The sequence below is a fragment of the Dermacentor variabilis genome, chromosome 2, assembly GCF_050947875.1.
Source record: "Dermacentor variabilis isolate Ectoservices chromosome 2, ASM5094787v1, whole genome shotgun sequence".
NCBI classification, from domain to species: Eukaryota; Metazoa; Arthropoda; class Arachnida; order Ixodida; family Ixodidae; genus Dermacentor; species Dermacentor variabilis.
In genome coordinates, this window is record NC_134569.1 from 46,046,974 (window position 1) to 46,191,152 (window position 144,179).

A 144,179-nucleotide genomic window follows, 5' to 3' on the forward strand; every position below is an offset into this window, starting at 1 on the left:
GCTTTGGCCAAATGACAAATCCCTGTTGCGAAATCCGCGACTCTGGAGAATCGGTCGAACAGATTCTACTGAGTCTATAGAGCGCTCAGTTAAAAAAAAGGGCCACATAAAAGACAAATGTGGCGACACTCTTTCAAGGCCTTTTGATAATCAGGCGTAGACTAGGTCCCTGACACTCTCCATCAATGGAACGTCAAGCACTCGATTTCTTGTTTGATTACCTTGTATCAATTGGCTGCCTTTCAAAACCCTAACTGTCATGTAGACCCTAATGTTAATCACATAAAGAGCCTACAGTGAAATCAAGGTGACAAGTCGAAGTCAAATGTTGATCATTAAACATGTCAAAAATGAAATGAATTAAGATATCAAGTTTTTTATTTATTTTAAGTTTCTTCTGCCCTCTTTCTTCTGGGGACCCTCTCCACCGTCCCCCCACGCTCTTGCAGAGTAGCATGCAGGCGAATACTACTACGCCGGAAAGCCTCTCTGCTTTTAAATAAAGAGCTCACACACACCCTCTCTCTCTTTCTGTTGCCGTTGAGGAGAGATCTAAACATGTGGACACATACACGGGGCATTACTGCCTACCTCACAGTCCCATAGCTGCCAACCAGTGAACATTCGTTCACTGGTTCGTAAAATCACACGGGCAAGACGCCGAAGGTGGACGCGATGATAGTGTGAACTTCTTTAATAATTCCTTGCCATGGTTGCTCAGTGGCTATGGTGTTGGGCTGCTGAGCACGAGGTCGCGGGATCGAATCCCGGCCACGGCGGCAGCATTTCGATGGGGGCGAAATGCGAAAACACCCGTGTACATAGATTTAGGTGCACGTTAAAGAACCCCAGGTGGTCGAAATTTCCGGAGTCCTCCACTACGGCGTGCCTCATAATCAGAAAGTGGTTTTGGCACGTAAAACCCCATAATTTAATTTTAAATTTAACTTCGTTAATGCTTGCTTTGAGTACGTGTCTTCCTGAGGGATACATACACAGCTTAATAACAATTCAGCTTTAGACTCGGCACACAAAGTAAACAGCAGCAAACCTCGAAAAGCAGATAATCACAAGCAACGCCTTGTTTCTAGGTCACAGTGACTTTTTCAGTCACTTTGCTACTTCCCATTTCCACTGTTTCAGGGTTGTCTGCATGACATTTCTTGAACCAAGTACACCTCTGGTGTCACCGGAAGTCTTCCAAACGAAGGTTCGGAAACCCAAGAGCGGCACCTTTTCCGCAAACCGAACTTATTTTTCGTAGCTATTGACGCAACATTTGTAAAAAACGTAAAACGATCGTACCCTGATTCGTAAACATTACGAGAATTCGGGAGCGTCGGCATGTATGCGATCCGGCCTCACACATGTGTATCATCGCCCGGATGTCTGAAGGTATGAGCCTCGGAAGCGACTTCGAAATTAAAGTTCATGAACATAATGCTTGCGCATGTATCACGCATAGAGAAACCGTATGGACAATATACAGTGTAGAAAGCGTGTAACGTGTGCTGCCACTTCAGTCGCTATAGCATATAGTTAAAGGAGGCCGCACTTTCTTCAGCCGTCGATCGGCTATATACATCGTACACAACACGGCGAGTGTTTGCAAATCGTGACGCACACGCACGGGCGCGTATACATAGGCTCCGAAACTACCAAATTCTCGACCCTGACTCCGCACCCCCGATAAGTGTGCGCGCCGTCTGTTTTTCAGCCTTGGCGATGCCGTTAATCGCCGCCTTCTGCACGTACGCGTATACGGCCGTGTACGAGAGCGGCGCCCGGCGAGCACATCCAAAACGCTCCGGGCCGAATACTGCATAAGTTTCGATGACAAGGACTCGCGCCACACGTGCGTGGACCGCCGTCCAACTGAGGGGAAGCCCGCTCGGCTCCAGCGCCAGCACGTGGAAAGGATGTTCGCCGACGTCAGCGGCGCCCATTATATGCAGCACTCGCTCTCAACTCGCCAAAACGGATGCGCGGGGGCGGCGTTTGCATCGCCCAGAGAGGTCGGAGGCTAGCACGGATGGACCGGAAAGCGAACCGCTTATAACGACGCCATTGTCCTCAGGCATATACGCCGTGCGTGACTGCATGCTACGGAGCGCTGTGACGACGCGTTTCCTTGACGTTTCTTCCCTTTACAAACAACACCGAAGCTGAAGCACGAGAAAAAGAAGAAGGACCTTTCATTCGCGTGAAACGCAAGAGGACATTGACCTGACGTCGCTTGCTTAAGATGCCGCTGACTTCCAAGATAGTAAACGACGTTACATGTGGCCGACAAAAGTAAACGTTGATTGAGAGGAGATAGATTTTCTTATTCGCATGTTGCAGATCCGGCGCCCAAGCAGCGCCCGCCAATTTTCGACTGTCATGTCTTTGCATGAGAACATTGAGTAACCTCCATTATTCTCGTAACGTGTCGAGGTACCCTCTCAAACATCCTGTGCCAAGAAGGAAGGCGCTACACTTGGCGTCCGTTTTTGACCATAGATTCTATGAGCTGTTCGCTGCGCCGCGTTCGACGCACGCTGGCGCCATATATGTACTTGTTATGCGGTGTCGGCTGCTATGTCATTATGCGAAAAAAAATAGAAAAACCGCAGTGGCACGCAAAATATTTGTCAGTGCTGTTTTAAAATGGTACGCATTGTCCAAGAATTAAATTTTAAGGTATTGCGTGCCAAAACAACAATGTGATTATGACGCATGTTGGAGGGCTATGATTTAATATTGATCACCTATAGGTTCTTTGACGCGCACTCAATTAACGGTACACGAGCATTTTTGCATTTCGCACCCATAAGAATGGCCCACTCGAAACCGCGACCTCGTGCTCAGCAGCCCAATGCCGTAGCCACTGAGCTATCACGGTGGGTCATTGTTCAATGATGGCGGAAGACAAGTCGACAACGATACCATGCGTCGTCGTCAAAGCTGACGACGGACAGAACGCTTAGTAAGGAATCTAGTTATAGATAAAGGGCCAATTCCAGCGGATAACATAACTGCTGAACTTGCCTTTTTTTTCGAGGTGCGTATGGCGTCGTAACAGAGCCGTGGCCCAGTGGGTAGAACGCCCAGCTCAGCTGAGGGTTCGATCCCCACCGCCGGACACCCATCGATTTATAACACGGGTGCAAGCAGCCAGGCGTCCGGCATTTCAGGGGTGAGCATTGTTTGGCAACGCTTCGTACATACGACTATGCTTGCTTTGAAAGAACGAAAACAAACAGAACAACAAGCGTGGGGTGATTCTGAAGTCATGGAGTGCAGTCAACGGCATGGGTGGGCCAATACCGCTATCCAAACTATCGCGTTAAACTCACCGAGGTGTATATCATGAACTTTTTTGTGCCTGCTCAGGGTTTCGCGAAGGTGTCTCGCCGAGTAGATGTAGTGAAAAGTCTTTGACACAGGTATACGAAGAACAGTTCTCAGATGTTAGCGCGGAAGGGGTTTGGAGTTCCTCGAAACACTTGCGTATCGGCGCTGTTTTACACGTCACAAATAGTGTTCGCATAGTTCAGTGTACGACTTAAACGACAGCGACCAATGTCTCCCCGTGGGAGGTGCAGTTGATTACGCATCTGTGGATGTAGACGTGTTAAGCGTCAACCATTTTCGTATTTCTCATTGCGCGCATCCGTACTTGCAAACGCGACGTTGTGCCACGTTTCCCAGCCATTTATATCGCATGCATGAAATATATGCCGGCTCGTCGCTGCGGCCACCGTTCCAGATCATGATACCACAAGCGACAGCAATAACCCCTTTTCTGGCTCATAGGACTACTTCAGCCCCGTTTCATAATTCGCGCAACGGCTTCCACATACGCGTGTTACTGTAGTGTTCAAAGGAAAGACTCAAGATGAGAGAGATGAAAGTCGGGGGGGAAAACATTGAACCGGAACCAGCCACGCACCGACGGCTTCAGCGGCGTTCTCCAGAATTGCGGCAACGGCTTCTTCGAAGTCGCAATATAAAGGTGACCGCGCTGCACACGTACTACATACCGGCGCGATTGACGCAACCGGATCGACGATGATGCGTGTCCTTGGCACTGGTGCCCTGCCGTGCGTGGCGTACCGAAGGGCGCGCACTTTCGAAGCGGCCCTGCGGGTCGTTTCATTCTATCGGCGTTCTTTCTTGTCTCGATAGAGGGACCGTTTGCCGATGCCACGCCGGCTTTGGCTTCGGCGTCTGTGAGTCACTGTCTCAGTGTTGACCGGCGCACGGGACAGCGCAGCGCTTCTTTTGACGCGTCTCCCGCGGCGAGAGGCAACGGAAGAAGCGGCTCACCTTGGGAGAAGTCTGGCCAGCCGGCTGGCTTGGCCCGCTGGACGCATGCGCGCTCGCGTCTGGTTTGTGGGTGAAGGCCGAGCGCTTCCGGCTGCCGCCGAGACACAAGCCACTCGCGGGACCGCGGAGGAGTAACCAGAGCAACGGTAGCCCGCGCACCGCAAGCATGTCGCCGAGAACCGCTGCCGTCGCCTGCCTTGCGCTGTACGCCCTCGCAGTCGGTGAGTGCGCGCGTGCCTGCGTGCCGGGGCGCGCACTGCACGTGCTGTCACTTTCGCTTCGCTCGAAACGCGGCCCAGGCGTGGGAGGAACGTGTATAGACTGGCCGGAACGGGTGTGTGTGCGTGAGGAAACGTCTGACTAAAGTGCCTACCACTGTCCCTCGCTGCCATCCTTTGCAGCCTGATTTGCGTTTAAGAACGTTAATTAATTGCATCTGGACCCGCATTCACTGTCGATCATCCCGGGGGCGTTTTCACATTCGTGCGGCGTAATGACTTAGCACGACGTCTTATGGAGCGATGGGCAGATTGACGTTGGCCTAGCCAGTGAATGAGCACGAAGAGCGGTATTCCCGAAAGTTACCGATCGAGGATATGACCCTTGATTTTGTTTTTTCTTTTTGTCTGTGTCGAGACCACAACAAACGGCAATGCACATTCCTCGACAATAGGGCGGCTTTGCTTGCATTGGAAAACGAGGTTCGAAGTTGTTTCATCGTTTCCGGGTTACTGCACATATGTTCCATTTCACACAGGGCGTCTCCGCAGCTTAGAACGCGAGTCGCTTCGTGTTTTCGGTGCTCCTAGACGGTGTTACACACTTCGGCGCGAAGTTGCTCGCGTCCATTCCAAAACTAGGCCGCTGTGTCGAAGTGGCCGCGGGCGGACCGTGTGGCTTCGAAAGTTTCCCGTCCGCGATGGTGTCCGTGTTTTGACGGCGGCGAAGCGGCGCGCTCACGCCGGCCGTGTTACGCGGCGAATCGAGAACCGCCCGCCCGGGCAGTCTGAGCGCCTTTCCCCGGTGTCCTTCGAAGCCCGATAATCTGCATGACGAGTGCTTTCGACGTGAAGCCGCGCGTAATAAGCGCTTTATGCTTGGGCTGATGTAGGGGTATACCTTGGCGAGCGCTTGACGTCTTCATCGTCGAACCGAAAGCTCGTGGTGGCTCGCTTGTCTGCGCAGTAAGGTTTACAAGGAATGGATTCATCCAAAGAGAATTCGTCACACGTACGTGCCGTGTAAAACGCGCGTATGTTGTGGATTTACCTCGAGGGGCGATATCTACCCATTTAACGTGGCAGGACAACTCTAGGTTTTTCCAGCGCACGCGAGCGCTGTTTCGGACGTGTTCGTGCGCCGTAAGGACGCTACCTTGTGCCAGTCTGGATTTCAGCGTTGTCCTTATTAGCGTGTATCAAGGCAGTAGGCTCCCGATAAGACGAACCCGGTTAAGCCAAACTTTCGGATGTATCGTTTGATTGTTAATTAGAACTCATGATGGTGTTTATTAAACTCTAACGAACGTCGATGTAGTCGTTTGGATATATCACAGATTTCCACTTCTTTCTTACTTTACAATAAATATGCTATTCGTCAGAAGCTTTGAGCGCGTTTTACAAGATTTACTGTGGTTATTTCTCGAACTGTCAAGCAACTCGAAGCGTTGTGCTGTGGTGATCTGGATTACATCGTTACTTGTTAGCATACATCAATGCAGTAGGTTCCCGGTAATACGAACTTGCTTGAGCCGAATTTTCGGATATATAATTTGATTGTAAATTGCATCTTATGCTGGCATTTCTTTCCATTAAGCTCCAAAAAATGTCGACGTAGCTTCTTGAGGTATCTCGCGCATTTCCGTTTCTTCAGTACAAATACGCTGTTCACCCGCCTTCGTGGCGTAGTGGTTTTGGTGTTGCGATGCTCCCGAGGTTTCGGGATCGAATCCCGGATTCGGCGACGGCATTTCGATGGGGGCGAACCGCAGAAACACCCGCGTATCGTGAATTGCGTGCACGTTAAAGAAACCCCAAATGGTCAGAATTAACCCGGAGACTCCAACTATACGGCGTGCCTCATAACCATATGGTGTTTGTGGCACGTAAAAAACCCAGAATTTAACGAATTAAAATACACTGTTCGTCAGAGCCTTTGAACCTGTTTTGCGGCACTGATTGTGTTTATTCCTTGAGCTGTCAAGCTACATGAGCATTGTTGGCACATGCAGTAACAACAAACGATCTTGGTCGAGTCAGCGCCAGTATGGGGTTTCTATCGCTTTATTCCTTTCGGAACGAGGTTTTCTTGCGATATCACTAATGCATTTGCATGTTTATCACATAGTTACGTCTTCTACTCCTGCAATATTCAAAACCTGCTGCCACTAAAGGCGTGGGTGGTTGAACTCTACTATTCGTATAGTCGGATGGAACTTTAGAAAAAAGGGGGCGTTTGCTCCTCCGAGGCGGAGGCACACGAGCATCCACCAATGGGCGCGCACTCTGGACTAACGTCATGAGCCGGACGGCCGGTGACTCCGCCGACGGAGAAGATGACCGCCCGCGCTTCGAAATGGGCGAGGTCGCGCCAGCTATGTGCTTCAGCCCCTCGTCAGAGTGAATTCCAGAACTGTTTTTGATGGTCTATCATGCCGGAAATATTACTGCGAGCTTACAATGCGGCATTTGTGCCGCGTGCGTTTATTCTGATGCCGTGATCCGGCGAAGGAACATTGCAGCGAGCATCGCTGCCGCTGCGCGACGCTTTGCCTGAAAACAGGATCCCGCGGCGACCGCTACGAACACACATCCTGCGTGTTTGTTCCATTTTGTTTTATTTCGCTCCAGAGTGAAGTTACGACGAGAAAAGTTTTCCAATGACTGGTGCCTACTGTTTGCGGCGGGTGTGTTCGTGTACTGTGTCGCTGCGTTCTTGGTCGGACGGGGTGAAGTGATGGAGCAAAACAATTCTCAGGAGAAATCGGAAAAGTGTGTGCGCATGAAACAAACCTACGAGTGTCTCAACAGAAAATATTTGCAGAAGAAGCCTTCAATGCAAAGATTTGTTGCCGTCAACTTAGCTTGAACGATCATTGTCAGCAGTGAGATAGCCGAGCATCTAGCGACGGTGTTCGAGCGTTAAATGTGTAGCATCGTCGATTGATTGCAGTCCACCAGTGCTCACTGCACGCGGAAGCTGTAGAATGCGTGCTGTGAAATTGTGAAAACACAAAACCAAAAAAATATAAATTTTATGCTATTTAAAACCAAGAGTGTTTATTTAAAATGATGAATGAAGCATTTTTGTACCTTCCTGCCTCGACCGTATTCTCGCCCCTGGTTTGTAATGATTGCGATAAATGCATTGTTTTATATAAGTGCTTTTTCAATAGCAACTGATTCATATTAAGCTTGGAAAACGAGTAGTAGATACACCGTGCACATGTGAACAAGCGCAAAAGCCTTGCAGAGCTGCTCTTTCTACTTTTGTCACTTGCAGCGGAGCTAAAGAGCACACGATGGGCAGTGTCGTAAAAGGCACGGGGTTATTTTTCGGTCGCTATCCGGCATGTGCTCTAGCACATGACAGTTCTACTAAACCAGTCATCAAAATACAAAAGTCTTTATTTACGCCGAGAATTACGCGTTTCAGGAGCACGATTTTTCGAGCGGCACTATTTTAGTCGCGGAGGCAATCAGCTGTCGCGCTTCGGTCATCTGGGCGGGGCCTCCCCTTTATTCTAAAGTTGTATCCGACTATAGTATAGGTGTCACTTTTGAGGGACGCGTGCTTAGCAGAAGACATGTATTATGCATTTTAAACCTTGTGCGAAGGAAGATGCAAATAAAAAAAATTTACAGCCTCCGACAGCTCCCAGAGTGTGTTTTATAATAGAAAGCTTATGGGGGGGGGGGGGGGCTTTTATGGTTTAAAGCAAATTAGAAGCATATTAGTAACATAGTTACGGAACGCGATTGAAGCACATCAAGCAAAAGCAAGAAACGTTCTGCTCTGGCAAGAGATGGAATCTCGACGCGGAACGTGGTAGCACTGCAACCAACCGGCGAGTTCTATTTTGAGCAATGCGGCGCGAATTGGCGATAGATTCCCACAGCGAACGTCGTGCGGAGATGCTATCTCCTACCGAGGCGGCTTTGAGCCATCGCTTGGGTTTCTCGTCTTCTACAAGTACAAGTCCCAGCACCTCTTATCGAAAGCAGTTGGACAGCTGTGGAGGATATGTGACTTGCAGGATTGTGCTGCACCGGCACCTCGGCATGATAACGGCTACAGGATCGTAGTCTCTCGCGTCTTAGGATTGTAATCTCCCGAGTGTTAGTTGCAGGGTGTATATACAACCGCATGGACACAGGAAGTGAAATTTGGAACGTATGACTTTTGAGCTCCTATGTAAGGCAGCCCAGTGCATATATCCTCTGTGACTTGTCACCCAGAAATAATAATACTCAATCTTGCCTGCTCTTCCTTTGCGTACCACTCTACGCTCGCTAGTTTCCTGTCGGGAACGATAAATTATGCTGATACTCGTTGCCGTTTATGACCTGAAAGTACTGTGAGCGCGGCGTTAAAGAAAGGAATTTTTTTGCAATACTGAGGTTTCACGGGCCAGACCCAAGATATGATTATGAGGCACGCCTTAGTTGGAGATTCCGGATTCATTTCGACCACCTGGAGTTCTGTGACTTGAAACTAATGAACAGTACACTGGCGCTTTTGCATTTCGGCCCCGTCGGAAAGCGGCCGCCGTGGTCGAAAGACACGAAATGCACGCCTTAGAAATGACGACTATGGCTGGGGTACAAGACAAGCGCTGAAGGTAACAAATTGTCTACAATGTCAGAGGACCTGTGCAGCTGTGAAGTTGAAATGACGGTTTATCCCCCGCCAACAGAACGGTTAAAAGCACGATCTCTTAATACACGGCAGCAAGAAATACATTGCTTGTCAGTGTAGCAATGAAATGGTGGATTTTAGTGACTAACACATACTACAACGTAATGCGGCTGTGTAACGTGTTGATACAAAGGAAAAGCACCATGCCGCTGCCACCACCCACCCAAACCACCACCACCACGACAACCACCACCACCACAATCATCATCATCATTATCATCATCATCATCATCAGCAGCAGCAGCAGCAGCAAAGGCAACATCATCACCCCCTTTATAACAGCTCATGAGCAGCTTGGAGGCCGATGAGGCCCCACACAGTTGACGTTAAAATTGTTTTCCCAAACAATTGTTCTCAATCGGCTATTAGCCTTCCCGCATAATGTCGCAGTTCAAACCATACAATCTAAATAATCCTGTCTCCCACCAATGACCCTCATCAATATTGTTGTTAAGGCTGCCACCAGTTGTTACGGGCACGGGGTTTTGCGACCTTCGACTGCGTCTGCTTGGAGCTCGAACCAGGTTGATCATCGGAAAGGGTTCAGCTGGGAAGACGAGGTGATGAAAAACGAATAACAGAATTTTAATACATCTTTACGCAACCGTAACATTGCTTATAGATTTATTTTACTAAGTACTGTGCGCTAGCTACTATGCTCTCAGGAACGCTAGGCCACGCAGATACACGCTGACACGCCACCATGCCCATAAAGCTCCTTGCAAGAATACTTATAGACAGAAAAACTTGGTGCCACCGTTCATGCGATTAGCGTAGGGGTGTGCGAATATTCGAAAATATTGAAAAGCGAATCGAATATATTTCTATTCAATTCGGTAGCCATAACGCTAAACCTAGAATATTTTTGGTATAGTTTTCGAATAATCAGCGCCAGTGTGCAAGCACAAAAAAAAAAAGAAAAAAAATCGAAAACTTAGATATCGAGGGCTTCATTTTTCTTATTTTTTACTCTTGGAACACCCGGATCTAAAGCGTAGCTCAAGAATTTATGACCATTTGGGCACAATATCCACCACAAGGCGGAGATGTTGCTAAGCTCGCGTGACACCTAACTTTATATGCTACCAATCTGATATCATCATCATGAAATCGGTAGCTTGGTGTATCTATTTGTTCACCGTGCTCTCGACGGTACTCTCGTATTTTCGAGTTCACTAACGAAGCCGCCGTTTGGTTACATATATTGTTAAATTTAATGCATGGCTGCATTAAATGGTTGCATTACCAGATGGCGACAAAATAGCACAATTGAGTTTCATAGCATAACGTTCTGATGATCTTTTGCTGTGGGTTAAAATTTATTGTTGTTCGTTTATAATAAAACGTGGAACTCGAAAACTGTATAAGAAGGTTTCTTATTATTGGAAAGCTATTCGAAAGATATTCGATTCGCATTCGATTCGGCTTTAAAAATCAATATTCGCATACCCTTAATAGCGGGTGTTGTTGTTGGGAGTGCCGCGGGATGTGCGTGTGTTTGTCTCGAACGTGGTTTGGCTTAAAAAGCAGTCATTCCCATACATATAATCTTTTATTCGAACGAAATCATCATATAAATTCGTTGTTCGCCCTTAATACATCTTTCGTTATTGTTCGCTCACTTTGAGTGTAACAAAGCGAATGAAACAAGAACAGACGATTGAAACTAACACGCACAGTGAGCTCAGATCTTGTAGTTTTCTCTTCCAACTTCGATGGCAGCTGGTACTGTTCACGTTTGAGGTAATTGTGACGTAACTGCACAACCCGGAACGGGTTCTCATGATTTGATAGAAACATAGTAACGCATAATAATAAATAAACATTGGGACGTTGCCCGCTGATTTAGCAGAGTGGATCACATGTGACAGACGGAACCCCGCTAGCCAGACGCGACTTCGCGGTGTCTTGGCAGCCCGGGAAAGATGCCAGTCCGAAGCCACTACATTCTGGCATCCTCGTATGCATGCAACAGCATGGCAGCGCCAGTTTTCCTCCAAGTAATTATAAGAAACTACGCGCTTGGTCGTTTTGACAAGAGAGTACCGGGAGCGCGACGTTAAAGAAAGGAAATGAACGTAAAACATGATGATTGGAAGGACAAGATTAACTTAAAGGGTGAAACGTTTTTTAGCCGTGTAAGCCCCCTCTTACCTATAGGGGCAGTTGGGAAAATGCTTTCGAGAGTGACTGAAACGAAACTGAGTACGTACACGTCATCGTGTATAAGCAGAAGATGCATTGAGCGGACTACCGTATGTGGCAACGAAGAGAAACCTACGGGGGCGGAGCTTCTTTCTGAACACGTGTTACTGCCTCGAATAGTCCGGCATATCTTGACAGCGCTTTTGGTTTCCTAATGTTTCTTAGAACGAGTCAGCTTAGCTTCCACGGGCGACGGTTTCGCGTTTGCCCAAACTCGAATGAGAAAGCCAAAAAAAAATGAGTCAAGTTTAACACTAAGTGGTGCATTTTGTCTTGCTTTGCTGTTGCAAGAAGTATGTTTGTTTTTTCTCTTCCCCAACTTAAATTAATGTGGATGAGAATAGGATTTTTTTTTTAGGAGCGCTGTTAATTGTGCGCGCTTTGTCTCCGTGTAGCTTTCTTTTCCTTGCCACAGGAAGTTGACCGCGAATTAAGGAGCATTGATGCACAAAAAATAAGCACCGACACAAAGTTCCGTCCCAAAACCGTATGTAAGCGCTTCTATCTCTGTCCTTGACATGCATGTTCAAGCTTTTCAGGTGTACTGCTTTAACTTGGGGCAAGGACAAGTCGTTCATGAAACATCGCCCACACCGCTTCTGATTAAAAAAAAGAAAAAAATCAGCGCATAGAATTGATGGTGAGGGCACTTTAATTCCACAAACAAATGGTTCTTCCTGTTTCTGGCAAATCGAGAAATTGGCCGGTTGTTCGTATATCGTATAGTTATGAAATGGGGTTTTGTTTATTTCCTTCTTCTTTCGCTCATATGCGTTGCTTATACGTAAGAAAGAGAAGCCGGTGCCATCTGTAAAGAAGAAGTTTATTCTTTCTTTTTAAAATACAAAAGAAAGTGAAGCAAGAGTTAAAAGGCATATGACCTTGAGAAGGTTTCTTGCTCCAGGTAGCATTCCAAGCTATATCTGATAGGCATGAACATCCCCAGGCAATCGCTTACTGAAAGTACAATTGGCTGGTGCAGTGACATCGTGCTATAGAATTTCGCATTCGACAAGAACGGCAATGTTGCAGACAATTGATTAATATTAACCAAAATGTTCGCGGGGAAATAAGGAAGAGTATGAAGGAATATGGCAATGGCCAACGCGCACAACCGAAAAATGTATAGGATACCTCGGCATCTTCTGGTATCCAATTACAGTTAGTGGCAGTGGCATGAACACGGGCACATTTTCATGCATGATCTGTCTAATGTGTCTTCGATCGCGCAGGGTCCAATGCCCAAGTCAACGACGACCCGACACGCAAGTGCCTCAACTGCATCTGCTACGTAAGTGCCGGCTCTTTTGTACGATCTGTCCCTTGCATGCAGGAAGTCCACCCACGAAAGGGGGGCAGCCCGAATATTACGACAAGATATCGATTGCTCGCCTTCAAATTACAGTGAAACCGAAGGCGTTGTCCTGAAGCAATGAGTCTGAACGGACACTGGGTTCCTCGTTGTGCCGTTAGCTGTATGGTGGCCGAAGCCTTGCTTTGCATTTATAGTTTGTACCAATCTGTAGGTTCTTGCTAAGTGCTATAGTATCAGAAGAAAGCCCTAAAATAAATTAGTAAATTACTTAGTTTCATATCGATGGATAGTGTTCATGCGTTAGATGGAAACGTAGCACCTATTCTTCATCTACAGTTGATAGAAAAAGAGAGCGCGGTATTACGTACACCGTACCCTGCTTTTTATTTTTATTTTCTTACGATCGCAGGCTTTTCCCATCATTGTCACATTAAATAATTTAACCCCGAGAAACGTACTTTATCCCTAACTATAGCTTGCACGTGGCCACTTGGTTTATTTAGAAAAGCGCATCGACAAGTTCCAAAGTGCGTCGCAAATATGTTACATATGGTTTCGATACAGCTGTATTTCTTCGCTGAATGGTATACTTGACTGGAGGCCGCCGTTGATTACATTGATTTGTAAAGTGCATGAACGACAGACGGTCATGAAACGTTCGCGCACTTTCATGATCACGAAAAGACATATTAAAGAGGCATATCTTCACAATGTTGCAGGTAACTTCCAAGTAGAAGCAACAGCGCAGTGATTGTGGTAGATCGATTTCTTCAAGCCGAATCCGAAGTTTACATTGACTTATGCAGGTGCTGCAGCTACTTTTAATTAGCACGTGCAAAACGTAATTTTTAGTGCTATTACGAAGTATTTGCTTCGGCTATAGCGTAATCTTTAGGTTCAATAAAAGCAATGAAAATATGAGACAACCGTTGTTACATTCACTTAAGAAAATGCAGCCTAAGACTTTGAAAGTGTACACTCCCATTAGAGCCACCTTAAGCGCGACATGCGAACAAAGAGCTACCTTTCAGACAAACTGACAGCTTCACCTAAGGTTGTGCAAGCACGCTCAACAGTAGCTGTCATTATGCGTCTGCGCAAACATGTATCTCGGTGTACGCATCACAGAGTCGTCAAAGGATTGTTACTTCCTCGAACTAGCGCATATGTCTTTTAGCAAAATCGGCCATGTTTTCCTTGTCGCGTGTGGTGACAGGGGTGTGTGCCTTGAACTGTTCTGTTTGTATACTTGTCAGTGGCCGAGGCCTCAGTTATCAAAGGAAAACTGCCACGTGAGATGATTGGACCTTCGGCCACAGACAACAGCAAGCTGAGCTCGCTAGCGTTTCCTCCGTATCGCCAAGGAGCCAGACGAAAGGAGTCACGGCGCCAAACCCGCTTAAATAAAAATTGCTTGATCACTCAGAGACAACTCATAAAGGGAAAGACAAAGAATTAGCATGGTATATGTGCTGCTTTGCATTGGGTTCAAGTGACGAAAAAAAGAACGACAGTGCTGCGCTATCGTTCAGAAACTGCGTCACCTACACAAGAAACAGTTACTACCCGTATCAGCGCTTTGCTAACTTAAAGGCATTCGCTTTTACGTTGGATGACTTTAATGCCGTACTTTGAAAACGACGTTGGCACGACGCTGCCATTCATTTTTTTCTTCTCGTAGCGTCACTAAGGCTGTCGACATTAAAATCGCTCTAAAGGCCCGGACAAGGAGTCATATCGGACACGCGGACACACAACGAACGTGAAGCCCCGTAGCAAGAACCAACAACAGCTATATTCTGTAAAAATTATGACTCATGATTATAAACACAGAAAGAAGGGAGTCGTATACAATGTATCAGGGAAGAGCTTGAAGGGGGACACAAAGGAAAATATTAAGTAGAACTAGGCTGAAAGGTTATGCTTCTAACGAATCCGTAATTTCTAGCGAGAACAGAGCTTTTGTAAACGAGAAAATGACGCAAATGAAGGATCGGAGTGACGCCACCACTTGTGGAACATGGTGCCTCTTATGTAACGTCGGCACTGGCTGATTCACATAGAGTGGCATTGAGGAAAGTCACGTGAAGATTACGCCAACTCGTCCGTTCTGGCTCGGTGGGAGCAGGGGGGGGGGGTGAATTGAGGAGCAGCACCGGGACCTTCGGCAGCAATCTTATACGCGACGAAGGGATATATTGGCACCAAGAAAACGATGATAGACATCCAGAAGAATAATCTGTTGAGCTAGATAGACTTCATATTTTCTTTTAGCGGCCCTTTCAGTTCTAGTTCTTTAACACAGCTCAGTAGAGACTGAGGGTCGACATCTTTCGGCGGCACTTTATCTGAGGCGACGATCATCAGTATATGTGTGGTTAATATAATGAAGAGAGAAATCGCTAAATTTTACTAATTAACCTTTTGTTACTATTAACCGATTAACCGTTACTATTAACCGACTAATTAACGTTTTGTTTGCTACTTGGAGTCCTTGGCAGCTCCGTCAAGCCGTGGGAACCATCGGTAGCATGGCATATGGACGAAGACGTACGAGTAGCGAGAGAATTAAGCTTTAAATAACATATTTAGGGGACTTGCGATAATCGTAAAATTGAATGAGAAAAGAAGCCCATCGGCTAGTTATCGTTTTCGTTTAGTTTAGTTTTCGAGACCTGTGATAAACACAGGTCTCGAAAAATACACACAGGAATTGTGCGTCGGGACGCAATATTGGTCTAGTCAACAACCTTCAACGCTGCATTTTTTCGTAGCGCGGTTACGCGTCATGCAGGGGGCATGTATGCAGCCGGGCTCCTCTCTCGTGCCTTCCTAAGCGTTAATTTGACACGTCCACTCAGTCGTTAGTGCAGTTAACCTGAAACCACAACTACCAGCGCTAAAAAACGTGATTTAGAATTTTTTGCGTAAATCATCAGCACCGATCAAATAAATAATAAATCAAACGTGGATTGACGATAACTCAAGTTAACTATTTAATCAGTGGCGTGTCATATTCGCCAGAGGAGGAAACGCCCGGGAGGCTGCCGACCGTGCGAAAGGGCACGACTTCATAGTTCTGGCCTTACAACCAGGCTTGTCCCATAAGGAATTCGAGATTTGCTACCGCATATCTCGAATGCTAGCTCTGTCGTAAAGTGGGGGAAAAAGGAGGCCGTGGTTCGACATTTGATATGATGGGTGAGTATATATAAGTATATGCCTGATCTTACAAGTCCCACAACGTGCCGATAACTTTTCCGATATATATAGCTTAGATTATTTGGTTATTTTATCTTGAATAACTTTCAAGCTTCGCTTGCACCTGATTGCGCTTTTCTATCAACCACGTGACCGCAACAGGATACTTTTCAGGTGTAAACTTGTTTACGATGCCTAGTGTGTGTCTTTCGCACGTCTTTCGCCATCCGCGGAGTCCGTTTAGTCACTGTATTATGTCAAACGACGCTGTAGCTTTCGTATATCTGCCGTCACATCCATTCTGGTGACTTACTGACGCACCGCTTGATCATATCATGTCTTCGAGTACAGTTCCTAAAACAAAAAGACACTTGAAGCGCCACACGCTGAGACAGTTGTGTAATTAAGGCCCACACGTTTTGGGACGGATCATGCACTTCGTTCGGCTGGTATGCTATTTAAACAATTTCCTCAATTTCCAAGTCCCGGGTGGCGAGGCTTCGTCGAAGTTAGTCTGGGCTGCCTCGGTGCGAAGTGCACGCTTACGTCGAGGCTGCCAGCCGACTCTCGGAACTTTCTCCTTCGAAGCCCGGCCGCCTTCTTACTTTTCATACCCGAGGCGCAATATTTCGTGACCAGAAGTCGTTATGCAGGAAGTACACATATAAGTCACGCAGCCTGTAAGACTCCTCTTAGAGTAGGAGACTGCGGGCCACGGCGTTCTCATTCGCGAATCGTGTCGTTCGCAGGCCAGCACCAAGTGCAACACGCAAATCGGCTGCACCAACGGCGGCCCCAACTCGTACTTCTGCGGGCCCTACCAGATCTCGTACGCCTACTGGATCGATGCTGGAAAGCCTGGGAACTTTGACCGTGAGTCCCCTTTCTCTTGCTTCTTATCTTGTCCTGCCTGCCGGAAGCGTATAGACGGGCGGCAGACGCCGTCTGTTTTTACCTTTGACATGGTAACCAGCCTCCTTCGGTGTGCTGATTTTCTGAAGAACTTGTGGGTCGTAACATTGCGCAAGTTTCAGAGCGCTTCTTAATGTGCTACTGTAATAGATTAACCTGTCTTGAACGTACCACGATAGGATACGAATGGCTGACTGGTGTCATCGGCTGTGTCGTAAAGATAGACGAAGCGTCGAGTAGCGGCTTTTTAAACCTGAGCCTGCAGTGCTGGAGGGTGATAGCTCTGTCGTAAAGTGGGGGAAAAAGGAGGCCGTGGTTCGACATTTGATATGATGGGTGAGTATATATAAGTATATGCCTGATCTTACAAGTCCCACAACGTGCCGATAACTTTTCCGATATATATAGCTTAGATTATTTGGTTATTTTATCTTGAATAACTTTCAAGCTTCGCTTGCACTGATCCTCGGCGACATCTTGCTCTGCGCAGACTTCGAGAAGTGCCTGAAGGATCAGGTTTGCGCTGAGACAGCGGTGGTCAACTACATGAACAAGTGGGGCACCGACTGCGACGGCGACGGCCAGGTCACGTGCTACGACTACGCACGCATGCACAAGGCCGGCCGCTCGGGCTGCTCGGCGGCCTCGTGGGTAGACGCGACAGACTACTGGGCCCAGTTCCAGGAGTGCTTCGGCCCGTCGCCGTCACCGCAGGGACTCGGACCCGGTGACGATTCCGGCATCAGCGGTCTCGATGCCCGCACCAACAAACGCAACTAGGCCTCGCGCCCGACATATTGCTCGTGCCGTCGTCTGCTTCAATGGACGATTTGACTCGCCGCAGCTTACGGACTCTTTGCACTGTTCTCGATTAGTTAACCAGGTAGGAACTCGGCCAGTCCAGGGGTTTCATACTTAACTCGTGTGCCAGGCCACTTACGCATCTGATAGGTTCCCGCGAAGGGAAATAAGGGGGGCGGCCTTTGACACAAAAGGGCCACGTAGGTCGCACAGGTCTTCGAGGGCTGCATAGGACCCGCACGCTACGTGTTAGAGCCAACATTTTGAGTATACTGTTATGGTCCTATACGAGAGACTTTCTAGCGAGAATATAGGCAAGGCGTCTGGTGCTCAAATGTATCGCCTAGAAATATTCCTAACTTATTCCTAAAGTATTGCTTCAGTGCGCAAGAAAAAAAAGAAGAAACGCGAGAAGTTTCGATGATGGTCCGCCAGCTGGCTCTGCTGCATGCTGTTACGAACAAATGAGCGAAGACGTACGGGGCTGCACAGCATATATGTCCAACGCGAGAACGTCTGGTCGTTCGTGAATAATGTACAAAATAGCGGCGCCGTCATGGCGGACGCGACCCTAGCGGTAACTTTGGAATCATTGCAGAATTCGTGCTTTCTGCTGGCTTGCTGAATTATCGCAGGGTTGTTTGTGAAACAACAGGTTGTGAAGGTCACTCATTACTCCGATTGGATAGGGGGCCCTCCTCGCCAAATGCAGCTGCAAGGGGACATGCTGCTCAGTGTTTACTATCGACCTTTTTTTTTGTGTGTGTCGCGCGACTCACTGAAGGTTGCACTTGTCGTTGGTAACTCCACAACCAGCGTTGAGGTGCGGTGGCAAAAAGCTGTGACGTGGAAAGGCTTGGTTGTGTGAACCAGAATCTGTCGTTGATAGAGGAGGTCGGTTTCAAATTTTCGCGTGCTGCGCTACCCCGAAGGCGGACGAAAGTGCCTTTGTAAAAAGAAAGTAAAGACATTGTTTGGTTTTCCTTGTGTACTGTTTTCTTTCATGACACACTTCGCATATGTCCTCAGTGATATGTCGTCTTGCTCGGGCAACCAAGCGCAGAGTAAGTCCAAGCCCAAGTAGACAAACCGGAGTAACCAGAAAGAAATTTAGAGGAACAGAGAAGGCGAATTCGAAGGAAAGAATGGAAACAATGAAGTCCACGGAGTTTTGCAAGGAAGGCAAGCAATAAATCAAGAAAGAAAGATTTTGCGATAACACAAATATTTTTGAGACCCGAGCTCGCTATCTGAGGATGAAAACATGCAGGAGCAAATATTCGTAATAGGATCACATTGTAATGGAATGCTAAGATGTTCACCCAGCCAGACGCATAATGAACGCTGGTGTTCTAAGCTTATGGGAGCGTAAACTGGTCGGCGGTCGCGATAAGCAAGAGACGTTTAGAGGTGTTGCTGAAAAAAAGAAAAAGAAAGAAACAAGGCAGAGATTGGGCGTGGCATTGTCGCAGACATAGGTATCTACGAGATAAAGCAGATAGAGTACTAGATAACAATATGGAAACATAAACAGTCAAGGCGGTTTTGCCGTCAAGCCGATCAAGAAGGAACGTCATTAGAAATCATCATCATGATGTCTGAGAAAGGAAAAAAATTCAGATGAGGACAAGCCCAGCATCGCGTCTGGAAACGGTGCAGAAACGATCGAGCATATTCTGTTAGATTGTCAGAGTATTCATTCAGCGATGAATGCGTAAGAAGTAGGCGTGACCGAGGCGTGTGGTTGTAAAGACACTCAGACTTCGGATATTAGTGAAAGACGGCTGAAAGATTGACGACGCAAAAAGAGGGATAGCACGGAATGAAGCGAAATTTCTATACTGTGAATAGCGTAGCTGACTGTGTAAATATATTTCACGATTTAAGTGGGCTGGGAAGTTTTAAATAGTGAGCTTGATGGCATGTGCAACCACACCGTTTCAAATGGGCCCCGATTCTCATATCATCATCATCACGCACGCCAACGTCCTTTGCATTGGCGTGGTGTAAGGAAAAAAAAAACCAACCCTTCTCCTACCGGAAAGTGGGGATAAGTGAAGCTTGGCCTGCGTGGACCTGACCTTCGTCACGGTTATGTAACCTACAGGTAACGGAGGCAGATTGCTTCGGCCTCCCGCTCCCTCAGCTCGGGATCTTTTTATTGCTGTCGGATTGCATGGGCTCGGGCGGCTCTAACGGCTGGATTGGCGAGCAGTTTCACCGGCGAGTTCTTGCCACCTCTGTTCTAAGGCTGCCCGTTCTTCGTGGGAACGCACAACGTATGGGCGTCTCATTCGTTTTCCGAGACTGAACGGAAACGAAGCCGGCGGCAGCGCGCGCGAGGCCGTTTCCTGCCCTTTTTCTCCCCGGCGGAAGCAAAACGTCTCCGATTGGTTGCGCGCGTGGCGTTAGCGCGCGCCTATGCAGCTGGAATCCTTGCTAATGACTCACGCTCCGGCACCGGTGCAGCTGTCAACTCATCAAACGGCCCTTTCCCGCAGCTTCCCTGCTCCGAGAGCAACTTTTTTTTTGCTTGACCACGACAACGCTGCCAAAACTTGTGGGCCAATACAAGGGTCACTTGAAAACCTCATAAGACTACGTAGTTTAATGCGTCACCTTTGCAGAACTGGCGTAAACTTGTCCCAGCGCGCCCTGCTGGTACACAGTCGGCTCAGGATGGGATGCCAAGCTGTGGTTAAAATTAGTTTTCTGTCTCGGCGGCTGTTGGTTGCGTTTAACGCCGTACATCATATGGAGCCACGGGAGAGCTCATGACAGACGTCGCTGCAGCAGGGTCACGATAAGAAGTCACAACATCACGACCCTGTCTTACTTAAACCGTCGGTTGCCGGCACTTTCGTAAAGTTATTCCTATCCTTGAGGCACGCTACTTAAAAAGAGGTGGAGAAAAGGTCAAATAACGCAAAAGAACGTCTTCGCGCAGCTTCTTTTTTTTTTTGCGACTCACAGAAAAGCACACACGCACAAACACACACGCACAAACGTCTTCGAGGAATGAGCACGCCGACAGCCAGCTTAAGTTCGATTCGTCGAGGCTGCGCAGAGGCAGCGAAAGCTCGACTAAGGTGTCTATCCTCCGTGGCTGCGTGCACTGCGTTCTGTCCGAGGGTGAGGCGAGTCTCAGCTGACGAACAGCGCCCTCCACAGGATCATGGCCTGCGACGACTGCGTCCGACGCTCGACTTCGGCTGCCGACTTGTCTACCACTACTGCTCCGGCGGGACACTCTGCATCGGAATACCTGCGTGGAACCGAACGTGACCCGCTTGCAGGACTTGCACTTGAAAGAGTCATGCGATAGCTCGCTAAAACTGTGCATTAACCAAGTGAATCCTAAATGATAAGTTAACCATCGAAAAAAAAGACCTCAAATTAAATGTTTGATCGAAAGAATCTACGCCCAAGCCTTATACTCTTTTTTCAACATTGTCTGCAGACAGCCTGCATGTGGTCTGTATAGAGAGACAGACAGACATATTTCCTTGCGATTTGAGCAATAAATTTATGTAAGGGCCGCTTTCAATGGGGCTCTTATAGCGCGCACAACGTTACCCCGTATCCTTTAAAATTACTTGCTATATATAGTTAATGACAATGACATCTATTTTTCACGTTAGAAACCGCGAAGTGTTTCCATAGTGGTACATGGTGATCTTTCACGCGCATTCCTTGTCTGTAGCTTAGCCTCCATGACCAGAAAAGTTTACCGCGAGTATGTATACAGACCTTCTCGTGGCACAAAAAGGAAATACGGAAAGGCGCCGGTTTTGGACAGCACCGCCTTATGGGGCTTCGCGCCTCAAGTGTCTCGACTTCTATGCCAGCGCGTATACTTCCACAACCCAGCGACGAACACGACACTGGTCATCTATCTTTCGGCGGAAAAGGTATACACAACAGTCTATACATACCTGTGTACGAGCAGCCGTCTGGAGTGGTGCGTGCCCAGCGTGCCGGCGAGCAGCGCGTTCAGATCGGCGACCACCACTCCGGCGGGCTCGATGTCCCCGAGTCTGCGGCCGCGCGACAGCAACGTGGCCGCGCCCTGAGAGACGTCGCCGTCCGCTCCGCAGAAGGTCTTTCGCGACAGCCGCACCAGCGACCCCCGAACGTCGGACAACCTCCAGTCAGCCGCGTAGCCGCCGCTTTCCTTGCTCACGGCGCCTTCGGCCAACGCGCGCCACGGGACTAGCCGCTCGTCCGTGTCCACGGCCGCCAGGACATCGGCGCGGCCGCGCATCCGCAGCGCGCAGTCGTACGCCAAGAGAGAGCGTGCGTCGCGGCGAGTCCAAGGGAGGTACTCCACTGAGACCACCTGACGACATGCCGTGGGGCAACCCCGTGCTGCTATCAGGGTTTGCAGATCCTATAGCTGTATTCCGAAATCGAGCTCCACGAACAAGCTGCATGCGACGAATTGTTCGATACGACGTATACGACGCGAGGGAAAAAGAAAAATGGCAGCTCCAACTGTTGGAACATGCTGGACACCAGTTGGACGCGGTTATCGGTACTTCTAGTTGCTGTGCTAACAATGGCATCCAACAGATTTCCGATAGGTTCCAATGGCTGGAACAGTCATATTTCTGATGCGCCGCACGTCGTATCGGACGCTGATTCGGGTGATATGTAGGTATAGGAGACGCATGGTATATGATCCCGCGTGTGCTATGATCGTAAGACCGGTCTCGCAAAAACCGCATCAAGCTTATAATGTGTTCGATGACAGCCACCTTCTCGACGTGTTGCACATCGTACCAGGGGTGCGCATGGTGGCACGTCCTCTGTATCGTAGACGGACCGGTTCGACCCTCCGCCCCATACATCATGTGGCAAGCTGCACAGAGATGACAGCAAATTTTGGAGCTTGCTGCACATTGTATCGGTCACTGCGTCTTGCCATGTCTCCTGTTTCGCGAGACCAGCTCACTTTCCTCCCTATGACTTCGCCAGCTAATCCACGTTCCCCTATCAAACGCTCAATCAGAGATCTGAAAAGGAGTTGTGCGAAGTCTGATATATGATTAAGCAAAAACGAATGCCCGACCAGCTGTATACGTCGGACCGCATGGTCTTTACGCACATGTCATTCGCACATATTTTATTTATACATCCTTAACATGGCGAGAGACAGAATGTCAGCAAACCGTGACTCACCGCTCGTGGATCTGGTTAGCGGTGCATGTTAATTAAGGCCCGTAGGTAAAGCTTTCTTTTTATCTAGGGACCTTAGTGCATCCTGTACTGGAGGGTGATGGCTCTTGAGATAGCGCGCATCAAGCATGCAGCCATGGTAATTCATGGTTTCGCGCAGGCATTGCATAATGGGTTGAGTGTGCGAAGTGAGCATCTGAAAGGACAAACCACCAAGGAAGTAACAGAAGAAAATACCAATTTTGCTCAAATGGCGAAGTAGTGAAGGCGGCAGCAGTTAGTGTGGTTCCGTAGTGCGGCCGCTGATTTCCTTCTTTTCATTTCGGGCTTCAACAGTGTTTAGCATAGCCACGTCTGGGGCTCGTCAGGACTACCCGGTGTGAAACACACAGCCATAATGCATAGTCTTATAACTACGTTTGCAAGCAGGTTGCTCGATGCGGACTGGTGCGTATGTATTTCACGCGATCCTACCTTCTCTTTTTGTCGACGCTTAACGGTTTCCTAGCGAATGCGTTGTAAGTGCATGTATGTTGACTAAAGAACACGTGCTGCAAACCCTTAGAAATAACCTCTAGCGACTCTGCAGCTCTTACTTACTGCTGACATGCAAAGAGTACGTAAAGAAACTGTGCGGTCAATCAACGGTGTTGTTTCTATAGGCATTCTGTATATACCGCTGCGGACCTGCATGCATTCGACTTGTCACGACAGATCGCGCGATATATACATATATATATATATATATAGGACTGAGGATAAATGGCGAGTATCTCAGCAACCATCAGTTTGCAAATGACATTGTCCTGTTCAGCAACACTGGAGATTAATTGCAACAATCGATTGAGGACCTTAACCAAGAAAGTACAAGAGTGGGATTGAAGATTAATATGCAGAAGACAAAGGTGATGTTCAATAGCCTGGTAAGGAAACAAGCATTTATGATTGCTAGTGATCCCTTAGAGTCTGTACAGGAAGGAGTACGTTATTATTCAATTACTCACAGGGTACCCGGATAATGAGAAGGAAATTTACAGAAGGATAAAAATGGGTTGTAGTGCATACGGCAGAGATTGCCAGATCCTAACTGGGAGCTTACCAGTATCATTGAAATGAAAAATGTACAATCATTGTATTTTACCGGTGCTAACTTGGAGCTTAACAAAGATCGAGAACAAGGTAAGGACCGCGCAAAGAGCTACGGAACGATAAATCTTAGGCGTAACGTTAAGAGACAGGAAGAGAACGGTGTGGATCACAGAGCAAACGGGGGTAGCCGATATTCTAGTTGGCACTAGGAGAGAATGAAGCTGGACAGTCCATGTAATACGTAGGGTAGACAACCGGTGGACTATTAGAATTAAAGAATATGTGCCAAGTTAAGGGAAGCGCAGTCGAAAACAGCAGAAAGTTAGATGGTGCGATGAAATTAGGAAATTTGCCGGTACAAGCTGGAATCAGCACAAGACAGGGGTGATTGGAGATCTTTGGGAGAGGCTTCCGACTTGCAGTGGACATAATAATAGGCTGATAATATATATATATATATATATATATATATATATATATATATATATATATATATATACGCACAATTGCAACAGGGTTACCATTTCCACCCCAGTCTGCGACCCAAGTCCTTGTCGCCGCACAGCAGCGCTAAAAAGAAAGAAAAAAAAAACGGACCCCCATTGCATGCCTTCTCTCTCGCTCACCGTAGTAAGGGCTCCAAAGAACGTTCGAGCTCGTCGCGACTGCGTCCGGTTGTAGAAGACGAAGTGCGTGGCGCCCAGCTCGGTGTAGTGGGCCACGAACTCCCCGAGCAGCCGATCCTCCGTCGCCGCGTCGAGTACGGACAGCGCGCAAACCACTGCCCCAAACTTGGCGGCCGGGACGCCGTCGGCTCGGACAATGGCGGCTGGTGCTGCACGACGAGCGAAAGTTTATACTCTGTTGATAGATCGCAGCCGTTTGTGCGATTAACTAATATGTACCACTCGGTTGTTAAATTTTTTTTTTTTTGTTTTAACCTATTCCGGTCCGATCAAACTTGCATACGAACCACAGTGCTTTACAAGGGATATCTGACACGGATAAAAACGAAAGTCCAGATTAACCTGAGTGATTAGAGTGCAGTGACCGTAAGCAAATAATTTACGTAGCTTTGGTGCTCCGTATTATAATTTCTCCCGGAAACTGCTTATTGCAGCTCGTTGGGGTTAGAAACATTGCGCCGTACCATCGAAGCGCGCCGCCGCAAGGCACGCTTCGTGCCTTGCCACGGCGAGGCAAGTTGCGTACCGGGAAAGCCGTGCCCATTCCTTCGGAAACCTCTATCAGTGCGAGCTTTTCATGGACTGAATTGCCAAAAGCTCCTTGAAATCTGACAGCCTCATGGCAAAAGGTTTCGATATAGTGAGAAACCTTTCACCTTTCCTTACCCTTCTTTCTTCTTTACCACGGAGGCACACTAATTTCTTCTTTCTTTTTCTTTTTTAATATATGTAAAAATGTTTGATTGCATTAAGTGAAGTTTATTCCCCTTCTTGTTACAAAGGAGGAAGCCGGGGCTAAAGGCTGAAAGGCTGAAAGGCCTGATGAAGGCCAAGGATTCCCTGTGCAGTTTGACATCATATAACACATAACGTAAGATTTGATAATATAAACATAAATATATCGGGTGCACTTACAAGTATCGCATAGAAGCAGATAACAAGCGGACGACAGAAAAAAAAATGGCACTATACAAAATACAAGTCAAAATCAAAGAAATATTGTTCAATAGAGATGGTATCTACTTCAAAGGACTTGGCATTTTGATTGAGCTAGTCGAGCAGATATTTGTCGCATAGGACTTGACTCATCATTCTTCATCTACCACCTTCATCAATTTTCGCTCATCTAGCAAACAAGTTCATAGAAATGCGCAACATCTTGAATCCAAATCAATGAAATAGCCATTCCCTGCAGTCACTATATCACTGCCCTTCGGCAGCGCTTTCTGCGTTCCAATGGGCCGCTTGCCTTCTTGCATTATATATTACGCAAGCTTACTCACTGCTGAAGTTTTCTTTGGAGGTTATGCCAGAATGTTTCTAATTGCCAATTCTGGTATGATGACGTATTTTTTTCTTTGTCACACACACCATTTTTCGCGTGGCCTACTTGCGATAATGATAACTGCCCGCGGCCCCCTGCTTTAATTGATGGAAGGCGGTTAATTGAGATTGTCAACTATAGCCACGCACAAATCTAGGCAATGTTTTAATATAGTCTCAAGACTTGTGTCGCACACGCAACCACTGAATAGTCGACTAGCCTTTAAAAGTAGACTGCAGGCGACATGGCTTTCTCAAGAATAGATGGCGCTGGTTTCGCATCGCGCTTATTACGCTCTTATAATAGGTTTACTTAATTAAAGTTTGATCTCGGCGCCCGAGAGATGTGAAGAAGGACAGTCGACGATGCGCAAGGTCAAGATGCAATGCAGGCGTAGCTTATATGGGCGTTTGGCCGGGATTGCGCAACTGGAACGTGATAACCGGGAAAAATGCAGGAGCGGGGATCGTTTCAGCGTCATTGTGATCTGTCAGGAATAGCGAATAAATCATTAATTAACCTGAACGTCTGGGGATCAAGCGCCGAACTTTACCGCCGTTGGTAGCGGGGGAGGGGTAGGCGATGGTCGAAGGCGCGTGTCCCACGGGTAGCCAGTGGACGCGGCTCGTGTCCACCAGGCGCAGACCCACTTCGTCGGCCTGCAGCTGCGGGTCGCCCGGACAGAACACGAAGCCCGGCTCGAGCGAGTGGCCCGTCGGGTGACCCGTCAGCACCGTGGCGTTCAGGGGGTCGACGCGGGCAGCCACCACCTGCAGCCGGGTTCGAGAAGCTCGAGAAGGTAGCAGCGTGTGATGAGGCAGTTGGGGAAGACTTAACATGGTGGCGAAGGAAGAGTGCGAACACGTGACCAATTCCGAGGCTGTAACACACCGGACGCCGCGCTGACCGACGCCAAGTGACAGTTATATATATGTATATACACACGCAGGCTGAACACCTCCATTTTTAGATAATTCGAGTTTGCACTTATACATGCCATGTGCTGACATCACGCCTTTGCATGTGTATATGTACGCCATTTTGTTTTCACTATGCAGAATCATGGTAACCGCTGGCATTTACCTGAGGGTCATGTTTGTATACATTGTGTACTGAACACATCTGCATTTCATTTTGTTCTGTATTCCGATATGCGTGTCATTGATAATGAGTTATGTTCTAGTCAGCGCAGATGGTGCGCCCTCTGCTCGCGATACGGTGCTTTTAAAGCTGTGTGTGAATCGTACATGCGTTACGGCACTCTGACGAAGGCTGGCCCACCAGCGCTGAACTCTGAAGAAACCCCCTATATATGTATGCCGCGGTCGCCGCAATAAACCGCGAGTAATAGTAGAACGCCAGCGGTCCGTGTTAGCGCTGTTTCTTTACCACGTCAAACAATGGAGCTCCGCGAAATCACGAAAGGAGTGCACAAAGTTTGAAGGTGAATAATACATTAATCTGAGTTTGCAAAGTACCTTAATGAAATGTTAAAATTGTTACCCTTCCCGTTAGAAGAGACCTTGTACGCCAGGAGAGACGCAGCAAAAAATAATATACGTGTGGCATACCGCTACTCTAAAGTTGGCGCCCACCAGGTTGCCTCGCGACATCATAGATTCTGAGCGCGTCAACAAGGCCACTACATAGCAGATACCATAGACTCATTCAAGCAAGACCGAAGAACATTTCACGCATCGAAACGGCCGAGTAAGGCGAGAAAATGCTCTAAAATCTGTGGCGTCGCACCGACGCACCTTCTAATTCGCTAACCAAAAATTATGACTTATCGAGCAAGTATAATTAACGTTGCTTCAAGTAATGCATTTAAATAAAGCGTAGTTCTGCTATAAACCACGGGTGACATCGTTAGAAGTCTCATCGAAAGAAAAGAAAACAGAGACAGGTATGTGAGCAAACATCAATTTTAAGTGTAATAAGGAAAAAAAAAACGAACACTTGCTGTGTGAAGCCCTAATTCTAGGAATGCGCTATGCGCTCAGACACATGGGCAACCTTTTTACGGGGCAAGCCACGGCAAAGCCAAGCCGTGCCTTCGAACGCCTTACATTAAAGTACGATGGCTAAAGTGGCCTTTACGAAAAAACTCCTTGTTTGCGCCCTGCTGTCCCCGCAGGCTTCGCATTTACGGTGCTCTACTTAAGCCCGTTCGCGCACCCAACCGTCCCGACTTATAGAACCGTTCTTGTGAACTGCAAGCCTATTCGCCGGCCGGCCATGCTGCAGGCTCCGCGAGCGAGTGTAGTGTACCCTTCCGTCAGCACTCGAAGCGAAATTCGCGTTCAAGTCGGGGGAGGGAGCCGCACCCGTCCCGAGGACGCATGGCGAGTAGGAAGAAAGAAAAAAATAAGAAAGTCGCATTCTCCTTTTTTTAGCAGGTCGACTCGCGGCGGCGGGTTGTCTCGGAGCGCAGAGCGAGAGAGCGGACTATTCGCCGGCTGCTCGAATTCGAAGCGCGGTCATGCCCTGCGGCTGCGCGTTTGATATCGCCAGCACAATGACCTGCGCCGACTAAACTTCCCCGTCGACCGGCGGGGCCTTCCTCGTCGTGACGCAGTCCGATCCGCTTGCGCCCGTTAGCGCAAAGGAAATAATAACAAAAAAGTATTTTCCTCTTATAAAGGCTCCACTGTAAAGCGGAGGAAACTTTTGTTATTTCTGAAACGTAGAAAACGCATACGGCGAGCGGTTGTGTCACTGCTCATACGTGGGTTTCGCCGTATTTTGGCGTACGCTGCATAACGCGTGCACTGTAAAATAATTTACGCCATTAAATGTGAATAAGGGTGCCCCCCCCCCCCCCCACATAGGTCTACACCCTTAAAAGAAATTTGCACCCCTTGGGGCGTATCTTTTCCCACAACAACGACCATCATCTGCCTTGCTTCCGTTATGCTGTGTCACGCTGATAACGCACTTGCCGTTCGTGACGAGGAGGCACGGGGCGCGGAGTGTTCATGAAAGGAGGAGCGGGCAAGATAGATTACGATTATCGTTGTGGGAGTGCCCCAAAGAGTGCAAACTTTTTTAAAAGGGTATAACTCCCATCCTTACACCCAAAACAGTGTACGTGTGGGAGTTAAAGACCGATTTACACCCTTTCAACGTTTAAGCGTGTAAATTACTTTACTGGGTGCGTGGCTGACGCAAAGACCGCGCGTGGTATATCGGCTGGCAACTCGATTTCTGAGTTTTGGAGCAATGGCGATTTTGCCCCGTGCAAAGCACTTCGCAATGTAGGCGCGAATTAACGTGGCCGACAGAGGAGTACGAACGGCAAGGGCTCAAGGACGCAGGACTAGGCGCTTCTGTGCTGTACCATTTCTCGTACCCATTACTTGTTGCATCGAATATGTACTAATTCCCCCAACAACATACTTTGGTTTCACGTCTTATTCTTCAATGCGATCAGTATTCTTTGGTAACTTCACCGAGCTTGTTGTACGTTTGTCCGTATCTAAGCTCTTTCACACCACCTTGACTCACTATGTATGTACCGCTCTTCAATTTTGTTAAAAAATATATCCTTAAAAACTTTCTCCGCTCTTGGGCAGGATCGAACCGCCGTCATATATATTTACACGCGCGCCATTCGCGGACTTCGCGGCGGCACCGCTAGATGGCGCAGCGTGTCCACCGCAAAGCGCGAGAGTGGAGCCCCGTGCAGTCCGGCAGCACACACCTCTTACACGACGCGTTCCGGCGGTGGCGACAAGGTGCGTCCCTACGTTGTTCCAATGCTAACCGCGCATTAATGTCGACAGTCATCCTGAGATGGTTTCCGTCAGAATCCTTATCTATTGGGCCGCGATTAAACGAGCAAAAATAATCCAACTGGCACTATTCAACAACGTTAAAATGTCGTTGACTTCAGTAGCTCGAATCGATTAATGAATATATATTTGTCGCGTCGCTTTGGGCGAGTTAATAGAGTTGTAATGTTGTTATGCGATGCAAGTTGGATTATTTCTGCTCGTTTAATTGTGAAAAGGAAAAGCATCATGCCAAATAACGTTGTTGGCTGAGCTGGTACGTATTTCAGAGTTTAAAAAGAAAATACACAGGACAGGCGGTACTCTCCGCTTCCGTTATTATATATTAGATCCCATCGCTGCAGTGATACGTCTGGATTACACCACGGCAAAACAAGCCTATATTTCGGACTGAAAATTCACGCCATAGCCTCAGCTCTCAGCTTCGCTTAGCCCTCCTCTTCTTGCACTGTCACAATTTGTCTTCAGTGGTTTTGGCCCAGAGCAATATGTTGCCACAAGCATCACCTTTCAATCTTCCACGCTGTATTTAGAGGTCACGCAACATCCTCACATGATGTGCCCGTCAAGTTGCCGTGCAATGCAATTCATATGCAGCTTTAGAGTTCGCTATAGTAAAGGGTTAATAGGAGCGATGCAGTGTTGCTGATGAGGGGAGTTAGCGCAAGAAAAGACACACACACTGCAAAGGGAGACTAAGACAAACGCTACTTAGAACTGTTTAACAGGGAGGAGGAGGAATAAAAGATTCGAATTTTTATCACAAGGGTTTGACCTGACTGTCAAAGCTCTCCGCCATCTTGCCCTCACAGGATGACGGATAGCTGTGACAGTCAGCCTGCTTAGTCAGAATGGGTATCCTCGCTCCGTCGTTGGTGCAGTAGCTGAAACCCTCCTCCAAAAATTGAAATGAAGAAAGAAGAGACGGCATCAGATGGAAAAAAGGCCAATGGTTGCACCTTACGTACAATAAGGTTGCACACAACCTTAAGGAGGTAGCTAATAGGTACAAGGTACCTTTGGTCTTCTCGGCACCAATGAAGCTGTCGCACCTGTGCCTGCGGATTTCAAAAGCGTCTGAGCCATATATACGTGGTAAGAGGCATGCAAGGCTTCACACCGTGCACCTGTGCGGCGGGTGGCACGGTTTACGAAATTCCGCTCAGCTGCGGCAAGATTTACATCGGCCAAACGCACCGATGTGTAAACGACAGAGCGAGAGAGCACGAACTTTCCATTAAGAATAACCTCTCGGCACATCTACTTGTGCACTGCAAATCCTGTAAAAGTAAGGCAAGATTTAAAAGGATCACCATTCTTGGCAGAAGCAACGAGGTGCTGGCAGTTAAAATGTTGGAGGCATATCACATAAGAAGGAAAAAGATATCTTTATTAGCGATACGACAGTAATGTTGCGCAATTCTGAGTTTTAATTCTTAGACGCTTTTTTTAAGACTATCACATGACTGATATTGACAGATTTATGGTGATATGATGCGCGGAACCTTACTGCTCATGTATGGCGTGGCTATGTATTGCTATGTTTTCAAGGAATAAAGTCGCTTGCGAGTGGCGCCCTTTCCTCTCGCTTGTCTTTCTTGGTGTGTTACGTCGTTTTCGTTGTAAGAAGCATGAACGAACTAGCCCAACGACAAGTGATATTAAGATAATAATATGAATTCCTGCGCCTCATTTCGTCGATGCATGTATGCGCCATCCTGTGATGGCGCTGTGCACTTTCCTGCGCGCATGCGCGACAGCACGGGCTATTTATGTAAAACCCGTCCTGGCTATAACACACTTGTAACTAGCGCTCCGTATTCGTCTCCTCTTCCAGTGCGTGGGTCTTTTGTTGCGCTAACTCCCCGTCATTTGGTGTTTCTTAAGATGCGATGTTAACGCGAGAATCCCAACCGGGCCGCCACGTGCTCATTCTGCCGTGGCCCTCGCATACAGAAGAACTTCACTTTGGCCTAGTTGGTATTTACTGCATATCATATTGACCGCAAAACAGACGGGGACAGAGGGAGAGAACACATAAACAGCACGGGCGGTAACACACCTGCACGTGCGAGTAGTTGAGGTAGGCAAGCGTGCAGAGCAGGCGCCCCCGGAGTGCGCCGCGAGAAGCGAGCAGAGCGATGACGCGCACCTCGTGCACGTCCCCGCGGGGTTCGGACCAGGCCGAGTACACCAGCAGCCGTTTCGGCGCCAGCGACACCCACTGGTCCTTGGACCAGTCGCGGCGACCCGCGAACAGCAGCGCCAGCGCGCCAAGCAGCGACAGCACCAGCAGCGGAAACAGAGGAAGTCGGCAACCCTGCGATACGCACGCGCAGACACCTTGGCGTCTCGTTTCCCAGGTTAACGTCGATGAAAGCATTTCGCGCGTATGAGCGAGTGGAAACAGCGCAGAAACTATATCCGTACGGAGGTAGATGATGCAACTGCCCTCAATTTGCCTTGGGTTTTAATGTCAGTAGAAGGTTGAATGAGTATGCGGGGTAGAATAGTAAAAGACGGCTGGAAGATTGGTAAAACTACGTCGAGGCAGGGACACATAAAATGAATAGAACACTTTCTTTTAGATCCATGAAACAAATCGGATACTTTGGTTCGTCGATGGGAAATTATTGATCATAAAGACAATAATAAACGCAACAGAAACGAAGAATAATGGTCTTGGTCGCACCAGCTATACTACCCCATTTGAACGGAGATGCTCACAACGTCTGTCTGTTCGTCCGTCTGATACCTTATTTTGGCGCTTGCTAAAAGCTAAGAGATCGCAGTGCCAGTGCTCCTGTACTTACAAGAAATATCATGCTCTTCGACTTGCCCGTATGGGTTAACAGATAAAGGATACACGCCGCAAAAGATAACTTGCTTTCCAAGTTGTTTTGAATACCATTCATGCATGGTTTTCGCATTAGAGCGGTAAAAGAAAAACATTGTGGTAGGCTGAAAACGCTCTGATGACATCATAGCGTTCTACAACACGCAAGTGCTGTCATCTGTATATGTCGCACCAGGCAGCCGTTGAGCTTGCGTAAGCAGCGCCTCTTTCCCGGCATCTTGAACAGGGCCCAGCCCACGTGCGCCATGGCTCCTGCGGCGGAATGAGGAAACAAATACAAACTTAATAATTATGGGGTTTTACGTGCCAAAACCACTTTCTGATCATGAGGCACGCCGTAGTGGAGGACTCCGGAAATTTCGACCACCTGGGGTTCTTTAACGTGCACCTAAATCTAAGTACACGGGTGTTTTCGCATTTCGCCCCCATCGAAATTCGGCCGCCGTGGCCGGGATTCGATCCCGCGACCTCGTGCTGAGCAACCCAACACCATAGCCACTGAGCAACCACGGCGGGTACAAATACAAACTATAGGCCTCACTGGTCGTCGTCAAATTGAGTGCCAAGTGTGAAGCGGAGCATGCTAGCGCTTGACTCCGGTAAGAGGTGTCGTAATGAGAACGACATATTTGCATCTTTCATATCATACCCTAAACGCTCGAGCACTGCACATACGCTCCGATTAAAAAAAAAAAAAAGGATACTCTGTCCTGTCATTGTTTCTTGCCGGAAATCCAGCTTTAAAATCAGTACAAGCGCCTATTCGGATAATTTGTCAGAGTCGAAGCCCTCCTTAGCCACTAATATGCGTACAAAACGCAGTATAGCATATACGCTGTCATAAAAAAGGCATTCCGGAGTGACCGTTAAACCGCGCTCAGTTGGTCGGCTGCATGGCTCCATCCCCACAAATGCCAAACACCTCGCAAAGATACGTCAATAGGCAACTCTGGTGTAAGAGAGCAAGGGGCGCAACAACTCGGCGTCTGCACGTTCAGGTTACTGTGTGGTCGTTCATAACTACTACATTTTGCACAAAGAAACAGAGGCACAGTGCAAGCGCAAACTGCCAATTGCAGTTTTCTTGTCATCTTGTTGATGCTTAACAATGGCAAGGGAAATAAAGCTTAAAGCAAGCAATAAACCAGAAATCTACCGTCGTTCCATGCCATGATGCCGCACCATTCCAAGATAATTTGAGTTTTTGATAGCCATATAGATTATAACATATCAGGAGAATCTCTAGGGCGTAGCGGCGTATTGCTGAACTTGCGGATGCTGCACTGAGTTTGAAAAGTGAGCCGTTGAGTGTGAATGCAGAGATGAAAGCCCTCGTGATATAGCCGTGGCAGCAGAGACATCACGAGGCTCTGATGATTGTGTGAGCACGTCATCCACATTGCTATCAATTTTACCTTGATTATCTCGACATTGTGCACAGTGGCGAGAATGGAACAGGCATACGTGTAAGTGATTTCTGGCTTCTTCCTTCCACTCTTTATTTCCTTTGCTACAGTGTATAAGCACGAACAAGGTCACATTAATGCTTCAGCTGCTAATTCGCGCATTGTTGGGTCCGCGTTTATTTATTTAAATAATTTATTTATTAATCTTAAGACTAACTGTAATCAAAGCATAGGGAAATGTATGGTTAGGCTACAGGGAGCCCGGCGTTTCGGAAGGAAACGCGTTTGATGCACTTTTCCCCGCACGCCAGTAACGTAGCCGTGGCATATGCAGCAGGAAGGACCCGGATGAGTCTCTCGATGTCTCCACATCTCCACCATTGTGGTACAGCGCTACCAAGGTACACTAAACACACAACAGTTGTGTGTTTAGTACCTTTGCAGCGATTTATTCCAAAAATGCTATTCCAGCTATCCCCAATGGAAGCTTTAACCACTTCTCACTACGTTCCACCATTTGCAATGTCCACTGTCGGCGTGTGCCAATGCGGTAGGAGATAAAGAGGCCGGACAAAATAGGGCCTTCCCTATAATATAAGTTGTCCTAACAGTAGAAAACATAGGAGCACCCGCGACCCGTACCTCGGTTCATAGAGAATACTCTTTGCGTCATGAAAGCCAACACGAGCGCGCACTGTGTTAGCTGCGCACCGGCCCTACGTTTTCGGCCCTGCAGGGTCTGCGATAAGCTGCTGTCTCCCGAACTTCCACCGCAATATCTCGGAGGAAACTATCGGCGCTGCGAAATTCTCGCTACGGGCTCCAGATGGCGACTCTTTCCGTTGGAAAAAAATGCACGAAAACGGATCGTTGCTCGAGTCGGGGGAGGAAGCGGCGCTCCGGTTTTCGGCGACATTAAAGGAGCCACGAAAGGCGAAATATCCTCACGGATCCTGAGCGTCAAACTGTGGGGCCCCCATCGCTTTGTTTGCCCAGTTCGTTTACACCATTTGACTTTGCGCTATATGCGCAGGCAGACAATGTTCCGTCTCTGGTTGCTTCAGAAGGCATAGATTTAATTTATTTGGAGCGTCCCTGTTGCTTCCCCTTCTTCTTGAGATACTCCTATTTATTTCCGTAATAGATGCGCCATAGTTATTTTCCTAGCAATATATATATAATTCGAATTACTCTCCGCACACTAACAATGCACGGCCTATAAAAGCTTCGAATATTTTTATTTCCTCTAAAATATCGGAAATGCAGAACATTCGACTCAAGGCAGATATTAGACACTGCCGGGAGGTAAATTAGCTGCTTGCGTGTACTAAGCGAATGTTATTTAGTCAGAACACCGAATGCTGCTCGGCAATTTCAACCTGTTCTTCGTTAAGGAAATTAGCGCACGGGCTACCATCATAAAAAATAAATTCTCACTTACTTCCACCGCTTCAATGCTGCCCGTTACAAACCAGGATCTGAAAAATTTACAGATAGCTACATGTAGCTTCTGCTAAGATAGTGACAATGAAATCGCACAGTGTCACCTATAAGTGCAAAGATGGTGCTAAAAAAGGGTGAGAGGAGGAAGCGAGGAGTACGCAGCACGCTGTGTATACTTCCGATATGTATACACGCATGGTATAGGAAGGCATTTCAGACATTTTGTCGTTAGAGTTAGCAAGCTTCTTGCCTGCTTAGCGACGAATTGTTTTATCTAGTATCCAGAAACTCTTTTCAGGGGCGTGCGGAACGACTTGGCGACATTTTAGTGAAATCGACGCTGCTTCCAAACCGGCTCAGTGGAACGAACTTTATTATTCAAGATCTACAAGTAGGCTGTCAACATTTGCGGTGCGATGCGGCACGTAACTGTCATCGCCGTTTTAACATTGTCGTGTCTGACAGCAGACGACGGATTAAGACACTCTGCGAAGAGCACACGTGTCGCGAACGGTTAAAAGCCGAGCGCCGTTTGCTGCCCCTCCCCCAACCCTTCCCGTCCGAGTCATGAGCCCATATAAGCGTGGTTCAGTACACGTCGTCCTAACGGGAACTTGTCTGCTCCTTCGTCATGGCTGATGGAAACGTAGCAAACATGACAAAGTGCGTGTCGCTGAATTCAGTTCTTTCACGACCGACGAACATACAACATTTGCAGGCATAACGTGCACCAAGTGCGTTTTCGTGCTGAGAAAATCGGGTCTTTCGTATCATTTCGAACTGAGCTGCGTTTCCCAACCTACAGTCTGAAGGAAAGTGCAGAATTTCAGGTGTCATCATCCGCTATAAATATATGAGTAATGTAAAAGTCGTCTACACCTTGCTGACAAATGTCTTTTCCTTGGCTGCATCAAACGTGAAACATTTTACCGAAGTCACTGCGCCATATTAGCCGATATTATGGTGTTCCAAACTGCTTGTATCATTTGAAATTCACTCCATAGTTCTAGTGGCAACTTTACAGACATTGCAGCAAAATTTAACAATAATTTAAAGTGAGTGACAGCGAATCAAAGATAGAAAAGAAGGATATCACGGTAAACGTAAAAAAATAAGTGAATGAAGTAAGGAGAGTCAAGCGACAGATGACAGTAAAGCAAGCTAGCCACACTACGTCACAGTACCGAGATGGTAAAGGAGTCGTCGCTTGCGTACGTCATATGCCCTGCATACCGAAGACAGACGGGATCTTAGGTTTGGATCACTGATTACGCAAACAGTCGCTCCCTTTTATACCACGCGAAAGCGAGTCATCCGTCGTGGCTGAGAGCGCAGCATGACGAAACTTACTTTTTTCCGGGGCGTCAGGTCCCAGTGTGGCTTCTCCGCTCTTCTCGGACTTCTTCTTTGACACCGAGTGTCAGCGGCACGCGACAGGAATGGATTCGGACGACGGAAAAAAATGACATGAAGAAAAGAAAGTGTCAAAGCTGGCACGTGCGGAGGCAAGCGCTTTAGCTTAGGAATTCGCTAATAAAGGGCACGTCTTCAAATTAATTAGTTAGATAGATAGATAGATAGATAGATAGATAGATAGATAGATAGATAGATAGATAGATAGATAGATAGATAGATAGATAGATAGATAGATAGATAGATAGATAGATAGATAGATAGATAGATAGATAAATAGATAGATAGATAGATTTTAGTGAGAATGAAACCAAAACTATGGTGCTTCAAGGCTGTCTGGCATGGTCCCCCGGGCAGGCCTGGGCGTACTCCATCATGTATAGTTGGTGTGTCAGAGTAAGTAGCACCCATGCGCCATTGGCAGTATGGGTCGGGCAATGAAATGACTCAGAGGTTCGTTCGGAACCAGGCCTGCTCAAAGTGTTCCGGCTGTAAGGCTGGAGAAGTGTATGTTAACTGATGGCCATCTACTTCCGTCACTGGCAGGGAACAGTTCGGACATGCATTCAGCGGAAGATGCTGCCGGTTTCAAGCACCTGCGTCGTTGATGTTTCTTTAGGTGAAAATTATTTCGCATAACTCCTTTGTATATATTTATATTTCGTACAGTCTATATTTAGAATCACATTTGACTTCGTATTTTCCTTTCGATACCCTTTTAGAGTTCTGTTATTTTGAGTTAACTTCGTGAAATACACCGCACTTATTTATTTGCGTGCTCCAACGGCTTCAGCCAGTGTTCGGTTTCTTGTGGACGTGGGCGGAGGCTTAGAGAAATATGGTTCCGTCATTAGCCAGCAAATGCATCCAGAAAGACAAAATGCACGGAGCTTTTTTAGAACGCGTTCTAAGTTCGGAGACCTCTCAAGACAAGCAGTTTCGGGAGCTGGCTCGATGACAGATTCGCAGCACACTTAAAAGTACGTAATTTATTTTAGCTAATTGTTCGTCCTGTACCTTTTAACATTATCAGCGTGATAAGCAAGCCTGCCGCTACAGGTTTTCTTGTTATTCCAGATGCTACCTCCACATTTTCATGGCTGTAAACTTAAATGTTTCTTCTGGTAACAGCAGCAGCTAGACTCTTGAGAGAGGTTATACCGCAGAGCGTATTCGTCAGTGGCAAGCTGCAGTGAGTGAATGTTTGCAGAAGTCAAAAGCGGTTATTAGGTCCATGTCAAACAGACAGATAAAGCAATTCTCATATGAGCGAAATTACCTTTCACATTTCAGCTGGTTTCTAGGACGAAAGTTAACGACCAGCTTCCAAGCATTGTTTTTTGATGCGAGCTGTAATAGTTGTTGGAATGCTAATTACGTGTTCGCTTCAAAGTTCGCCAGGAAATGTGCAGGATTCACATTTTTCCAGCAGCCAGACGTGATGACGGCTCCTCGGGTGCGTTTCTTGGGTTTATTCTGACTGTTGAGATTTCAGTTGTACACTTTTCTTTTTCTTAGCCACATGACTTGTTTACAATTGTGCTTCAAAAGACGCCATCTTGAGATTATCTCGACGTGGTGCAATTTCTCACTTCTACAAAATATTTGTGCGCGGCACCGATGTTCTCACTGAGTAACTCCTCTTGTCTACTCAGGCTACCTGCAGCCATCAAGAGACGTCCTGTCTCAAACTGCGATTTTCTTCCTGGTGGATAAGGTTTCGCTACAAATGGGACATAAATAGGGCATAAATCGAACAAGGCTTCACGAAAATCGGACACGGACACTGCTTTAGTTATTGTACTTGTTCTCTTTGCAGCACTTTAATATACCTGATGAGTGGTAAAAGTCAGCGTCTGGCGACACTGTGGGAATTATCGCTTGATTACGACGCGGGCGATGACGATCTGCTTCTGTAGCTCTTGTCAATACATGGAAACCGAGCCATTCTTCTATAGTCTGCATATCCACTGAAACGATGTCGATTCGGATGGTTGCGCATAAAAGGGAAAGTTATATTCTATCGAATGTTGGGAGCAGATTTTTTATTTGTTCTCGATTGTTTCCTTCTATATCAACGAAAATTAAGAAGTCTAAATTCCCATGTTCACAGCTGCCTAACTGGGCAACGAAAAAATTTATAAGAATGGTTGGAATTGCGTGAATCAATGCACCCAAATAGGACGGCACCCAAATTGAATCGCCCCGACACTTTGACAATGAGTTTTGGAAAACTGACGTAATGTGTAACCACCTTAGGCAAAGTCCGAACTAACATGTAATATTTATGCAGTTAAATGGTTCCTTTTCGCAGGACAGCGATATGTACAGGGTGTCCTAGCTAGCGTAAGCCAAAATTTGAGAATGTGCCGAGGCACTCCAGGAGGGCGGGACTAGCGCACTACTCTAAACGCGACCAAATGCATGTTGTTGGCTTTTATATGAAGCAAGTCACACTTTTTTGTATCATGCTTAATTGCATAGTTCGTCAAGATAAATCAATCAACTTCGCAAGTATTCACTTGGGGGCATAATTTTCAATGAAACAGTTGTAGAGCTTTTATAGACAATTATAGACAATTATTGTAGACAATTATACTTGTCTAATTATGCAATTAGGAAGAATACAAAAAACTGTGTGTCTGTTTTAATACAGTAGCCTTCACAATGAATATGGCAACGTCTTTTTTAAGTGCTTCGGCTTATTTTTGAACCTTGGCGAAAGTTAGCTTGCGTACCCGTATTTTCAGGCCGGAGTTTCGGGGTCGGAAACTTGGTGCGTCGGTTTTTGAATATTCATCAATTTCCTGTAATGTTTAGAAAAAACGAAGACAGCCGGCCTTGGATGCTAGGTGAACATTTTGGTTTCAACAGACCGTATAAGTTAAAGTTCTGCCAAATAAAACAAATTCCTTTAATATCGGTTGAGAGGTTGCCCTATGGAGAGCACTCTCGCGTTTAAAGCACATCTTTTTTTTTTATGTAAAGCGTCCTTTCAAGAGCAACACCGCCTTTTTTCTCTTTCCCAGAATTATTCGACTCGCCATGATTAATATTCGGAAAACTTTTTTGCCCTGTTACAAAGGGAACTTACCAATATTTAGCGTAGTGCTGAAGAACACTGCCTCACATGCAAGCGAAGTTTTGAAGCAATGATATAAGCACCAAAGCGAAAGACAGTTGCACTTTACTGTGGCAGCAGAGAAGCAAATTTGTCCAAAAAACTCCCCGAAAGCATGAAAAAGGTGTATTACGCAACGATGCAAACGCGTGCTGCCTGCTGCAATGGACGTACTTGAAGTTAAGTCGTAGTAATCGCTTTCCTGTGTTGTTTGTTCTGTTGTTTGTCTCCTTGGCGTGCCCCAACGCTTTGAGACCCGGCGAGCTCAATACATGGGGCGGAACAACGGTTGAAAAACTTATTTGTGAGCTTTCGTGCCCGGATCGGAGTAATCAAACGTCCGGCGCAGCTTCGATGCCGCTACGCACGCGGAAATAAAACCAATGCATGATACTGAAGGAACGCTGAACAGAGAGAGGAAAAAAAAATAAAGGTCCCCCTTTTGAGAGCGGCACGCTGCACTAACAAGTTTCTCCGAGTTAAATCATGGGCCTAGTCACGTTTACGAAGAAATAATAGCAACATTAGAAAAATAAAACAAGTGTTACGAGACTCAACTTTCGATAGCGAACGAGGTGTATATATATATAACGGCGAACTCCGAGGTTTGTTGCCTGCGATAAATGTCTATACTCGAGCACTTAATCGACAACGTGTTTATGTAATTTACTATGTGCAGACATCATATTATGATGTGCCGTGACTGCTCACTTACTAACGTTGCTTGGGGAAATTGTTGTAGGCTGATTCACCACACGTAAAATAGGGCTGTATGCACCCACAAAGATATCTTTATTTCCAGTGTTCCTTAGACCACGCGAAAAATGGCGCGTTTCATTGCATCCGGCTTTTAGCTATAGCGCGTAGCGCACCGTATACCTTCCAGCGTTAAGCTCAGGCACTTAATATATATATATATATATATATATATATATATATATGTGTGTGTGTGTGTGTGTGTGTGTGTGTGTGTGTGTGTGTGTGTATGCATGCATGCATGCATGCATGCATGTATGTATGTATGTATGTATGTATGTATGTATGTATGTATGTATGTATGTATGTATGTATGTATGTATGTATGTATGTATGTATGTATGTATGTATGGCTTATATAGCCATCTGCACACAAAACCACTGTAAACATGCCAGTGAAAGGCTCTGTTCTATGCAGAATTTTTCTAAGAAACAAACATACCTATTTCGTTTCACTACTGTATAAACAAATCCGCTCCTGCCTGGGCCATATGTTGACCTGCAGTACCCTGAAAAAAAAAAAAGCTCCTTAAAGTGCACAATTCATTTATTAAAGCGAAGCCTCGCTTGCTTTGCTCCTCGGGGTCTGCGCGTGAGCTGGGCGAGCTTCTCGCCGAGTAAGGTGCACACTCAATTCCGTAGACAGTGTAATAGTAAAGTGGGCCTATCCCGCAGACGGTGTAAACCGCCGTCGCGTGGGTCACGTGACAAGGTCGCTGTATCGCGTCACTCTCTTCCCGAATGTGTAAGGTGCTTGTCCCTGTCCTTCGTCCTTTTGGTCTGTTTATATGAGATGCGGCTCAACTGAATTCCAGCGTATTTCAAGGAAGCCAACGCTCTTTTTGACAATCGTTATCGATGACTTCTACTGAGATTTCTTCGTCATGTATGGCGATCGAGAGTCGAGCTGAGCATGAGGTCTGATGAAAACGACAAAGTAACAATGATGACGATGGCATAACGGCGATGACGTAACGAGGGGACGGACCCGGAAGAGCTAGTTTTGAGCTTTAAACTGATCTGGCAGTAAATATCTAGCTCGGCCCATGTGAACGAAAACGGTCTTGCGCTAGGATTGCTCGAAAGAACGAATTCCAGCCAACGCTGATGCCGGACATATCATTAGGGAAGGCGGCCGGCCTGAAGTCTACATGAGATTTTATTCTGATTTGGTTTAAATTTAATACTGACGCTGTTTACTATTCATTTACTCTGTGCAACCTTTTAGGCATACATGCTTACTTACACTTACCTAGAGGTAAAAGTGGCTCTACTGCCGGGAAGGGGAGATTGACAGTGTCATCTTTCTCGGAGAACATGGAATATCCGTCAGGTAAACAATATTCTATCACAACGGCTTAATCTGCAGTAAAACAGCGTGCAAGGGGTTGTGTTTCTTATACACCAGCAATCTATTTATTAATATAAGCACTTGGGCTCTACAATTTTCAATTATATCAAATGTTAACAATAGCACCGATTAGTCACTAAATTTAGAAGACGGCAGGGCCACTGCTTACGGTGCGCAGGCTTCAATCTTACGTCCCCCCTCCCCCCTATTATTTTTATATTTTCTTTCGTAAAGATTACTGCTACACCGGTCAACGGAGAGCAGGAACCGCATTGTGTTGTGAGGGCTAACGTGGCTCTAAGAAAGCGTTATTTGAAATTTAATTGGCCATGTTTTCGGCCAACTCAACTCTTGATTCATGGTACTCGAGACAGTGACAAGAAGGACGTTATCTTCTGGAACGCCTTCTTTTGACGTTCAATTCGAGAAGCTGTGTTTCATATAGCGCCATCTTCTACGCGCTCTATTTCCAGAAAGAACAGCTTCCTAAAAGCCACAAGATACACCTGTATCGCACCCTCTAAGTTTGTTCTTGAGATATCATTGAAGCTGCTTGTTAAAATAGGTCCAAGTAACGGACCCTACAACGTATCGCATTCAGCATGCGTCATAGAAACAACCACAACGCTGCAGCGCTTGCATGAGAGTCGATGAATGGAAGAGAATAATAATATTACAGAATCTTACGCCGTGTGGTGAATGAAGTTGTAAAGGAACTGAGCTGAAATGCACCATAAAGTAGCTAACAAAAGACCGGTGCCTCGAAACTGGGAGCCTGCCTGTCACATCTCCCCCTCGAAATTCGGAACAGGCACTGTTACTTACAGATCCCGTAGATACGTTTTTTTACAGCGAAGCTGTATACCTATACCATCCAAGGAAATTTTTGTGTCGTTGTAAGCAAAAAACTCCCCACACGTGGCCCGATCCCGAAGATAGTGCAATGCCGGTCGAACCCGCGGCGAAGGTGAAGTATGCGTTAAGTACTCCCCATACGTGGGCCGAGCCCGAAGTTGTGCAATACCCTCCCGACCCGCGCCGGAGTTGAAGCAGGCGTTAAGCACTCGATCTCCATACGTGGGCCTATCCCGAAGATAGTGAAATGCCGGGCCGATCCGCGGCGGGAATGAAGCAGGTGTCAAGCACTCCCCATGCGTGATCCGATCCGGAAGATAGTGCAATGCCGGTCCTACCCGCGGCGGAGGTGAAGTATGCGTTAGGCGCTCCCCATACGTGGGCCGAGGCCGAAGATAGTGCAAAGCAGGGCTGACCCTCGGCAGAGGTGAAGCAGGCATGGAGCACTCCCCATAAGTGGGCCGAGCCCGAAGAAAATGCAATGCCGGGCTGACCCTCGGCAGAGGTGAAGCAGGCGTTAAGCACTTGGCATACGTGGGCCGATCCCGAAGATAGTGCAATGCCGGCCCGACCCGCGATGGAGGGGCAGTTCGCCATTGAGGGGCCCACATACACAGCTTCGCTGGTCATCCTTTTTCACAGAGTGGAAGGGCACTGAGATTTTTTATTTGCATTTGGTTTTGTTGCAGGAAAAAAAAGCGAAACTTCAGTTTGAACAGGTGCTACAACAGTAAAACGAACAGTTCCGTGTAAAAGATTTCCGAGCCTAATTATAGTCTTCACGAATGCAGAGAATGACAGCAGGCAAAGTTGTTGGAAATATGCCTTCATGACGAAGAAAAAAAAGGAATTTCTGATAACAGAAAGCAATAAAAATATAGCTCAGTAACAACTCAAAACTAATAGAATGGTTAGTGATGAATCCGCAAATCAAAGGTAAAATGGCACAATGAAAAGATTTCGCGGTCACATACTATAATCGGAACCGTTGGTCGGAATGGGATGCTAGTCTCGGTTTTTCAATTACTTTGCGCATGAAATGCTTTTTGCGACACACCCTCGCGTGCTGAAATTTTCGTCACTGATGCATCTATTTACTTTTTTTTTTCAACACAATTCATTTGCTCGTGTTTGTTTTATCATTGAACAGCAGCAACAACGTCAAAAAGAAGAAGAGAGAGAGAGAGAGGAGGGGGGGGGGGGACTGGCACGCAGCAGCAGATGTATAAAAAGGCGCTTTATTCCAAGTCGACTCCGTGTTCAAAGAAGCACGCAACTCCTGTCGCAGTGGTGGAAAAAAAAAAACAACACTGACGAAATGGAACAAGAGACACACTGGCTGCAATCAAAGAACTCCCAGCTGCGTTCAGAGTCCAGTGCTTTTCCCATGAATGCGTTATAACAGCAAATTGGAATCGGATGGAAACACTACGAACGAGTTTACGCGAGCGAAACGAATGTGGAAACCCCGCGGCTTCATGTTTCTTCTGTTCAGCGCATATGTCCAATATGCAAGACGTGGGCGCGCGTTTTTGTATGTCATGCGCGTGAGCGAGAAGGGGGGGTGGGGGAGAAGGCGGGATGTTTGCACGCGATAAGTATAGCAGCGGACATTCAGTTTCACACAGACAGAATTGTTTATACGCGTCCACAGCGTGCCCGCGGTATTTTCTATTAAATTTTTGCGCGTGATGTGTATACTGCAAGCGTCTAACACGGACCTCTGATGTTCAGAAAAAGAAGTTCCAAGAAAAATCTTTTCTTCTTAGAAGTCCATAAGACTTCTAGGAAAAAGAAAAACGAAAAGAAAGATGACTGTGAACAAACTGAAATCGTTAAGTTCTTGCTTGACCAATTGCTCGAATGTAACAATACAAATCCACGAGTTTAATCAAGCTCTTTTCACAAAAAAAAAAAAGAAGGCTGCATACTGACACATGAGCTGTCCTCCCAGGACTGCGTCGTCGTCATTTGCTGGACCAGTGACTGAAACTGTTCGTGTTCTCCTTCTCAATCTTTTACTACTCCACTCCTCGCTCTTTGCGAGACAGAACGCGCCAGGGAACGCTTTTTGTCGTGTGGAATAGTGCGACGTATGCGGGCGCTTCGTGTCACGATGAAGACGACGGCAACGGCTCAGATTCCGCGGCCTTTTACTCGTGCTGGCCTTAGAGACCCTAGGTATAGCGTTACGTTCGCCTGTCAGCGCTTCTATTGCGATAGCAGTTATGTGGGCACTCGAGGCGCGATCGCGCCATCGCCGCTGTCGTGCTGTCTCGGTATCGACGGTGCAAGCGCGGCTTGCCCGTGGGAAGTTATGCTAAATCTGCGGAGACACGCAGTCCGTTTTCCTGCAATAACGACGAAGCCGTGTCTACAAGCTACATAAAAGTGTATTTCCGAGCGTGAAAGAAACCCGCAAATGCACTCGAAATTGCCGCGCGCGAGTGGCCGCTCGAGGCCCTTCGCGTGTATTCGCGGGATTCTTTCGCTCTCGGACAAACACTTTTATGTAGCACGTACTGAGCAACAGAAAGCTGTATCGCGAGTTTTTCATGTCACTCTACAATTTTCTCATACACCTGTCATCTAATTATAATATTTGAGAAGGTGATTACTTAATTATAACGAACTATCTAATTAGGCGTAACTGAAAAAAAAATTGAATATCTCCAAGCGACGTACGGCAAACAACATTACCTTGGTTCTGTCCAGCTACTTGGCAGTCGCACATTTAAAAAAAACTCTGGCTAAAGTTAGCTGGGGCACCCTGTACAAGCAGACACTAATATATCGGAAGGTGTGATTTGAGGTGGTTCTCTTATAGCTCTCGTGCGCAGGTCGATATTGTCGATGCGAAGGTATACCTTGAGCAGCTTGTGTGGTGAGTCTACGTAATGCGATAGTCGACTGGGGATACAATAATATCCGCTCATGATTGTCTGTAGTCTTTGTGTTCATCCCAAATTGTAAACATTTTGTGTGTAAGGGAACTTGGACACACCACTTTCGACCACTTATTCTGCCGGAGCAGGAAGCTTAGCACCATTGTTCAGGGCTATCAAAATGTGTAGCGATAAGCGCATTGCGTCTAGAAGGTTGCGGTCATTCTCTTCTGACACGAATATAGGTTCTGCCTTTTAGTAACTGAGCTATTTCCAAAGATGTACGGATTTCCGATAAGTATAGTTTGCAAAAAGTTTTTATTTCTAAGCCTGCTGTGGTATCTTTCCGTTCACTATAATTGTACGCATAGTATGCGGTCCGTTGTTATAGAGGGGAAAAAATGAGAGCAAATGCAACAGGGGGTTTGTCAATATTGTCGCTATTGCGTGCGAATCGCACCAACGTAAATCGACGAATAACGTATGCTGCTCCTGTTGGTCACAGCACATACTTAATGCTCCTCTGAGCACCGGCTGCTTGCGCGTAACTTGCGAATCTGCTTATACAGGGGGTCCAAACTGTCATGCACCAAGATTTTTAAAAAATATGCAAATGCCACGTAGCAGGACAAAACCAAGGTATAACGTTGTTTGCCGTCGCTTGGAGATGCTCAGATTAGGATTTTTGCATTCCTCCTAATTACATAACTAGTATTAAATAATTAACTTCTGCAATGATATAATTAGATGAAAAGTGTCAATGAGTGGTGGTGGTAACAACTTTATTTCGTCAATAGAAAAGATTTGGTTAACCTTAGTGGGCTTCCAGGATGCGTGAGGTGGCCGTCCGATCAGTTCCTCTAGTGCCACCTGTTATGGTAGTGAGGCCCTGTCTGTCGGCGACTTCCAAAGCCCAGCTGACGGCCTGCACTTGAACCGCTGGGTCCGAGCTGGACACCGCATCCTCCCACTCTTGCTCGTCAGATAGATGCCATTCTCTTTTCGGTTTTAGATTGTCGCAATCGAATAAAATGTGTTTTAAATCTGCCTTTGTGACCCCGCAGAGCTTACATTCGGGGGTGTAGACTCCTGGGTAGGCCTTGGAGTATATATAGGGGTTGGGGAAGGTGTTAGTTTGTAGCTTCCGCCAGGCCACTCGTTGATGTTTACTAAGACTTTTTTCCGGCGGCGGGAGCGTCCTTCTGTTGTTTCTGTAGTATAATGTGATCTCGTGGTAGGTGGTCAAGGTCTCTCTGGCCGACCTCAGGACCGGCTCGCCCACTGCCCGGTTGACGAAACCTCGGGCTAAGTTGTGGGCCGCCTCGTTCCCAGGATGCGACGCGTGGGCCGGAACCCATATGATTCTAATGGGTCTGGCGTTGAAATTTTGCGGTTTTAGGATTTGTTTGGCGGGTTTGTGGACCCGCCCTTTTGCAAAGTTTCGAACGGCTGTCTTCGAGTCGCTAAAGATCGCGTTTGCTTTAGTGCTTATAATGGCTAGGGCGATGGCCGCTTCCTCCGCCTCGTGTGCCTTTTTGCTCCGCACAGAGGCGGCTGAGATTGATTTTAGGTCCATGCCCACGACGCCTATCGAAAAGGCATCGTGATTACAGAGCTCTGCAACGTCCGTACAGACTGCCTCCTTATGGTTTGAATATTGCCTGTGAAGGGCTTTGGCTCTCGCCTTCCTCCTTTCTTCGTGGTGTTCGGGATGCATGTTTTTCGGGATTGGATCTATTCTCAGATACTTGTGTATGTCTCTAGGCATCTGCACGGCATCCGTCCCTATGCATTCTTGCCTGATATCCAAGGTCCTTAGAATGTGTCTTCCCGTGGGTGTTTTTGTTAGCCTGTCGTACTGTGCGATTCTGTGCGCCTCGACTAGCTCGGGAAGCGTGTTGTGTATGCCTAACATAAGCAGCCTTTCTGTTGATGTATACTTAGGGAGATGAAGGGCTGCCTTGTACGATTGTCTTATGAGGCATTCAACCTTGTTCTTTTCCGCTGCCTGAAGTTTGAGATAGGGGAGAGAATATACTATACGGCTGAGCACGAAAGCCTGCACTAGCCTCCTCAAATCTGTTTCTTTCATTCCCTGGTGTTTGTTAGCTATTCGTCTTATGAGCCTGTTGGTTTGTCCAACGCATGCGACTAGTTGGTTTAGTGTAGTTGTGTTTTTCCCGTTGCTTTGAATGTGCATTCCCAGAATTCTCAAGGTTTGTACTTCTGGAACTTTTGTACCATCAACCCTAACATCCAATTGTGCCGGGGGATCGTTTTTCTTAGGTCTGTGTCTGATAACTAGGAGTTTGGATTTTTGTGGCGAGCACGTTAGCCCGACTCTCCTGGCGCATCCGGTCACTATATTCGCACTGTTGCGTTTCGCCTGCGACACGTGGTTTTGCCGGCGCGACTGCGGCGGGGCGGCAGACATTTTGGCCCGATCGTCGTCGCCGCAACACTCATCGCCAGGTGTTTCCAGGCGCGTCTGCGGCGATGCGACCGCCTAGGGATCCTCCTCGCATTCCAGTCATTGTGCCCGAAACAGGCGATGCCAAAGCAGGGATCTCATTCCAGTTATTGGGCCCGAAACAGGCGATGCCAAAGCAGGGATCTCGTTCCAGTCATTGTGCCCGAAACAGGCGATGCCAAAGCAGGGATCTCATTCCAGTTATTGTGTCCGACCGGCAGCGCCACGACAGGGTGCTACGAGATCGTGCGCAGCGCCACGACAGGGTGCTACGAGATCGTGCGCAGCGCCACGACATGGTGCTACGGCATCGCTACGACAGTGTGCGTCACCATTAGCCCATTGTACATTCACGTGCTCGTCTTTTGAGGGGTTCCTTCTTGCCCTCAACTGCGAGAGTATAAAAACAGCTGCCCCCGGACGCCAAAAGGAGGGCTCCGATTTCTTCTGTTGAGTGAAGTGCTCTCCCGTCTCTCTACTTCGGTCAAACTGACCGCCAACTCTTTGCGATGTTAAAATAAACAAGTTGTTTCGTTGTTACCAGTCGACTCATGCTTTGCCGGGACCTTCGGATACTTCCAGTTGTACCCCAGGCCGCCAGGCCAACGCTACCCTTGGGGCTTGCGACCCAGGTACAACCACGGGCGTCAGCGCCGAGTTCCCAACAGATCGTACCAGCAGTCAGATCCAAACATCTGGTTGCCAGCGGTGAGATCGCCTACGACTTCAAACAACGGTCTGCCAGCGGCGAGATCGCGACAACGGAGGCCAGCAGCAAAGAGATGCAGTTGACAGTATGCTGAGCAGCTCAACGACGATCCGGGAGCAGTGCAACGAGCCCTGTGTGACGACTGGTTGCCTGCAGCGGAACGACTGCGCGGAATTCCTGCCTGCGAGGTTTGGTGAGTGCGGGACTTTCTTCTTCTGAGCTTTGCCAGGCTTTTGCTAGTGTCAGAAACAGAGCTGGTAATTGTGGTTGTCGTTGCTGCCGGGTTAGTTTGCGGCAAGACAATAGTAAGCAGTAGAGAAAGCAGCATTCAGAGCAGCCATGGATTTGAAGTCGTTGCGCAAACCGAAATTGTTGGAGCTTGCAAGAGAGTTGGGTCTGGATGTCTCGGACAAACTCAGAAAACCAGAACTGCTAAAGGCTATTCTTGAGTTAGAGGCTGAGGATGACGAGCTGTCGGAATGCCTTGAGACTATTGAAGAGAGGGAGACTGCAAAAGAAAAAGAAGAGCGTGAACGTAAAGAACAGAAAGAGCGAGAGCAACAAGAGCGTGACCGTCAACACGCTTTGGAAATGAAGCGTCTTGAGGTAGAAATGGAACGCGCTCGTAATGGAAGTCAGGCACATGGTGCAGGAGAACGCGTATTGTTCAAAATGACTGACCTGATGCGGCCGTTTAAGCTTGGAGAGGACATTGGTTTGTTCCTGGTTAACTTTGAGCGAACGTGCGAGAAGCAGGGGTTCTCTCGGGAAACGTGGCCACAGCGCTTGCTCACTTTGTTACCCGGCGAGGCGGCCGACGTAGTCGCTCGCTTGGATAGAGAGGAGGCAGAGGATTTCGACAAAGTAAAATCGAGTCTGCTAAAAAAGTACCGGCTGTCTGCGGAGGCGTTCCGTCGGAAGTTTCGGGAAAATGAGAAAGGCAGAAGTGAGTCATATACAGAGTTTGCGTATAGGCTTATGTCGAACATGCAGGAGTGGCTCAAAGAAGAGAAAGCGTTTGGTGACCACGATAAAGTTCTGCAGTGTTTCGGGCTAGAACAGTTTTATAGTCGGTTACCGGAGAACGTGCGATACTGGGTCTTGGATAGGCCAGACGTTTGTACGGTGGCTAAAGCCGCTGAGCTAGCCGAGGAGTTTGTGACGCGTCGAGCTCGCGGAGCTAAGGACGGTCAAAAGGGTGAATTTGGCTCCAAGTCTGAGAGGCCAAGGTTCACGCCCATGAGATTTAAGGGGGACACGCGTAGTGAGGAGGCGAGTGAAAGCAATCCGACCAAACGTAAAGAGACGGCAGCCGAAGCCGAACGCAGAAAGCGGTTCGAGATGAGGCGAGCGGGCGTTTGTTATACGTGCCAGAAGCCGGGTCACTTTTCGGCGCAGTGTCCGGAAACAACACCAAAAGTTGTGTTTTTTTCAATAGGCAGCACGGACGAGAACATGAAGCTTCTCGAGCCTTACATGCGAGACCTCCTCGTGAACGGGAAAGAGTGCCGAGTGCTTCGCGATTCCGCAGCTACGATGGATGTAGTTCACCCATCTTACGTAGAACCCCATATGTTCACGGGCGAGTGCGCATGGATCAAGCAAGCCGTGGAAGCTCATAGCGTGTGTCTGCCGGTAGCAAAAGTGCTTATTGAAGGACCTTTCGGAGCGCTTGAGACGGAGGCCGCAGTGTCATCTATGCTGCCACCCCAGTACCCGTACCTATTTTCAAACAGGTCCGATCACCTCCTGCGCGAGAAGGGGCTTTTGTTTGGTGAAGCTAGTGTTCAGGCCTTAACCAGATCGAAGGTTCGGGAGCTCGCTGCAAAGGCGGTAGTTGCGGGGCCGACGTTATCAAACAACGAAAAAGGGTCAGAGGCGCAGCAAGCTGATATTCAGAGCACGCCCGAACAGAATAAAATTGAGTCTGTAGCGTTGAAGGCGCCAGATACTGGAGAGGAAAATCCCGATGCGGGAAAGTTAGAAGAGCTATCTACTGATTTGCTCATCGCGCCTACGTCAGACGGACTTGATAGGTTGCTAAAAGTCAGCCGGTCGGCTTTGATAGCCGAGCAAAAAAAGGATGGCAGCCTGGAAAACGTGCGCTGCAATGTCAAAGAAGGTATCGCCAGGAAAACTGCGCGTTTTGTGGAAAGAGGGGGAGTCCTGTACCGGAAGTATCTAGACCGCAGAGGAGTGGAGTTCGATCAGCTGGTCGTGCCTCAATGCTATCGTCAGGATCTGTTGCGCTTGTCACATGGGGGTTCGTGGTCCGGACACCTAGGAGTTAAGAAAACTAAGGACCGTCTCTTGCAAGAGTACTATTGGCCAGGGTGTTTTCGGGATGCAGACCATTTCGTGAGGACATGTGACACTTGTCAGCGGGTGGGCAAACCAGGGGACAAATCAAGGGCGCCGTTGAAATTGGTACCTATCATTACGGAGCCTTTTAGACGGCTCGTTATTGATACTGTGGGACCTCTGCCGGTAACAGCCACGGGGTACAGACACATTTTGACTGTGATCTGCCCAGCGACAAAGTTCCCTGAAGCAGTGCCGCTTAAAGAACTCAGCTCAGTTGAGATAGTTAATGCACTACTGTCCATATTTGCGCGAGTTGGTTTTCCTGCGGAAATCCAATCAGATCAGGGCACAGTGTTTACTAGCGCTTTGACGACAACTTTTCTCGAAAGGTGTGGGGTAAAGCTGTTACACAGCTCAGTGTACCACCCACAGTCGAATTCCGTTGAGAAGCTCCACTCCGTCATGAAGCGCGTGTTGAGAGCGTTGTGTTTTGAACATCGAACTGACTGGGAGCTGTGTCTGCCTGGGGTGATGTTTGCTTTAAGGACCGCGCCGCATGCAGCTACGGGGTTTTCGCCAGCTGAACTGGTGTACGGTCGCTCGCTTCGATCTCCGCTTCGCATGCTTCGAGAATCATGGGAAGGTAGGGGCGACGACCCAGTCGTGGTGGAGTACGTGCTTAAGCTCCTCGAACGCTTAAGAAGGGCACAGGAGTTGTCAGGTGAAGCAATGGCAAAGGCCCAGCAGAGGGCCAAGGTTTATTATGATCGGACAGCCAGGGCCCGTCGTTTTGAGGTTGGCGATGAGGTCATGATATTGCGCACATCGCTAAACAACAAACTAGACGTGCAGTGGGAGGGCCCAGCACGAATTGTTCAGAAACTGTCGGACGTTAACTACGTGGTAAGTCTGCCAGGAAAGCGGAAAGCACAGCAAGTTTACCACTGTAATCTGCTCAAACCTTATAGACAAAGGGAAGCAGTGGTGTGCATGATGGTAAACGTTCCTGAAGAGCTTCCGGTCGAGCTTCCGGGACTAGGCTCAGTGACGAACAGGGAAGACACCGGTCAAGTCATTAGTGACCTTATCAGTAAAGCACCGCTGTCGCCCGAGCAGAAAACCGAACTACACCAGCTATTACAAGAGTTTCAAGGTCTGTTCTCTGAGAGGCCTGGTAGGACTTCTGTACTTACTCATGATATAGAACTTACCTCCACAGAGCCAGTACGATCCAAGGCGTATCGGGTGTCACCCCGCCAGAGCGATATTATAGAGGCTGAGGTAAAGAAAATGCTACAGCTCGGTGTTATTGAGGCAGGTGAGAGTGATTATACCTCCCCTTTGATTTTAGTTGAGGTACCGGGCAAGGAACCTCGTCCTTGCGTCGACTACCGCAGGCTTAATTCCATCACTAAGGATCAAATTTATCCGATCCCTAACATCGAGGAGCGCCTTGAGAAAGTTAGTAGCGCTCAGTTTATTTCCACCCTAGATCTTGTCAGGGGTTATTGGCAGGTTCCACTTACAGAAGAGGCTAGTAGGTATGCGGCGTTCATTTCACCAATGGGAACATTCCGTCCTAAAGTGTTGAGTTTTGGTTTGAAGAACGCGCCATACTGTTTTTCAAGTCTCATGGATAAAGTGTTGCGGGGACAGCAAGAATTCGCTTTACCGTATCTAGACGACGTAGCGATATTCTCCGCATCCTGGTCTGAGCATATGGCACACTTGCGGGCAGTGTTAACCCGCCTGCGCGAAGCGGGCTTGACAGTCAAGGCTCCTAAGTGCCAGTTAGCACAGGCCGAGGTTGTCTACCTCGGTCACGTGATTGGTCAGGGTCGTCGCCGCCCCTCTGAAATAAAAGTGGCCGCTGTGCGAGACTTTCCGCAACCGCGCACCAAGACCGATATTCGGTCGTTCTTGGGTGTCGCCGGCTACTATCAGAGGTACATCCCTAGGTACTCTGATATCGCGGCTCCCCTGACGGATGCTCTAAGAAAGACAGAGCCTCAAACAGTCGTCTGGGACGAGACCAAGGAAAGAGCTTTTAGCGCCCTAAAGAGTGCCCTAACAAGCCAGCCTGTGCTACGATCGCCAGACTATACAAAAGGGTTCATTGTTCAGTGCGATGCTAGTGAGCGAGGCATGGGCGTTGTACTGTGCCAACGGGAAAATGGAGAAGTAGAACACCCCGTCCTGTATGCTAGTCGTAAGCTGACCAGTCGTGAGCAGGCGTATAGCGCCACCGAGAAAGAGTGTGCATGTCTCGTGTGGGCCGTTCAGAAATTGTCATGCTATCTAGCCGGCTCGAGGTTTATCATTGAGACGGATCACTGCCCTCTCCAATGGCTGCAGACCATCTCTCCCAAAAATGGCCGCCTCCTGCGCTGGAGCCTCGCTTTACAACAATATTCCTTTGAGGTGCGTTACAAAAAGGGGAGTCTCAACGGTAACGCCGATGGCTTAAGTCGAAGCCCCTAACGTAGGAATCAGCCTCAAAATTGTTTTTTACTGATGTTTTTCTTCCTGAGGCAGGATTTTTTTTAACATATTGCTTTTGTTTAGTGTTTCAAAGTGATGATATGCTTTCTAGTGCAATTTTTCAATTTGTGGACGCGTTCTGAGTGATGCTAGACTACTGTAAGGAACTAGGCAGTGGTATAAAAAGGGGAAAGAGCCTGGCAGGGCTTAGTGAGGGTTGTGCCGTGCTTGCTGACTGAGCGGTTGAGTTTTCAGCGTAGTTCTAACGCTTGCCGGGAACGAGAACAAAAATGTGAACTCTCCCGAAGTCACTTTGCAGTGTCCCGTGCGAACCTGAACGAGAGAACGAGGCCTTCTCTGTGCGCTGCGCTCAAGAAACGTCAAGGGACGCCCGACTTCGGTTATGAGCATCATCGAGCGACATCCCTCCGGACAGCGGATGCAGTCCCCTGTCCATCGGGATCTCCTTCCCCCGGCGGGGCGGTCTGTTGCGTTTCGCCTGCGACACGTGGTTTTGCCGGCGCGACTGCGGCGGGGCGGCAGACATTTTGGCCCGATCGTCGTCGCCGCAACACTCATCGCCAGGTGTTTCCAGGCGCGTCTGCGGCGATGCGACCGCCTAGGGATCCTCCTCGCATTCCAGTCATTGTGCCCGAAACAGGCGATGCCAAAGCAGGGATCTCATTCCAGTTATTGGGCCCGAAACAGGCGATGCCAAAGCAGGGATCTCGTTCCAGTCATTGTGCCCGAAACAGGCGATGCCAAAGCAGGGATCTCATTCCAGTTATTGTGTCCGACCGGCAGCGCCACGACAGGGTGCTACGAGATCGTGCGCAGCGCCACGACAGGGTGCTACGAGATCGTGCGCAGCGCCACGACATGGTGCTACGGCATCGCTACGACAGTGTGCGTCACCATTAGCCCATTGTACATTCACGTGCTCGTCTTTTGAGGGGTTCCTTCTTGCCCTCAACTGCGAGAGTATAAAAACAGCTGCCCCCGGACGCCAAAAGGAGGGCTCCGATTTCTTCTGTTGAGTGAAGTGCTCTCCCGTCTCTCTACTTCGGTCAAACTGACCGCCAACTCTTTGCGATGTTAAAATAAACAAGTTGTTTCGTTGTTACCAGTCGACTCATGCTTTGCCGGGACCTTCGGATACTTCCAGTTGTACCCCAGGCCGCCAGGCCAACGCTACCCTTGGGGCTTGCGACCCAGGTACAACCACGGGCGTCAGCGCCGAGTTCCCAACAGATCGTACCAGCAGTCAGATCCAAACAGCACCCGTCTGTAGCGTGTTCTCAATATCACCTTCGCTTCCCCTGACTGTCCAGAGGGTGATGTCGTCTGCCTAGAGTGCCAACGATAAGTTTGGTATGGCGGCAAGAAGCTTGGCCAAGGGTATGAGGGTTATGTTGAACAGAAAGGGTGACAGTCGGTTAGAAATGAAAAATTATAGAGCAACATGAAAAACTGCAGATAAGCTTTCTGTTGCTCAATACAAAGGCAGAGACGCGAGAGGGTGACACACACACACACACACGCACGCACACACACACACACACACACACACACACACACACACACACACACACACACACACACACACACACACACACACACACACACACACACACACACACGCACACACACACACACACACACGCACACACGCACGCGCACACACACACACACACACACACACACACACACACACACACACACACACACACACACGCACACACACACACACACACACGCACACACGCACGCACACACGCACACACACACACACACACACACACACACACGCACACACGCACGCACGCACACACACACACACACACACACACACACACACACACACACGCACACACGCACACACACACACACACACACACACACACGCACGCACACACAGCGCTCTCTCGTGTCGCTGTCTATTGTGCGCTGTGTCCTTTTTTCCAATGAATCACCAACAAACCCAAGCTTCCTCGCCAAGACTTACAAGGTGTTCCGTGAGACGTCCAACATCGATGACGAAACTTACGATGCCGGATCGTAAGGGAGGCACGTGTGCGAGCGTTGGGCACCAGCTCGTCCCCTTCCAGTTACACAGAAAGACACCGACAGCCGTATACGGCAACGGTCAAACGTGATCTTTAATGTAGAGCGTCCGGTGCTTCGTCGTGATCAGCGCCTCCATCCCTGCGTCTGGAACTTGCGGTTCGCCCCGGCCGGGTCCAGAGACCGAGGTGCGTCCTTGTTGTTCTTCTTGGCGAGGGACGCGGGCCTGAAGAAAGGGTAGAAGCTGCTAACGTCCGCCGGCAGCGCCGGGGGGAACCGGGAGCGCCACTCGAACGCCTCCAAGGTGCCTGCGGTGGCGTATGGTGGAAGTCATCAAACAAGTGCCGTTACTCTGAAGAGGAAGCTTTAGCTCGGGCCCAACTCCGACTCGGCCTATTCAAATACGTGTAAAAAGAAAAAGAAAGCACTTTTCTGAGATAACCCCTGGACCAATCTTAACGAAAATTTTGCATTTGAGAGAGAAAAATAAGTTTTAGCGACTGTTGGCAGCGGAATTACCATTTAGGGCCTGAATTTTGTTAAAACAATTTTTAAAAAACTCGGAAGTTCCAAAAACATAGAAGCATGAAGTTTGCAGAATAATAGCTCTGCATCAAGAACAGATATCGCGGTTCTGTAAACGACATTCATTAGATCCTTCAAAGCTGACAAATTCTGTATGTCAATTTATATCTTACAGTGAATTTGTTACGTTGTGCACTAGGATTACGCAAAAAAATGTATTTACATATTAAAATTTTGTTTCCAGATTCATGTGTTAGATATACATTTTGTCCGCTTTAGATGTACTATCAGATGCAATTCACAGAATTGTCATATCAGGATACATTGAGCCTCTTCAATTTTTTCGTTCTCGCTACCCTACCCGTGGGCTGCCAGAGCCAGCCAGAGCGCATGCGTTTTTCTCATGTTGCCCCGACCACCGCGCGGTGCAGTTCGGTGCGCGTTCGGTTTCCTCTGGCCGAGTGGATTTTCGCCTAGCAGAGTTTTGTACGCTTTCTGGCTAGCAGACGAGAAAAGGGAACAATGGTCACTCGCCGCCATAACTGGGTGGACTCGACGGATTGCACCGCGTTCGCTTGAGAGCAACATCTCCGGAAATTCTTGTCTAGCCGGTGTAGGACACCGAGCAGTATATGCGCATGGTTCTCGGTGGACCAAACGTCTCACGTTTTTTTCTATATTCCTTCAGTAGCCACATTAGGGGCCCAAAGTAGGCATTCGATTGTGGAGATACTTTGCGTTTCTTCATTTCGGTGCCCCGCCCCACAGAAGAAAAAAAAGAAGACTGTTGTGGCGCAGCGTATTGTCGCATGGTGGAAGTTTGATTTTGTTACTTCTTTTGCGGAAAGGAAAGCAATGTGCCACGGGACGCTTCACTTGCCGGATACACTTATTATATTATTCAATTATGTGGACGCTACGGGCGCATTCCTGCCGTAGCCGTCGCCCTCACGTTCCGTATAAAGTCCAAAGGCGATAACATCGGGAGCGCGCGCCGCATGCTGTATGTGCGAGTGAAAGCGTAGGGGGCGGTGGCATGGGTGGCCCGACGATGGTGGCTCAGTCTTGTGTGCGCAAAGGAGAAAAGCGGGGAGGAAGCGCGCCACCTTCTGTCGCGCGCGATACATCGGGGGGAATGGATGGAATGAAGGCGTGATCTAGGATTCCGTGAATCTGTGATTGCGAAACATGCTTATTTGCCTTATTTGATGCATTATATGCAGCGACTTTTTCTTACATACGTAGATTTATTGAAGACTTATACGTAGATTTAATATCTTGTTGCGAGATTTTGTGTATACGGGCAGCGAACTTTGTTTCCACTGTCATTTTTTTGCCCTTTATCAATCTGTATCTTCGCATGTCTAATGTACGAGGGCGAGTCAAATGAAAGTGCGTCTACCCACCCCACGCAATAATGGTTCGGTTCATTATATGCGAGGCATGCGCGTAGCATACAGGCATCTCTCATTTACAAAAGTGACACGTAGGTGTGAGGGTAAATGCTCTTTAATGGTCTCATACACTGGGTTGAACATGGTTGCGTGACGTAATGGACGCTCCAGAAGTTGAACAGCTCGGTGCCGTGAGTTTTCTGACAGCTGAAGGTGTTTCCCTCCAAAAAATTAGTCGCCGTATGGCTGCCGTGTACGTTGAACATTGCATTTCATTGGCCACTGTGAAGCGTTGGAGAGAGAGAGAGAGAGAGAGAGAGAGAGAGAGAGAGAGAGAGAGAGAAACTTTATTTTGGTTCCTTCAAGGATTTAGCGTCTCGAAGTCTCGGTCGTCTTGGGCGCCGGCGACTTGGAGCCTCTTCCAGCAAGGGTGGGCCCCTATTCCAGGGCTCCACTGAGCCTAGCTACCTGACTAGCGTGCTGCACTAAGGCCCTTTGGGCCGTGAGCTCGCAGCTGGTAAGCCGACTCTCCCATTGCTCCGCACTCGGGTTATTGTGTTGGTGGAATGATTTATTGTGTTTACATTCCCATGTGACATGGTATAGTGTGGGTGTGGCCCCGCACCATGGGCAGGTGTCTCTGTATTGTGTTGGGTACATTTTGTTTAGGATGTATAAATTTGGGAAGGAGTTTGTCTGCAATCTGCGCCAACTCGTTGCTTCCTCCTGCGTTAGAGCTTTGTGGGGTGGGGGATATTTGGCTCTCGTCCCTCTGTATAAGTTTAAGATTTCTGTGTATCCTCCCTCACAAGCGTGTGGGTGATACTCCGGGGCGCGCGACTGCTCTGCTCGGCACGTGGTCTCTCGAGCTAGGCTGTCTGCCCTTTCGTTTCCCTGTATGCCTGCGTGGGCCGGAATCCAAATTAACTTGTGCGTAACGTTCCTCTCGGCGAAGTTGGCTCCGCCAAGAATTCTGAGGGCGGCTTTGCTAATCCTGCCCCTCGTGTAATTTCTGCACGCTTCCTTTGAGTCTGTTAAGATGTTTAGAGGCCTGCCTGTCCTATATCCTTCTACTGCCGCCAGCGCCACGGCAATTTCTTCGGCCTCCGCTGTGTCGGCTGCCTTTGCCGTCGCACATGTGATCAGATTCCCGTCGCCGTCCACCACTACCGCCGTGGCCGTGCGCTTCCCTTCTCGCGGGTACGTGGCAGCATCCGTGTACACCGTGTTCTCTAGTAGCGCGAGTGTCTTTTCCACGTATTCGGCTCGCGCCTGCCTCCTGCTCTCGTGGAGGTTGGGGTCCATGTTCTTAGGTACTGGCCTAACGCTTATTGTTTTTCTTAAGCAGTCGGGCACGTCTGCGTATCTATCTACGTGTCCACTCGTGTCCCTTCCCAGCCTAGTCAGGAGCGCTCTCCCTGCAGGGGTGCTTTTGAGTCTGGCTTTTTGCGTTTCAAGCAGGGCTTCCGCCAGTTTGCTGAAAGTGTTGCTGATGCCCAGTTGGAGCAGTTTTTCGTTTGAAGTGTTTTTTGGCAGATGGAGAGCCGTCTTGTATGCTTTCCTGATTATCGTGTCCGCCTGTTCCCTCTCTCCTTTGGTCATCGCGTGGTACGGTAGCGAGTAGATGACTCGGCTGACGACCAGGCTGCCGACGAGTCTGAGTGTGTCTTCCTCTTTCATGCCGTATCTTTTTTGGGAGACCCTGTTGATCATCCGGCCCACCTGCTCCGTCACTTTGCTCAGCAGGTTGATGGTGTGGCTGCATTTTCTGCTGCCCTGTAGCCACATGCCCAGCGTTGGAGCAAACTGTTGAAAGAAGGACGTGAAAGTTGCAAAGACGATCCAAGACCGGGCGAAAGTCACCGTGCAATCACCCCTAACAAAATTTCAAAGGTTGATGAGCTGATGAGACAAGAACGGAGGATAAGCATCGATGAACTGGCCGAGCGTGTGAACATCAGTGACGGTTTGGTTCACGCCATAATTCATGAACATCTCAGTTATCGGCTCTTGTGCACGCAGTGGATGCCCAAGATTGTGAAACACCGCCAGAAGGCGGAGAATTAAGTTCGGCGCTGCTTTGACACATCTGATCCGGTATCACAATGAGGGTAACGACTTCTTGTCTGCAATTGTGATCGGGGACGAACCATGGTGCCACTACTACGAGCCTGAAACACGACGGCGAAGCTTACAGTGGAAACATTCGCATTCACCACCCCCAAGAAAGCAAAGGCCGTCATTTCCGCCGGAACGGTGTTGTTGACTTCTTTTTTTCGATAGTCAGGGGGCATTACTGATAGAATTTGCTAAATCTTGATAGACTATCAATTGTTTCCGATATTATGAAACGCGGGACCGGCTACGTGTCGTAATCAAGAACAAACGACGTGAAAAATTGACGAATGGGGTCATCTTGTTCCACGACAATGCCCGTTCCCATGTCACCGATGTGGTTAATATAAAACTGGCGAAGTTAAAGTGGGAAACGCTGCAATATCCGCCATACAGCTCAGATCTGTCGCCTTGCGACTTCCACATTTTGGGGCAACTGAACAAAACAGCACAAGGCAACCAGATTCTTGTCGGACGATGACGTGAAAGAGTTAGTTGCAGACTTTTTGGAGCAGCAACCCAAGGAGTTTTATGAGACGGGAATCCCGCGACTCGGTAGTCATTGGGACATATATCTGATTGCTCATGGAGACTACTTTTAAATAAAGTACTCCGTTTGTCATATACTCCCATTGGATCACTTTCATTTGACTCGCCCTCGTATATTTTGCAGAACTCCTGGTTTTTATGCGTGCTCTCTGTTGCGACTATAATTTCGGTGCAATTACTCACAATACAGGACCGGTGACAGCTACTCCTGCGTGATACATTGGAGCAAATGACAGCATCATTGCGATTTTTCACTGGCCGTTGCATGTGTGCAAGAATGTAAACAAGGTTCTTGAATGACAAAGTTTCATTAACATATTTGTCCTCAACTTGTTCATTTCATGACCTTCACATTTTTCATATCAGCGGTATGCAATGCTTTGCTGGTTTCGAACTGATATAGTTCTGAAGTTGGTGTGATATCTTCTTTACTTATTGAATAGACAAAAACAAGGAAGCATTGATATCAGTTACTTTGGGCACAATTTTCGGCACATAAGAGTATATATTCTTTTATAAAAAAACTAAATATTTTACTTGTTCTGACAGTGCGTAACGCTCAAGAATTCGCTTACAGCATCTTTGACAATGTCAATGCTGTTATTATTCACGTATTTGATCCCTCGACAAATTGTTTAAGAGGAAGCTTTAGCTCGGGCCCAACTTCGACGTGATCTATTCAGATACATGTAAAACGCAGAAACGCTTTTCTGAAATAACCCCTGTATCGCTTCTATGGAATTTGTTGCATTTGAGAGAGAAAGTTGAATTCTAGTGCCTGTTTGAAGCGGAATTTCGATTTAGGGCCTGAATTTTGTTTGAAATATTTCGAAAAATTCGAAAGCTCGAAAAAAATTAGAAGCACGATGTTTACAAACTAATGGATTCGCATCAAGAGCAGATATTGCCATTATGTAAACGGCATCTACAATAACAGTCAAAGCGGACAAATTTGGTATGTCAGTTTATGTCTTACTTGAATTGGTTACGTTGTGTGCAAGGGTCCTGCAAAAGCCGTATTTCCATAATACTAAATTTTTTTGAGATTCATTTGTAACATATCAATTTTGTCCGCTGTAGGTGCACTATTAGGTGCACTTCACAGATTTGTGATATCATTTTTTATGGTTGAGTTAGAGTTTTAAACTTGATAGTTTCGCTTTTTGGAAATGTGAAATTTTTGCCAATTTTTAATAAAAAATTGACAACCTAAATAAAAAATTCGAAACAAACAGTCACTAGAATTTAAGTTTTTCTTTTAAATGCAACAAACCTCGTCAAATATCGTGCAGTGGTTGCCGAGAAAAACTAATCTCGTTCTACATGTATTTAGATAGGAGCACCTGAGCTCTTAAGGAGGAGGCCGAACTGTAGCGTGAGCCCCCCCCCCCCCCCCCTAACTAAATTTCTGGCTACGCCACTGCAAGCCATGTACATATTTTGTATGCCTGTATATTCGCTCTGCACGGCGACGAATTGCACGAAGCTTCTCTAGCTCAATGTCGTATTCGGTGCGTGTAGGCGTTCTCGGAAGCGAATGCATGACAGCCTCTAGGGCACACTTTATGATATCCTCTAGGCTAAAGGACTAGTCACCACAACAGCCGTCTTCGAGAATTGATTTGAACATCGGCCAGTCTATACATTGAGCGACGCCGGCTAACTTGGAGCCCGTCAACCCTTCAATCCTAAGATAAGTGGGTAGGTGCTCGCTTCCCCGCGTTTCGATATTCGGAAACCACCTGACATTTCTAGTGAAGGAGCGTGAAACAAAAGTGAGGTCCAGGCAGCTACAGTAGACAGTTCCACGCAGAAAGGTGGGGCTTCCATCCTTTAACAAGCACAGTGCTTGTTCGGAGGCAAAATACACTAATCTTTTGCCCCTCGAGTTTATCTTAGAACTTCCCCAGAGATAGTGGTGGGGATTAAAATTTCCAGTCATCACCAAAGGCTGCGGAGTCGCTGTCGTGATTCGCCGTAACCGCTCGCAGTCCAGCCAACTTGAGGGCGACATGTAGGCTCCAACTACTGTGAAAGTGAGCTTGCCTTTCTTCACTGTCAGACATACGTACTGGTTGTCTTGGCCACGTACGTGGCACTGGATGATGGACATACGTAACATAACCTCGTATGAAAACGACGATCTTGCTGCATTCTCCGTGGGTGGCGGACATGAAACATTCATACCCGGACAGTCTGATGTTAGCTGAGAGGGGCTCGCAGATTTATTTATTTATTTATTTATTCTTTTATTTATTTATTTATTCATTTATTTATCATACTTTCAAGGCCCGAAGGCATTACAGAAAGGAGTGGGTCAACATAACAAAAGAATTTGTGCAAGGTACAAAGACAGATTCAACGTGGCGTTTCATGAATGGTGGTTTTGAAGGTGTCGGTATCCAGGATGGCTGCGATGGTGGCGGGAAGCTGGTTCCAATCCTTGCTTGTGCTAGGGATGAATGCATTGCTACAAAGTTTAATGCGTGAAGACGGCACACCAACTTTGAAACTGTGGTCAGAGCGAGATGATATGTATGATGGTTGAGTTATAAGCTGTTCTTTCAACAAAGGGTTGTAGTAGCAGATTTTATTAAAAAGCGGAAGGGTGGGGGGGGGGGGGCGGAAGCATCTACGACGGAAAGAAAGTTCTGGCAAGTTAAGTGTTGTTTTCATTGAAGTAACACTAGAATATCGGGAGTAGTTTAATATGATGAAACGCGCTGCACTATTTTGAATGGCTTCTATGCTGTTTATGAGTGTAATGTTAGCCCGGTCCCAAATGGCGCATCCGTATCCTAGTTTGTAGCGAACTAATGTTTTGTAGAGAGTTAGTTACAGTGACGATGGTGCAGATGAGAAGTTTCGACGCAAATAGTCCAACATGCGATTGGCATTGCTGCATATCATTTCGACATGCATGTGCCAGGAAAGGTTGCTGGTGATGTTTAGTCCAAGGTATTTGTACGATGAGACAACTAAGAGAGGGCTATTATTGAGGAGAAATGTATGCAGATTAGTGGTATTATTAAGCTGTGATACGCGCATGAATTTACATTTGCTTAAGTTAGGCTTCATAGACCACTCGTTACACCATAACAAAACGTTATTATTGTCGTCTTGCAGTTTACGAGAATCAATTTGATCAGTAATTTTATTATATAGAATGCAGTCATCAGCAAAAAGCCTAATAGTCGAAAATTTCACACAGGAAGCAAGATGATTAATATATAGATTAGAAAAAGTAGAGGACCTAGAACCGACCCTTGCGGCACGCAAGGGTCGCAAGATGACGATGATGGTGGAATTCTTCATGAACACAAAGGGTAGAAAGTCCGACATGCTTGACTCAAGTATTCTGGCGTTCCACTGAAATATCGACGCGTTCCGGACTTCGTCACGAAAGACGGCTTCTGGAGAGCCATGATTTTAACCAAGAGCTGCAAGTACTGGACTCAAAGTATCCAGCACCTGTAGCGTGCTTTGCGCACACGAAGATTTCATGTTAAGTATAACACGAGTGGCATTCATGAGCGACCACTGAATGTTGATGACCTGGAGATCATCAGCCAGCGTCGCTTCAACAGTTGCCGAAGCCGTCGAGGTCGGTGCGTTTTGAGGTAACTTAGTAGGGCGTCGTGCCCTCAGTAGCTTAGGCCATTCTTTACATAGGAAGGGCAAGCCTTTCCGCTCTGTTTGCTTTCCTTGTATCTGCATTGATTGTAATATGCGTCGATGCGGCAATCCTTTTGGCGGAAGATGGCATGTCACTATCTGCAGCTGCGGTATTTCGTGAACGTTTTCGGTGTCGATGCCGACGTCGCCCTAACAGCGGCAGCAGCCTCTCGATGCGTTGAATTGTCCCGCACCATTCGTTTGAGGATCGCGAATTCCTTCCGCCCCCTCGGGAGATCCTTTGATGAGGCCTTGTGAGCACCACTGTAGTTAGAGCACTTTAGAACGTCTCTGCTGCAGGCGTTTTCTGAATGAGACTCAGAGCACCGCGGGCACACGACGTTGTTCACGCAGACAACCCTTTACGTGGCCAATATTGCAACACTTGAAACACTGGAGAGGCTTCGGTACGAATGGTCGTACTGGATGGCGCACATGTCCTCCTTTGACGTTGGAAGGAAGGCTGCCTCCGTCAAACAAAATCTTCACACAGCGTGTGTTTTCCAGGCTGAAAATCCTCGTAATGAAAGTTCCTTCTGTCGTTGGTCTGATCAGTATTGGCAGGTTGTCGTTCGGGATGGCAACGTCGACGTCATAAATGACGCCCGCAGTACCATCGCCGCCTGTAGGGATCATTGATCGCACATTGAACTGAAATTAAAGGAAAAGTATATTGCCACCTTATGAAGGCTACTCCTTTTCGAATAGTGGTTACACAATATAATAACAAGTTTCGTTCCATGTTTTAGAAATCAAGCGCGAATAGTGCAAGAACTAGCAAACGAGGCGCAAAAGGCGAGTCGAAGCTGCAACACACACCCTATTCCGAAACAGGCGAACATACATACGAGACAGCGAGACAGTTCGATATGCACGTTACGTTGCACAGATGAACATCTTGGTACCATTTCAGAGCGCGTTGACTGGCTGAACCATGAACGCTTACGGAATTGTTACGGCACCAAATCATGGTGCACTAAATCACGTTCATTGTTTAAGTTTGAACATCTCTATAGGCTCCTTACATTGATCCCGTTGCTTTTCTGTACCTCTCATCGACCTAGGAAATACGAGGTTTGGTTTTGAAGGTTGGGGCCTCCTGCTGTATGAAATATATATGAAGTTCTTTGCAGTCAAGTCGTTAATAAAAGTGGACTGAATTGACGTACAAGGGATCACGCACCTCCAATCAGCGTTATTTGTCACCTGTCGAGAACTTACAGGAAGCCCCTCACTCTAGCGAGCTGTCACGCTGGACGTTACATTGAGCAAGAGATTCTCCGAATCTGAACCATCAAGAACACTGACCTAGGGTGCGACACGATGAAATTGTACCTCAGCAATGAATTATGATAAAATTTCCGAGTCCTTTCTGCGCAAAGTCCGAAGAAAGACATCACAAAGAAAAGAGAAACTAAGACGCATAAAATAAAAAATAAAGATAACTTCATTTGTCTTTGTGTTGTCTTTTTCCGATTCCGCGCAGTTATAGTACCCAAATGTTTACATGGAGCCTACCGGCCACTCGAAACTGCCGGGGCTATGAATCGAGTTCTTTAGTGTAACACACATTCTGGTTGATGCGTTAGTCGACCCACAAAGTGCGTGGTAGTGGCAGTGGTGGCAATAAAAGTGCAAGCGGATTTACAATCCAAAATATCGTCGGCTTTTTGTTTGTTTGTTTAGTTCTTTTTTCTTCATTATCTTTTCCTTCTTTTTCCTTTTTTTTTCCTTTCTCCTTTCTTTCTTTAAAAGCCGACGTTGTATGCACCAAGACGCTTTTCTGATCATGGCCCTGTTCCTGTGCCCCAGGGGATTATATCAGGTATGGGAGGCATATTGAAAATGGGCGACCTTCTCGCTTTTGTAAGGCTGGACATGGAAGGCTCACGGAAGACTGAACAGTCGCCCAAAAAAAAAGAAATTGGACTTCTTGCACTAGAGTTCTGCAGAGCGTGTAATCCTCGGAAGGAAGGAACGTTGCAACATGCTCACCGGGCAGCGCGGTGTACTCTTCGTCCTCGGCGAGCTCAGTCTCGAGTCGCTTGGCCAGCGCCAGGCTGCTGCCCGGCCTTCCCCTGTAGAAGGCTGACGTCACCGCGGGTCCCAGCAGGGCCAGAGCGGCGAGGCTCAGCAGCAGGCTCCGCGACGTGTCCATTGCTTCAGGGCAGGTTGTCGCTGTGCACACACGAGGGATGCGCGCTGCACATACATCGCGGACGCATTGAAAGTGAGGACGTACACGTAGTGTTTAACAAGAATTCATACCGTCACCGAAAGTACACTGTGCTGGCTCGTGAGGCAAACGCTAGAAAAAGAGAATTAATGAAGAAAAACACCTTTAAAAATTAAAAAGGAAAGCAAGTAAAGAAGCAAACAGCCAGGTGGTACTTTGTCGTTCGGTACCCCCTGAAGTGGTCTCCACTTACCCAGTTCCCCTCACAGACCTTAATTAGATTTCCCTATAACGCCAAAGACGTTTTTACATCTACTGGAATGGTTATGAAGTGAAACAGCCATCGCCTCAAAATAGAGTAGCATTATAGTTTCTGCCTAAGTCACGATTATCAGCCTAAACGTTCTGCACATAGTTCCATACTATATCGTATTGTTTGCATTACTCGCAAAGAAATGATGCGACAATAGCCCGAATTGCACATGGCTACCGTGCGCACATGTTAAATGCAAGGAGGCATCAAAAGGTGGTGTGGCAGCGAGTTCTCAAAAACCTGCCTCTTCGAGCGTGAAAGTTGTTGAAATATAAAGACAAATATGAGTTGTATCGGAGACAATCTCATTGTTCTCGAACACAAGTTACTCGGAAGTGAGGTTTTGCACGGCTATCAAAGGTGTCGGTAGATAAAGCTGTAGCAGCGCGCGCCAAGTTTTTGAACAAGCTAGCTGTTTTCGCTATAGCCATATAGCATGTACACAAATGCAGAAAGGCCAAGAGTATTGTTGTTTTATCTTTTGATACAAATTACTTCAGCTATATAGTTAACGCTAATCGAACCTCCATTCCGTTCTTAGCAGCATTGCATTTGAACCACGCTGGTGATTGCACTTTCTCACACTGCAGTAAACTGCATACGTCATGGTCGCCTGAAGGAATTTCATCTCCTAAAGAAAAGAGGGGGGTGGGGGAGCCACAGCGAGAAATTGTCGCTGTCAGTCGATATCTGAAACAAAATAAAGTGTACTTTGGCATCACACAACTGCGAAACAGACAGCGATAACAACGGGCCACTCCATAGTATTCGTACTTTGACAACCCCCGACTTGTGTTTTTCAACAATAAAGTAAGTATAGACAGAATATCCTCATAGAGTTGCCATGCGCGTGTTTCTGCACGAAGCGTGATTAACACATTTATGCTGTTGAGAAGACGACGCGCTTAGCCATCCTAGCATCGATACGGAAAAAAAAAATCCGATGATAGAATGGAATAAAATCCGATGAACAATCACCGCCAGGCATCGCAAACAGACGACAAAATGGTTCGTTTGTTCCTCGCGACAAGACGCATTCCATGAATGTCTTAAGAGGTCCATCATGAGCGCCGCAAAAGAGAGCGCCTACCCCGAAATTCGTATAGCGCTGACGCCAGAGAAGCCAAGCAGCTCAGCCAATAGCTAAAAACATGAGCAGCTGACAGCGCGCAAACGCGTCAAACAACTGCATTACACATAGAAAGCGACCGGCGTCTAATCCGGCGTCCCTGATGAGATCCGGCTTAAAAGTTTCTCTCCATAAATGTTCGATGGCTTTCCTAACGAAGAAAACGGAACGGCGTAGGCGGGGTTAGTCTTTTCTTCGCGCCACCGCGGTGCTCAATGTCGTAGTCACTACTCCGTTCGCTGTTCGCGCCTTGTTTGCTTCTGACTGATCGATTTTAGGGAGCTGCGGATCATTCATGTCTTCGATCACAGCGGACATTAATATTCTTGGTTGATGAGGCAGTGCGGTCGTTTAGATCTCCGTCGTAACGGTTTCCTATAGAATTGTGTCTCCCTAAAAGTTCGATGAGAGCTATCAGCCCATGACGGAAACTATAATGAACAAGTTGTTTCATCGTTTCGGTATTAGGGCCTAGGAAGCGGCTGGCAGCTGAAACGTCTAAAACGCCGTCTGCGATACCCACGTACAATGGAAAATCCACTTCATGAGCTTAAAGAGAGGTGATGTATAGCAAGGTGTTGCTATAACAACATGGGGAAAAGGTACAATATCGCAGAAGTATACATCCGCGCTACATGAGTGAATGCGGATGATCTATTCCAATCAAAGCTTCTTTCTCTTCTCCTTCCCCTTTCTGATAAGGATTTGCTGCACATAATAAATAATGATGCTGAACAGGTCGACACTTAACGATCTGCAGCTTGGTCTTAGCACGGTGTCTCCGTATGAAAAAAAAAACTACTTATTTTTTATCATTTCTTGCAGTGGCTGCAACGAAAATAGACGGCGCAGAATATGTCCGGTATGATATGTATACCTTCTGCTAGCGGAAAGGCGTATATTATGTCACGTGATGAGACGCTACACTATATTGTGAAAAGTTCGACGCATTTCTGAGCGTGCGCTCTGCTAATGGGGGCTAATTCGTGTACTGGAATGCCCTAAGCTAATTTAAAGGCGTGAACACATTCCTTCTAGCGAAGATTTTCGTTGCTTTTGAGAAAGAGAGGTACATAGCCAAAGAGCGCAACATTCGGAACTAATTACTGCTTGTAATTATGAAGACGAGACAGAAAGAGCCTAAATGTTTACTTTTAGGTCTAAATCTCTATTTCTGTAATGTCTCAACCATGTTTCCAGAAAAAAAAGAAGAATGTATCGATACATGCAAGACGCTCGGTCGTAATTCATGACAGAGAATAAGAGAAAAGCAACAGAGAGCTATAAGTTGGACGAGCCCGTTCACCTTTCTTCCATAAGGGTGGAGCTCCACAGATCCACCTGGATTATATGACAGCGCAGGTTACTTCCTCCCTCTCTACATACATGCCTCGCAAGAGACAAAGATGCCTCATTCCTTCCTCTGAGCAAATTATATGTGAGCAAACTATTCTCCAGAACATGCAAAGGTTATCAACAGCTACAATGTGTCTCTTCCATGACAATTCAAGGCCACTACTGCTCATACTTGATCCCATGGCCTCCGATGTCCTCAAGTTTGCTTCAGTTTAAGCTGCACTGAACAAAATTTGTGCATCTCGTGCAAAAAATTCTTTCCCAGAGTAGTTGTGACAAATAGCCGCGCCTTCTGGCAAAAAAACACAAAGGGCCGCACCGGCGGGGAAAGAGGCCGGAAGCGTAATTGCGGCACTGTGAACGGAGCACGCAATGCCTCACCGGCCGCAAGCATTCTCTAACTCACATCTGGCTGATCTTATTCCCCACCAGCGGCTGTGACAAGCCTTTGCTACGTGTGTCACAACAAAAGCTCCCCCCCCCCCCAGCGACATATATATATATATATATTTATATATATATATATATATATATATATATATATATGGTAATGCGATGACGTGAGCTCGTATTTCACCTCCAGACAGTTGTCTTCAATCCGCTTTCGTTACCATTCATTTATGATTTCTTTATTTCAATCACATTACTTCCCCTATGCTGTCCTTGGTGTCATTTCTTTTGTTACTTCTTGTGATTTGACTAATAAATATCGGGCCCCTGGGTTGACTTTCTTCTTGCTCACTCTATAATGTTTAATGTGTAATAAGTTCGTTACGACGTTACTTTGGCATTCGCAACACCGCACATGAGGCGAGCGCACGCAACAACGTGGTCCGTTGGCCGCACGAAGGATTACGTATTTATTTGCCCAGTGGACATATACTGGACAAATTGCATACCTGACTCTTTGCTAAGGTTTCCTCTCAGCTACGTGTGCACATAAGGGACTCCATTTGAAGCCCGATTTATACTCTCTGGAGATGGACGACAAAACATACGCGGGCGGGGCGAAAGAAAAGGCTTGTAGCTGATGTATCAGTGGCAAGCGATCAATCTACACCGCTGACCCAACCTAGAGGTCCCTTCGAACATTTGAAAGCCTCAGCTTGTGCAGCTTAATTCCGCCGTCAGCAAAGTGCGCGGGCTTCAGCGCTGTTTGTAATGCAAACAAGCTCAATTATGCACCACCTAATGCACTAGTTTCGCAGGAACGAGCTTACTTGAAAAAAAAACTTCAACGCCGAAAGCTTTCAGCGATTAAACGTGGGGCCTACACAGTGTGTCAGCGCGTTTTGTCCCTCCGTACTTTACGAATACCTTCGCACTCTTCAGGGGACAATGGAACCAAGGTAACGTACTTGAGTGATGGCTTATGTCTCACAGCTCAGCCGTAAGCAATACAGCGCGCTCGTCATTATACGTTTAGAAAACGCCGCGGTCAATTTAGGCGCCCATAACAGGCACACGTTGCCCCGTGCGCCTTCTCGCTCGTACGCGACGGCGGCAACTTGTTCGTCAAAGCGGTCAGTTGACACTTATTGCTTACGGGCCGCATATATCCGTTTTCTGTGAAGCCGGCCCGTTTGCAACCGCGGGTCGTCGAAACACTCCGGCGGGCTATCTGCACGTCCCCGCGTCAGTTCGGCCGCGTGCACATCCGTCAGAGCTTCGACCGGAGCCTACAATGGATGGGCCTTCGCCGTCTGTGCTCGAGGGTTCGATATGCCGCGCCTTCGCGGGCGTATATCGCCGGCGCAGCTGCGCGAGGCACTCTTTCATTAGCACGGCAGCATGACGGAACTTGCGCGCGCAGCCGCAATCGGCGGTGAGTATAAGTACCCGATGGAAGTTCAGGCTTCTGAAGTGCGCGGCGACTCGTGGCTTTCGACCGTGAAACGCCCGCTACAGCGTTCCAGCGTGCTCAGCACTTGCCGTACCTATACGGCTTCCAGCTTTCTTTCTTTCTTTTTTTTTTTCGTACATACGCGACAATATCGGGGCGAAGTTCTTATGCTCCGCATTACAGTAGGCAAGCCCTCCATCCAGCCCGTGCATATTTTATGAACTCTGCATAGAGACAGCCCCCTATATGCTGTGTTCGTCTTCTTTTCTTTTTTTTAACAAAGCGGCACCGCACTATGCTGGAGAGTTCACTCCAGCTGGAACCGGTGCAAGTAGTATTACCAGGTTGCTTTGAAACCTCATCAGTGCCTCAAGGACCGACGCCGCGAGGCAACTTGGCATTCTAGCACGCACGATCTCCTTGGCAGAGTGGAACACCGCACATACAAGGCGCACAAGATTGCAAAGACTAAACCCGTCACTTCAACTCAAACCTCCAGCGGGTCTACACCGACGTGAAGCGTCTCTTCTGTGCCGGTTATGGCTTGGAGTTGCCTTCACGAATGCCTACTCAGCACTAATTGGAATGAGTAATACTCCTGCATGTGATGTTTGCGGATGCGAGGAGAACATTGACCACTTATTGTGCCATTGTCCTCAATTTCAAGCCCAAAGACAATCTTTGTCCAATACATTGAGGGAATTAGATGATCGTCCTCTGAGTGAACAGACATTACTAGAGCACCATCCCGACAGATCATCGGCTCAGAAGGCAATGAAGGAACTTTTGTGCTTTCTCAGAACTTCTGGTTTGCGCGAGCGGCTGTAACTCAAATGCTGTCCGTACACGTATCTACACCTTCTCTCTCCCTTCTTTCTCTTCCCCTTCTCCCATCCCCCAGTGTAGGGTAGCCAACCAGACTATTGACTGGTTAAAATCCCTGCCTTTCCTGAACTCTCCTCTCTCTCTCTCTCTCTCTCTCTCTCTCTCTCTCTCTCTCTCTCTCTCTCTCTCTCTCTCTCTCTCTCTCTCTCTCTCTCTCTCATCAGTGCCGTTCGACGACTGATCGTTCGAAGACTGATACACGCTACAGGCACTTCCTGGTGGGATTTGCACACGAGTAGCGACACCAGATGGACGCAAGGACGCGTGTTTATTTGTCGGTGAAAAGTATGGATCGAGGTTCGCAGAAAGTACATACAGAGTGTCGCAACTTTCACACGCCATTTGCGCTTTTCTGTTCGGCCATTTCTAACGTGCGGCGTTCCGGGCTGGATTAGAGTTGCTATTGCCACATTTCGGGCCTTCGGAACTAACCTCTGTCGCATTCTTGTCGAGATGGCAGCGATAAACTCCGCGAGATAGAATTCCTGTTTAATAAGTGCAGAAAAGTGGGCAGGGAGCCTGCCCATTTGATCGAGCAGGATATACCAAAATTCATTTGAGAAGTTGAAAAAAGAAGAAACTCATTCCCCCATAAACACGCGAACACATACCTAACAAACACACGAATATGCCAAGTCTTCACCAAAGGACATCGACAGTTCCCCGGAATGGCGAATCATTCAAAGCGGTAGCAAGGTTAAGCGTTGAGCTTGGTCTCCTTGGACGGTGTTCTGACTATATACGCGTGTGTGAGACGTTGGCACAACGCAGCACGCAAGGCAATTCCTTCCTGCTGGGTAGAAGCAACGGCGCCCTGGCAGCTACCGGACAGTGGCGTAGCTTGGGTAAGCGGCACCCGGGGGCGGTGGCTATTCGCGACACCGCATCCCGCCCTTTCTTTACAAGCTACGAAGCACAACTTTATCCTGATGGCTTGCTCCAGCGTGGTCTTTGTTCTGTAGCTAACGACCAATTATTTTTATTTCCTTATAAAATGTACAAAGTTGCGAGTGCATCGCATGCACTCCCAATTCAGCACGTCGCATGCATGGAAAGCGCATATTTACGAGCTTATTTTCTATTAAAAGGCAGAGAAACAGGAAGGCGACCGAACAACTCGTCTGCTCTTAATGAAGTTCAACCTCTCACGCAAAAAAAAAAAAAAAACACTTCTAAAAAAATAAACAGAGCAAATAGTTTTTTGTCAGATGAATGCCCAGGTCGCCATTATAAAAGTAAACGTGCACATAAAATATACACAAACTGAAAAAATAACTTAAATTTCCAGCATGTAGACACACCTGTAAGGATATGCGTTTGCATGTGTATTCATGGGTATGCACGTGTGTTCACAGAGTATGCACAGTGCATGCATAACCATGAACGGTGCAAATTGCATACGAAGCCGCATGGGTATGTACAAGAATAGATTATCCGCATTTTTTAAGGTGAAGTACCTTGGAAGGAGGAAACGTGAAAGGGGAGGAAAATGAAGACGAGCCAGAAATAGTAGGCGACTAGGCGACGAAGAAATCAGTCTCGGTAGAGCGTGTGGTACTTTAAAGGAGATTTCGTAAAAACATTACAGCAAAACTCCATACTAATCTCGCACTATCCACTATCGCAGTCAGCCCCGGGAGGGCAAGTATCCCTTTACGGCAGTTACAACGGCCGCTATACGCGGGCGTATGTGCGAAACATTTTACGCACCTCTCAGGGACGACGTCTCTAATGTATATTTTACCTCCCCGTTGCAAAGCACCCTAAGTTTTGCCAAGGGCACCGCCCTACCAATTTCCGTTCTATTTTGTCTCCTGCAGTCAGCGTCACTGTTTCACTCGGCGAAAGGCGCCCGATGCCTTTTCGCTACTCGGACGAGTGATCCTTTTCCATTTCGCCACCATCCCATTTTCACTCGCCAGCGCTGCACCTCTCTTCCCCTCCCCCCCTTCCTCCCTAGTGACGCTACTGCTACGCTGCATCTCACAACGCAGGCATCGCACCTCGGTGGTGCAGGGGACGAGAGCGACGGGAAACCGTCGGCGCGTTTGTCAGCACCCAGTAAAATATTAGATAACGTTAACATCACGTTCACTGTTCGCTCCTGTCAGACCAGAGAGAGATAGAGAGATAAAGACTTTAATAACCTACAGGAGACCAGCCTGCATACACACAACATCTCGCCAGGAACGTTAGTGGGCTTATAGTATGCGTGCGCAAAACACTCATGCCAGCAGCGGAAGCAGAACGCTGTGCTAGGTCTCTCACTTCGTCGTTTTAACGCGATAGCGTTAAGGGCGGAGTTGGCCGTGAGCGAAAATTTCGGCATATATTTAGGTATATGTATATATGCCACAGCTTGCTGTATGACATGCGGTATATGCGGGTTATATTGCCACACCATTCTGTCACTAATGTTTTTCATACCTTGTCTTTCATTCTTGACAAAGTTATTCCTCGGAATTTTGAGAATGACAGCCTACAAACAAATGTCATGAAACAAAACATTGACACCGCATGCCTTTTCTGTTAAATGTTCTCGGACTTAAATATTAAAAGTGCGAAACAACAACTAAAACCAGAAAATGATGCAATTTTTTTTTTTTTTTGGCTGGGCTGTGCGCAACTTCTAGGATCTGCCCACCCAAGAGGCCGCATTTCTATCGGAAAACCCCCGCCTTCGTGCATAGCTTTCGCCGCCAGCGTTTCCCGGTAAACATTACGGTTACATACGCTCCAGTTGCCGGGAGGCGTGAGAAGCAGTCGGTGATCTTTGAATGCTGTCGCGTTCCACTCTTAAAGGCGAAGCTTAAGCGTCCCCCAATTTTTTTTTAAGGCCAAAGCCCCACGAGGCGAAAAATGCGGCGAGCGTCTGACGTTAACATCGGATGACAAGAAAACCCACGTGACCAAGTGATCACGTCACGTTCCCGTCACTAGACCTGCTGCGGCTCGCACTGTCAAATCCGACGGTGAACGGCCACGGCGTCGGATGGACGCCGTGGCCCACTTCCAGAATTGGATTAAGGTGCATTAAGGTCGATTAAAGCGAATTAAGGTTGGTAGAAATTAGAGCAAGGTGTATTAAGATGAATTAAATTGGATTAAGATGGAGTAAGGTGGCTTAAAGTGCATTAAGGTTTGTACAAATTAGAGCAAGGTGGATTAACGTGGAGTTTTAATTTAAAGTGATGACTTAAACAAATCATAATGCTTTCGCATTGAAATCACGTAAGGATGCTTAAGTGACTTTAATTTTCTTTCTTCCAGTCAAACACGCTCTGCTTCTCTGGAGACTCCTAACCCTTATAGCATGAGCACGTATGCGCGGTTGAGAACGGGACAGCACGGCAACGGCAACGGCGCGAACGCGCCTCGGGTGTCCGTATAATTGCTATCGCAATAATAAAAAAAGTGCCGATCCCACGCGTTCTGGCAGTTGTTCGACGCGAAGCATCTCGTCGGCTGTCATACGCATGCAACACCGAGACTCCACACTGTTGGTCTCGCGCGGCTGGCAGAATTGCAAGTTTGCTAGAAGTGTGTAGTGCCGAGAAGGGCGCGAAACGTGACGCTTTATGTTAACGCCTCTACACCCCTTGAAAGCACACGATAATTTTCGCCTCCCAATTGAGACGTTGACAGGTTTTCCTTGAGGTCACACTGAAACACGCAAACACCAGTTGTCAACCAGTGCCACTGCGCAAGAACTTCCTCTACAAATTCTTCCATGCAAATGCCACAGCTGTTCTTCGTGCTTCCCCTCTTCGAGGCACAGCCACGGCACAGCTGTGTGAGAGACGTTCAATCGGTGAGACACCTGCGCCAAACCAACTCCATAGGGTTTTCCTCAAAAATCACCAGAGGAAATTCTAGCACTGTAATCGTTTAGCCACAATGGGAATGGTTGTCGGTACATTTTGTCTGATATACATGCTTGCATGTGAGGCTTCTGAGGGTCTTGTTTTTTAATTTTATTTATTTGTTTCAATGCCCTAAATGCCCAATGCGGGCATTACATAGGGGGGGGGGGGGGGGATTCATCAAAGAAAACTTATAAATATACAACACAGGTTATAACTGAAGACAGAAATAAGCAAGTTAAGAAGCCACGTACAAGTTAATAAGGATAAAAAAATGGCTAGGTACAGGAACTGGAAAATTGCACATGTAGCAAATCCCACAAGAAAAAACAAAAATCGCACCTTCAGAAGTTGCAAAACATGGCATCTAACATTTCACGGAACGATACGGCCGACACGCACAGACTAAAAAAAAGAAAAAAAAAAGAACGACGCACATAATTTTACATTGGAATTTTCAAGTATGACCAAAGAGCTGGAAATTACGATGTTTCAGCGAGAGTCGCAATGCTAGAAGGAAGCGAATTCCACTCTTCGATAGCCAGGATCAAAGGTGAGTATTTAAATCATTCTGTCCGTCTTGTTCCCTTCTGCATTTATAAAAGTACACGTTGCTTTAAAATTTAGGCCAATAAAGGCAGATAAAGTGTAAAACACAAGACTGCGAACATGCATAATTGCTACTTATTGCAGCGGTTCCGCCTGTCGAGGTAGCCAAATCGAAGCGCATCACGCTTTTCAACGCGCTGGCTCGCCCGCGAGAATTTCTTAAGGGTGTTCTATGCCGCTTGTCGACGCATGCGTCCGTGCTTTAATGCTACTGGGCCTGCACAATATATGGAGATCTCATTCAACTGGCTTTGTGTCACAATTATGTTGATGAAAAACCTGTCCGGGTGTACTTTCCCGAGGCTGTAATCATTCTTCTTCGAAGTGCATAAACCTTGGAGTTGTGTCCCGGAGTGGGCGCCGCGTGTAGAAACTGTACTGCATATGAAACCTTTCTCTAATTTTACCAAGTTCAGCTCATGTTGGGCTGGCATCCGACGTATGTCGTAATTCCGTTGGCATTTCCGCTTGAGCGTATTTATGTCCACCGAGTTCACGATGCACACACACCGTTCTATGGCTGTGTCGTCACAGAACGGTGTTGCGTCACAACGCGCACGTGCCGTGTCGTGTACCGCAATTGCACGCATATTTTTGCGTAACGGTGCGTCTCGTATGTCTGTGTATCCCTATTTCCATCTCCCTGTGTGTATGTTTGTTTTAATATCATATAGTATTGGCGATGGGATGGGCTGTCTGCGTGCTTATTTGTTCTTGTACTCCTTGCCTCATTTCTTGGCACTTCGCTCTAGGTATGGCTTCCTGTCTCGCCTTGCTTTAACAAAATAAAATTATGTATGAGCGATGCGGGAATCGAGCGAACCTCTGCCGTTGAGTACATCAGCCGAGTGTTCTAGTCGTTAGGCCACTATAGCATTTCTTCTTTTTTATTGCTTTTACTCGATTCACACAGAAATACGTTATACAAACGTACCAGCCCAACACGCGTGCTTCTTTAGCTACAAAGCCAGCCAACCTTTTGAAACAATCGGCGCAGGCGCCCCGTGCTACTACATCGCCTTCTTTCCTTGTGACAGTTCGCGCTTAGAGGCACCGCGCGCTAGAGCACACTATCTCCGCGGCCAGCCTACTTTCTCCAGTGCTTTCCTCGTATAGCAGCTTACGCCACGCAGAAACTGCGCGGCGTCGTACAGACTTCATGATCGCCGAAGTTAATCAAGTTCTAACATTTCTTCGCCGAACTTACAAATGTCACCGTCGTTTTAACATACACCCCATGAAATAGCCATACGTACCTATATGATTGCGTAATACGTAGTCGCAGGTGAGGTCACAATCCGTGTTTATCTCGCTTACGCTCGCCCACCACCTATGTAGAACCCAACAATCGCCATGTCGTAGGCCGGCGTCTAACGGTCGGGGCAGAAATCATGTCTTTGCCGTCATACGATTGTCTAAAACGTGGTCGTCGTAGTGCCGCTGTCATCACACACACACACACGTACGCTCGAGAACCACTCATACACAACTACTCAATTTAGGGGAACACCTTGGTCGACCTCATAATGTTTTGCGGTACCCCGAACACTGCCGTATAGCCAGGTACCTGCAAAATGCTTCACATAACAGACTCCCACAGTGCGTAGGATCTGCATAATTTTTTTGCAGTATCAATAGCTGCGACCCTTCTTTACTTATGTCCTATTTTACTTACGTGTGTTATATCGTAACGTTAGCCTCACCTATTTATTCTTTTACGCTGTATACTTCCCACGACCATGGGACAGTGAACGTGTCCGCTGGAAGGTGAGATAGTTGCGATGCCTGTAGCCTTTCCTTTCCCCTCTTATGCCCTTCTCTATTAATCAGCAACTATACAATTTCTCTTTTGTACGCATTAGGCGATATGTCGGAATAAGTTCCCTTTATAACTATCGCAAGGTAAAATCAAAACCCCGATGACTGCTCTACTCAGCAGGGTGCCCGTGCTCGAAGGTGCAGAAACCTCCATGTACCGACGCGCGTGTACTAAGGTCTCGGGGGCGCGCGCCCGTCCGCCTGAACGAGGTAAACTAACGAAATTGACGACAGCAGGGCGTAAACAACGCACGTATGCTCTGGCGTTACGAAATTGTTTTCGTGGAAACAGTTTAATGCTTCACATGTCGAGGATACTACAACGCCCTTACGAAACAACTCTTCCTTTCTCTTCTCTTTTTTTTTTTAGCCTTCCTATCACGTGCTGCACTTTCGCTAGGCGCACCTCGTATTTCAGAACGTTGCCGCAGGCGCTCACGGAGGCAAGCTTTCTTGGCAAAGCGGCCTGCAGTCATCCTCCAAAGAGCTCGCAGACGAGGCCAGGTGTCGCAAATCATCGTTGGGGCTCGGAAACCGTGAGCAAGGGGGGAGCGCCTTGTGTCTGCAGCGCGACACGAAGGATAATCTCTCGGGAGGCGGTAGTAGGAGGAGGGGGCGAAAGGGATCAATGGCAGTCGAACGATCCCGGGCAGCCAGGGCCGCATCCGCGGTTCGGTCGCAATTGTCGGCAGCCAAGCCCCGGACATCTATAGCTGCTCGGGGCCCGCTTAGCAAACGGCTTCAGCGCCCGCGCTAAAGGTCGATGCCGTATGACTCGGCGGGCTTGTTAGAGGTTCTCGCTCGGGCTTAGAGAGCGTAACGTGGAGATGGCGTTGCGTTCGTCGCACGAGAAAACATCGCAAATCCATGCCTTCGAAACTCCTAAGCAGTGAAGTTTAAGGAATTGTTCCGTGACGTTAGCCAGAACGGAAAAGTTGGGTGACCTTATGAGGAATCGGAGTCCCAACATGCACTAATTTTTGGAGGGGTGTCAAGCTCCTAGCCACTGTGCACCGAGGGCGTGCTGCCCGGTGATATCGAGCACAAGCTGTCTCACAGCCGCCGCTATACTACCGCGCAGTTAGCAGGAAGGGCTTCACTCGATATACGAGGACTAATAGAAACTGGTGATTTCCGAGGGCACCGGCACAAAAGCCGGGACGCAATTCGAGCCGTGAAGGACCTTCTGCTGTACTTACGCGACTCAGGTCTTATAGACATTATTTGACCTTTTGCCAGTCATCTTGGCTTGATTTGACTATAGTTAATTGCTTAATTGTAGTTTCGCGTTTATTTTCCTCTGCTCTTCGTGTCTATGAAAATATTTCATTTTAAGTGACACGCACTGCACATAGCAAAGCTGAAATCAACAGCTTGTATTAAACTCCTTCTATCTCTAAGTGAAGTAGCCCTAAGTTTAACAGCCTTAAATTTTTTTGGCGTGATTTCTCATAATCAGTGTATAGTGTCATATGCCTTTGTAAACATTGTAATGTTTCGCGCTTCAACAGCGGTATCATGCGCTGTTAGCATATTTAAAGTTTTGTGCACTCTCGACAGTTCTCAAGGTCAAAGGTACTGGGGCCGTGGCCACACCCGTCGTTGGCAGTGCAGTGCTTAAAGGGACACTAAAGCGAAAGAATAAATCAGTTTAGACTAATGAAGCATTGTTTGAGAGCCCTGCAGGCACTCACTTAAAAAAATTGCTTGAATATTAGATGAGAAAATGAAGGTCCAAGTATCAGTATTTTAATTTCGCGCCGAAACCCCAGCGCCGGTACGTCAGCGTGACGTCAGGGATTCCAAAGTATGTTTTCGCATTTGGGCCGCGTTGGCTGAATAAAGGTTCCCGAAACATGCCATGTTTAATATATGGTTCCTTTAGAACACAATGCAGTCAATCTGTACCGCTATATATAATTAGTAGGCCCTAGAAGATGCCATCACAATCCAATACGTCACAGCCCCCAGGTGCGGGAACTTAAGTAGGCGTCGCCACCGGTATTTCGTTCTTGCGCTTTTTCTGGCTTACCAAACGTCTTATCGTTGTAAGAGTGGTGTTTTTGGTGTTGTAGAACAGTAATTTACTGATGCAGAAGAAATCATTTTTCACTTTAGTGTCCCTTTAATGTACACCGGTTCGAGAGACCGTTTATAGTGCTCCTCCCTCTACCATTCTCCCTCCTACCCTCTCTCTTTTAATCTCATCTCCTTCACCTTGCTGGCGCTGAGCCGTGCTCCCGCATGGGTTGCAGAAAATAGTGCTAGCCTTTCCTCCTTCCCCACAAGAACCACTTCTCTCTCTCTCTCTCTCTCTCTCTCTCTCCCACGAGCACTCAGTGCTCACTCCTTCCTCCTTCCTCTTAACCCCAGTGTAGGGTTGCAAACCGGACACTCGTCATGTTGACCTCCCTGCCTCTTCTCTGCTCACTTTTTATCTCTCTTGCTGCTATTAACATTGCTTGGCTTCTCACTGAAAGTGTTTTATTAAGGTTCCTACCACGTCGTGAAACAAGAACTCGATGCACTACAAAGAGCATCTGCATGTAGGTTGTCGCCTGTATGACTTTCTTCGAAGTATCTGGGACTGCATCCTGCATCGATCACTTTCAGCGGTATCTTCCCGTTCGCGTGACGCAAAGGCTAGCGTAATGCCTCACTGTAGCAAGATAGCTTTCGTATGTTCACCCGCCGACCGCTTCCAAAATTCTACTCTCTCTTGCGAGCGAAGTTCATTGACAACATTTCATGCTCATCAGCACGGCGCACATAGCGCAGACTTAGGCGTCGTCCGGTTACTTCAAAGTTCCCGAACACTGTCACTTATTTCTTCAATAGATTCCCGCTAGATCACACCTCCTATCGACTTATGCGATACTAAAGAAAATGCACATGAAAAGCGTTTTTCAGTGGTATTTCTCTTGTGATTACGGTCTGCGGTAGTGTGCGCTGCGTCTGCACCAAATGTGAAGTCTACCACCAAATCTTTCATTGCCAGGCACAACTTGCACGCGTTTGGACGGCTGACCACTCGTCGTCGTTGTTCCCCCCTCGATGGCACACGCCGAATCTACGGCAACATCGCGTACAAGCGATATGCTTCTCAGTTAGCTCTTTTCTGTTGTCTCGCTTGCCCAGCTCACCGTTGCCACATGGTCTCTGGAGCAACTGCAGGTTTGTGGCCAAAGCCTGCCTTAATGATTTTATTAACTTGTTACAGTGTGTTCAACTACTGGTTCTTCTGCTCTGAGCAGTATGAAGAGATCAAGAAAAATGTGTTGCCGTATTACAGTCTGGAATGTGTGAATAATTACTTTGCAAGTTTGCGAACTTGATGTGATTGTTGCAATAAAAATAACCTGTTGTTGCTCTTAATAGCCTGTTGCCGTTTCAGTTGCTTTGAATTTTGCCCCCCAAGGCTCCAAGAGCCAGCACTCTTGCCCTGCTGCCAGCAGCCATTGGTCGTCCACTCCCTTGTACGAAATAAATTTGAGCTAGAAGCTCCTGCATCTTGAATCGGTTTCTACAAGCAGATTTGCTGCTACGAACACCTGTTTATTCTGCGGTGTGTATGAATAGTAAAAATAAGCTTTGCATAAAATATGCGCATGTGAACATTTGAAATGCGTTTAAATCTACGTGTCTGCACCGCACATATCGGAAACGTGCAGCTGCAGTGAACGACGGTTATAAATGACGCTCTGTTAACGACCACTGACATAACTGCAGGGATGATAGTTATCTTGGCGACGAGCATTAATCGGCTGGTTTCGGCAGCAAAAATACGCTCGCATAGTTGTCTACCTTACGTGTGTGAAATTTTCTTTAAACATCCTTCAAAACATTGCTTGCATTTTGGTCTCGGCGAGAAAACTTCATATGCATGCTGAAAAACATTGCACCGCGTTTTGTTGCAAGGTAATGCGCTTCTGCAGCGAACTTTTGAGCTGTTCAAGCCACGGGCGTAGTCAGGATTTTATTTCGGGTTGAGGGGGTCTTACTCCCCTATATGTACGTTCGTGCGTGTTTGTGTATGTTCATGTATATATGGCTGACCATAGTAAAAATTCAAACGTACAAAGTAAAAGTAAAAATACGAACTAAAAATTCGGGGGGCTGGCTACGGGAATGGTTCGAGCGTAGCCTGCATTAAAAAGTGTCATCTTGTGAACAATTGGCGCATGTAGCTCGCGACTAGCAAATAAAAAAAGCAAATGCAACACCACGCGGTATTTGCCTCCGTGCGCGAGGAGTGGCTTCACTGCAGAGTTGGAACATAATGGCGAATTTATGCGCAACTCTGCTCCCTGAGGGAGCATGCGGCCGTTAGAAAGCGACGCTCCCGGCGCCGTCGGACTTCAAAGAACGCTCATTCCTCTGTGAAGAGTACGCCCCATCCGACAACACCTCCTCCTTTTCCCCCTAGGCCTGGCGGAATCGAATATAAAATCTGACAAGGTTATGGCGGCGACTAATACAATTTGGTCCGCACTACTTAGGCCAAAGCCACAGCCACATCGGAAGTCATAACCGAAGCCACAGCCAATGCCACAGCCGATGTCACAGCCGGAACCGGGGCCACGTCAAGTGATACAGCTGCGCTGTATCACTTGATATGATATAGCTGTAGAGTGCACGGCGCGGGTTTCTGACAAATTGCCCGAAGAAGACCTACAAGTGGTTATGATGCTCCGGTCTCTGATGAATACTTTTCGAATGCTCTTGAATAACCTGCGCACTCCGTCAGCGCGAAGTGCAATCTAAGTGCTTGCAAGTCTTGAGTAGGCATCATGGCTCACACGTAGCATTCTATTCGCACTGAGCTCAGAAAAGTTGGGTTTTACTTTAACGATATACTGCCACGTACTGCAACGTACTGCTGACGACCAGTGGCTCCTTGGTCTTCACAGGTGACTTCAACGTGTATCGCCTGCTATGGGGAAGCACCAAGATTAGCTTAAAACAGCAGAATGACGGCAGCCTAATTTATCGGCGGGGCACTTGCTTGCACTTGACTGATTTCAAGGTGCTTTGGTGCGTGCACACACAGCGTTCCCTCTATCCCACTTTCCTCTTTCTGTTCCCCCTTCCCCATCCCCCAACGTAGGGTAGCAAACCGGATGCTCGTCTGGTTGACCTCCCTGCCTTTACTCTCTTTCCTCTCTCTCTCTTCTCAGACTGAAATAATAAAAGTATGAAACAATGACAGGAACCTGCAAATGATAAAAATTTTATGGCGCAGCTGTGTACTACCTCCGGGATCGGTCCGCGCAAGAGGCCCCGCTTCTACCAGAAAGCTTGCCTTCGTACATAGCGTTCGCCGCCAGCGTTTCCCGGTAAACATTACGGTCACATGTGCTGCAGTTGCCAGGAAGCGTGAGAAGCAGTCAGGGATCTTTGAATGCTATCGCGTTCCACTCTTAAAGGCGTAGCTTATGCGTCCTCTAATTTGTCGTACCGTGCGCGAGCTCGACAAACAGAAAATTCGGGGAATGCAGAACGCGCCTGAAACAGTCGATTTAACAGAAAAAGAGAACCCAGTACTAAGAAAATAATGTTGTGACAAGGGCGCGTGCAATAAAATGTGTACTTTTGTTCTCTAAGCTTTAAAAGGACTACGTTTTGCAACTGCTCTACATCAACTCTGATTTCACACAAAAAAGAAGATTGCATTTCTTCACCCACATCATTTATTGAAACGCTATAACCGCCGTATTCGGAAATTCATCTTAACTTGAAGCCAATGCTTTATATACTCGACCTATACGACGCCTGGCGCGAACGCGCCCAAAACACTCATTGCGTTTTCTTCGGCGCTTTCACTGCAGGCGTCATTTAGACCAAGTCAAGCACGGACTTCAAGTTACGATGTATTTCTGAATACGGGGGGTCAGTGCACGCATTCGCTCGCATGCGATTGTTTCTCCGGACATTTAGCCTGCCTGCAGGCGGCGATACTATCCTCCATTTCTTCGCAGCAGCTCGCTTCTCCGGTGACGAGGTGAGTACGAAATGGTGGTTTTTCATTGTTTCTGGGCGATCCAGGCAAGCAAGAATTCTATGTGTCTTACTGAACGCGGCCACCAAATTCGATCTTGCTGCGAACTAGAGTGAGAGCAGGCCAGCGGTAATCCCAAAAAAAGAAAGGAAACAGTTCAATGTTACCTTAATAAAAAACGGAGACCAATGTACAGAGAAACAGAACTAATATGAATCGCGCAACGATCCAAGCAGCCAGTACAAAGTGGCGCTGGCATCGGAGTGCATTGTGCAAGCGAGCAGAGTCGAGCTATTGCAAGCATGAGATTTCTGAAACTTTTGAAGTGGTTATATTAAACAGCAAAAAAGGATTTCATCCTATGTAAAAGTAAATTCATCACGGACAGCACTTGGTTATTCACTTATGACTCAAACGTACTATGGGGACGGGGAAGGTCTGTTCAGCCGTCAAGACGAGATCAGCGAACGAACTCTCTTGGCGAAAACTTTTAAACTTCTTCAACGAAAGTGAGAGCGCGATACCACACGCATCTCCCTCGAGATAAAGTCGGGGTTAGTTCAAAGAAGTTCGAGGTGACTATTTGACAGGGTTATTAGTCGCACCAAGGTTTCGCTGCTTTTTCAGATAAGAATGGGATCAACGTACACGTCAGCTTTAGCTTTCGACACGGGTTGCCCACTTTTTTCTTTATGTGTGGGTTGCAAGGGGTTGGGCGATGCAGTTTATTTGAGCTTGCTGGAATCATAATGCGGAGCGGAATATACCCTGCGGAGAAGAAGATTTTCAACTGACTGTGTGCACATGTGGTGGTCAGTTTTCCCAAAAACGCTGTCATTCGAAAGAAAGCTTCCGGCTCTTGAGTCTCCTGGCGTTTCTTCGTAACTGTGAGCTCTTTGGACGAGCAGTGTCATGGGACCTTGAGCCACTGAACCAGACACTGACTGCGGGCAGAAAAAAGAATTGCAGATTCGAACGCACCTGCTGGCAACATCGCCCCTCTCATCCGATTTCTCCTGGCATGACGACATGCTAGTGACAGTCTATGCGTCACATTACGCCGAATCAACTGCTGAAAGAACCCCCAACTACTATAGCTGCAGATAAATATATCAAAAGCAGTACATTAATAACATACGCACGATCCCGATCATTTATACGGCATATCAGCCTGATAGTAATTAAATGCGCGTGACGCTTATGACAAGTACTTCGGCTAACGTAGGTATTTCTAGAAGGGAACTCTCTAACGTGCGGTTGTCACAGTGCTGGTACTTGGGCGGCAACTGTCGGCTGAAGCTATGTCAATGTAGTACGCAACAGTGTACAGGGTAACCAGCGCCACTAACGACAAGTCGTCTGCTCCAAAGCCTAGCGATTCCATACTGGCCGTAGGAAAAATTTTGCCCGAGTTCTACATTCACTTGTTCCCTTTAACAATGAAACGCTCTTTTGTACCAGCTGGCTTATTTTTGAGCCAGTTACAGACATTTCTGCAAAATCTGCAACGACTGCGTACGTTGACGCGGTTGTACATATTTGGGGTCACGTCACAACTTCTGGACCCTTCGCAAAACATTCTGCACGCAAATATCTTATAGCAGAGGATGACAGGTACTGCTGTCACACCACCTTGTGTTGTGCTGTTCGTATTGAGGTGCTTTTAATCATTTATGATCTCTTTTTTTTTCAGGAACGTGATGACAACGGCTCTCGTGAAAAATAAGTTAGCATCGTCCTGACTTCAGCGTTAATAGTGGGGCTGAAGGGGAAGCCAATTTGTCTTCTCAGTACATCAAGCTATGCTGCTAAAAACAAAAGATCTCGTCCCACCTTCGTAAACTAACTCCAGGCTATATGCCCTTGACTATGACAGTCGCTCTGTACTAACTGAGTTAAGCAATTCAGCCAGCAGGTGACAGCTCGAGGCTGAATTGATCGTAGATAGAAGTCTTCGTTGCTGCAACGGCGGATGAATCAAGGCTGAAAAATGCTTGACTGATCGAGTCTACAATAAAGGTAGTTATTTTTTTTTCATGTTTCTGTTGATATATTTTTTGTTCCCACAGACCCTAAATTAGTTTCAGCAGCAAGATGTGTTTGATATACACCCACCTCATCCAGTGTTTAGCAGCAGCTTTTAGAGAATGACAAAGAGAGAGAGAAGGAAAAGCTCGTGTCACTAATCGACACAGTTGCTGTTAGCGTGCGCTGCTCGATGCCACTCGTATGACACACCGCGTGCAAGCTGCCGATAGCGTGACATTGACGACAATCACGACTGGTGCAGTAGTGACTCTGCGCCCTTGTCTCGACATCACAGAGGCGTAGCAACGATACACGCGTGGTATACATGTACGCAAGTAGGTGACAAAGGAATGACCCGTTCAGTTCTCAAACTCCGCGCTGCTTCCTTCCCAGCTCACAACTGTTTACTTCTATGCAGTCTGTGAGGTATATGTATTCGACGACTGACGCTTCTGTTTTCGCATTTATAGGCTTTCTACGGCTTAGGCGCTGGTTAAGTACTAGTTCTGCATTATCGTTCGATGGCTCTGAAAGTTAGATGATCGAAGAACTTCCCCGTTGCGAAAGTGTAGGCCCACACATTTGCTGAATGTAGGTTGATGAATTGTCGTTTCGTTGTTAGGCGAAGGTAACGCATAAATATTCAAGCAGAGTCTGGCTAGAGAAAAACAAATGCTAGGACGAAAATTTTGTCAGCTTCACGCCGCTCGCCCTCTTGTGTCTATATCACAGCACTATCCATAGCTTACAGTGGAAAACGATTTGTTTCCCGAGGCCTGTTGACAAAGCGCAGTCAGTCCTGAAGATAACTTTACTACACCAAAAAAGTTTTTTTTTTTCACAGCTGCGACATTCCGTAACTGATAGTCTACATGTAATAGCTAGAGCCACGTTCACCGTAAGACCATGTGCTGTATGGCTGTAATCCAAACGTGAAAATTCCAGCAGGCGTACGTCACGCTTTCGCGTCAGGAATTTCAGACTCCAATATATATATATATATATATATATATATATATATATATATACATATATATATATATATATATATATATATATATATATATATATATATATATATATATATAAATTGGAGGGAGAGAGGGAGTAGACGGCGTGACAGTTCCGCTAAGTGATGACACATGTCTCTGGTATTGTTTTCTTTTCCTCTTGGTCTTCTCTTTTTTGCTTTTGGCATCTGACGAATGCACATTTAATCGATCTTCCTTGAGAAAATCAGAACTGCGTGACATTATATATCGGTGCGAGCTTTGCTAAGCCCAGAATAAGGGGATGCTTCTGGACCTTCTTTTAATGACGTAAACCTGAGACGAGTGACTGATTGTGAGGGACTAGTATGTGTTTTGTACTTCCCTCCCACCTGTGGGAATAAGACACGGATCCTTTGGATTCCTACGTGCCCAGATTATTGCCTTCGGCAAGTTCTTCTAGTTGTTCAAGCTTCTTGATTCATTTTTTTTTGCTTCTTTTGTTTCTGCCTTCAGAGGGCTGCGGTAAATTGGTCTTGGAAGGGGTGGGGGTAAAAAGCAAGGAAGAGAATGGCGATCGGGCGAGTCATTATTCTGCATCGTGTGATCTGATGCTTTGAACGGTACGCCCAAAATGAGGAAGACTGGTGTCTGCAAAACGCCAAATGCATCCACACAAATAAAGGTGTAATTATTTGGCTAATCCGTATAGGCTAAAGCTTTGGCTGTTCAGTGTTTATTGTTCACTGAGCTCCTTCATTAGCAGACCAGTTTAATAGCTCACATTTTATTGCGCAACATGTCAGATTTCTGTCTTGTGCCTACGTCAATGCAATTACACGGATATCTCGAACTTGCATTACACAGTGAACCTCTTATTTTATTTCTACGCTTCCTCAGTGTTTCCAGTCAGCAAAATTTCGTACATGTGGGAACCCATTGAAAAACTTTTTTGTTCTGTCAACTCGTTAATTTTTTTGCCAGATCTTCTGGAAAAGCTCTGCGAGCTCTGCAAGACGTCTACAAGGGCTCTCACCATCAGTTTCAAGAGCTGAGAATAAACGAAGTCTCATACTGGACAGTCCTGCAGATGTGGCCAAAGAACATCGTGATGCTCGACCTGACTGACTCTGCATTAGGTTTTATGGCCTTACTCAACCTCAAACTCATGGCGTGAGCTTGAGACACTTTCATAAGAGCTGACTTCAACTTTCGACGGCCGATTGCCACTTCATCTAGAACTCGCCTCAATTTCACACTACTGAGACTCGGAGTCGGTCGTCAATGTCGAATGTACTTAGTTAACTGTGTTTGTCACGGATAAATCAACATAAACATAATCTGGTACCGCTGATGTATGTGGTTCAAAGTCATGACAGCGTGAATCACAAATTACTCTCAAAGATATGACACAGCTGTTAACATATTCAGCAGCAAAACCCGTCTGAACATGGAAGCATGTAATCAATAGCTATACATGATGCGGGACAAGCTATTTGAATTTCAAAACAACGAAGTTTTTTTTTAATGCCGGTGATAACTTGGTAAAGCCTGAAATGCCGCGCCAACTAAAGAGATGTACGTGACGCCGGCTTCGAAGTCCCGCACCAGCTATATAGATATAAACAGCGCTTGCTCGAGATTACTTAATCCTTTATCAATAGGCGAGGATTACATATTGCATTCGAACCAAGGCTCAACCTAGCAATTTCTGACAACCTTTTTTGGAGAAACAAGATGTGCGAAAAGTGTTACGAAATATATGATGTCACATTGACGTCAAGAACGCGGTGGGTTGCAGGCCAGGCGGAACTAAAGGAAATGGAAATCAGGTCTTCGATTCATCTGCTCGTAATTGACCTCTTCCGTCAAAGACATGAAGTATCGAATGCATATATATATATATATATATGTATGTATGTATATATGTGTGTGTGTGTGTGTGTTGGGGGGATATAAGCGGATATAATTAAGAAGCATAACAACTTGCGCCGCGGAAATTTTAACCGAAGTAATTTTCGTTTCCATTGTGAACAAAATTTATTAACTTGAGTTACACCATTGCAATACTTTGGCTCGCACTTCGACTTTACCTCAAGGCATGTTGGCAAAATAGACAAATCAAATTAATTTGCTGCGTAAGAAAATGGGTGGTTTATTCGCAGCATATGGCTTTCGGTTCGTTCTTTCGCTTTGCATTCTTTGTATACTATACGGAGTGATCATTTTTAAGTTCTACGTAACTATCAGAAAAAGTCACCTGTGGCAGACACAATAATTCTTGTTCTTGAGCGGGATTACTTAAAGAGGTGCACTTTACTAGCACGAGAAATCGAAACGGATATTCCACTCATTAAAAGAACAACCACTAATTAACTTAATAATTAGTTACTTTACAGCATATATTGCAATTTAGAAATCGTAGCCAGTGATCCTGCAAGACGTATCTACTTAAAATTAATTTCCAGGATGACACCAGTTTCGATATAATATTTCCCCACCAAAAAATGGCACGAAATACGTGGGCGTTCAAGTTACTTTTGTGCTTCGATGCATAACGGAGCGTTTTCTTAAATAAAGTAAGTGGAACAACACTGCCCTATTGCGGCGAGGTTGATGGCATATATCTCGAATACAGTGCCATCCTCGAAATTCATTCCAACTGGATACGTCTTGCAGGCTCACCGGCTGCGATTCGTAAATTGCAATATGTGATGTAAAGTAACTAATTAAGAAACAAACCGTCCCGGTGGCTGCTAAGCACGGGCTCGCGGGTTCGTATCCCGGCCGCGGCGGCTGCATTTCGATAGGGGCGAAATGCAAAAACGCCCGTGCCCCGTGCATTGGGGAAAAGTTAAAGATCCCCTGGTGACCAAAATTATGCCTCACTACGGCGTGGTTCATAATCAAATCGTGGTTTTGGCACGAAAACCCCCAGAATTCATTCATAAGCTAATGAGTGAAATTTTTTTCTCAGTTAGTTGCACACGTGTTTCGATCTCTCGCGCAAGTAATGTCCACCTCTCTGACTAATCAAGCTCAAAGACCAGATTTATGTTATCTGCAAAAGCCTATCTTTAGAACTTCCGTCAAACTTAAACACGATAACAAACACAGTCAAAAACATGATAACACCATTGACGTAAGTACAACAACGACTCTATTAATAGACAACTGTATTTATTGGTTTCTTCAGGGTTGACATCACAAAGGCCCTGTGCTGCGTGTCCCAACAAAAGCTTTGTTGACTACTTTCTGTCGGGCCTGTTAAACACAGAAATGCTTGTCTGAGATAACCCATGGACATTTTAATGAAATTTGTTGCATTTTAGAGAGGAAAATTCTAGTGACTGTTGGAAGATGAATTTATAGATTTAAGGCCTGAAGGTTTTTTTACCTAAATGGCCGAAAATTGACAAGATTAAAAAAAATATAGAAGCAAGAAGTTTACAAACCCGTAACTCTGCACCTAAACTAGATATCGCCGTCCTCAACTGCATCCGTTAGAAAATTCAAAGTGGATAAATTTATTGTATTCATTTTCAACCTACTTGAATGTAATGAATATTTACGAGAGTTTTGCAAAAGCTTTATGCACACGTTAGTGGTGTAATTGAGAGCAGTGTATAATACATACATTCTGTCTGCTTCAGATGTACAATGAGTAGCAATTTACAAGACTGTGATATCAATTCTGAATGCTGAGTTACAGAGTTGTAGATATGATAGTTTCGCTTTCTGAAAATTCGGGATTTTCAACAATCTTTACAAAAACATTTGACGCCCTAATTAAAAAATAAGCTTCCTGCAATCACTACATTTTATCGTTTTCTTTTGAGTGGAACAAAGCTAATCAAATTCGGTGCACTGGTTTTTCCTTTACCGTGTATTTAGATAGAAGCCCCCGGGGTAAAGCTTCCTCTCAACGCGAATCGCTAGTTCAACTGACAGCATGAATTTGTAGGCGCATCGCGTCTCTCTCGGTTTCCCACAACTTTTCTCGCAGTATGAGATGTTGCGGTTACGGACTTGCACACGGGCTCCAACTTCGACTGTGCATTTGCAACCGAGAAATGCCAACTCGGCGGCGTACGGGCTGATCGAGGTCCGTATTCACCAAACTTTTCTGACTAAAGAGAGTTTCTTGATTGGCCGGCACTCGCATTCGTGTATGGTGCGAGGGTTCTTGTGGAAGCGAAAACAAAAACGAAAACTGTACGTTAACAATTCTGTTTCTGCGATCAGCTACCTCAGCAGGAAGGTAGAACGTGGTGGACAATCGTAATATGATCCCCTGTGTGCGTTGGCCGAACTCGCCGTCAGGAGGTGGCGCCACCAGCACTGCTGTTCACATCCACGTGTCCGGTATTCTGGTGTTCCGTAAGTGGTAATAGCTATAATGACAATTTATTTCCAGGGACAATACAAACAGACGATGACCTTGACAATCGCTGGCGAAGACCACTTGCGAAGAGAACTTGCGTAAGATAATTTTTGTAAGTACAAACTCTCCCCTTTTCTTATTTCATTCTTACGTTTCATACTCCTAACTCCCTCTTCTCCTGGCGTAAGGTAAAAAATGACACGTGCTTGACCTCTCTGCCTTTCGTTCTCCTTTCTCTCTGCCTCTCTCAGGCGGAGAACTGCGAGTGCGTGGGGAAATTTTACATATGTTCAGACTGTCGATGAATTAAGAACTATTTCGGGGGCGGCGCAATTCATGCGACTTCGTTGAACATGCACACAGAAATTCTGGACATTTATTTCTATACCTTTCTCGCTTTATTACAAACGGCGTACCGCGATCTTGACAGTTACGAAACTATGGGCTTGCGCAGCCAGCTCCAGCAGAGAGGTTCGTATGTGCGCTTCCCCGCTAATCTCATGAACATACGCTTGAAAAGCGCCATTTTGAACGCGATCTTAAATAAATGTGATTTGATGTCCCGCTGTTTAAACCAAATGAAATCCTAGATTCCGAAGTACGTACGTAAAAGAACCGGTAAATTCTGAATTATACAGTGCTTTCATTATTTTCAAACGCTGTATTTTTATACGATATATACTGCTTCGCACACTTGACAATTTGCATAAACTACTGCGTTAATACATTGCACACGTTTACACGAGAAATATTAGCGCGAAACAGCAGCACCGCTGCGTGCATGATGTACGGCTAGGCATGTGTAATCGTATTCCTCGAGTGCTTTCCATTTCGCAGCCTGCTTGATTAGTTATTCAAGAAAAACGGCGCGCGATCTCTCACGGAAATCGCGCTTGACTACGTGGAACTCACAGTCGCTAAAAGCCCTGTTCGTTCACGTTCAGTCGATGTACCTTAGCTTAAACGAAACTAGAAGATAAAATAGAAAGGCTATCAAATTTTGGGGCCCGATGACAGCGGTGAAGGCTTCGTCTTCGTTTTTATTCTTTTCTTCTGAAAGCATAATATCATGCCAATGAAATTTCTCATTGCGACTCTCTCCTCTTTGCAGAAAGAGATTCAGAAAGATGAGTGAATGAATGAGCGAGTGAGTGAGTGAGTGAGTGAGTGAGTGAGTGAGTGAGTGAGTGAGTGAGTGAGTGAGTGAGTGAGTGAGTGAGTGAGTGAGTGAGTGAGTGAGTGAGTGAGTGAGTGAGTGAGTGAGTGAGTGAGTGAGTGAGTGAGTGAGCGAGCGAGCGAGCGAGTGAGTCCTGCTATGTGAAGGTGGGTATAAAAGCGGAGGGCGGACCGCATTCCTTTGTCCAAATGCTACGCGAAATATTTGTGTGACAGTACATTCAATAATAATAACAACAGAAAAACAAATCTGCGTCCCCCATCCGTTGCAGCAGGAACCGTGAGAGTCCTGACAGGTCTCGCACTGCTAGGCATTCTTTAGAATCAAGCTCCGGACAGTCCGAACCCGCCGGGGTGGCTTAGCGGCTATGGTATTGCGTTGCTAAGCACGAGATCGCGGGGTCAAATCTCGGCCGTGGCGGCCGCATTTAGATGGGGGCGAAATGCAAAAAAAAGAAAAAAAAACCGTGTGCCATACATTTGGGGCCTGTCAAAGATTCCCAAGTGGTCGAAATTTCGGTAGTCCTCCACTACTGCGTGCCTCATAAACAAATTGTGGTTTCTGCACGTAAAACCTTATAATTTAATTGAATTCCGGGCAGTTTTCTTTTAGTCATCCTTGCTTTCGCAAGCGAAAACATGTCTGTGGTGGGCGCACTTTGGACACGCCCATAAATGGCGAATGGCCAGCGCAAGGGCGACTAAAGCCGGCTAAAAAAAATTATGGGGTTTTACGTGCCGAAACCATGCATCTGATTATGAGGCACGCCGTAGGAAACTTCGGAAATTTTGACCATCTGAAGTTGTTTAACGTGCACCTAAATCCAAGTACGCGGGTGTTTGTTTTGCAACGCAGCGGTGATGGTGTAAACGCCGCTCCACAACGTAACAGAGCCAACGGCTATAGTGCGTAGTGGAGGAGTTGCTTAAACTGAAGTAAAATCTTCTTCCATGTCTCCGGGCGCAGCCGAATTTTACTTTCGCGGGCCCGGCGAGCGCATGTCACGCGAAACTTTCCGCATTCTCATTGGCATCATTTTACACCGGGAGAATGTCCAAATTAAGTTCAGTGCAATATACTTTCAACGCTAAAAGCCAACCTCTCCCGACAGGCAACAACATTACAGCGTCGAAGTTTCATAAAGTAGTGTAAACATACAACCACGTTATAGTTGACATGCTGCTGTATATAGCCATCCACATTAATGTCACGCTGACGAAGAATCATGCGGTCGGTGGTTATGACACTTCCGTAACTGTTTCTTTTCAGTGCTCGTATGACTGATGGTAACTAACCTATATCGTCACTACTGGTGGCGACAGCGATGACTGATGAAGCCTAACATTTCAAAGCATTACTTAGTCTGTAGGAGACGTCTTTGTGAGCTGCTGAGAAATTTCGATTTCCCAGAGGTTATTCAACGTGCACTGAAATCAAAGTACGCGGACGTTCGTTGCATTTGGTCCCCGTCCAAATACGACGACGACGCGACTTTCAATCGAACCCGCGACTTCGTGTTCATAGCATAACACCTCACTTAGCCACCAATGCAGGCGCATCGTAAATTGATTGAAATTTAACTTCTAAAAGCAACCAGCCCTTGCGCTTTCAGTGACGCCGTAGGAGAAGACCCTTAATAATTGTTGTGCCTGGAGCTCTTTAATGTGCGCCTAAATCGAAAACGACGGGTGTGTTTGCGTTCTGCCCTCATAGGTATGTGGACGCGGCCGCCGGGAGTCGAACCCGGGACCTCGTTGTCAACAGCTTCGGAATGTTGCAGCCAGCGAGCCAACGAGGTGGGTGAATCGGAAGAGCGCGCGCACACACACATACAGATACCCACAGATAAACACACACACGGACCAGATGGTTAGACAGAGAAATAGCAAACCTTACCGGCTGCACCGTCCGAGGGTCCGGCAGGGCGTCTCGACGCGGGATGCAAGTCGGCGCGCCGCGGTCCTTCGAAGCAGGCTGCTGCGCGCACTCGAGAGCGCGGCCCTTTTTGTCGGCCCGGAGGCGGAACCCGGGCCGGCCCCCGGGTCGGCGCCGCGCCAGCCCATTGGTCCCGAGCTTGCCGCCCGCCGCCAACTCGCTGCACCCACGCATGCCCCATGTTACCGAGTTATGGCATGCATGACGCCACCGAGCTTGTACGCGCGTAATACCGGCGGTGACGCCGATGCACGTTTAGGGCACGCGAACAGGCAGGCAGTCAGGCGCCGCAGCAAGAGAAAAGGGGCTCGAGCGTGGGAAGACAGAGGCAGCCGAGGTATGCCAAGGGTTGAAGCAACAAGTGGTGACATTTGCAGCAACGTCCCGCGGCTGTAACGCACTGAGCCTGTACTGTAGAAATCCACATCGCGGCTTTATTAAACGCGTGAATAAATAACCTGATATTGAATACAGCAAGGGCTATACACCCTGAAGCAGGTGCCACGGCTTTTCTGCGTGTGGATTGAATGACAGCGAGTGGACTCGCAGCCGAACTAAATCGTTAGGAATTTCGTGATCTTCGACTCTAAGCTTTCGTCGATCGATCAATTTGTCGTTTAATGAATAAAGAAGCGAATTTGCCCGCAGGGACACTGTGCTTAGTCTCGGTGCTGACATGTTGACTAAAATTTAGCATACGAAGCGCACGTAATGAGGCGGGCATACAGTAGTTACTAATTTATAACTATGTAACGATGTCTTATAATTATAGTGACAATGCACGGCGCATATTAGGACGCATATATACTATACGCGCGAGTTAAACCGTGAGAATTACTAGAAAGAAGGAAGTAAGTATAGACAGAAAGGTGAGAGAGTTGCAAGAAGCGTTATAATGATTACGTACACAAGCCCACAACGTTCTTTTTTTTTTCTTTTGTGGAGCACGGAAATTGTCAAGAAAAGCTTTATTTCCTCACCTCACAGCCTGGACTTTAGCTTAACAATGTTGTTGTCGTGCGGGGTTGCTGCCGCCTTCTATTTGAGGGTGGCTGTATTGACTACGAAGAAATGCAATGGTTTTTTGTGCGGGGGCAGCGGCAGCAACGTGTGACTGCAGCGCACTGTATACAGAGCACAGCCGGCGCGGCATGCGGGAACGCGGGACGAATACAGTGGATAGTGTACAAGTATTAAGCTCAGATATATAGTGAAGCGTTTGAACAGACTCAGGTATTGCGTAGGATTTCCTCCGGATGTACAGATAATCGTTTGAAGCTCCTTGGGTATATTTAGGTCAATACAGCAAACCAGCTAGACCTCTAGGATTTCCTAAGAGTGGGGGAATTTCTTCGCACAGCTTCTCCGTCTTTGAGCAACTGCTCGGAATTGCATCATCCGCGAAGGTATTATTCTTCCTTTGTTTCTTTTCTTTTCCCTTTCTCTCTCTCGCTCTCTCTCCTCAGACTTAGTGTTTCGAAAACTTTGGCGGCTGGAAGATCACACGACCTACAACCTGTGGTTCGGTACAGAAAGGCATTACGGGGAATTAATACTAAAGCGCAAAATTAAAAATTAAATTATGGGGTTTTACGTGCCGAAACCATTTTCTGATTATGAGCATGCCGTAGTGGAGGACTCCAGAAATTTTGACCACCTGTGGTTCTTTAACGTGCACCTAAATCTAAGTACACGGGTGTTTTCGCATTTCGCCCCCATCGAAATGCGGCCGCCGTGGCCGGGATTCGATCCCGCGACCTCGTGCTCAGCAGCCTAACACCAAGCGCAAAATTAGAGAGGTGTCTGCTGTTATTTTAGCGTTGCTCCAATGCAGCAAGAACAAGCTATCATATCGAGCGAATCTATGCAAACTGTTAGTCCAGGCAAGTACGTGTCGAAGGCTGAGAGTGACTCCATAAGGCAAGCGAAAATCTCTGAGACTAATCTTCAACTGATGCTCGAGTCTTCGTAGGATCACTCAAGTTTGTAAGCGTTTTCATACTAAGACCATTAGAAATATCCGGAACGCTTTGTGCGCAAGCTGCCATGCCACTCACCCTTTCTGTAATGTTTTTTTTTTTTTTTGCTGAGAGAGATATATATATATATAAGTCGTAAGGGAAAGGAAGGGAGGTTAACCATGCTGAGCCCGGTAGGCTACCTTGCACTGGGGAAGCGGGAAATGGGACAGAAAGAGGAGGAAGAAAGAAGCTCACAGTCTCCACTGTTATGCAGACACGCGTTCACCACTGAGTGAATCACAGGCGGTCATACAGGCTGGTGCATTTCAAGAAACGTACCAGCGCCTTTGTGGCCTTGCACATAGCAGACGCACGAGGCCACGGGCACAATATCTTCTCCTCTGTGAAAGGACTGTCGTCAAAGTGCTCAAAAGCTGTACGAAGGGCACTGGATCCCCTCATCTTCGTATGTAGGGCAGTCACACAGGATATGTTTGGTCGTTTCTTCAACACTAAATCTGCTGCAATTGGGACTGCCCGCAATTCCAATTAGGAATGAGTAGGCGTTTATGAAAGAAACACCTACTCGCAAGCGGCATAGTAGCGTTTCTTCCCGTCGGTTATAACTAGGTAAGGCTGCAATGTCATATGCAGGTACATGGCATATAGGCGCCGGTTGGTGAACTCCGGTGTGTTCCATTTTCTTACAGTAATAATATAGGCAAGACCGCTGAGGTGACGCGCTGCAGCCGTTCTCGACAATGGTATCGAGGTGTTTTCACATACATCATGTGCCTCGCGGGCAGCTTTGTTGGCACTTTCATTGCCAGCAATCTTACAGTGCCCGGATAGCCACTGAAATACAATGTCGTTCGTGGCCTCCGTCCACCGCTTGATGATAGCGTAATCGTATATCTGCTACCCTTTGTTCATGTGGGTTCTGGCGTAGAGATGATAAGAGTGATTGCAGGGCAGCCTTTGATTCACAGAATATAGCCCAGTGATTTGATGGTTGTTGCGGCACGTATAGCACTGGGCTAAGGAGGGCGGAAAGTTCGGATCCTGTCGATGTAGTGACGTGGCTGATCTTGAACTTCTTTCAGATTGACATCGACGAAATGACTACTGCACCAGTAGAGCTGGTTAGAGCCGAAGAGCCATCTGTATAAACGTGAACTCGATTTGAGTATGAATCACGCAGTAGATGTAGAGATGTAGATTACTTGTTACAACATTCCATGTTCTCACCAACACGCACAAAATGACTATCCAGCTCTTGAAATTTTGTGACGGACCTTCACACACTTCATCTGTGTCTGCCCACGTCATAGCGCGTATGCGAGGAGGTAATGCTGTTTTAGTGCTTTACAAACAAACTGGACATTGACCCGCAATCGAAACAGAAAAAGAAAGTTGCAGGTCAGTGCTCCTAATGGAACTCCGTACATAATCCTATATCTGCACTGCTCGAGTTTCTGATGTCTACAGGCCTACTTAACTATACGCTATGAAAACGCTGCCTCCTAACACTGGATTTAATGCGCAATTTTCGTTGTTTGTATTCTGCAGTCCTTTCTCTTTATATCCCTGTACCCTTTCCCCCTGTGCAGGGTAGCCAACCAAAACCAGCTCCGGTTAATTTCCCTCTCTCTAACCTCAATATGCTGAGTCGTTTGCATAATGGCGATAACTGAAAATCGCACTCACGGTCGTGGATGAACTTGTAAAGCAGGAGAAAAAGCGCTTCTGTATACGCACATGTTTGCCCGGATAGAGGAGGACGACAAACGCTTTTCGCTGACAAAGCTCTTAACAGCTTACACCATTACGTTATATACAAGAAAAGCACTGGTCGCGATAAACTTGCGAGACACATTGCATATGGGTTACGCTGAGATTGTTACAAGAGCAAGGTCACATGATCCTTTAGATTAGGTCTCGAAGAGACTTTGCAATTGAGCAATGTGCATGGCCGTGTTTCCTGTGCGAAATTTGCCCTCGCATAGATGATACATGACGACAATCACTACCTTGCGATCTTCTGGGATCTTATTCGACAAGGAAATGTTTACTCTAGAACTGTTCGTAAGGGAAGCTACAATTTAGTCGTCATGTTAGACATATTGTCAGCAAAGGCGGTCAAAAACTTCGTGAATTCGGGCTGATCAAGACCACCCAGGAATAAACCACGCAACGGTTTCTGCAATAATAAGATTCCTCCTCCTCCTCCTGCTCCGGGCCGATCGCTTGAAGTGTGTTTAGTTTCGCATCCTAAATCTATAATGGCACGGACCTTGTCATTACCTTTATGATTTCCTATACGAAATAAAACTGTGGTGGCATTCACGTGACTGAAAGGAAAGCGCGCTAAGAGGGACACACGTGCGAACTAAAATGACCATGAAAACGTCCACTGTCAACTGAAAGGTCGCGAACTAGTGGGAAGAAGAAAGGAAGGCACAAACATTACCTGCGCATGCTCAAAGGAAAGAAGCGGCGACCCGCCATTGATGAAAACGTGCGGGCACTCTCGGAAGATTGGTGTCATACACGACAACTTCTCTTCGCGCAAGATAACCGAGTGCCGACTTCCGCACGTATAATTACGTTATAAAAGCCACCATTAATCTTGCGTTCACACGCCTTCCTTTGAGTAACATGATTCCCTACCAACTTGCTCAACTATAGGTAGTTCTGAACTTTGGTCGCCAGTGCGGAAATTCTACGAATGGTAGTGGCAGCGTCATGACAGGCATGCGACGAGACCGGAGACATTGGACACTTTCTTTGGTCGCGCCTGAAATTTTAAGATGAAAGAGACGTTCTCCTAGAGAACCTGAAAAAAAGAATGGACCTTCCACATGCGTGCCGGCAACACCTTGTGTTCCCTGGAGGATCAGTTACAACCCACAAAGAAACTTCACGTCTCCTTATTGCATAGTTAAGGGAGAGAGAGATAGAGAGAGAAAAGTGCAGGAAAGACAGGGAGTTTAGCCAGTGTAAGTACTGGCTGGCTACCCTGTGCTTCGGGAAAGGGGAGACTGGTTTGATGAACATGTGATGAAACGGCGCAGTGATATTATAAGAGATGCTCGGGAGAAGTAACTGCTCGCCAGGCTAAACCCGCCTGTTGCTACAACCCACCACCACTACCAACACCACTACCAGGCCTGTAGAGATAAATTTAGTCCCCCTTTTATACCAAAATTTATTTGAGTCAAAATCGCACTGTGTCTTTAAAAAAACACAACGCGTTTGTGCGGCCTCGCGGAATAAATGCCTACATTTTGTGTTTTCTTTCCTCACCCTCGATGCTTCGTCCTCCATCTAGCCCTAACCCTCAACTTATAAAATTTACTGCCCCTTCTTCACACCTGCGCCTAATTCTCCTCAGTCTATCCTCACCTTCATCCTCAGTGCGTAATTTTATCTCCCACCCTCACTCACTCTCAGCTATCAACAGTGTTCTGGGCTGAAATAAACATTTCCCACATCAAACCACTACTCCTGCACACGGCGAAACGGAGGTACTTAATGGTGATATTCAAATATGGGTGAATAGATGACGTAGCCTTCGTTGGCTTTATCTATCGCGAGCGCAACTGAAAGGGATTGAAACAATTATAACTATAGACCAGTGTTATTTTAAACTGGTGGAACTATGTAATGTCAAAGATGTAGGCTTACCAGAGAAACCCCACTAGCGGAAATAGTTCCACGCAGTGCTTTGGGAGTTCTTCCTCCAAGGGCTCGCAGAAGGAAAGTTTTCCGTTGGTCAAACAATGCAAAACTTGGTGCCTGTCAAGGCAACAACACAGGGTCTGGCACTCAGCAGGGCCGGGGTATAGAAAGAGTGGACACGATGAAGAAATCAGGCACACGAGCGGCTATCGTGGAAGCGTTTTATGGTTTCGAAGACATCAGCAGCGATCACTGATACCGGTCAGCGGCGCGACGGCACCACGTGCTGTCGTTTAACTGCCACCGTGGCGGAGGGGCAAGACAGCAACGCGGATGTGCAAGCGTGGCAAGGGCCGCCATTACTGCAGCATGGCTTCGGAATAGACGAGCTTGTGAACCAGCCTAGAGTCGCCAGGCTCTCCTACATTCCATTTCGAAAGATTGGATGCGCTTTGTAGACGATCACAAGGAAGAAGACAGGACAGGCGCAAACCTTCTTCCTTGTGATCGTCTACAAAGCGCATCCAATCTTTTGAAATACAATGAACCAACTTGCCCAACAACGCATTCTGCTCTCCTACATTCGATCACCAACACTTGTCCTGGAAGCGACGAGGAAAGCTGAGACCATGTCGGACGAAGAAAGCTGTGCGAAGAGCGGAAGATCAGATCAACCACATGAATGAGAAAACATCGAGCTACTCCCCTAGCGAAGAAAAGGACATTGAATGTGATGACGAGGCAGATTCCTTCACTCTTGATGCATATAAAAAAAGAAGGTTCGAGGGAATTCCTGTGGTATTACGAAAAATTGAAGAAATTTAATGAAAACGTTTTGGAAAATAAACCCAAATGTTGTAGCCTAAGAACTGGTTACGCTAGCAGAACAGAAAGTAGGTTCTTTCCGAGTGAACATAGACGCAAGTTTCTCAGCCACTGTGAGTTCACTCGCCTCAGCCAAGAGTTTGTCGTCATGTGTACAGGTGGCTGGCTTACTAGTGAAGCCATTTATTCCGGAGTTATACATACGAAATGTTGGCAAGATCAGAAACGTACCTCTAGAATGCACAGAAGAACAATTAACAGAATATTTAAGAAAGACAGGAGTGACATCAGCTGGACGCCAGGCCCGTTACACATGTCAAGGAGATGGCACCATGGAATCGCGCCCTGTGAGAAGTGTAATATTGCAATTTCGCTATGACCGACCAATCCCAGAGTGAGTGTATTTTGGCTTCACTAGCCATCCACTCGACGAATATCTGGGGCCAGCAAGACGCTGCTACATCTGCCAGAAATTTGGTCACTTAGCGAAAAAGGGCCGAGGAACAAGGCGCTGCAAAGTATGTGCAGAAGACCATCATCACAAAGACTGCAAGTCTATAAGACAACCTAAGTGCACGAATTTCAACGGGTCCTACACTGCATCATTTTCCGGATGCCCGCAGAACAAAGCGGCGTCTCTTCAATACCAACGTTACATTATCTACGGTCGCACACACAGCGCGGTGCACCGAAACCAAACAAGAATACGATGAACCCAGCGCCTTAGCATCAGGACACTTCTATGCAATATGCAAAGGTCGCAAGGGGACCACAACACCGAGGGAAAAGTTTTGGGACATCACCAAACCAACATCAAGCTCGACAAGAAGTTCAGGAGGGATCTCGTGCGAAGAGAAACCACGTGGCTAACATGCGAGAGAAAACAAACACACCGCAACCAGTAAGTGTAACGAAACAGACGAACTCCTCTGCGTCTATTGCTGAACTTGTCATGCCAATGTTGTTTTGTGATTTAAAAGCCATACTTGCCGCGATTCCACAGGTAGTAACATCCCGGAGGTCAAGGCCGTATTGTCTATGGAACAAGTGATATTGCAAAACGCTACAACCACTGCGCAGGCGGGGCATGAATAATTGATATATCCAGATGTCGCCACATTCCAGTGGAACGCAAATAGTCTTCGCTCTAAGTGTGCGTATTTTAGAAAACTGGTGGCTCAGTTGTGCTTTCCAGCGTTATGTATCAGAGGCTTGTGTATACAACGCTTTTAGACTAGCTAACTACGTTGTTTTTACGTCCTCCCGATCTTCGGGACTAAGAAGAGCGATGATCTGTGCTTGAAGAGACGTGCTGTCAGCGTTAAGTGCCGCAGCGTCAGACATCCCAGAATACGTAGCACGGGAAGTTAGGTTTGGCCCGAGTAAGTAGCACTATAGTCAGTGTTCATCTACAACCCTCCCCAAATATTTTACTTTCCACATTGACGGGCCTCTTTCAGAAATACGCAAGAGATGTAATATTTCACGGGGTTTTCAACGCGCACCACGCCATGTGGAGAGGCGCCTACTGTGACCGTCGTGAAAATGAATTAGAATAGGCAATTAAGAAGAGTGGTCTGTGTTTGTTGAATGACGGCTCAGTGACGTTCCTGAGGGGTTTTAATTCCTCCAGCTGCCTAGACCTCACGTTCTGCTCAAACGATATTGCATGTGGAGAAAAATGGAGAAGAGACATTGAAACAAGGGGTAGCGATCATTTTCCTTTTCTAATACCGCATTCCAGACTACGATTTTCGACTTATCGGCGCTTTGCAAAGATAACTAATTGGCAGGCATTTCAATATCACATTACATGTCAAGCTGATGCGGTCAGTGATACAGACAGTCTATTATCCCTTATAGAAGACAAATTAAACCTTTGTTCAAAGTTTGTTAAGATTCCTGAAAGTTACGCTGGTGTAGACTTTGAAAACGAAAGGCTCAAAGCTATACGCCGCAGAGCTGAAAGAATATACCGATGCACAGGCCTTATTGAGGATTACATAGAACGTCAAACGATGTATGTTTGTACGGATCGGCAGCTGGAGCGCCTATAGATACAAAGCGCTGGCAGGAATTCTGAACTTCACTTACTCCCCTTACACCTGAATCAAAATTATGGAATGTTCTGCGCTCTTTAAAAGGGCCAGTAATGCACCAGCAACCATTCGCTCCAATTGGATCCGCCTTGCGAAGTCCGCTACCACAATTTGTAAATTGCAATATGGGTCATAACTAGCTAGAAAGTTAATTAGTGAATCCTTCTTAATTAGTCGATTTTGCATTTCAATTTCTTGTGCAAGTAGTATGCGCCGCTTCGAGAAGATCGGCTCATAAACTACAATTGAGCTATCTGCCATTTGCGTCGATTTATTCTGGTGCTGCAGCCGGATCTAAACGCGCCAAGCGTCGCAACATGTTCGCTTGCCGGCGAGAAACGGTTGTTGTAATCGCACCGCTGGCGCGAGTTGTTGGGAACTCGGCGCTGACGCCCGTTGTTGCACCTGGGTCGCAAGCCCCAAGGGTAGCGTTGGCCTGGCGGCCTGGGGTACAACTAGAAGCATCCAAAGGTCCCGGCAAAGCATGAGTCGACTGGTAACAACAAAACAACTTGCTTATTATAACATCGCAAAGAGTTGGCGGTCAGGTTGACCGAAGTAGGGAGACGGGAGTGCACTTTACTCAACAGAAGAAATCGGAGCCCTCTTTTGGCGTCCGGGGGCAGCTGCTTTTATACTCTCGCAGTTGAGGGCAAGAAGGAACCCCTCTATAGACGAGCACGTGACGGTGCCGCTCGGGAACAATGGGATAAGGTGGCGCAGCGTCGTGTCGGCGCCACTCGGACCCCCCCTTGCTTCACAGTTGTTGGGAGCTCCTCTCCCCGGCTGCCGCGCTTCGACAAGCGTGGGCACAATGGGAAGAGAAGGAGGAGCAGCCGTCGTGTCGGCGCCGCTCGGACCCCCTTGCTTCACAGTTGTTGGGAGCTCCTCTCCCCGGCTGCCGCGCTTCGACAAGCGTGGGCACAATGGGAAGAGAAGGAGGAGCAGTCGTCGTGTCGGCGCCGCTCGGACCCCCTTGCTTCACAGTTGTTGGGAGCTCCTCTCCCCGGCTGCCGCGCTTCGACAAGCGTGGGCACCAATATGCACATACACTCACACACGCACATGAAGACACGTGGCATCGGAACATGCCTGGACGCGCTTGGCGGGGAGGCGTAGCGGCGGCGCCGAACGGGCCAAAATGTCTGCCGCTTTGAACGAAGCCCTGGCGTCTGTTGTATCCTCGCCGGCTTTACCGCGCGTCGTAGGCGAAACGTGACACGGTACTCTATGCCTCTTGTCGCAAAATTCGCAAAGCCATTTGAAGCGAAGGGACGCATTTGAGGCAAATGCATGCAACACCCATCATTCTACTGGTAGCTGAATCGCCCTGCTAGTAGCTCCCGTAGACACTATAGCGCCACGGTCTCCCGCCAGTAATTATTGCGTGAATCTCTAGGCTTGGAACGTGGCATCCGAGTTCGCGCGTGATCGCAGGTTTTCCTCATCAGCGAGCTCCCACTGTAAAACAATGTCATGTCGTGCCTGGACGGCGCTGTTGGCCGAGGGCGCAAGTGGAGACGGCCGTATAAGGCAGACCGCGCGAGATCTCAATGTGCGTATTGACTGTCTTTTCACGTGTTGCGGAAGATTTTTTCACAGGATACACACTAAGCAATTATTATGGTCTGCCTCTAACATTTTGACCTCTCAACCAGCTCAACCGTTTTGACGTCACATCCATATCTGACGTCTCTAGTGTCTTTAGTTTTTCCAGTACTTTTCTATATTATTCCATTGATATTGTAGAACTTATGCTTAATAGTTTAAATGTAAGTACTACGGTATAGCGGCAGAAAACGGTGGATTAACAGTCAATTTAATAAAAGATGGAGGACATATCACGCTTGAAAAGCTTGCAGACCTTTATACGCATTGCCTCACGGCTTCAAATGTACCAGAGAGCTGGAAGAATGACAAAATTATACTAATCCATAAGAAGGGAGACGTTAAAGAAATTAAGAATTATAGGCCCATTAGCTCGCTTTCGGTATTGTACAAAATATCCCCCAAGATAATTCCCACAGAATCAGAACACTTGACTTATATCAGCCAAGAGAACAGGCTGGTTTCAGGAAGGGCATTATACAACAGACGACATCCATGTCATCAATCAGGTAATTAAGAAATCTACAGGGCACAATCAACCTCCCTATACAGCTTTCATAGATGATGAAAAGTCATTTGATTATTAGAGATATCAGTAGCCATAGAATCACTGTGTAATCACGGAGTAGAGGAGGCACACGTGAATGTCTTGGAAAATATCTACAAAGATTCCACAACAGCCTTGGTTCTCCACAAGAAGAGTAAGAAGTTACTTATCAAGAAAAGGATCAGACAAGGAGACAATTCCTCCAATAATATTCACTGCATGCTTAGAAGAAGTATTCAAACTATTAGACTATAGGCTTAGTAGTGAGGATGGGAACTTCTGTGGGTGCTACGAAACGATCGAGCATCTTCTTTGTCAGTGCTCTCGTTTTAACCCACAAAGAACTGTCCTCTCAGCCACCTTAGACAAACTGGACAAGCGCCCAATGGCAGAAAACAAGATCCTTGGTACCTGGCCTACGCGAACATCAGCGCGATCCGCTATGAAGGCGCTGCTGCGATATTTGAAAGACACGGGACTTTCTGACAAATTGTGACATTACACTATGTGGCATAGGACTGTACGGTGACACTGCGTAAGACTAGGAATGCCTTTGTGGGCTGCGTGACAGTGCCCACAGAAATAGCTCGTGTGTACGTGCGTGTGTGTGTGCTTAGGTTTTTTTTTTTTCTTTTTTATCCTTCTTTCTTTCTCACCTATTGCATCCCCTTTCCCCTCCCCCACTACAGGGTAGCCAACCGGAGAGAATCTCTGGTTAACCTCCCTGTCTTTCCTTTGCATTTCTCTCTCTCTCTCTATGAACAAAAAATATCTAGAAATCCTTCCGTTCCCAGATGACATTGTTCTGTTGAGCAACACTGGGGACGAATTTCAACAAATGTTTGAGATCCTTAACCGAGAAAGTTTAAGAACGCGTTTAAGAACGCGTTAAGTATGCGAGCTTGGCCATGGATGAGAACGAGGCCGGGCCGTCTTCTCTGAGAGTTGCGTGGGAGCAGGAGGCTTTGAGCCGTGGTCGCCAAGCGGTGTCTGACCACCTCACAGATATTGCCCGGCGAGATGCTTCACTGGAGAGGGTGCGGAGTGCAACAGGCGTCGCACCGTCGAGATCAATGTAGCGACCGCGTTCGTGCCCTGTCCGTTTGTGCTTCGACGCTGCGCATATTCGCGGTGTCTCTTTGCATGTCTAGCACTTGCGTTTTCCCTGTGGCACAACAGGCGTCCCACCGTCGAACGGTGCGTGTCTAGTTCAGCACAATGTGTTGGCGGGATAGTTGGTGCGAATCCATAATTACTTTGTTTATCGCAAAACAACGGACAACGATCCTGTCGTCTTTCTTGTGTCCGTTGTTTTGCGCTAAACAAAGTAATTACAGATGGGTGTCTACCCAAGCGTAATCACAGTAATGTCTAGCCACCGACTTAGGAACAGCCGTCACACTTAACTTAACGATAATTGTATACCTAAGTATAACAATTACAGCTAAATCAAGGGTTAACCAAGTGAAACCAAGACTTAACCAGGCTAAACCAAGCTCTCGCTTTGCATATGCAGGATTAGCTGAGCTAAGCCGCAGCGAATTTTTTTCCTAAAATGAATAAAATAAGCATGCCGTAAGCAGACACGCGGATTTATGTGTTCGGTGTAATTAACATTTCAATCCCAATACTCATAATTATGATAAGACCTGCTTGGGAGGCAGCTATAATGTACTAATGAACGAGTAAATGACCTCATAATTTATCATTTCACGATTCGCGCAGTTTCTCGCTCCATTCAACCATGAAACTGCGGCACGCAACAGTAAAAGGCACGTAAATGCACACAGCAGAACACATGTTCTCTCTTCAGTACACAATGAAACCTTTCCTAAAGTTTGCTTTGCCTTAGCTGAAACATCCATTGTGTGTTTGCAGTCTCAGTGACACCTCACCTCGAATATCTGCCTTTGGATTAGCACACTTAGTCCTGTGAGTTAGGTTTGTTCTTTCATTAACAAAGCCAACAATATATAGGTAGATCAAAAAGCCGAAGAAAGGAGCCATCGGTGGCTGTTCATACTTTCTACCCGTCTAATGCTGAGCTCTCACATACATATACAACTTCTACATACCCACGTGACAGTAGTGGGAGCATCTGTGCAGGAAAAAACAATAACGCACTTGAGAATAAATGGCCGCCAGCACGCGCTTTGGCCCCTCGTACACCTTCAGCCATCGTTTCCTAATCAGTAAGGGATCGTATAGCAGTGCAACATCCTGTTTTTATCTCCTCGTTCAAGCCGCAGCAACAGTATACCGGAGCGCGCGAAAGCCTTTTCGACGCATGAAAATGATGATGATAATAATTTATTGGCATTCCCTTTGAAACGGGGCGGTGAGAAATAGTCACCTATTTGTGGTCAGGAGACAAATCGCAGTTGCGGTGCAGAGCCGCGTATTCCCGGGCTTGATCTCTTTCTTTATTTTTTTCTTTCTTTCTTGTACACGCGTGTCATGTATCCAGTATCATACTGCCGTCCCCGCCGCGATTATAGCTATGTTTTTCTTTGTTTTTAGGTCGGCAACATAACCAGAACTCACCCAGGCTCACAAACAATATATATATATATATATATATATATATATATATATATATATATATATATATATATTCCTCAGCCGAACTCAATCGGACTCCGACTCGCCAAATTCCAACTCAACTGCATGGTTGTCGCACTCATGCACAAGCGCCGCATAACAATTTATTGAGCTTTCGTACTCTTTTTCGTGGCAGTAAATCATCCGACGGCGATGTTAAATTTGTAGAAATACGAAATGACACTTAAGATGCGAGCATGTTATCGAAGCTGATCTTTCCAGAGTGCAGGCTGCCAGCCGCGATGGCTCAGAAACTAATGCTGCTTTTGTCAAGCATGAGGTCGCGCTTTCCATTTATGCCACAGCTGTTGCACATCAGCGGTTGGCAAAGTAACAAAAAAAATTAAATAGCTTTAGTAGTAACTACTACACTTCGCTGGTAGATAAATAATCCTACATTAATGCACTGAAAAGCCGCGGAATACATTATTTTATTTAAACATTATTTTTTATAGTGCATGCCTATGGGTAGCGAACTAGGTGAAGCATGAATTTATTTTCTGAGTGCTGTCGTGTTTCGAATGAAGCGCTGGCGATGCTTCTCGGGTCGAATGTTTCAGGCTGGTTACGGGAATTTGTAACTAGACGACTTGTAGGAATCCATGAATATATATATATGCTAAGCAACTACCGTTAATCTATTTAACTATTATGTTGTGCTTATATATATTCTTGAGAATCAGTGCAATAGCTCGACGTTGTGGAGGTTGTCCTAAAGCACTTAATGTTTACTGTACACCCGTGAGAAAAAGTATACGGACCACAGGGTGGCCAAATAACCTTAATTTCTTCATTAATAACACACGCATAAACTGGAATTAACGCGTACATAGAAAAGTTCGCAATGCCAAGTTTAGACTGCAGTCCTCAGTTTCAAGTTGCGTTCACAGGCAGAGGAAAAAAACGGCTTTTTCGCGCAACCCCTGGTCCGCATACTTTTGTTCACGTGTGTACATAAAGTCACTCGACTGTCGTTGCCTTGCGCGATCTGAAGAATAAAACAAACAAGTTTTGGTTTTACTGTAGACGAGCTCTAGCTAAATTACCGACATGTATTTTTCTTCATCTTGATGTTTCCTTTAGTTCGTATGTCAACAAACGCTATCAGTGTCTGAAAATCATCACACCCAAATTTTTTGTCCACTTACTCAGGGCAAGAAAATGTAAATTTCAGGATGTTTACTTCGGCTAAAGAACTCGTGGTGATCAGTGAAAAATAAAAATAGTCTCAGAGTGACATCAAAAGCCGCTGTCACTCCTCACACTCTCGTTGCCGCTTTCAGTGGCTACAGTTTTCAATAGGTTTAGATACAGCTAACATCAACAGCCATTTATAACATTAGTCAGTTAAAAAAGGCCTTCGACGTACATCTGCGCTAGAGAAAATTCCTGCCAGCGCACTTCAAAACTTTAGACATTACACCCACCACGCATACGACGTGAGTGACTTTTCTGTAGTTCAACAATATGAATCGCCTTTTCCTCATTGAACCTCACGTCGTCACCGCACCCTCCCTCACCTTTCACCTCACCACCAGATATCTTCTCGAAGGTGATCCTCGCCTCAACCTCACCTCACCACGTGAGTGTGAGGGCAGATGAGGGTGAGAAAGCTCCTCTTGAATACTCGGAAGGGCTAGTCCTCGGGAGGGTGCCGATGTCTGGTCCTCAATATGACTCCCTATCTCTGTGTGCATGTGCGTGTGTATATGGCCTAAGTGAAGTTTCATCGACGTTTGAAACGTACGTTCTGCAGAATCCTGCAACAATAACGTCTTCTCTGTAAAGCACAGTTGCATTAAAAAATATATCACAGTTCCGCTATAACGGCGAAGGAACGAATGCGATAGCAACATGTTAGACTCGTAGCTGTAGTGGCAGTATGAATTGAAGTAAACGTAAGCTGACTAAGTAAAAGCGAGCTGTGGCGCTAGGAGTTCTCAGCAACTTCAGTGATAGAATGACGTGGTGCAATATAACCCGCATACACCGCATGTCATATAGCATCGCATGGCATATAATATACATATACCTAAATATATTCGGAACCTCACAGTGACCCCGAAGGCAAAAATTTGCTTGGAGGGTCCATATAATTGCTGTCGCAATAAAAAGAAAAACTTTTATTTCGACACAGGGATGACGATATGGCCTAGAACGACATGCATTTTAATTGCAGCGTCATTAAATTTCATATCGTTCTTAACCTAAACTTCATCCATATTCTTCTGTGAGACAAGAAAAAAATTCCTCACAGTGAATATCGTCATTTCAACACCTTTATGCATAAAAACCGCAGCATAAACTGTTCAATTCACATCTTCAAGCGTCTGTTAGCATGTTTAGCACCATTCAAAAACAATGAAACATTTCGGATGCCTTAAATTGCATCGACAGTGTTACTTACAATTGTTGTAAACGCCCTTTGTTACACAATTTCATCTCCGTAGTTTCACTTCCCTAATTTGTCTGCAGAGGGAAGGATAGAAGTGACTGGGAAAGAATAAAATTGCGGCAGATCCAAGACCCCTATATGAATCCGCAATTAGCGAAGCGTTCTTGAATCATTTCAAATAAATGCAATGAAAATGGACACATTATGCTTGCAAATATGTCTATTTGCAATTAATTTCCGACTTACGAAATTGTTTAAACCTTATGCTGAAATCTAAACACAAATTCGCGTGGCCTCGTGGTATGCGACGTGAATGCAGCGATGATCTGCAAGCTAAATGTGCTGAACTAAGCATTGTGAGCAGCGATGTATGTATACAAAGAATGTTTCCCTACTTCTTTCTTCCCCTTCGCTTATCTTTATATTCAATTTTTCGTTTCCTCCTGTGCAGGGTAGCAAATCGGACAGCTTCTTTGTGAAGTTCCCCTCGTTCTCTCTTCATTTTTCTTCTGCCTGGCGACCCTGTCTCATCCTGCAATTGCATAGGGTAGCAAACTAGACAAACTCTTGTTAACGTTCCTACCTGTCTTCCTTACCTTCTCTCTCTATCTCTCTTTTGGTTGCTCAACTCATTTATTCCGTTGAGGTCGGAGGAGCCTGCGCGATATTCGGCGTTTAATTATCAAGTCGTTCTTTTCGTCTACTAAGGCGGGACCTGTGTGACCTTGCGAGCGAGTTTATATAGTCAAATCCTTCCTAATGGTTAACTGTTTCCTAAGGAGATAGAGCTCTGCAGCTTACGCATATGCGCAAGATGCTCTGCACAAGAGACTGCTTCGTCGGGGCTCGGCTTTCAGCACGATAAGCGCAACAAAGCGAGGTTGTCGTCTCATGGTATAAAGCGGAACGGTCTTTTGACTTAATAAATTGTGAAGTTTAACATTATGAAACTGCACAGCTGATTACGAAGGACATCATGGTGGTGGGTTCGGATGAGCTTTGACAACCTGGGATCCTTTAACGTAAACCTAAATCTAAGTGCACAGATGTTTTTCCATTTGTCCCCCCTCGAAACACGGCCTACGAGGCCGGTTTCTGGACCTAAATCCCCAGCGCTAGTTTTCCCTCTCATTCGTACGGCAGCAGACGTTCAGGGTGGGTCGTCGAAGCTTCACGTGCGCGCGTTACACAGAACTGCAAGAAGTCGCGGTTGCTTTACAAACGGGCAACAGGATCGACTGAACCACTCAGACTAATAAGCCTGCTCGATCAATGGACTCGGGCGCAGGGCTGAAGCTCGCGCAGATATGTGTGGTGTTCCCAGCGCAAACACGAGACTGCGCTCACGCCAACCCTGTAGTAAGAAAAAAGAAAGCGTAAAAGAGGCGTCACCCGCTGTGAAATTCGACACGCTTCCAGTTAAACTGCATGCGAAGCGTTGCGTATCGTGCTCTCGCTTGCAAATGAGATGCTCGGTGGTCACACCGGTTAACCTTTGTAGCAACGAACACGTGACCGCGATGACCACTGGTCGCGTCAGGGCAAACACTTGGTCATATGCTTCGTACGTGTGGCTGTTCAGCAGGATGCTGGATGATGGCAGAACACTACCTTTTCGAGACCACCGGATCATTTTAAATAAAGTGCCTCGAGTGGACACTGGCAAGGAAAAAAAGAAGAACTCTTAGGAAGAACGACTTGAAACATAACTATGACGGCTAATTTATTGACTTCTACGTATATTGAATCTGCGCACCCCGATTGTTTGTGTCGTTGCAGTATATGCCTATAGTTCTCGAGTATATGGTTATTTTTTCTCACATAACTACTGCAAAACAAATGGAGCACCAATGCATTTTGTCGCTAATAGCGAGAACAAATATGTTGAAACTAGTGCTGCTCTCATTACTAAGCGCAGACGCCTTGCGCGCTGACCAGGTTTATTACAGCTATGCTATGTGTATAGGCTGAAGTCATTAAACGGCAAATATATTTACTGATTTATACCATTAAAGAGCTCACCATAGGGTGTATAATTGTTCTTCAAACGTGGCACACGTACAGACGCTAACACGATAAACAAGAGAGAGAGAGAGAGAAGTGTGTGTGTACGAAAGATAACAAAAACAAACAGGAACCTTGCGCATTAAAAGCCGTTTATTCAATCGCTTACGCTCGCCATACATATAGAGTGTTTCATCGAACGCTTTCAAAAATTCTTAAAGGTTGCCCGTGGCAGACAGCGCAATTCTATTCCATGAGCTGGTCTTTACTTGAAGTGGCGGGCATTACTTGCACAACAAACTGAAATGCATATTCGACTAATTGACAAAAAACACTAATTAACTGTATAACTATTTAGCTTATGGCCCATATTGTAGCTTACAAATTCTAGCCGTGCAGTTCACAAGGTGGATCCACTTGGAACGAATTCTCGGGATGACACCAGTTTCGAGATATTAATTCGGCCGCCATAATACCCGAACTTTGCGGGAAAATGTATTGGTGTTCCAGTTTATTTTGGGCTTGAATGCATAGAACGACGTCTTCCAATGCATTTCTCCGCAAAGTTCGGGAATCAATATATCGAAACTGGTTTCATCTTGAAAATTCGTTCCAAGTGAATCCACCTTGCGAACTCCACGGCTAGAATTTGTAAATTGCAACATGGGCCATAAGCTAATTAGTTAAGCAGATAATTAGTGACCTTCGTTAATTATTACATTCTGCATTTCATCTTTTTCTGCACGCAATGTCCCCCTCTTCGAGTAGACAAGCCCATCAACTATAATTGTGATATCTGCATCAGGCAACCTCTGAAAAATTTGAAAGTATTCGCTGAAACACCCGGTATACACATTTGACAGATAATAAAAGACCACGTGTACAAAGATGCGCCCGCCGTGGTTGCTCAGTGGCTATGGTGTTAGGCTGCTGAGCACGAGGTCGCGGTATCGAATCCCGGCCACGGCGGCCGCATTTCGATGGGCGTGAAATGCGAAAACACCCGTGTACTTAGCTCTAGGTGCACGTTAAAGAACCGCAGGTGGTCGTAATTTCCTGAGTCCTCCACTACGGCGTGCCTAATAATCAGAAAGTGGTTTTGGAACGTAAAACCCCCTAATTTAATTTTTACAAAGATGCAGCAAAAAATCTTATGGAACAAACGGGATATTTCGCTATCTGTTGAATGTATACAGGGTGTCTCAGCTAACTTAAGCCATAGTTTAAAAATATGTTTGCCGATACCCTCTAAGACGTGTTGCTGACTATTGTATGCATGGAGTAAGTCACACTATCTTTCGTATTTTGCTTAATTGAATGATTAGTCAAATGTATTAACCAACTTCTGAAGCAACGAAGTTAGGCAAAGAATTCCAATTAGAAAGCTGTGGAGAATTTTGCAAAACGTCTGACTGACCCGTTCCTAACTTTCTATCTATTAGGTATTAGTGTTTTTCCGCTTACTTTAGATACCCACGAAATACAAAAAAAGGAAATACCATGTGACTTGCTCACTTGCGCGTCGTGATTGCAGCGCTCCCAAAAATTTCTCGTACAAACGATCATAACATCCAGTGGGGTGTGCAGCCGCTTAAAAGGCGACAGGGCAGTGACGCAGCCCTTGGCTGTGCGATTCACGCCACCGATGTGCTTCCCTCGAGGCGGTTCTTGATAGCGATAAGCAGGCGCAGCGGCAGCACACCCGGATAAATACTATGTTTGTTTGTACGCGGAGAGTTTATCACGGCGCGCAAGCAGACGAGTCACGTGGTATCTTCTTGTATTTCGCGCGTGTCTGCAGTAAGCGGTAAAACACTAATGCGTAATAGATAGAAAGTGGGAAAATGTTTAATCGGATGTTTTGCAAAGCGCTCTGCTACTTTCTGATTGGAATTTCTTGCCTCACTTCGTTGCTACAGAAGTTGGTTCAATAATCTTGACTAATTATGCAATTAAGCAGAATAGAATATATAGTGTGACTTACTCCATACAATATTCAGCAGCATGCATTCAGTCGCGTCGTCTTAGAGTGCATTGACATATTTTTAAACTCTGGCTTAAGTTAGCTGGGACATCTTGCATATCGTCGAAGACGTGAGATGGGTCCCCACCTGGTGGTGGTAACAACTTTATTGACAATCCGGCAAGTTCGTGGCCTGGGCCTATAGGCCGCCCCCGAGGAGGTCCGGAGATCCTGTCTCCTCGCCGCCTCACGGGCTTGCTGGATGGCCCATAGTTGATTTTCGAGGTTTCAGCTGCGCAACAAGGCCGTCCATCGCGCCGTAGCTTCATCTGGGGAAACTGCATTTTCTCTGCATATAACCTCACATTCCCAGAGAATGTGTCTAAGAGATGCGTGAGCCCTGCCGCATAGTTTGCAGTTATCGTCTGAGTAGATGTCCGGATATATCCTCCTGAGATGGACGGGGTTGGGGCAGGTCTTTGTTTGTAGCTGCCTCCAGTCTACCGCTTGGGCCCTGTCTTGGGGTTAGGGGGCGGATAAACAGGCCTTGAGTATTGATAAAATTTTGTAATATCACATTACCTGGTCATTCTGTCCCTCTCTGTCGATGCCTCCGTTGGATTTCCAACCCCAAGAGAGGATCCTTCTTCGCGGGCGCAGAATGTGAGAACTCGCGCTACGCGGTGGACCTTCTCGCTGAGGTTATGGGTACGGGGGTGTCGGGGGACGTGTGAGCCGGGAACCATATAATATGTCGTTCCTCCGTCTCCTCGGAGGTGAAACAGTTCGCGTTGGCTTTGAGTATAGCCTCAGCCTTCGGCGAAATTCTGCTTTGTGCATAGTTTCTGACCGCCGTCTGTGAGTCACCGAGTACGTGTCAGCCCCACCTGCGGCCAGTTGTTTTTCAATCCACTTTCATTTCCATTAATTTATCGTTCCTTTACTTCAGTTCATAAGTACATGTAATTTCCCGTATGGTGTCCTTCGTGTGTTTGCTTGCTGTTTTTTATGAGTGAATGAGTAAAGACTTTATTGGAAAACAAGGTATTGAGGTTGACCTTGTGATTAGGCAGCCATGAACCCTTGGGGCCGGGCGGCTTGTTCAGCTCTCTTGATGACCTTGGCCGGCAGGTCGGGGTCGGAGCTGAGCAATACGACCTCCCACTGCTCAGTATTACTTACTTCGTGATGCGTGTGATTTTCCGCTGGGCACGACCACATAATGTGTAACAGATCCGCTTTTTTTCTTACAATTGTATTCAATTACAAATCTATTCGAGTATTGGTCCGGGTAGTATTAGTGATAGGCTACGGGGTTGGAGCAGCTGTTCGTCTGAAGTCGCCTCCAAGCTGCTACTTGCCGCTTGTTAAGCGATTTGTGTGCTGGCGGGTGCCCTGCCCTTGGCTAACTAGTGCTGAGTTACTTCCTGGTAACTGACCATGCGAGCCTTCTCTGATCCTAGCGTGGACCGCTGTCGGAGGACCTCTTGCTAGGCGCTTGGCCACAGAGTTGGCAGACGACAGAGACAATGCGTGCATTTTCACGTTTCCTAGGTGACACGGGCCTGGACTCACGCGTGTGATACCAGTTGTGTAATGTGTCCTTCACTTCGTTCCTCCCATTATCATCCCCCATTGTGACCGTTTTTCTTCCCCTCTTCCGCTTCCCTTACGTAGAGTAGCAGGCCAGATGCTCCAATATCCGGCCGACCTCTCTACATTTTCCAATCATTAAAATACTCATTTCCTAGCGTGAGCCGTCCGGTTGCTCGGTTTGCTAGTCCTCGAGCGATGGTGTGGGCGGCATCGTTGCTGGGTAGGGAGGAGTGCGCTCTGGTGCCCAAATGATCTGGAAATAACTAATAAAAATCGGGCCCTCGGTTTCCCTTCTTCTCGTTCATTACATAGCGTGGGCTCGAATCCGGCAGCATTGATGCCTTCAGGTAGCATGTGTGGGTTTATTAACCCGTTGCCTTCACCCAAAAATATCACGTGCGCGTGACGCCTGCGACAAAAAAAAAGGGGGGGGAGGGGGAGGGGAGTGTTCCACATACGCCGTCAAGGCTCTGAGGAGTGGCGCTCGCTAACATTCCCAGGTTTAGTTCTAGTAGATAAACATAAGTACCCAAGAAAGCGGGTGGAAAAACAGCGCCGTTGTAGCTCAATTGGTTAGAGCATCGCACGCATACTGCGAAGACGTGAGTTCGTTCCCCACCTGCGGCCATGCGTTTTCTTCATCCACTTTCATTTCCATTAATTTATCATTTCTTTATTTCAATTAGTAAGAGTACATAAATTTCACCTACGATGTCCTTGGTGTCATTGTTTGCTAGCTTCTTATGAAAACTAATAAAAATCGGGACCTCGGTTTTCTTATTCTCTCGTTCATATATATATATATATATATATATATATAGAGAGAGAGAGAGAGAGAGAGAGAAGCGTAAGCGGTTGAATTAACTGACAGCTGTTAGTGCACAACGTCCGCGTCCATTTTTGTATCTCGTGTCAATGTTCGCGTTTGTGCCACCTTTCCCGTGCACCAACACACTATCCACGCCATAGCAAGTAGCTCCAGTCTAAGCACTTCTAAACATTATGTAAAGAATTTACCGCAATTGTCACACCATCTCTGATGCTTGCCACTGCTGTGAATTGCGGCAGCAAAAGTAATCAGTCCGATGATGGTGGTGCTGTAGCAGCAGGCGGGTTAGCTTGGCATGGTGAGCCGGGCAATTGTTCTGCCTGACCATCTCATACATTTTTAGCTAGGGTGTGTCACCGTACTTCGCCCAACTCCGTCTGTCTCGAATTCCGCGCTTTCAGTAAATGTAGACATTCCCGGTCGATGAAATAGCCCGCAAACTATTTCGCAAGCTACTGCCATCTCTAAGAGTCCCTTCACTTGACGCTTTTGCCTCCGCCATTTCAACTTCCTATGTTTAGAACCAAATAATTTAGCAATGAATTTGCAAACTCGACATTTGCTCTCTTCCTTTAGCAGGCTTTCTTGAAAAGGAGCATTAGATTAGTGGCGAACGAAATCTTGTTTGCCTAATTTGGAAGTCTCGGCTCTGCTGGCACGTACGCCTTATGAGCAGTCTTCGAAGAAATACAATAAAAAATGCATTCGAAGCATCAGCCTGTGGCTCATTAGAGATGCCAGCAGCTTTGCACCATAATCCACTCTCGGAGAGGAAAATGTATACGAAATCGCCTAATAATGAAAATATCTACGAAACCAAGAGAAAAATGCAATACATTGCTTTCGCGCAAGAACCCAGTCAATCCGCGGCTCTTCAATAGGCGTAGACGAAGCATTGAAGTAAACTGAAAGAGTATCTGGCAGAATCACGGGAGCAGAAAGAAGAAACCGCGGAACTGTTGCTGCGAGGTCGTACAAACGAAAAAGAAAAGCGACGTGATTTCCACGGTCGGCAATGCCTTGATGGTAAGCAGACCGCAAAATAAGGTTGTCAGCTCTCCCTGTAGATTAGAACCAAAACAAATCTGGGCTGTAAAAAGAGAGAGAGAGAGAACAGGAGGAACGTATTGCCATCGCCAGACCGGCACAGAAATGCGCTCTCGCGCAAGCTATAGTGCAGATAAGAGTGGGGGCCGCCCTTGTTGAGGCATGAAAGGAAACGATGAAGGCGGCCAAGGTTCATTGCGTTACCTCGCTCAGCGTGCGTGTGTATAAAGAAGCTCCTTCGCCGGGATGCTAATCAGCCGCGTACTTTCACGCCAGCACGGCGTTTCTCTGTGTCGCCGTTGTTATCGAGAGCACGCCAATAGACCTCTATTGCAATCTAATTTTGAGGCGCACCAGCGAACTGTTTATCACAGCATTCGCCTCATAAAGCCATGGACCGTGCAGAGAGGCGCCATTCTCCGCGCTTCTGTGCCTTCAACGGAACTGTTCCCTGCTGCCTCCCCCCCTCTCCTACTCCCATTTTCCCTTTTTTTCCCCCTGTAGTGTCGTTGCCATGTGTTGCGGAGTGATTGTTGGAACATCCAATCGAAGCGAGCCACACCGCACGTGTGCGGTAGTGCGAGAAATTGGTCGTATCGAACACTTGCGCACAAACTTCGGTTAACACTGTGTACGGTTTACACTGGATACACAGTGTAAAATGAAGTTTGAACACAAGTGTTCGATGAGTGCAATTGTTCGCACGACCGCACGCATGCGGTGCGGCTTGCGGTAACGGGCGGCTCGAACGTATACAATCCCTAAAAACGCTGCAAAGTACCTTCAAAAAAGCAATGCGTTACTGTTATTAAGTCAGATTAGGCTACCTTCGAGCCGCAGAGGTGTATAATAACCGAGATAGCGTTGATACCATTTTGGGGACCCAGTTACGTTGGCCATTTGCGCATAGCATTTGGATTGGTATAGGAAGGTTTAAACACACTAAAAAGCAACTCAAAGTGAACGTAAGCTGGTAAAGCATTCTGTCATTTGGCGGAACCGGGTCGATTTACTGCACGAACAACACGAAAGGCGATATGGAATTTCGTGCCGTAGTGGCGGCGAACTTTAACGAACTTCTTTTTTTCGTATTTGAGCTATATTGGCAGAACAAAAGTTCTCGAAACTATATAGCTATGGGTTGAGTTCCTGAATCCTTTATAATTTCAGCGCAGTTCGGCTTAAAATTGAAAAACTACCTTTATCTGAGTACATTCTGTCAAAATCTGCGACACCATCGCAAGCTGTCGCGGATATTTTAGGGTGACATCGCCACCCACTTTTCATTTATTGCGTGTTTTATGGCTTACCATGCAAGCCCTCCCTCACGGCAAGAGTGGCCGTTCTGCTATTTTAGAAGCGCAATTAACTAACGCAGTTTAACTTAACATTCTCTTTTAGTGTCCATTTAGACAGGTATTGTTGGTTCGTCGCATTAAGCGTACCGATGAACAGTCGTCAAAGAATGAAAAAGCGAGATCCGAACGCACTGAATTCGAAATTAGCATTGCATTCGGAGTAGTCGCTGTGCATGGAAAATATTCGCACCCAGCTGCTGGGATTCAGAATCGCGTACGCTACTCGTATATTTAAGGCGAAAGCCTTAGATCTCGTATGTTTCAAGGTCGCGTTAAAGAGAAATAATTTTTCTCTTTACTGTCCCTTTAAACCAAAATATTCTGGCAAACGGCCATAAATTGCTTCGTCCTTTGAGTAGGCACGCCGGTGTTAATATGATCCCGCTCGATAATTCGTGAGAAATATTAACTGTACTATAAGATTCGTGAGAACCATACACGCGCAGGAGATTCAATGCGGTTCAATTCAGTCTGGGTTTCATTCCGACATTAAGATGTTCAGGATCACTAGGAAAAACGACTGACGGAGTCCCAGGGGCCAGCGATGCACCCACAGGGAACTAAACGAAGCAAAGTTACAGCATTTCATGCTCGACAAGACGCAGGCAAGACACGACAAAGATTTAGACAATCGCAATTGTGTAGGTTTCCTCAGAAACGAATACACGTGAAAAACAATTTTTAAAGAAACAAGAACACTCCTCAGCCTTACAAACAGCTTACGTAGGAAGGCCTTGCAGAAGTGGTGGGAAAGTCTTCCGTTCAGGGTCTCGCTCCTTCACGCTGGAAAACAAGACCTTTCTGCATAACACGGAAATATCCCACGGCCGCCGCCGCGTTTGGGCCGCCGCAATCGGTCCCGCGGGGTTTGGCATAGAAAAAAAAAAAGCACGAGTGCCGTCGTTGCAGCGTCCCCGTTTTCACGTCCCACGCGTGCACTACATCACCAGGGACCGCCGATCGGGACACGGTTTGGGACACGACGTTCCACTGGCAGCGCGTCGAGCTGCCGATGTGGGCACGCATCGCTATTACGCAGTGGTCTCGCGACCTGGTAAATCTACAGGCAACTACATGGCGTCACTGCATGCCGGAAATATCAACGGCCGCCTCTCGCACGGTGACTGTACTGTTACACGCATTGATGGGCATGCTTGAAAGCACGGGCCAATTTAGAAAGAGAAAAAAAATCAGCGGACTTCATCGGTTCCTCTTTATCTGAACTCATTTCTCTTCTTCTCACAGTATATAAGCATCGTCATCTTCTCAAGAACAACTTCATTGCTATGGGCACAACGTTGTCCTCGTCCGCTGTACACCATCGCCTGCTGTGTGGGCTTCGAAATGCGTGCACAGACGCCGTCACTTTCAGAGTCTGCGCGGAAGAACAGGTCCGCACACGTTATCAAGCGGCAAGCTGCGCGAAATCTGCTGTTTATGTTGGTGGTGTAAATACAGTTCAAGAACCATGCCGTCGGACTGATTATATTTACATGTCATGAATTAATAGATCGAATTCAGCTAGTTGAACAGGGTGCATGGTAGCAAACAAGGGCGCAGGGCTTTGCCCAAGACGTCATTCCAAGCAATTCGTCCCATTTGCTGTTGGAGTAGCTTACAAAATGCATCATTGTCATGCGATAAAGTGTGCATCGCCCCCCGTGCGTCTTTAAAAGGAACTTCGCACTTGCCTATTGCTTATCGTGTCACAGCTGCGACTGCACGCTAGAGTTTAGCAGGTGCAGCATGTTGTACAAGGGCAGGTACCAAACTACATGTGAAGTACAACGGAAGCGGTATGTAGAAACAGAAAGACAGAAAGGCGTATCCATCAGCCAGGAATCATTAAACTAGAATAAGTGCAGATTATTGAGAAAGTTGGTTCGTTGCATCAAGTCGTAGCGCTGGATTGATACGGACAAGAAAGACGACAGGGCGTACGCTATCAACCGAATTTTATTTCAGAAAAGCGTGGTGCCTATACCGGTCAAACGAGTGGAAATCATCGCACGCGCAACCCAACATACTCCAGATAGGCCCTTTCTTTTCGCTCCGTCGATTACTCTAAGTAGAAAGGAAACAGTCTATCTGAAAAATGTTGGCTTGCGCGTGCGATGATTTCCACTCGTTTGACCGGTATAGGCACCAAGCTTTTCTGAAATAAAATTCGTTTGATAGTTAGCGTACGCCTTGTCGTCCTTTTTGTCCGTATCAATCCAGCGCTATGACTTCAATTGATAAACTTGAGTGATACTGAATATGCTAAACAATTGATAAATCGTAAAATGCGTGTACCGCTTGACTGTGTGCCACGTGTGATTTTACTTGACTTCTTGCTGCGTTGTGGCTTGCTTTTTTTTTCTGGCATTATTGTTTTCAGGCACTTTTTTTTCGCTTATGTATGCGTAAATAATCAGGGTAGATTCGAATAAACTGTGAGACAGCCCTCGTGTGGTACGCTCTTTTCTTCGTTCTTCATCCTATAGCGAGGAGGGTTTCGTTTGTTACCATGGGTATGCTCGTAGCTAATAATTAGATGGACCGTGCTTGGCCCGAAGATTCACAACGGGCCAAGTACCTCACCTCCGGGAACCGTAGGTGAAATGGGTGGTTCATAATAATGGGTTGGTAAGCGCCTATTGTGGGTGGCATAACTTTATAATTCTTTAATGAGTAGTTTCGCTATACATAAGATGAGCCGACAGTGCTTGGCATTCTTTAGGGTTTTCCCTGCCAATTCAAGGATCCGACTATAACCGGCGCGTTTGGCATTACACAGTCAGCGAAAGAGAGAGATAGAACGTATGTAAGCTCTACAGGCGGTTTGCATAATATTTCTGCAATACAACAGCGCAACGGCAAATGTCTGTATTGCTGCGTGGCTGAGAACCAACCTCTCGTCCATTTCTTTCAAAAGCTCGCCAAAGTTCTGTTGTGCCTCTATCAGTCACTGCTGCCGCAGTGGACTTGAGAATTCGTTTGTTTGATTCTTTGCTAGGTTGAGCGCTTGATTGTTATGCCTCTAGCGAGACTGCGTGGTTACGTTGCAACAGGCAAAACGAAGGCAGTATGCCGCATGTTCACGAGATGCTCGGTTCGCCGCGCTTGATGAGGTCAGTGTAGTCACTGCGTTTACGATGCGACGCCACAGAAACACAACATGCATGTCTGCGGCGTGTTGTCTGTTCCTGGTGTGGGGTCATCATCCGTGGCGTGTTGACCTCAGATCGATGAACCCCCACGTGACTGGAGTGTCCCATCCTCTGTGCAGGTCACTTTGTCATAAATGTTCAAGATTGGCACAACATTTTCGAGGACATTTCACACGATAAGCTTCGAAGGAAGTTTGAGAGCGAGGCCATCTAGGAAACTTTCTTTTTCACGTTCTTAAAAGCTTATTCTAGACTTGACGCTGGCATATGGCACATGTACAAGTGGGAACAAGTTTCGAAAACTGAATATGCAGCTCGGCGTGCATCGATACGTCACCTGTGCTCGTTTTCGTAAATAAACTTTGTATTTCGAGCGCTGTGTCTCCGGCGTGTTTAAGGTATGAGCGGCGTCACATTGAATCAAACCAAAACGAAAAGTCATCACCACGTGCTATATAATCACGACTTGCATCGAATTACTTTTGTTTATGCGGCGCTATAGTTATTTTATTGTTCGCGTTTATACTCAAAGTTGCGAAACTATTTGCAGACATTCACACATTGTTCGATCGCGCATTTGACGCCCAATCGGAGTTGTCAACTATACACTCTAAAAACTACATGATGCTAGCAACCCTTCTGTGCGGCTACTTGCGCTTGACCCGCATTTGCATATTAACAAGCACGCGTGTAACAAGTACGCGTACGGTACTTGTGCGTGATCAGTGTGAACTTGCGTGCCTTTAGGGAAATCGGGCAATCCTGAAGAAAAAGAACCACGCGAAGAAAAGCAGTTATTCCGAAAGAAAAAAAGAACAGTAATGACGAAGAACGAATGGCCAATTCCCTCACTCGTTCCCTTTATGTTCCTGCTTCTTGTTCTTTTATTGAAAAGAAAATGGATACGAAGGGACACCTAATCACTGAAGAAAGGTAAACACGAAAAGTTCAAGATGAGAGAAGAAACAAATAAGCAAACGCTCGCGTGGCGTGCTTATCACAGGCACTACAAAGATTGGTGCCAGCTACTTTTCTGTCATACGGGAAAAGTAGAAACAAACACATTCACAAGCGATTAACAGGAGACAGTACACCAACAAAAAAACTCACAAAGGCTATAGACAACAAGGCATAGATCATCGGTGTCGACCAGCTCTCCTTTAGCTTTTCGAGTGTAGCTTAGACTCAGCTGCACGTAACTACTTCGAGAGGAGCGGGTAAAGATGGAAGCGGCGCTCGACGGTAACAAGCCTGCAGCGTGCAGCCACGAAGAACGAGAGCGCGACTCCTATCACTCGTTAGCGCGGCTCGGCCGAGCGAGGATGCATCGGTGGTGGCAACGCGTGCTTCGATTTCTCTCTTCTTGGCGCTTCATTGCGGAGCGCACGTCGCCAGTGAGTGACTATGTTATGCTTGGCCTGCGGTGTACGACACTGGACGAATGTTTGTACCCCATTGGTAGTGCGTATCGAGCCGGTGAGGCTCATCGCGCACTCCTTACATTTCTAGAACTAACTTCGGTTCACGCTTGTAGCTTATTTCTGTTTTGAAATGACAAGATCTCAGAGATTGCTCCTTTAGTAGTGACCTAGCTTCTCTGCGTGACCAGTACTGTGTGTGTCCTGCTTTATTCTTTCAGATTTTTTCATCTTGCACTTTCTTTCCTCATTCCTCCTCTTCTTCCTATCTTCCATTTCTATGTTTCTGTCCCCTCGTTTCTGAAGGGTAGGCAGACGTTGTGCCCCTTTCAGTTGCAGTTGCAAGCCTGCTCCTCGCTTTCCCTTCCCTGTCAAATGTATGGGGAACCAGCGCTGGAGTTTTTACGATGCCTGCAGCGCCGCCCTGGCGGCCAGAACGTGCAGTATGCAGCCGCTCCCGCGGTCGAAAATTGCTACTGGTAGTGGCGTTGCGTGCCCTGAAAGTCGAAGGCAAACAAAAGGCCGCCGACGGTACTGTTGCGTATACAAGTGCCACAATTACGTCGGGATGAGGGAGGATGTATCCGTCTGCGTCTTTCCATCTAAACCCTACGAACAACAACGGAGGCGGCGTTGGATCCAAGCAGTCAGGCGAGCGGAGTAAGTTCCCGTCTTGTCGCCCTGTCAAGCGGTGTCGGGCTGGTTTCTAAATCGAATTGCGCGTGTGTGCTTGGTTTATTCGATAGCGAATACGGTCACCCATGGCAGACAGTACCAAACAGCACAATCTGCAGTGGGCATTTCGTCGGAAACAATATGAGCAATAGCAAGCGCCATCCGGCATATGTACCAACCATTTTTCCTTCGCAATACCACCGCCAAGCCCCTTCCAACGTCACCGCACCAAGCGAACGATACGAAAGGTAAATATTATCCATTCATTGCCAAGAATTATGTGGGAGGGAAGCTGCCTTGTAATACGAGTTGTGTGAGCATACTGCCGGCGCACGGGCGACTAAGCCGCCTATGTGTTTTTAAAAATAAGCATGCGGATGAGGACTCGGCGCTGAGATGCATCCGGTAAATTTATGTAATTAGTGCTAAATGTAGCCAGCGTTGTTACGGATCCAGCAGCGGAGCACTCAAACCTTTGCTTGCGCGAGTCAGCTGATGCGATAAAGCTTTCTTCTCCATTGACTGCTGTGGCGAAGTAACATCAGAACTTTTTATGTCCAGCCAGAGAAATATGGAATGTCCTCAGCAACTAATACTTCCGAAACCATAGCGCAGCACGACCGGAGCCATAACTGCCAGATTTGCGAGGCAGGCTGCCACGCAAGCATGGTAACCAGTGGCGTAGCTAGGTCGTCTGGCACCCGGGGCCCATAGGTCTCCTGTAACACCTCCCCCCCCCCCCCGCAGGTGTAGCCGGCGGAAAGAGGGGTATCTTCAGACGTATATGACACCCCCCCCCCCCACTGGCCCCTTGCACCCGGGGCCCGCGGCCGCCCGCCTCCCCCCCTTCCCCTGTTGCTACGCCACTGATGGCAACGGCACACGGCGCAACACACGTTAAAGAAACACACGTGCTCGCCGCGACACACTGAAAAACATCTGAAGCTTAAAAACTCTTTCGTCATTTCTTCACTTGATGGCGCTAGCTTCTTCACGAAAACTGTCCACTTGAAGCGGCGCGAAAACGGAAACATACGAACTATAATACGGCCGCGCACGTGTGTGTCGTCTGGTCGAGCGGCTGGGATATGCCGCGTTTCGTCGCCAGGGCGGCGTGCAACGCACTCTTTTCGACGCGCCGCCTATCCAGCGCTGGTTCCCCATATAAGTCTTCGAATCAAATAATAATAAAAATTAAAAATAATAATAATAATAATAATAATAATAATAATAATAATAATAATAATAATAATAATAATAACAGCAACGATGGCGGCGACGACGACGACAACGATGATGATTGACGAGTGGACCGCGGAAGCAAGTGTGAGCAGCCCAGCACGCGGGCGACTGTTGCATTGCCCCTTCCAAAGTCTCGGAATGATCTTCTGCTGGCTCTTGTCCGAATTTTAACTTAAGACTGTTTTGTGAACGCCGTGGCAGCAGTTAGGCTGGCCAACGCTTCCTACAACTATATTATGGCCGGACCCCCAAAAGGCTTCCGGTTCGATGACACTCTATTATGCCAGAAAATAAAAAAAAGTTATTTTTCAGGTTCCTTGAACGTATGAAACATCTCTTTTTATGTTTTCAAATAAATGTATAGCGCCGCATGCCTCAGCTTGAAAAATATATTAGTTTTGTGCAACTTAAGACAAAACTGATTTGTAACGGTGTGATTATCTTCATAGGAAAATGTTGAAAATCTCTTGGCTAGCCTTCTTGCCGGCGGGCGTATAAAGCATTTGGCTTTCTTTGGGAACTAACAGCGATTTTTTCGTGTCTAAACATTTTCTCGGGCCCCCGATCCAGAAGATAATTCAGTCGAACGCAGTGGTAAAAACCGCATGGTAGTACGGTACTACCGTTTGATGGTACCTGTAGAGTTGGAGTGTTTGACAAGTGTATTAAGAGGAAGCTTTAGCTCGGGTGCTCCTATCTTAATACATGTAAAAGGAGAATTCGTTTTTCTCGGCAACCACTGCACCAAATTTGACGAGGTTTGTTGAATTTAAAAGAAAAACGTAAAGTCTAGTGACTGTTGGTTTCACATTTTTTATTTAGGTTGTGAATTTTTTATTAAAAATTGGTCAAAATCGAAAATTTTCAGAAAACGAAACTATCAAATTTACGACTCTGTAACTCATCAACGAGGAATGACAATACAATCCTGTGAAATGAATCTAATAGTACATCCAAAGCGGACAAAATTGATATGTTACACATAAATCTAAAGAAATTCATTAACATGGAAATACAGCTTTTGCCGAACCCTTGTAAACAATGTAACAAATTCACGTAAGATGTAAAATGACAAATGTAATTTGTCCACTTTCAATGATCTAATGGATGCCGTTCACAGAACCGTAATATTTGTTCATGATACAGAGCTATGAATGTTTAAATCTCGTGCTTCCATATTTTTTCGAACTTCCAAAATTTTGAAAATTTTTAAAACAAAATTCAGACCCTAAATCGAAATTCAGCTTCCAACAGTCACTATAATTTAACTTTCTCTCTCAAATGCAACAAATTTCAGTAAAATCGGTCCAGGGGTTATTTCAGGAAAACGTTTTTGCGTTTTACATGTATTTGAATAGGCCGCGTCGGAGTTGGGCTCGAGCTAAAGCTTCCCCTTAAGTGCAAGAAAAAAAATAGTTGGCTCTTCCGTAATTGAGAGTTCATGTAAGCATTAAATGGCAACTGAGAAGGCAGATCGGTTGGAAATGATACTAGCCACAATTTTAAAATGGGTGTAGTGCATGTTCGCAGCAGCACATCGCACCGCACCACACCGCGCCATGCCATACTGCGCACTGGTCCTTATGGACGCTGCCCAGCTAGAAGAAGAAAACCGGCTGAACGCGGCACGACAGGCAGCGAAAGACGCCAGGGAGACGGAGCGCACTGCCCAGCTAGAAAAAGAAAAGCGCCTGAAGGAGGCGCCACGCAGCGTGGCGCCATCTCTCGAGGCGACGCACAACCCGCACCATGGAGCTCACGGACCACTGGCGTTCGAAAGAGCACAGGCAACCTTGCCTCAGCTCCAAAAGATGACAAGAAGTTACAGTGAACTAGAAGTATTTTCTAGTGCACTGTACAAGAAGTGTATGGTGCCCTGTATCTGCCTTTTGAACATCGCTACTGGAAATGACAAATAAAACTTCAGCGTACTAGAAGCTACAGCGTGAGTGATATTGTGAAAAAACATAGCAAGAACTCGCGAGCAATATTTTTGTAACCTGTCTGGGCAGTAACTAGCGTATGTAATGCAGTCCTGTGCAAAGGATTGGGGGCCAGAGACCACATTTCCTTAAGTTTTTACTGTTTGCCCAGATGATCTCGTTTTTCTCTCGCAACTTGCGCGGATGTTCTCGTTTGTGCCCTGATAACGGCTCAGACTTTTGGCTCAATGTCACTTGAAGGTCGCCGACAACGGTAACTAAAAGCATGTCATGCTTAAAAGTGGGAACCCAACTTTTCAGTTGTCTAAAACGCTAGCATAGATTAACGGGAGTCAGCAGTGAGTGACTTACTTGTGGTTTGGTTCTTATAGCACATAGTTCTCTGATGTTTTGCCAGAAGCGATGGGCAAGAAACGTAAAAGTTACCCGATCGAGTGCTGAGGTTCTGTAAGGTAGCATGCAGAGCTAGAGCACCTCGAGCGGAGGATTTGCAAGTAAATTTCGAACTCTTTTTATACTTGTGTTCTTCTGCTGTACCTTTCGTCGGAGTGCGTTTTTTTTAGCAAGGCTAGCTATTATTCGCTGTAAAGCACTAACTCGAATCACAGCGTCAGTAAATACGTATTTATGGGGAAAAACACCTTATGTAAGAAAAGAATTACTAAAGATGGTTAAGGTTGCCAAGCCCCGGTACATTTCATGTATTCTAACCATTAAAAGAACATCAAGCATGAATCAAGACTACAATTTTCAGGGACGTGATCTTGTGGCAAGCTAAGTACGCTCAGGAGGTATTTCGTCATCAAACAACAGAAGGGTCAACAGGCAGAACAACCATCGACATTATATAAGATTATATCAAACGCGAAGAACATCATAAATGAATAATTACCGCAATTAGGCATACAGGAAACACCAGCGGCGCAGATAAATGTGTTCTTCGCCTGCAAAAGCTTAACCCAAGAGGGAAAACAAAACAAAAAACGATAAAAATAAATGGTCAGTCTGGTTTAGGTCAGTTTGGTTTAGGTTTAGGCGCCGACGACGGCGGTGGGAACTCGCTTGGGGTGTCTATATAGTTACTATCGCAATAAAACAACGAATTTGTGAATTGTCTGCTACATAGCCATGCGATTGTACGGGATGATCATTGTTAACTTTTACGGAATCTTCAAAAGTTACCTGTTGCAGATAACACAATTCTAGTCCTTGAGCTGGAATATTTAGATAGGCGACCATTACTTGCAAAGAAGTCGAAACACATATTCAAATAATTAGCAAAAGTTCATTCATTAACTTCTTAATTCATAATTTTACCGCACATGTTGCAATTTACTGTAGCCGGTGATTTTGCAAGGCTTATCCACTTGGAATGAATTTCCAGAATGGCATCAGTTTGTATATATGCGTCCTAAAATTCGTCATAAAACTGCACTGTTGTTCGACGTACTTTTTTTTAACAAAGCGCTCTTTTATGCATTGAAGCACAAAAGTAACTAGAACGCCCATGTATTTCGTCCCACAGTTTAGAAAGTAGCTCGAAACTGATGTATCTCCTGGAAATTCATTTCAAGTGGATACGTCTTGCACGCTCATTTGCTTAAATTACAATATGTGCCGTAAAGTAATACATTAAAAGCTCTGCCTTAGGGTAAAGCTTCTCAGGGCCTTGTAAATAAAGCCCCGTCCGTCCGTCCGTCCGTCCGTCCGTCCGTCCGTCCGTCCGTCCGTCCGTCCGTCTGTCCGTCTGTCCGTCTGTCCGCCCGTCTGTCCGCCCGCCCGCCTGTCTGTCTGTCTGTCTGTCTGTCTGTCTGTCTGTCTGTCTGTCCGTCCGTCCGTCCGTCCGTCCGTCTGTCTGTCTGTCTGTCTGTCTGTCTGTCTGTCTGTCTGTCTGTCTGTCTGTCTGTCTGTCTGTCTGTCTGTCTGTCTGTCCGTCCGTCCGTCCGTCCGTCCGTCCATCCGTCTGTCTGTCTGTCTGTCTGTCTGTCTGTCTGTCTGTCTGTCTGTCTGTCTGTCTGTCTGTCTGTCTGTCCGTCCGTCCGTCCGTCCGTCCGTCCGTCTGTCTGTCTGTCTGTCTGTCTGTCTGTCTGTCTGTCTGTCCGTCCGTCCGTCCGTCCGTCCGTCCGTCCGTCCGTCCGTCCGTCTGTCTGTCTGTCTGTCTGTCTGTCTGTCTGTCTGTCTGTCTGTCTGTCTGTCTGTCTGTCTGTCTGTCCGTCCGTCCGTCCGTCCGTCCGTCTGTCTGTCTGTCTGTCTGTCTGTCTGTCTGTCTGTCTGTCTGTCTGTCTGTCCATCCGTCCGTCCGTCCGTCTGTCTGTCTGTTAATTAGTGAAATATGTGTTTCGATTTCTTGTGCTGGTGGTGGGATCGTTCCCCACTTGCGGAAATTTGTTTTTTCATCCATTTTCATTTTCATTAATTTATCGTTTCTTTATTTCGTTTATTAAGTACAAGTAATTTCCCCTATGTTGCCCTTGGTTTCAGTGTTTCTTGGCTTCTTATGATATGACTAATAAGAATCCGGCCCCTCGGTTAATCCCCTTTCTTCTCGTTCATTACATAACGAGTGTCTCGAATCCGGCAACTTGATGCCTTCAGGTAGCATGTGTGGGTTTATTGGCCGGTTGCCTTCACCCAAAAAGATCACGTTCTCGTGACGCCTGCGGCAGAAAGGATGTTCCATATCCGCCGCCAAGATCTGTTAGTGGTGCCGCTGGCTAACAGTCTCAGGGTTCTACCAAGAAAGTGGATGGGGAAACGGGGCCGCGGTAGCTCAATTGCTAGAGCATCGCACGCGAAATGCGAAGATTGTGGGATCGTTCCCCACCTGCGGCAAGTTGTTTTAAAGCGAAAGCTTTACTGGCCGCGAACTTTCGATTTCGCCGTGGCAGTGCTCCGAGGAGGCGCATGACGTCACATCGCGTTCCTCGTCGTTGCGTTCGCCTCCGCTCGCTTCGCCAGCTGCGTCGCATGCCTGATAACATGTCAGAGGATTGAAAAGGAGAGCTCGCGTGCGCCGCAACCACGGTTGAGGCGGCAGTATGGACGGCGACAATTCTGATAAGCAGGAGGAGGCCTGGAATCGACATAGGAACGAGATGAAGAAGAAACGAATAACCCAGGAAACAGACGAACAGCGCGCCGAACGACAGGCTAAACGCCGCAACATAGCTAGACAACCAGACTAACCTGGACTTGCAATCAAGATTAACCAAGGCTAACCTTGGCTTGGCTTCCGCTACTTATATCCTGGAATAGCCGAGCTAAGCCACTGTCAATTTTTTTCATCCACTTTCATTCCCATACATTCATCGTTTCTTTATTTCATTTTTTAAGCAGATATAATCCCCCCTATGTTGTCCTTGCTGTCAGTGTTTGTTGGCTTTTTATGATATGACTAATAAAAATCGGGCCTCTCGGTTAACACCCTTTCTTCTCGTGGCTTGCCTAAGTTGTTTGTAGGTTTTGCGAGGGTATGCTAGGTTTGGCTAAATTGTTGGTAGGATTGGCTAAGTCGTCCCTAGGTTTTGCGAGGTTATGGGCTTGGCTAAGTTGTTTCTAGGTTTTGCGAGGTTATGCTAGGTTTTGCTAGGTTGTTGCCTCTGCGGGCTTGACGCTGGAAGTTTTCGAGCAGTCGCAGGCCGGCATCGCTTTCTCGGCGACATCGAGCGTTCAGGCGCCGACTCTGGCGTTCCTTGGACTGAAACTCGGTATCCTCGACTCGGTGTCGCCTCTTCTCAGCCTCAGCTTCAGCGCGGGGTTCCGGATCAGCTACGCATCGCTTCTCACTTGACAGTGCGGCGCTCTTCCTGGTAAGCCGCTTCTTCTATAACGGTCGTCCGGACTTTTTTCGATCCTCCCACGGCAGCAGCACATTCGCATGGAGTAGAGGAGGCTAGAGGTGCGTCGCCGCGCCGTCCCCTCTAAAGTAATGCATAGCACATAGCGCCAACGGGCTGCGACATTCCTCTGAACACTTGCGTGCGTGGTGCACAGATGGCTAACGCGTCATCATGTCCCGCAGTGCTCGTAAAGCCATTTGTTGGAATAATTTCCTTCTAAACGGTACACTTTAGCCTGTAGAAGCGTACCTACCTCGAGGTGCATTTGCACCGTCACTGTTGTTGACGTTGCCGTGCTGTCACGGTATCAACGCGCCCGCGTGTGGAGGGTTAGAAGGTATCCAGAAACGCACAGTGCATTTCACTTCAAACTCAACGAAACCTTATAGACACACCGTCACGCTGCCCTCAATCGGCTTCTGCCGGAGCCAAGGCAGCGTTTTGTGGGTCCGTACGCACACATGTTAGCGTTCTTGCTTAACAGCTGTGGGCAAACCCCGCCGTGGCGCGCATACACTTGTCTGCGCGAAACGGACAGCTTAAAGCAAGATGAACCTACCAAATCCATTCTTTGAGCGCCGGTGGTTTGCCTTCGGTCTCATCTTGCGCACCATCGAGATGCGACGCCTGCAACACCATTGGCGATGCTCCTCGCCAAGCCATCCTTCTGAGACTCCTTCAGCGAAACCCTACATAAATCATGCTATCACTTTCAACAATTCGCCTTCTGGCGAATTGTTTCTTTTTTTTTCGGTTTTGCTTACGATCACTAAAGTATTTCTGACATCGGATGGCTGGTGACTCTGGAAGAAAACAGATAGAAAATGAAATATCAACATGCACTGGACTTTACACTTTTTAAGCAGAGATAGCTCAAGCAGTTTGTCTTCTACGGCCGCTACTACAGTTTTTTTTTTCTGCCACGTAGTGCAACCCACATGACGTGTCATGAGATCACTGGAATCGCTGTTTAACAGCGAAGATGTTAAGAGTTATGCAACGTTTCTTTTTCTTTCTTTTTTTTCCTGTGGCAATGAAAGAGAAGCTACGGAGACAAAGCACGCACAAGCAACAGTGCTTCTGAAAAAAAAACGGGGCCACATTTTCATCCCCGTTAGTTGAAGCTTATTTACCCACCGTGGTTGCTCAGTGGCTATGGTGTTGGGTTGCTGAGCATGCACGAAGGCGAGGCATCGAATCCCGGCCGCGGCGGCCGCATTTCGGTGGGGGCGAAATGCGAAAACACCCGTGTACTTAGATTTAGGTGCACGTTGAAGAACCCTAGGTGGTCCAAATTTACGGAGTTTCTTACTACGGCGTGCCTCATAATCAGATCATGGTTTTGGCACGTAAAACCCCATAATTTAATTTTAATTGAGCTTATTTGCAACAGCTAAATTAGACAAAATGCACCAATTAATGAATTAACTTGACTTATTTTGCGGCTTTCCCCTTCTGCGTCATGGGCAGACGCGAAACCGTCGCACGTGGATGCTGCGTAGATTGAGTGTCTGTTATGAGAAACAAAATGCGCTGTCAAACGCTGCCGGACCACTTGGCACGAAATACACATGCCTAGAAGCTGCGCCACCGTAGCTTTCCCTTCACTGCCATAAAAATTGATTCGACGTTGCAAACTGACGGCGTTGAAAAAAGTGTGTGTGTGTGTGTGTGTGTGTGTGTGTGTGTGTGTGTGTGTGTGCGCGTGTGCGTGTGTGCGTGTGTGTGTGTGTGTGTGTGTGTGTGTGTGTGTGTGTGTGTGTGTGTGTGTGTGTGTGTGTGTGTGTGTGTGTGTGTGTGTGTGTGTGTGTGTGTGTGTGTGTGTGTGTGTGTGTGTGTGTGTGTGTGTGTGTGAAAATGCGTTCACAAAAGAACCAATTCGTAAAGTGTCTGCTACATATTTATGTAATTCTATAATGCTATATGTGATTAAGGTTATGTATAACATTGATGAAATGTCGGAAATAATTATAGAAACATGCAAGTTGCAAACATGATAGAAGATTCAAAACTCACAGCGTCTCTTATATTATCCCTAATACGACTTAAAGGCGAAAGCCCAAGTGCCGATGAATTAAAGACGGACGCACGACGTACACATCTCCATGAATTTGCTTAGTCATCAATTTTTTTTTCGCTTACTCATCCTCTTTATTCGCTTAGTGATCCATTTAATTCATCTAGTCTATGTCGCTTAGTCATCCCTCTTAATTCGCTTAGCCATCCTCTTAAATCGTCTAGTGATCAATTTTAATTCTACTGCATTTAACTCGCCTGCGTAATCCACTTAATTTTCTTAGTCACCAACTTATTTCGCTTTATCATCCTTTTTAATTCACTTTATAATCCATTTTTATCATCCATCTTGCTAGCTTACGGGGGGTATGAGCCATTGATGATGATAGTTTTTGTACCTTTCGTGTCGTCTATTCGTCTTCGCTGAAGGGCTTTGAAGGAGGACTGAACGATGAGACATATAAGGTTTTCGCCTTTGTAAACTTTCCCTTTGAATCAGCCAGCAATGCACCTTGCGTGGGAGCCCCGAAGCAGCCGTAAGACCAGGCAGATACAGTGCCCTCTAACCAGGGCTTCGACGCGCAGCCAACGTCGGTGACGAATCCTCCTTAAAGGCATCACTAAGCCCTTCTCCGGCATCGGTAGAGCCGGCACAGGATACAGGAACATGCATCACATGTTACGCAGACTATACATGTACAGAGCTTGGATATAGTGCCTCATATGACATATGACAAGCCTCTGGTATAGCGAACGAATTGCACCGGATACAGTGAAGCGTTAGCGAATAATTTTGTTGGGTGTACTATATATATAGATATATTCTTTTTTTTTTCAGGAGGAGGTAGTACAGCTTTTAAACAGAGCCATCTGCGAAATCAGTGCGAGTACGCTGAATTGGAGAGAGTTTACACTTTTTACGTCAGCTCGCTCCGGCTATGAGGGCTTTCGTGCGGTCACAAACCCTTCCCGCTTTTCTGTTGATACCGGCCAGCTACATCCCGCAAAGGATCCTCGTCAGCCGACACCCAGAGATGGTCTTGAAGTGTGACTGATTGTTTGAAACAGCGGTGAGATTACGCCTGACCCTCGACGCCTCATATATCTCCCGGTTTCTCGCCGTCAAACACGAGACATGACCTCAAAATCTTGATAACAAAAGGCACGGTCGCAGAGCCGTGATGTCACGCTAGTAAACCGACGCTCCCGTTGCGGTTTCCCTCCATGAGTGCAATAGGGGGCTGCTAGTTTGCTATCGTTAAACGTCACGGCTCTAAGCTCGCACTTCTTTCGCATATCATCAAAGCGTCGCCACACTCCGCACGAGTGGCCTTGAACGGCCGACATCCCCGCGGATTCAACAGCCAAAACACGCGCGCGGAACACCACCGCAAACTCAGTACGAATGTGGTTTCAAAGCCTTGTCCGGGTCAAATGAGTGGTGCCTATTTGAAGGTTGTACACATGTATATGTGAGCGGACAAAATTTGATATATCAATTTACAGCCGACCTGAAGGTGTTACAACGTTTACAAGGGTTCAGCAAAAGTCGTTCTCTCGCAACTTGGTGATATACTTCAACGCGGTGTATAATTAATCGATTTTGTTCGCTCTTCATGCATTCTTAGTTACCGTTTACAGAAGTGTGATATAGTTTTTTTTCTTGCTGAAGTGCGTATACTTGTAAACGTCGTACATTAGGGTTTCCCTCTTTAATGCCGAAAGGCTCTGATGGTAAATAAATAAATAAAAATAAGTCCTCAGGTTTTTTTTTTTAATTTTGCAATACTCAACAACCTTATGAAAGATCACAGCCCTAATAAGAATACGCCTCATGCAGTAATTACATTTTAATTGTTTCTTTCAAATGCAACAGACCTCATAAAATTCAGTGCAGTGGTTGCAGAGAAAAACCATTTCTCCGTTTTCATGTATTTAGATAAGAGCCCCTGCGCTAAAGCTTCCTCGTAAAGAGTTAAAAAAAACGTAATGCGTAGAAGACAGGTGTCTCCTAAAGTGGCATAACATCCTCCTGCCTGCTAAAAAAACGAAACCAAAAATAAAGAAATTGGTGGAGGGAATAGAAAAGAGGAATCGAATGGCACCAATGCGCGGTCTTGCGGCGCTGCCAGGGATAAAGGAGCGACAAAGCTTAGCGATAGGAAGCGTTCCGACTGAAGGTCACGTATTCCAGACTCCATAAATTCACTTCTGGAGCGAACTGCGGTAGTGAAGAGCTTCGGCACTCAAAAGAAATTCGCTCCTCTTAGTGTACTACCCCATCATTTACAAGCCTCAATTCCCCTCTTTCAAGTGAAGCTGTTGATCTTACGGCATTCAGCGCAACTGCCGCAAGTCGACGGCGTTTTAATGCGATCGAAGCATTCTTTGCCTCCCGCCAGACGCTTTGTGGCAGGCGTACGTTCCTGTCTCGCATCGTTTCAGGCCTCTTCAATAACGAGAAAAAAAGTGCAAGTGTCCGAAAGCGCGATCGAACGTTTGACTCGCTCCCACTGCAGCAACCCGATGCTCCAACCGTTACGATCGCACGCACATACCTTTCGCGCCAACGCCAGTCACACCTTTGGGACGACCTGCGCATGCGGCACGTCTCATGGCACGAGCGAAGGCACGGCAGTTTACACTAGGCCGCAGACTCGCCACTGTCTTTCCTGTGCGTCACCAGCGAGAACATGCCAGTTGCTCCCACTCAGCCTTGAAGCCGCTAACGGTTTTATTTATTTATTTATTTATTTATTTATTTATTTATTTATTTATTTATTTATTCATTCATTTATTTATTCATTTATTTATTTACAAATACTGCTATCTCATTTAGAGACATAGCAGAGGTGGGTTACATAACTTATGAACACAACATGTCAACCAACATGGTTAGGCAGTTCTTTCTGAAATTGATTAGTCGGCAATGAACGCAGAGAACCGTCTAAGTTATTCCATAATTCGACAGTGTGTGGAAAAAAAGAAAACTTGTAGCAATCTATTTTTGGAACGAAGGGATCTATGTATAATGGGTGAGTACGTCGGGTTACTCGCGCAGTAGGTGTGGTTAGCGGGATAGGCGCTTCAATGTTAGTCGGTCCTTGTAGGATTTTGTGCAGCAGGATTAGGCGGTCACACGTGCGACGAAACGACAACGGGTCCAGTGATAAAGCGTGCGCGTGGGATGACGGTGAAAACATATGGTCCGTAACGGCCATAAATAAATCTAACAGCTTTTGTTTTTCTGAATGGATTCTAGTTTGGAAATATCCTTTGAGACGCTGTGTTGCACTGCACCGCTTTCGCCGCAGGCCTACGTTCCCCAGTCCTTTTTACTCGCAGCCGATAACGCCGCGAAGACGCTGCGCGACATCGAGCTGTCTTCGGGATCGGCCCACTTCGTAAGAGAGCAGCGACTTTTCTTAATATAATATTTGTGGTTTTACGTGCCAAAACCACTTTCTGATTATGAGGCACGCCGTAGTGGAGGACTCCGAAAATTTTGACCACGTGGGGTTCTTTAACGTGCACCTAAATCTAAGCACACGGGTGTTTTCGCATTTCGCCCCCATCGAAATGCGGCCGCCGTGGCCGGGATTCGATCCCGCGACCTCGTGCTCAGCAGCCCAACACCATAGCCACTGAGCAACCACGGCGGGTAGCGACTTTTCTTCGCCGGAGTGAAAAACTCGCGGTGCGTCCATCTTTTAGAGATGACTGGAGACCTTAATGCTATTCGCAAACTGTCTTACGGTTGGTGTTGGTAGGTAATTGTCGATATGTTTTGTGCGATGATTGTTCTGAAAGGTGGCACGCATCAGGTGACTCATACTCAGTTACGCAGGTTGCAATCAAAGAGGTTTATTGAAGAGCGGAACGTGCCTGGTGGCAGATGTCCGGTGACCCATGTTGGCGTCGAATAGCTTGAAGAGCGGCTCGTATACCCACTGGAGTCATTCATACCTGGCAGTCGCCTCACTTGGCGTCTTCATGCGCAGCAGGTATGTGCTGAAAAATGTATAGTAGTAATACACCAATCCTTTGCAAACTTGATCTGTTCATAACAAATATACAGCCTTCTCGTTTACAGGCGGGTGTTATTAGTACAGGCATCAGCGATCATAATAGTGTGTAATCTATGTTTACACAATAATGCACTAAGAACAACAAAAACACAACCGGCGGCGCCCTTTCAGCAAATAACGCCTCACACATTGAAAACTTTCCGACAGAAATTTCTAAATTTTGATTGGAACGGTATATTTAAAGAAAGAGATCCTGACTGCATATGATAGGTTTTTAAATCATTTTCTTTCGCTATACAACGCTTCATTTCGCCACAAGTTTTTACGAACATTTTACTGACTTCGGTATGCTGTACAAAGTGTATTTTCCGGGAGGCAGGAGCTAGTCAAGCTGCTTCTCAGCTTTTTCTCCCAGCCTTCCTCATCTTCATGATGAAAAATAATGGAACTGTTAATTGTTGCTGTTGTTGTTTTGTGAAGGAGTTTCTCTTCAAACTGCTTCCCGGTATCGTCACCCATCTCGAACTCCTAATTTGCATCATGCTTCGTATTCCGCACAATATCACCAGAGAACACAGACCCTTCATATGTCCCGGCCTGTTATCAATAACACGCAACCGTCCACAGAAGTGTCTTTATAACGCTTATTTTCATGATCTTGGTCCTTTTCATAACTCGCTGTCGTTGTTCCTTTCCGAGCTTTGCCTTGTTTGTCATAGTTTCGTGCATTGTTTAACTGCCCTTCTCCTCCTTTTCCTTTTGCATTTACATTGCGCTTTGCTGTATCTACTCTCTTCTTTTCACAATAGTTTTTTTATTCATATTCATTTATATATCATATTCCCCTGCAGTGTTTTTGTTTTTTGTTTTTGGATTTTAATTTATGCGTGCGCCAGCACTCAGACCTTAGGGTTGTTCCTGGGCACGTTGTTCCTGCGATTGATTGATTGATCGATTGATTAATTAATTGATTAATTAGTTTTTGATTGATTGATTGATTGATTGATTGATTGATTGATTGATTGATTGATTGACTGATTGATTGATTGATTGATTGATTGATTGATTGATTGATTGATTGATTGACTGATTGATTGATTGATTGATTGATTGATTGATTGATTGATTGATTGATTGATTGATTGATTGATTGATTGATTGATTGATTGATTGATTGTAGAGCGCAGTGGGGAAGTGGTAAGTGTGACGAAGTGCGAGGCGCGTGGAAAGAAGTGATGGTTCCCGCACTTACATATGAAAACTCAGTGTTGTGTCTAAATAAAGTGACTGTTGGGATATTAGTTTCATAGTTTTAGAAGGAAAGACATAGGCTAGCGTCCTTCAAAGTGCGAGAACCTCGGAGCAAAATTTGCTTCAGAAAACCACTGAGCAATACGAAATAAAATAGACCGGCAGATAGAGATAAAGGTAAGAAAGAGCGCGGGCAAGGATGTTAACCAGATAAGCGTCTATGGTTAGCTGCCCTGTTCTGGGGAAGGGGAATAGAAAGAAGAGAGAAAATGGAAGGCGGTGAATATGTACACGAGAGCCGACATTCGGTCAAAGGCGCCCGTGCATGCCAGTCGTTTTCAAAAAACACAAAAGCGCCACCAAAGCTTTCTGGGCCGATGATCGATTGGGACAGCGTTCCAGCACCGTCTGCGCGGTCAGTGTATGATCGTCTGGTCGGCGCAATGCATTGGACATTGATTGTCTTTGTATAAGAACATCGACTAACAGGTGGAGTAAGAAAATTACGAAACTAACCTATAAATATGATGTTAACAGCGTGAACAACGGCAGGGAAAATGGTATTAAACATAATTTCAGAGAGGAGGAAACGGCGCATCAGTAGGTGCAATGGAGAAGAAGACTGTCTATATGGAACTATATCTAACAACCAAAGAATGACATCAAAAGAGAAATTTTTTTGTGATAATTGAAAGAGCTTTTCACTACTCTTCGAAGACAGGTCAGGATGTCCCAGAACACGCTGTTATTGAAGAAAGCTTGCCAACCAATACTATACTTTCGTAGCGTGTGGAAATAGCGCAGAAACCATCAAACTTATTTTGTTAGTATGCCGAGGTGCCCATGCAAAGGTAACTGAGTACGTAGTTACCCTACGTGAGAGCTTGTGCATTAAAGATAACAGACGATAAGTTATTGAATCTGTATTGGAGAATAGTAAAAGATGGGGTAGGAGAGTATTTGTGGTGAAAAGGTAGGCAACAGACATAGTGAAAATACTTTATTCTTTAAAGAAAAAAATTAGGTTTCACGGCTTGTTAACAAGAAAAATTGACATTTAGACCGATAAAAACGCAGAATAAAGGTAAAAGTCGTGCGCTTGGCGGTATCGGCTACCATCCGGTTACATAACAATCGTCCGTCCGTCCGTATATATGCTCATGAAAGACATTGCCACGTAGACTCCTCGCAACGTTACCTCGCAAGCAAACACATTTTTTTCGAGCTCATGACGTCGAAGAAGTGCATTTATCTTTGACAGGTTATGTATTGAAGGTCGGTACATGGAAATGTCGGGTAATGAGTTACAAGGTGCTACGCCGCTCCTAGCACGCCTGTTCATTTCCCGTCAATTAGGGAACGTGCACCACCTCTTTTCGGCGCATTCATTTTCTTCGTGAGGCAAGCACGGGTTCCGGGAAAGAACATTCACGCAAGCATTGTTCGCACCTTGGAATAAGGCAGTTGATTGGAAAACAACGCTTTGAAGCTGTACTATCGGTATATCAGTGGGCCTGGCGCACGATGCTAAATCTCGTGCTCTCCTTTGTCCAAGTGTTCGTGGATGTACGCAGACCGAGCGATGGAACACTTAGGTCGCGATTGGATTGCTACGGCTCATCAACCTTCTATGAATCCGTGATGCCTCGTCCGATTGTCCGGCTAACACATTTGCTGACGCCATCACGTCACATCGAAAAGATGCAAGCAGCATTTCGACCAGATCGTCCCTTTGGCATGCCAATGACACCGGCGACATCGTGGGAACCGCATAAAACCCGAAAACAGCCGCGCGGGAAGATCAGCGGGCTCGGTGGCACCGTCCGGCACGCGATGCTAAATTTCGTGCTCTTCTTTGTCGAGGCTAGTGAGAAATGTTCATTTGCCAAGTGCGCAAAGAAGTAGTTCTGTAGGCCTTATAATGCTGGCCGAGCCCACATTGTCTGCTATCTTGTTGTTGCGAGTCGTTTCATGTCACCCATTTACTTCTTTCTTTTCTGCTCGCAAGTTAGCGGTATTCCGAATTCCGAACCAAATTCTCGAAATGTTCGCTGCAATTAAGACTTCGCTGACTTCTTCAGAAAACGGGCTGCAGCGTGTGCAGCGAAGGCTATCAAAAGTGGAAACAGCACTGTCTACGTTAGAGCAGTGTCAGGAAAAGGTGACGAGTGTGTAGCAACAGTCAGTGCAGTGCGCGCAGTGGTCACCCAAATTAACAAAAAAATAACCTTAACTTAGAGAGCCGCAGTCACGGGAATATCATTATCTATGGTATGAAGGAAACTGCTCGTGAAGATAACGTGTCACTCGAACAAAGAGTGTAAAGTGACGTCACCAAATGCATCATGGGCATCAAAGTTCATTCACAGCGTGTTCACAGAGTTCGACCTAAAAAAGAAGATCAAGCGCGTCCAGTTATGTTATGATTTTATGATTTTACAGAAACATTGTCAGTCTTGCACAATGCTTTGAAGCTGAAAAGCAGTAACATATTTATATCGGAAGATTACTCGGTGGATGTTCGCGAAAAGCGCAGAAAGCTGTCGCGGTCAGCCAAAGATAATCGTGCCAACGGTGAAAAAGTGACCCTGGTGCTTTACAAACTGGAGGTGAATAATGAACTGTACGTATGGGATTATCGGGGAAAATAAATGAATCGAGGTGAGACCGTTACAGGTACACAGTGCTACACGTATTAACGATTCACCCTACTGGTGTGGCGAAAATGTTGCACCACTGTTGTTACTCTGTTTCTATGCCCGTAGCAGTGTTAATAAAACTGATAAATATAGGAAATAACACTACTGCATTCTCCGGTTGTTATTAGAGTTACTGAAACTTGGCTCCGTCCAGAAATCCAGGAATCAGAAATGCGGTGCCATTCTCGTATACATTGCTGCGCGATGAACGAAACGAGCGCGGAGTGGATATCGTGATAAAAGATCGCCAACGTTTACACCTCCCTAATGAAATGATCTCCTCAATGAAATGGCCCTCAGTCCCCAGTGGCTGCGGAGCACCTGACCAAAGTGGCGGTCAGACTTGCAACGCAGCAGAGGCTGCTAAGAATATCTGGGTCCGGACAGGCCACCAATGGAAACTGACCCTTGCAACATTTAACACACGAACCCTCTCGAGTGAGGCAAGCTTAGCAGGACTCTTCGAAGAACTATCAGACATTGTTTGGGATATTATCGGCCTTACTGAGATTAGAAGACCTAGTGAGGCTTACACATTGCTGCATAACGGCCATGCCCTCTGCCATAGAGGTCTCCCGGATAAGAAGCAATACGGGGTAGGATTCCTAATCCATAAAGACATAGCGGGCAACATTGACGAATTCTACAGCATCAACGAGAGGGTAGCAGTAGTCGTAATCAAACTCAATAAAAGGTATAGATTAAAGACAGTACAAACCTACGCTCTAACGTCCAGTCCCGACGATGAGGAAGTAGATCAGTTTTATGAAGATGTTGAATTAGCGATGAGAAAAGTTGCAAACGCGGCATACAGTAGTAATGGGGGACTTCAATGCAAAAGTGGGAGAAAAGCAGGCGGGTGAACATGCAATCAGCAACTACGGTGTCGATTCTAGAAACGCTAGAGGTGAGATGCTGGTAGAATTCGCAGAAAGGAATAAGCTGAGAATAATAACACTTTTTTCCAGAAACGTAGCAACAGAAAATGGACCTGGAAAAGCCCTAATGGTGAAACAAGAAATGAAATTAATTTTATACTTTCTGCCGATCCCAGCATAGTGCAGGATGTGCAAGTAATAGGTAGGGTAAAATGTTGTGATCATAGGTTAGTGAGGGCCAGGATCCACCTCAATTTAAACAGAGAAAGAGCAAAATTGGTCAAGAAAAAACAGGTCAACTTAGAGGCAGTAAGGGTAAAAGCAGATAAATTTAGGGTGGTACTTGCAAACAAATATGCAGCCTTAGAACAGAGAGATGATGATGATGACATAGAGGTAATGACTGAAACCGTAACGAGGCTGGCTTCAGAGGCAGCAATTGAAGTGGGTGGCAAGGCACCAAGGCAACCAGTAGGCAAGCTCTCCCAAGTAACAAAGGACCTGATAAAGAAACGACAAAGAATGAAAGTGTCCAACTCAATAGATAAGACAGAATTCGCGGAACTGTCATAACTGATCAACAAGGCGAAAATAAGTGATATTCGACATTATAATGTGAGAAAGACTGAAGAAGCCGTAAAAACTGGACGCAGCCTGAAATCAGTGAGAAGCATACCCATGGTAGAGTGTATAAGCGCGACTGGACGAGGACGAGGACGAGGAAGCATAAGACAAACCAAGATGTATGCACTGAAGGATAAGCAGGGTAATATCATTAGCAATTTCGAAGGTATAATAAAAGCAGCGTTGGAATTCTATACTGACCTGTACAGTACCCGGAGGACTCAGGAGTACTCCATTCGAAACAATAATGAACAGGATACAGAAATTCCTCCTATAACTACAGATGAGGTCAGAAGGGCCTTGCAAGACATGAAACGGGAAAAAGCGGCAGGAGAAGATGGACTAGCAGTCGATTTAATCAAAGATGGTGGAGACGCAATGCTTGAAAATCTAGCGGCCCTTTATACGAAGTGCCTGTCTACTTCAAGGGTCCCAGGGAACTGGAAGAATGCCAACATTATGCTAATCCACAAAAATGGAGACGTTAAAGAATTGAAAAGTTATAGGACCATTAGCTTACTCCCGCTATTATATAAAATATTTACCAAAATAATCTCCAATAAAATAAGGGTAACACTGGACTTTAGTTAATTAAGGGAGCAGGCTGGCTTCAGGAAAGGTTACTCTACAATGGATCACATCCGTGTCATTAACCAGATTATCGAGAAATCCGCAGAGTACAATAAACCTCTCTAATGGCTTTCATAGATTACGAAAAAGCATTTGATTCAGTAGAGATGCCAGCAGTCATAGAGGCATTGTATAATCAAGGAGTACAGACCGCTTACGTAAATACACTAGAGAATATCTCCAGAGATTCCACAGCCACCTTAATTCTACACAAGAAAAATAGGAAGATACCTATAAAGAAATGGGTCAGACAAGGAGACACAATCTCTCCAATGCTATTCACTGCGTGCTTAGAAGAACTATTCAAGTTATTAAACTGGGAAGGCTTAGGAGTAAAGATCGACGGCGAATACCTCAACAACCTTCGGTTTGCCGATAACATTGTTCTATTCAGCAACAATGCAGACGAGTTACAACAAATGATTGAGGACCTTAACAGGGAGAGTGTAAGAGTGGGACTGAAGGTTAATATGCAGAAGAGAAAGGTAATGATAACTAACCTGGCAAGGGAAGAAGAGTTGAACATCGTAAGTCAGCCTCTAGAGTCTGTGGAGGAGTGTGTTTACCTAGGTCAACTAATCACAGGGAACCCGGACCATGAGAAGGAAATTCACAGAAGAATAAAAATGGGTTGGATCGCATACGGCAGACATCGTGAGCT

General features: G+C 46.7%; 3 protein-coding genes across 4 annotated transcripts; 1 reads left to right on the top strand and 2 right to left on the bottom strand.

The window, feature by feature from the left end:
• Positions 1-4,239: 4,239 nt before the first annotated feature.
• On the top strand, positions 4,240-18,643 carry LOC142571758 (lysozyme-like). The gene is made up of 4 exons (XM_075680336.1): positions 4,240-4,532; positions 12,666-12,724; positions 16,699-16,822; positions 17,352-18,643. Exons 1-4 carry the CDS (start codon positions 4,478-4,480, stop codon positions 17,639-17,641), a joined length of 528 nt encoding a protein of 175 aa, XP_075536451.1. The 5' UTR covers positions 4,240-4,477; the 3' UTR covers positions 17,642-18,643.
• Positions 18,644-20,611: 1,968 nt separating this feature from the next.
• LOC142571757 (uncharacterized) lies at positions 20,612-36,845 on the bottom strand. The gene is made up of 8 exons (XM_075680335.1): positions 36,790-36,845; positions 35,438-35,474; positions 32,763-32,842; positions 31,796-32,053; positions 26,460-26,709; positions 24,556-24,764; positions 21,598-22,001; positions 20,612-20,927 (listed from the first exon to the last, which is right to left on the bottom strand). The coding sequence occupies exons 3-8, from the start codon at positions 32,835-32,837 to the stop codon at positions 20,807-20,809; spliced, it is 1,317 nt and encodes a 438-aa protein (XP_075536450.1). The 5' UTR covers positions 32,838-32,842; positions 35,438-35,474; positions 36,790-36,845; the 3' UTR covers positions 20,612-20,806.
• Positions 36,846-55,923: 19,078 nt separating this feature from the next.
• LOC142571760 (uncharacterized) lies at positions 55,924-114,196 on the bottom strand. 2 transcript variants are annotated; one of them, XM_075680340.1, is made up of 4 exons: positions 113,830-114,196; positions 94,571-94,769; positions 66,102-66,284; positions 55,924-56,156 (listed from the first exon to the last, which is right to left on the bottom strand). In XM_075680340.1, the coding sequence occupies exons 1-4, from the start codon at positions 113,830-113,832 to the stop codon at positions 55,975-55,977; spliced, it is 567 nt and encodes a 188-aa protein (XP_075536455.1). In that variant the 5' UTR covers positions 113,833-114,196; the 3' UTR covers positions 55,924-55,974. The 2 variants fall into 2 exon arrangements, with proteins under 2 accessions (XP_075536455.1, XP_075536454.1); XM_075680339.1 differs by having other exon boundaries at positions 66,102-66,308; positions 113,830-114,193.
• Between the last annotated feature and the right edge of the window lie 29,983 nt (positions 114,197-144,179).

What these genes read in the sequence shown, in the direction of transcription:
- LOC142571758 (XM_075680336.1), top strand. Translation starts at nt 4,478, where the DNA reads ATGTCGCCGAGAACCGCTGCCGTCGCCTGCCTTGCGCTGTACGCCCTC. An exon ending in GCCTCAACTGCATCTGCTAC is followed by an intron (nt 12,725 to 16,698) that starts GTAAGTGCCGGC and finishes TGTCGTTCGCAG; the next exon opens with GCCAGCACCAAGTGCAACAC. An exon ending in AAAGCCTGGGAACTTTGACC is followed by an intron (nt 16,823 to 17,351) that starts GTGAGTCCCCTT and finishes TGCTCTGCGCAG; the next exon opens with ACTTCGAGAAGTGCCTGAAG.
- LOC142571757 (XM_075680335.1), bottom strand. Translation starts at nt 32,837, where the DNA reads ATGGCGCACGTGGGCTGGGCCCTGTTCAAGATGCCGGGAAAGAGGCGC. An exon ending in GCAAGCTCAACGGCTGCCTG is followed by an intron (nt 32,054 to 32,762) that starts GTGCGACATATA and finishes TGCGTATCGCAG; the next exon opens with GGTTGCCGACTTCCTCTGTT. An exon ending in TCAACTACTCGCACGTGCAG is followed by an intron (nt 26,710 to 31,795) that starts GTGTGTTACCGC and finishes ACCCGGCTGCAG; the next exon opens with GTGGTGGCTGCCCGCGTCGA.
- LOC142571760 (XM_075680339.1), bottom strand. An exon ending in ACCCTCGGACGGTGCAGCCG is followed by an intron (nt 66,309 to 94,570) that starts GTAAGGTTTGCT and finishes ATGTATGTGCAG; the next exon opens with CGCGCATCCCTCGTGTGTGC. An exon ending in AGAGTACACCGCGCTGCCCG is followed by an intron (nt 56,157 to 66,101) that starts GTGAGCATGTTG and finishes ACGCCACCGCAG; the next exon opens with GCACCTTGGAGGCGTTCGAG.